This window comes from Rutidosis leptorrhynchoides, chromosome 3, assembly GCF_046630445.1.
Source record: "Rutidosis leptorrhynchoides isolate AG116_Rl617_1_P2 chromosome 3, CSIRO_AGI_Rlap_v1, whole genome shotgun sequence".
Classification (NCBI taxonomy): Eukaryota; Viridiplantae; Streptophyta; class Magnoliopsida; order Asterales; family Asteraceae; genus Rutidosis; species Rutidosis leptorrhynchoides.
In genome coordinates, this window is record NC_092335.1 from 682,350,704 (window position 1) to 682,494,882 (window position 144,179).

The window sequence follows — 144,179 nt, forward strand, 5'->3', positions numbered from 1 at the left end:
TTTTGTTTTTATAATTTGAAAAGGGTTTATTATAATGGCGACTTTAAATCCTATACTGACAAACTCTCTGCTCGTTAAGCATGTGTGTTTCTTGTCAATTTATCTTTGAAACAAGTGGCCAGGCAGACAACGGAGAGGCAGGATCCTTTTGGTTCCAATATAATTGGAGACTGTTCAGAAAATCCAATAACCAAGTCCGTGTATAATTGTCTTTCTTAGACACCACTCAAGAATCTTAGATATCTTGATAGAATCAGCAATTACCTTAACAGACAGAAAATAGGTCCCCGGCAGCGGCGCCAAAAACTTACTTCCCTCTCATGATATGGCCGAAAAGGACGGTTTTATTTTCGCGGTGTCGTTAGGCCGCGGCACATCAGAATCAGCTACCATGAGGAGGAGTAGTGGTTGTTTTATCATTTATATTTAGCTGGGGTTCCAAGCTATAACTCACCTACTTGTCTTCCTTTTAACGAGTAAGTGGTAAATATAACTCAGGTACGTATTTTTGTATGTTTATTCAGTAATGTGGGACAAAAGTGCCTATATAGTTAACCCTAGTGACAAGAGGTGATAGATTAAGATTAACTAGATAAAATAGTAATTAGACAATAAAAGTAAAGATAGGTATGAAGAATAGAATCCTGAAGGGGAATTATCGCAAGAGTTTAACTTCCAAGGATAAACACTAAAACTCAATCAACTGGGCTGTGAACCTAACTGATTTGTCACTAAGAGTTTAGGCTTTGAAGATTCTGGCTAAGACAGGTATCCCTACTCCCAACGTTAACCTGAAAGGTTTGAACGACCTTATGGATGGAATCCTAGGTACATGAACAAAGTGGTTTACCCAATAAAGGAATGTCTCAGCTTTTCTTAATCCTAGTTGATCTGACTAAAGCAATATCCTACCACTAAATCACTATGCTATGCCTCAACATTAACAGATGTGCAATCTTAGATATCCTAAGGTACTGCTAATTGGGATAGAAGTCTCTCCTTTTGCGATCACTTATTCAACCCCGGATCATCTTACAATATCTCAAGAACATTGCTTCTGACGCGAATCTTGCTTCTGAGTAAGCTAGTGTTCACTGAACTCTCTATTGCTAACTCTAACCACAATCTAATTGGGCAGCTCTTCTATGATGAACAAATGGTTATTCATACGTAGGTACTATATCCCTATTGTGACGTTAAGCACACATAACTACTTACCTCATATCCTAGGGTTGATCAGGTCCTAATACTAGGTTATAGCCACATGAATAAGCGGAAAGGGTGATCCGTAAATTAAACTTCTAAACCGTCAAGGTTTAAGCATAACAATATGATAAGTTTCAGATAAAATATTCAACACATAATAAATAATTGTAATAGATAGATAATCATGTAAGATGAAAGAACTCAAGATAATAACTTTATTAAATTAAGGAAAGTGTTCACCATTTACAGACGGGATCTGGACCATTACAAGTGCTGACAACCTCTAGCCTGCTCCTATTACAATCTTCGGCGTTCGCCTCCGGGTACTTAATTTCTTGCTCGGAGGTGAGAAGGCCTTGAAAGCTCTAGTGGGAGAAAGTGTATTGTAGTGAGAGAGTGAAGAGAGGTGTGTTTTTGGAATGAACGACAAAGACCCTTTAAATAGACTTGAAAATTGCCAAATACGCTTCCGTTTCCATACTGGCAGGCCGTTTGGCAGGCCGTTTCCATATTGGCAGGCCGTATGGCAGGCCGTATGGCAGGCCGTATGGCATGCCGTATGGCTTGTTGGTCAGCCTTGATTCCCTGGATCGTAACTTGATTTCTTGTCTTTAACCGTTTTCCCTCTAGAATCTTCGTTTTAGCTCCGTTTCTCTTGATTCTTTTTGCATTGTCTTTGTAATTACTTTACCTACAAGTTTAACAAAAAAAGCGATTATTTTGCCGACAAAGCTTTGAATTTTATGCTTTTGAGACTCAATATCGGGGGTAAAAACGTGACTTTTTAGCCGATATCAGGTAGCCTAAGAATTAGGGAAATGACCCCTAATTGACGCGAATCCTAAAGATAGATCTATGGGCCTAACAAACCCCATTCTGGAATTTGGAATGCTTTAATACTTCGATTTATATGGTGATTGCGATTGCCAATTTATGACATACTTGCGAGTATGCGGGGAATATTCTATATGCATTATGTTAATGTCGGTTACCAGGTGTTCATCATAGAATGATTTTTATACACTTACGAGTGTAGGATTATTGAATAAATGAAATCTTGTGGTCTATTATATTAAATTGATAATATATAGGTTAAACCTATAACTCACCAACATTTTTGTTGACGTTTAAAGCATGTTTATTCTCAGGTGATTATTAAGAGCTTCCGCTGTTGCATGCTAATATATGGACAAGACTTGGTGTCAGCATGCTTGTATAATATTGTTTAAAACTGCATTCGAGATTTACTTTGTTGTAACATATTAATATTGTAAACCAATATGTATTGGTAGTGTGTAAGTGTGATATTTTTAGATTATCATTTCTGATAATCTAGGAGGTGTCCTTTTAACCTTGTCGATAAAATAAAGGTTATGGTTTATTTTAAAAACGAATGCAGTCTTTTAAAAACGTCTCATATAGAGGTCAAAACCTCGCAACGAAATCAATTAATATGGAACGTTTGAAATCAATATGAACGGTACATTTCAAACCGTACGCCACTAATCTATTACATAAACATATGTCAACAGTCTTTTATTAAAATAATCTCAAAGAATCACGGTTATCCTTCGGCTAAATAGATAACTGGTTGACACATATTAAACCTAGATAGCTTTCGTAATTAAGCTTATACATGGTTTGGACTCTATCGATTTAATACCCACACCACTAAATATTACAATAGCTGAGTTTATCTATTTATAGAGATCATATAAACCGTGTAAACAATCTATTATCTATTGGTACAAAGGATGTTTGTACTTCAACAGACAACCATGTCAGAGAGCACGCGACTTCCTTTTCTCTTCAATAGCTATTTGCAGGAACACCCCAAATGGTTGGAAATCCTATTCGAATAAACAAATGGAATGTTGGGTTCCCTAGGCTTTGAAAAGTATTAACCATGAACTGCGCATGGGTTAACCTTTCCATTCGTTAGTTGTCTTATAAGTTCACTTATCAGCCGCTGACACATGTCATTTTCTCATCAACTTAGTTTTTGATGTCAGTTGAATATTACCCTTTGATGTAGACAACACATGAAATGATTATGCTTGTAATGGAGCATAATTTGTCTAAGTGTTCAGTGCTGCTCCAGCCAGATGCTGGTACTTCTTGTGTTGGCTCTTCTCTTGATCTTTTGCTGGTTCAGCATACATCCTATGTTGGTTATAAAGAACCTTTGAGTCTTTAACCATCTTGTGCTAACAGTGAAGGCATGATACCAACTCACTCAGTTTTTCATGTCAGCTGAATAGTACCCTTTGATGTAGACAACACGAGCATAATTTAACTAAATGTTGAGTGCTGCTCCAGCCAAATACTGGTACTTATTGTGTTGGAACTTCTCTTAATCTTCTACTGGATCAACATACATCCTATACTGGTTATGAAGAACCTTCGAGTCTTTAACTATCTTGTGTTGATAGTGAAGGAAGCACACCAACTCACTTAGATATAAATAATTAAACTTATGTTGGCATGCACATAACAACTAGTGTTTATAATCATGTTTTGTCATAATTAAATCCTTAATTATGACTCAACAATATTTCCTCAAGTGTTTTTTCACGGTAACCCCTATCCGGATACTTCCCATCTTGCGTTCTTTGTTTTCGTTCTATCCGGAATTCTTATCTCATGCACTTGATCACGGTGTCGGTCCCTTTTTTCATGTCATCTTTTGCTTCTTCTAAACATGCATATGACCTTGAACGTTGTCGGCATCATTCGTAACCCATGCCGGTCGCGGACTCTTATAAAATGGATAATCCTTATATGAAATAAGGATTATTTTATACGGATCCTAAGCCGTATCATTAGATTACGTGTATACATGAATACATGGCTGCAAATATATTTCTGTAGATCATGAAAATGCTCATAGCCAACCTATCTCTATATCGCTATACGTTATATACAAGCTGATAGTGTACTCCACATTTGGCACGATAATAAAATCTTTGTTTGACAAACATTAACGAAGTAAACAAGGGTGCACAAAGGTATCAACTACTGCCAACAGAGTGGTGGCATAAAACTCAGTGCCCTTCAAATTCGGTCAAGTAAATGTCATGTAATGATACGCATGCTCGCATATCTCATACATGTGTATCACACGTGGCTGACACTTGCTTAACCTACGCCTAGTCAGTCGATTCCTCTAAAAAAATACAAGTAAGATGTTTGCGCTTGTAAACGTTGTAACGTGCAGCACTCAGATTCCCAGTAGTTAGTCTTCGGCATATCACGCATAACAAATCCTTATTAAGTAATGGCTTTTTAAAGGGTCCAGCTTACGGGTCGGGCCTCTCTCTGACCTGATAATTAGTATCAAAAAGAATAGTAGCCCCCTAGAACCTGGTAAAGTCAATATGATTATCAATGAATTCCCGAGTAATTCTCAACCAACATATGCGATTCATTCCAGTGCTACCTGATCCAACGTTGGTGCAACCGAATTTCGCCACACAAAGAGAGCAAGATAGTAAAGGACGACACAAATGGTTGTGCATGATCTCGACATAGTATAGCTGGCAGGTAATGGTGTAGGGTGCACGACAGTTAGTATAGACAACTGCTGGATCGCGCCAGGGACCACCTGCACTTTATCAGCTTTTCCGACCAAATAGTACAACCCGACAAAAAGGATGTTCCCTCCCTTTGTCCTATTACGTGGCACTAAAGGGAAAAGGAGTTCAACTAGAAATAGGGCACCAAACCCTAGGTAAAGAACACGACACATCTATACACACACATTCATACAAGGTGTTACTCTCTAAACCATCCGCCGGACCGGAATCACCGAGTAGCTTACCCGACTTACCGGAATATCTAACAACTCACAAGCTTTGTACGACAACAGGTAACATTCCTTGAACAATAAAGCCTAGCGCCCCCTTTGATCCATCACTTACCGCCTAGCTTGACGATGGTGGGTCTATGTTTAACCACCCTTTTTGAGATCATCATCTCTCATGAGGGTTATTCACGGTAATCCGGACTGGAGAGTTAAACTCGATCGACCCTTACATCCCCTATCTTTGTTGATCAGCATGAACCGAACCCCTTGGATCTAATTATGCTTTATCATCATGGTTAGGGACTATTCCTAGCTCGTCTGCCACCACATCTAACTAAGGCAAGGGACCATCTTGCTTTCTCTTATAGGCATTTAAAATGAAAAAGTCGAGGAATCTTACCATAATACATTGGAAACCAACAAAATCTCATAAGATGATATAACACTTCTATAAATACGGGTGTACGAGGAAGGGAAGATTATTCTCAACACACACTTCATTTGAGTTGATTTTACACATACACATGTTGAATATATATCCTCTTAGTGGCGTAAAGCAATCCATATTTTGTTACATTCGGGGAATCACCAACGAACCTCTTATATTCACAATTATATATCTTCGTGACTTGGATTACCTAACCTTATATAAGGCTCGCCGAAAGTGTACAAAACAAGCCAAATAGAAAATGCAAACTGCAAGTCAACATCACCTAAACTAGAGACTGTATAACCACCGAAGCTTTGCTTGAGTGGTATGGAAGTGGGATGCAACTTGGGGTACTGCTAACCCATGTTCTATTATCACTTCAAGTAGGGAGTTTCCAACCTTTGATGGTACTGCCAACATCAATGCGATTTGGTAAGGTCTCTGGGGGGTTTTTTCTCAACCTTCGATGGTACTACCAACATCGTCGCGATTTGGGTTTCTTCCTAACGCTTGTGTTAGTGACAAATGAGAGCATTCGATGTTAATATCGCCGTTCAAATACAAACTAGAGACTGTATATGACTACAAATAGGTTACAAATTGGTAGACGAAGGTGCTAATCATTGAAGTCATTCAATCTTTTTCTATAATATATATCAATTCTTAACAATTGAAGCCATTCAATCATTTCTATTATATATATCAAATAGAATCAGTTTTATCTTTTAAAAAAAGAGTTTAGGGACTAATATTAAAATTGTTTAATAATAACTATTAACAAATTATTTAAGAATGGGGTTATGTAACGAAATGTCACTATAAATCAACTCGTACAGAAAATAAAATTTCGTTAGAATACAAAAATCGTATAATACGGAGAAGTAAAAAATTTGGGAAAATTATATTTAACATAAATTGCTTTACTGCTTTATTTAATTTAAAAAACAATGTTCTACCCCGGTTCCGAATAAGCTACAAAGCCCATTCATCGCAGATGTTTTGTTTCTTTCAATTAGATGTTCGTTTATTTGAAGGTCTGTCAATTGCCTGTCATTGCTCATGCTCAAAGCCACTCACTTGTAATTTCATTATTCTTTATCGTTCTTTCGTTATTCTTCATCGTTCTGATGAATTTTTTTTTAATAAAATTATATATTTTTAAACTTTCAAATTGAGTATACAAGTGTACTTGTTTACAATAGCAACCACATTTCGAATTGATTTAACTCACTATAAATCAATGTATAGAAAATAAAATTTTGTTAGAATACAAAAATGTATAATACGGAGAAGTAAAAAACTAGGAAAAAATATATTTAATATAAATTGCTTTATTGCTTTATTTAATGGGATTATAGCCAAAATGCCCATTCCCAGCAAGTTTCTTGCGCTGGAGCCCAAATTTTTTTTTTTTTTTGCCAGGTTGCCCTCGCAAGACGCAAGGTGTCTTGCGAGTTGCCCTCGCAAGGCGCAAGCTTGTGTCCTTGCGTCTTGCGAACTTGCGACCTTATCTGATCAGAAATACGATTTTGTGGATAAGATTTCGTCAGATATCCTAGATTTTTACGGATAATATTTTGTCCCTATATATAGATTGACCCTGAGACTTTGAAATCACAGTCTCATAAAAATTTCAAAAGTTTTCAATGCAGAGTTTATACCCACGTTAAGGTACTATTTTAACCATTTTTCACTAATTTTTGTCATTATGAATTGTGTTAATGATGATAAATTTGTAGTTAATATATGTTGTGGGGGTTCTTTTGAGTACATTAACAACATACCCATATATATGCCTTGAGATTGTTTTAGAATTCGGTTAAGACTCCCAATTGCGCCCGTAAAATCAATGAATCGGAGAATATTGTTAAAAAATGTTCTTAAAAAGATTGACTTCCCACCCAATGCAGCTGTTTCAATGAGATACATTTTTAATAATCAAGTTTTTGATATTACTGATGATGAAGACTTTTAAGAGTTTTTACAATATGCAATTGTAAATGGTCCTATTGATATTTATATTGTCGATAGAGTAATAATGCATCAGCCACAACGAAATCCAGAAACAAAATACTCGACAAACCAGCCACTACTACAACAAAACCAAGAAAAAGAGGTACCAAAAAAACCAAAATCACCAAAACCACCAAAACACCAACCACAACAATTCTTAATACAACATGATACCGAAGAAAACCTCGCAAGTAACAATTTGGAAGTGGAAGAACCTGAATTGCCACTTCCAAACACAGAAGAGTTTGATTTGCATAACTATGGTCTTGAAAACGTATGTAAAATTAAAGAATTAGACCACCCGTTTGAGGTACCTCTTGTCGAAGATAGTGATTCAGATGGAGGAAAAGACTGAGACACAGAATTCCAATATGAAGAAGAAAAGTAAGATCCGTTCTGGAATATGCCAACTCTTTTGAGTCAGCATGAGGAAGAGCGCGAACAGACGACTGAAATACCAACTACGTATAGGGTGTCAGATTTAATTAAAGTCCGTCAAACTTTCTTGAACAAAGAAGAGTTTATAAACACCCTATTTACAAAATGTCTTGAAGAAAACTTCCAAATAAAGCCTGTAAAGTCAGACAAATCTCGATACACCGCTAAATGTTTGTTGCCAAACTGTGAGTGAAAATGTAGTGCTTACAGAATACGATTCACTGAAAACTTTATGGTAAAGAAACTGCATGACGTACACACAAGCTCACGCACACTAATTATGGGAAACAATAAACATGCAACCAAAAAGGTGTTGGGTAGTATGCTTGTGGATTCATTCAAATCTGAAAACTGGGAATATAAAGCAAACGATATACGTGCGGATATAGGCAGCCGATTCGGTGTCAGCATATCTTACAATCAAGCATGGAGGGCCAAATGTCATACATTACAGATGCTTCGTGGGAGTAGTAAAGAGTCGTACCAAATGCTTCCAATTTACCTACATAACATTAAGATTCACAACCCCGAAAGCGTAACGAATTTGATGACAGACAAAGAAAATAGATTTCTGATGTGTTATTATTCCCTTGGCGTAGTTGTAAGTATCACTATTACCATTTAATAAAAATTTTAATGTTTGCGTTCCTTGCGTATCGATTAAAAAATTAAAAACATATTTGTTTTAACATTGTTCATTCCTGCAGATTCAATCATTTGTTCAACATTGTCGCCCGATAATCATCGTCGATGGAGCGCATTTGAAGGCAGGATATTTGGGTACGAATTTAGTTGCTGTTGCGATGGATGGCAATAATGGAATTTTGCCATTGGCTTATGGAATTGCTGGCGGCAAGACAAACGAGTCTTTGGATTGGTTTTTGGGCAACCTACGAGACCATTTGATAACTTGGGGAATGGGTGATCGTATGTCAGAGCTTACTTTTATTTCGGATCGAGGTTTGCCAATAGCACATGGTGTTTCAACTGTGTTCCCCGTAGCGTTTCACTGTTTCTGCGCTCGCCATTTGTTTGCAAGCATTAAAAGTAAATCCAATAAATTCAAATATTTTGAATGGCATTATTGGAAAATGGTCAAAGCTTATCGTGCGTCAGATTTTGAGGATCATCTTAATGTATTTAGAAGAAGATTGAAAGCATATTACAAAATTTTAAGTGATGTCGGGTTCCACAAATGGTCTAGAAGTAGAGCGGAACATGTTAGGTATTCATACCTTACTAGCAACAGTGTAGAGTCTGTTAATGCACTATCCGTACATGCTCGAAAACTACCTGTTTGCATGTTATTGGAATTTTTTTGCGCTTCGGTACAAGATTGGTATTTCAAACATCGCAACCAATAGGTTAGTCTTACTATAACTGTTACTCCATATGCTGAACATAAACTAGCTAAGAGGACGAAAAAGTCAAGAAGATGGCAAGCAATTCCATCGACAAACAATCTAGTAGAAGTGCGCGATGGACAAAAAAATGGCCTTGTTAATCTAGCAGATAAAGTTTGTTCATGTGGGCAGTGCCAGGGATCAGGCATACCTTGCGGACATGTTATTGCAGCAGCACGACTGTTTGGAGTAGCTGATGTTACTCAATTTGTATCTCATTGGTTCACGACAGAAACTTATATAAGTACGTATATAGAACACATCCATCCTTTGCCCCATCGGTCTGAATGGTCGGATCCGGGGCCCAACGTCCTACCAATTGTAAACCCTCCCATTAAGCCGAAAAGAGCTCCCGGATGCCCAAAATCAACAAAATGTCATCCGTCAATGGGTGAAGACACTGAAAAAACAGTAAGAACATGTACTTGTTGCAAAGAACCAGGTCATGGTAGTGATACGTGCAAATCTTCAGTTGATCGAAATGGTGAACCAACCACGAAAAGGGTAGTAAAAACATCGGCCTCAACTTTAAAGTCGAAAAAGGGTAAGGAGAAACTCACTGACAAAGAAGCGTTTCATGCTTATCAGTCTTAGTTTTATGCAACGTGCAATCTAGCGAGCGATAATTAGTAAACCAATCTCCAAGTTTCTGTTTATTTTCTTTTCCTATTGTATTTTTTTTATGTCATATCGATGGTTGTAATAAATTCTCGAAGTTTATCTATGTTATGTGTGATAATCTATATTTTGGTTTATCTATGGTATCATTAAACCTTGAGTCCAACCATGTACAGATACGCAAGGTCTCAAGATAGACCTTGCGACCTTATTAACACGTACGCAAGGTCGCAAGATAGACCTCGCGACCTCATTAACACGTACGCAAGGTCACAAGATAGACCGTGCGACTTCATTAACGCATACGCAAGGGAGCAAGATAGACCTTGCGACTTCATTAACACATACGCAAGGTCGCAAGATAGACCTTGCGACCTAATCAACACATACGCAAGGTCGCAAGATAGTCCATCTTTCTTCCAAACCCTGCTACTCTGCTATTCTTTCTAATTCGAGTCACATTTATATAGACCTACTAGTAAGTACTTGTATCATATAATTACAACCTTCAAAATAGCAGAATTTCATAAAACAACAAGTTCAACAACACATATACATATCAACAAGGGTACAATCATACAACCTGTGCAGCCTTCTTAGCATCCTTTGTCGCATCTTTTTTCTCTGGTGGTGGCGGTAGTTATCAAAATGTGCACGGAAGAACGTCCTTGCCATTCTGTTCCTATATTCCTGTGCAGCCTTTTTTGAATCTTCAATGTCATCAAGCCCCTCCTGTGCAAACACCAGTCTCTCCATATGGATGCACACCCAAACACCACAGTCACCGGTTTCACCTGCCTGCACTGGCACATTACGCCCAGTTTCAATCATCAACTCTATACTCTCATTGTTTTGGTAGTAATCTTCAAGTTGTGATTCTGGCATCTTGTTATAGTAGTCAATCGCGTGCAAGTAGACGGGCAAGTTTTCACACAACATTGTGACAACATGTTGTAGCTGTTCACTTGCAAGACCGGGTAAACTGTCGTACACATAAACTTTCATTTCTTCTAACTTTAATAATAGCAGCAAGAAATGTTCTGGTTGTCTAAAGTGTATTGGGATCAAGATCTGAAATAGAAAGAATGTTTAGTTAGAAAACCATCCATACGCAAGGACGCAAAAAGAACCTTGCGTCCAAATTACACGAAGACGTAAGGTCGCAAGACTTACCTTGCGTCCAAGAACATTACTAGACGCAAGGTCGCAAGACTAACCTTGCGTCCAAGTACATTTGCAGACGCAAGGTCGCAATATGTACCTTGCGCCTGTTCCAGTTTACAAAAAACATCACTACCATTTTGCTTACTAATTATAAACAACACCAGATTGATAATTAGAATGTTTACCTGATCACATGAAGACCATTCTGGATACATTTCATCACTACGATCCCCAAGAGCAATTATATACGTGTAATTTGGTTCCCTAAAGACAGTGATTCCTTCATTATCTTTAAAATTAGGATCTTTGGCCTTGGCCTGCTTCAACTTCTCCTCCTTTTGCTTCAACCTCTCATCCTTCTCCTTCTGATTTAATCCCCAAAATTCTTTAAAGTTTGCAAGCTGAGCCAGGAATCCAGATGGCATAATTGTCCATCGAGAACTTGCTTTAACCACCTCATGTGGAAACTCAAGAGTGTTAAACATCTGGCTTGCTCTGGGGAAAAATCTCTGACGATATCTTAAAAGAAATGTAGCCCAGCCATCAATGTGCTACAAATTAAGAAGACAGGTTAGGATATTAACACAAATTAATTCATGTCATAAATAAAACATTAAGGAGATCACTCACCAAGTTCTCCAATTATCCTGCCTTTCCTAACCCCAGCAAGCGAATCCAAAACTCCATACTAAGGTAAATGAACTGATCACTTTGAAAGATGAACATGCAACGGGTCTCTTGCTTGCTCTGTATAATTGTCGTGGGATCTTTTACAGGGGGTGCATGCTTTCTCTGATCTCTCCATGCTCCAGTGGGTGGTGGTTTAAGACAACCTTGATCATTAATAAGTCTGTCGATCATGGCCTAGATTTCTTCTTCAGTAGCCCAGTCCTTTTCCTTCCTTTTTCTCTTAAAACACACCTTCACATCCTTACCACTTACATTCTTTGGTCCTTCTGTTTCAACAGGTGCAACGTTATCAACTACCATAGCATCAGGTTGTCCATCAACAGCTTTCTGATCAACCATTTGCTCATCAATAAATTGCTCATCTGTATCTAGGTTGACCACATTCATGTTTTCCACTTTCTAAATGACATGTGTGGACAACTGTGTAAAACAGGAAATCTGGTTAGTAAAAAACACAGACGCAAGGACGCAATAATAACCTTGCGTCCATATAGCGCAAGGACGCAAGACTAACTTTGCGTCCACTAAGCACAAGGTCGCAAGATTAACCTTGCGTCCACATCAGTGAAGCAAGAACAACAAATATTTATGATTTTTTTTACAAAAAAAACACAATTATAATATTATAATGCAGCAATTTACCTTCTCAATTGGTTTTCTATATCAAGGTGAAGTAAACGGGGACCTTAATGCACGCGTGAGCCGTCTTTCTCTAATTCCACGTCGTATTTGCATCGGAGAAGGGTTGACAAAGATTTCTCATAATACGTATCGTCCTAAGCAAATAACAAATAAAAAACATAAATTATATAAATTAAGATGAGAACAAATATTCAAATACAAAAAATAAAAATAATTAATAAATTTTAATATACCGGATACTCTTGCTCTGGAAAAGGGTTTTCTTCGTATTCCGACAATTTCCTTTTACATTCACTTAATTCATTTTCAACTTTGTCCAACTGCTCTTTAAATTCTTTTACACTTTTGTCTACCCGCTCGGTCAACAATGCTACCACACGATGTAATTCTTGTACCTCGGTATTTTGATGTGTTGGTGTCTGTATCTTTGTCTGTGTCTGCTCTACAGTTTCTGGAATTATTGGGGTTTCTTCTTGCTGGATCTCCTGTTCAACTAAAGTTCCAAGAAATAACGCGTCACTATCAATCCACCATTGACACTCCTTCTCTGTATCAGTGGGGAAGAGACCATGTAGAAGTTTCTTGTTCTTGGGACAATCATCCTGCATAATCAAACACTACTTTATACACAAGATAACAAAAAATACTTGGAACTTTTCTGGTCAAACAGACGCAAGGATGCAAACAAAACTTTGCGTCTCCAATGTAGCACGTACGCAAATCCGCAAGTACAACCTTGCGTCCAAGCTTAAGAAAGATGCAAGGACGCAGGAATGGTCTTGCGTCCTTGCCATTTCCTCTCTGTTTCAACAGTCAATTACCAATCAATGGTAATTCCAAATATTAAATGCAACTGACCTGAATATCTAAGAGTTTAATGTAATCAGAGATTCCAAAAGTCTCCGCTGTTGTACGCTTCCAAAAAAGAGTCCTCGGTACTCCATTCTTGTCCGTTTTTGTAGCAAAGGATTTAATGGTACGACGGTAAGCCTCGAGGATCCAAATCTACAAATCATTTGTTTTAACAATATCAATATATATATTATCTTTAAATAATAAAAGTATTAGAAATCAAACATGTCGTTACCTTAAATGCCCACATAAATCCCGCCAAAGTGTACGCCTTGACGCTCTCTAATTGGCTTTCCCGAACACCAAACCCTTCACTAACCGCTTCGTAAGTCGGTTCCCATATACGAGACCCCCATGGGTACTTATTAACACTTGAAAAATCTTCAACTAAATATAAGAACTTCTTGTTCACCACATGGGCAGATTGTTTACCCATAAAATCTCTCTCTACAACTAATATGATTGCTAGTCGAACCACATCATCGTCCGAAATACCAACCCGACTACTTTTTAGTAGCTTCTTTTAAATATCACCAATCAAAATGTTTGTGCTCTCTTTAATGGACGGAAATAAACGTTGTCTAATTGGAGCCGTCTCCTTTTCATAATTTTTAGGGATGTAATGTGCCATATCCGTACGGGTACCAAACAAAAACCCCATTACTAGACAAAATTCACGGCGACCAAATCTAATAGAAAAATTAGGCTTGAATCTAAACCATATGTCATCTTGCTCCTCTGGGTACTTATCATCATCAATTCTTTCCGGCCGTACAGTTTTACGTTGGAGCTTTGCATGTACAAGTCCGGGATCGTTTCCCATGTATTCAAGATCTAACAATACACCAAAACACGTTTCTTTAAATATTTTTATTTGATTTTCGGTCATTACTTTCTTCACATCACCTATAATACTTATTTTATTCTTCATCGCCAGTTTACCTTCAACCCATCCCTGTAAAATTAACAATAACAACATCAGCATATGATACGCAAATACGCAAGATTGGTCTTGCGTCCTAAACTACAGGTACGTAAGGTCGCAAATTTGGTCTTGCGACCATATATAAACTGGAATGCAAGGACGCAAAATGACCCTTGCGCCTGGACAGTCAAGTCATTTTAACTAGCAACAAATTGTTGTTTCATCAAAAAACCATACAAAACAAGAGATAATATACCCCATTATTAAAAAAAAAAGCAAGAATACGGTTAAATAATGATGATTATCATAGAGACATTTCATCGAACAGTTGGTGTGCACATTTTCACATTTATATATGAACATATGAAATTGATATACAACTCCCATATAACTAACATATATAGTGAAAGAAGAACTAACTTGAGGATTTGCCATTGTTATTAGGTTGATTTATTGATTTCTTTCGTAGTTAAAATGAAGCAGACGAAGACGATGGTGACGTAGTTGGTGACGTAGGCGCTGGTACGTGGTGGTTGTGGTGAATACGATGGATGAACTGGTGGTAGTGCAGGTGGTGATGGTGGTTATGATCTACTATTCGAACGAGAGAGAAGATGGTGGAGGTTTGCGTATTTGCGTTTGGCTAGGTTTCACGTAATTTTCTTCTCTGCGTCTGGGTAAGTGTGTGTGTGTCAAGTGAATGTTATTATCAGGTTTATAACCTAATAATAACAAACGCAAGACGCAAAGACGCAAGCACGCAAGATCCAAAAACTTTGCATCTTGCGTCCAGTCGCAAGGTTTGATTTGCGTCTTTGCGTATGGTATGATTAATATTTTTTTGTTACTGCTGTTTGAGTTTTTTTTATTTTTTAACTTCTGTTAATGTTTATGTCCATCTATAAAAGTTTTTGGTACTCAATTAAATTTGAGTTTTTTTTTATTTGTTACCGCTTAAGTGTAAGTTTATAAAAGTTATTGACCAAATTACTCCCGTCGTCCTTGAACTTGTACTGAAATTAAAATGACCAATAAAACATATAGGCTAAAATTAAAATACCATTTCATTAACCAGAATGACATACTACAAACACACAAACTAAATAGTACAAAAGGCCCTACGACCTACTTTATTACATGATCAACCAAGATTAAATAAATTGGAGCAGCATACATAATTTGAGCATTCAACACCTCTCGATCAGAAGGATACACCAACTCGTCTTCATCAGCAAAGAAGCTGTTCAACAACATGCCATAGGGCAATCCACTCCCACCAGCTGCAGGCAATCCTGCCATCCGATTAGCAACCACATATGCCAGATTAATTGGGATTTGTTTGAGCAAACACATCAAAATCAAAACTTCAGTTACAGATAGCTCCACATCAGCATCATCTCGAAACATGACATTCTTCTTGATGACATTCATCATCTGTTGATACTGGTCTTGAATATCTTCCTCCCTGATAATGACAGGACCACTGTTTGGCATGTCAAAACCAGGTTTACATAGTCCCGAAACAAACCCAGAAGCTGAGAATGAATTTTCTGTAGCTGACCTCCTCGGGGCCTTTTTCACATCCTTGCTAAGATTGAAAAACTTGAAATCTCCATCTGGTATATCCAGAATCTCACCAAACTCCTCCAACGTCCAATCGTAGGAATAACCAAACATGTTCACGTGAACACATTTCAATTTACGTGGATCAAACACATAGTTAGCATAGAATTCCCTAACAAGTCTGGGATAGTACTTATTAACTTGACGATATAGAAAAGCTCCAGCATCTATTCCCCGCCAGTACGCGGAAAAACCACCTTGAGCAACAACGTTAATACCAGGAAGAATGGGACGGTCGGCTAATAGTCGCCGTCTTTCAGCAACTTGTTGTGATGACTCTCCTTGTGATGGTCGGTGTGAAGCTCTAGCTCTTCTGTCCATGGATATTAACTGAGATTAACTGTAAATAACAAACTAATTAAAAATAATCATCATACAAACAAATAATAAATACTATAATTAGTGAAGAAAAATGCTTAAATTAGTACCTTAAAGTGCCTTTAATCAATGAATTGCACAAGGATGGAATTTTTATGAGACTGTGAAATCAAAGTTCCAGGGTCATACTATAAATAAGGTAAAATCTTATCCGACAAAAATCTTAGAAATCTTACTAAATCTTATCTGAAAATCCAACATCTGATATAAGGTCGCAAGTTCGCAAGACGCAAGGACGCAAGCTTGCGCCTTGCGAGGGCAACTTGCAAGGCACCTTGCGTCTTGCGAGGGCAACCTGGCAATTTTTTTTTGGGCTCCAGCGCAAGAAACTTGCTGGGAATGGGCATTTTGGCTATAATCCCTTATTTAATTAATTAAAAAAAAATGTTCTATCAAATGACATGTCTTGTAAAAATGGGTTGTACATTTAAATTGTTAAAAATACTGTAATAAAAATCCCAAAATACCTTTTGTAATATCATATAAGAGAGATACGAAACCATTGAAGACGTAAAATAGTGTTTTTAATAAATAAAATTCTTTTTTTTGCCGTTAAAAAAGAAAGAGAAAGAAAAATGACATGTCTTGTAAAAATAGGTTGTACATCATATAATCCATCAGACAACAAAAGTATCCTGCGGATTTTTACTGAGCACGGTTAATCTGGACTGAGGGAGTAACTAATAATTACTTTTCAAGCTTTATCTTATTCTTCCAGATCTATTCACCCACTCCATCAACTACATCACCTCCGGCCACTACCAACTCCGGCCACCACCAGCTCTGGCAACACTAACTCCGGCGTCACCACCTGCAACGACACCACCTCTGGATACACTACATCCTCTCGTATATTCATCGAGCAGTTACCTTTGATTTAATTTAAGGTTGTTTTTGGGTTTGATTTCACGTTTGAAATAACTATCTTTGTATATGTTAGTATATTGACTGTAACAATCTATTGGGTGGGTTCGATATCCTCTTTGATTTCTGGCTAACCCACCTGTTTGGTGATTCATCCCATTCTCATTTGGGAAGAAAACAAAACTTCGAGCTGCATAAAACTCAAATAAAGAAAAGTTTGAGCCGCTGAAATGTGAAAAACAATTTGATTTCTTCGGACTATATATGTTTGTTGATTCATCTCGTTTGAAAATTTTACTCTTTTTGTGGAGATACCAATATCAGTTATTTATAATTATAATTTATAATAAATTTTAATAATTATTATAATAATTTTAATTTTATTTTTAATAGTAAGAATAATAATAATCGTAAACTTCTGTTTTTGATGTGAGACTTTTGTGAGTGGGAATTTAGTGAAAATATAATAGATGTATCATTAACTTCGATATTTCAAAAATTATGTTTGATATTCAGATCTATGTATAATAGAGTAGTAGTTTTACACTATAAATTAGATAGAATACTAAAGATAAAGCAATTAGGTTTTCTTATTTTGCGTTTTAGTGGATAATAGAGTATTATAAACGTATTAAGAAGTATAAACTATTCATAAAATAGAGCGTTGGAGTTGGTAGCAGATTCTCTAGGGTTTACGGTTTAAAGTTATTTTAAGTTTTAATTTTTTTGCCTAAAGTTTTTAACATTCATGTTTGCATTTAATATGACAGTCACTCTAGCTGCACTTTATTAAGGTAGTAGATTATTTCGTCTTGCATAGTTTTAGTCAGTCTAGCTGCACTTTATTAAGGTATGCCTTTAATATGATGTAGATAGATGAAGTTACCACATTAGTATTAGTAGTATTATACTATTATATACTCCATGTAATTGTGGTCCACCAGTTGAGCTGGCATATTTGGCCATATCACGCCTATGTGTCAATGTAAAGATGTTGGACAATTTTGGAGAAATTTGAAAATACATTGACTAATGTGGACCAAGTATCGACCGGGTCCACTGGTACATACTTATTGACTCAAATAGGACAGGATTTTCATTTTTAAAGTATGATATCCTGCTGAGACATATAAAGGAATAGTAAGTTGTTTCATTAGAGAAATTTGATAACTGATGTCTATACTATTCTGAATATATTTATATGTATATTTATATTTATAGTTATATTTATGGTTGATGGTTGAATATTTCAAGTTGACAAAATTTCATTCCCCGTCCCTGAACTTTACATCGATTTTGACTTCCTGTCCTTTTGCTTTTTTTTGTGCATCCCTCGTCCCCAAACTATGAAAAGAGTACATCCCTCGTCCCCCGTCTACTTTCTGTCTATTTTTCCGTTAAATGAAGTCATGTGCTAAGCATGTGAGGGTAATTTAGTCATTGTATCATTTTCTTCTTTTTACCTTTTTTTTCTTCTCCTTTTTGACTTCTCCCTCATTCAACTCAAAACATAAACCCTAATTTCTTAATTCAATAAAAATAACATCACCATTTCTTTTTGCAAATCTATCATGCACCCTTCTTCTAAAAAATGCCAACAAGTATTATTCTTCATTTCTTCACCCTTCTTCTAGTTAAGCAGGTTCACCAATTTCTTTATCAATTCCTTTTGTTGCTCAAGAAACCCATCATTTCATCAACTCATCTGGACCCAAAATTAAAAACCCTAACCAAACTCAAATTCGTGACTGATGAATCTAACACCAAATTGAACTCAGATTCATGATTCCTAATACAAAGATGAATAATCTGATATGTAAAATTCTACAAATAAATATAACAATTACAAGCAAAAACTAACCTCCATAACAAAATTCAAACTTTAAAACAAATTAATTAACATAATCACATGAAGTTCTTGAACCCTGAGTTCTACCCCGAGTTCCAAATTTGATATTCGTCAACATCCTCATCATCACATTGAAAATCAAATTTGATATTCGTACACTTTCGGACCTGGATCACTTCATCAAAGTTGTTCCAATTCATCCACTTAATGCTCGAAAACACCTTACAACTTCTGAAATTCACATAATCGAGCTAACCGATCGATAGAATTCACAGTTGACTTTTTGAACGAAAGTTTGACCACGAAATTCGGATTGAGATGTGAAATTTTTCAGGTAGCATCACGAGTAGATTTAGAACACATCTTCAATTTTAGATTTCTCCAAATCGTGTCAGAATAATCCGGAGACCAAATCGCACAAGTTTTTGAAGAAGCAAAGAACTCGAATCGATTATGCTTGAATTTGTTGTTGTTATTTAATTCTGATGAATAACGAGTGTTAGGATGTTGATATGAAACATGAATTTGATCTCAATTTGTGATGAGAATCACTAAATCAAAATCTCCTAATTTGTTGTTCAAGTAGATGAACACTCGTAACAGTAACTGTTATGATTCTGAGATGATGTACGACGATGATGATACTTAACTCAGATTCGGTAATTGTTTTTGGATATATCGAGATATGAATCTGTATATCAAAGAGAGATGAAGTGAGATGATGTTGATGAAGATAGATAGATCGATGGATATATGTGAGAGAGTATGGTTTTGATGAGAGAGATGAAGACTCGGTACAGTGAGCGTCACAACAAACGGATGTGATGATGAGGATGAGGATATAAAAATAAGTTAATAATAAAGAAAATAAATAAAATAAAAGGACTAAAGTACCCTCACATATTTTGCACATGACTAAACAAAAGGCTAAAATAGACAGAAAGTAGATGGGGGGACGAGGGATGTACTCTTTTCATAGTTTAGGGACGAGGGATGCACAAAAAAAAAAGAAAAAGGACAGAGAGTCAAAATCGATGTAAAGTTCAGGGACGAGGAATGAAATTTTGTCTTTCAAGTTTGAAGAATCTATAGCACTAGTAACTTTCAGGGCCGGTCCTGAGTGTTTAAGTGTCCCGAGCGAGACGGTAAAAAAATGCCCCTACAAATACAAATAAATGGAAATTATCTAGGTGACGTATAACATATTGAAAGACCCTTAGATCTACAGTTCCTTTTACTTACGAATTCGTGATCAGCTTAGATTTACACCTATCATCAGAATGATCTCAATGCATGAGCACAATTAACATGTGCAAGGACCTTGTCGTGTATAGTAAGTCAAACAGCAGGGCCGGTCCCGAGAATTTAAGGGCCTAAAATGAGGTAAAAAAGCCCTTAGGCCCTAACGAATAATATAAACTATAAAAGACCTTTTCGGCCTGGCTAGAATGCTAGTGGACTTTGAGTTCTATTTTTTCGGGGTATTTGATTGTTATTTTTGGGCATATTGTACTTTGCCTTCGCTGCTTCACTTGTGTTTTCCTAGTTCCATTGCTTCTCAAATCTCCGATTATATCTAAATATATAGAAAAATTGGGCCTCTAAAAATCATGAGCCCTGAGCGGTCGATCACTTTGCGCTCTCTCCGGGCCTCCCATGGTAACCTTGATCATGTAGAAAAGTGCCCTCATGAAACGAAAGGATAAACTGATTAAGCTAAATGCCTAAGATTTGCTCTCGAAATTCCTAAGTTTTTTAAATTTCTTTCCTTTTGGTTGTTTTGTTTATTTGTTTTTTTTTGGACATCAGTTTGGGATCACCCAGGGGGACTTAACCACCCACGCGTTAATCTCCCGTAGTTGCAAAACCCGCCCCAAACTACTGCGCTGGAGGAAACCCGAACCAATCTGAGACCATGGCCGGTAAAATCCTCTCCTCCGTTGCTCCCACACTAAGCGAAAGGCGACATGGGTAGATACTTCAGGTCAGGGATAACATTGAGTGTAATGTTGCAGCCCAGCGGAGTCGAACTCCTGACATCTCGCTAAGAGAGGAAGGCCACTACCCGTTGAGCTACAACTCAATGTTGAATTGGTGTAACATGTGTTTGCTTGATATTAAATGACTATTACAATCTATTTCTATGTGCTTTTGATATACATATAGCCTTATAGTTGGTGTTTTGCTAAGATTACGAGATATTCATGTACGAAAACGAACCTGAACTCGAACAAACATGTAGCTCATCTGAATTCTGTAGAACATGATTACAATATCTCAACGTTATAACACGTTTTATGTTTTATCATGGCAAACTCTTAATTAGTGGCCGCAACAATCTACAACATTACATGTGCATTGTTAGTCCGTGGCAATAGAATATCAACAAATGTAATGCCGGAATAGATATTTGACATTTATACGTTTAAAGTTTTACCATTTATTGTTAGTTTATGGCTCTATAAAATATGCTTTTTTCTTCAGGGAAGTGTTAGCATGATTGTATAATGATTCTTTTTATCAAATGATAAATAACTCCAAAATGTTACTAATAGTGTGTTTTTATTGTATTTGGAATAGTGATATGGTTTCATCACATATTCCAAAGTTTTGTAGCACCAAATCATCGAAGTACTATCACAATGTATCTTATCGTCTTCGAAGGCTCCAGCTCCAGGTGTTTTTTTTATCCTTCCACTTTCAATTGTATTCTTGGATACTTATGGCGAATCAGAAAAGGGGTTCAAAGAAAGAGCCGTTTTTGTTCGATAAAAATAGCCGTTCCTAGAAACCGGGGTACTACGAGTCCTCTGCCCCACACATTTCTATTTCTTTTTCTATTTCTTCTAAAACTTGAAGTTATCAATAGTGAACTATACAAAAAACCACAAAAGTTTTAAATTTTTTTAATATGAATAGTGAACTTTTGAGGTTTTACAAAAAACTACAAAAGTTTTAACTTTTTTAATATGAATAGTGAACTTTTGAGGTTTTACAAAAAAAAAAAAAAAAAAAAAAAAAAAAAAGTTTTCACCTTTTATAATATGAATAATTGAACTTTTGAACTTTTACAAGAAAACCGCAAAAGTTTTAGTTTTTTACACATGTTTTTACAAAAGTGCACAAAGTAAACTTTTTAGGTTTTAGAAAAACGCACAAAAGTTTTTGCTATTTACATATGTTTTACAAAAGAGCACAAAAGTTTTTATTTTTTTACAAATGAACACACCTATTAAATTTCTATTTTTATTTCTATTTCTTCTAAAACTTAAAGTTATGAATAATTAACTTTTGAATCTTGTGTTGTAGTCCACGTGGTAGTGGTCTGCCACCTCTTTTAGCAAGAGGTCAGGAGTTTAACTCCCGTTGTGTGCATCATTGCACACAAGGTTGCCCCTTTACCATTGAATTCCACCCAAGGGGTGCCTTCTGCACACCGCGTTGTGGAGGCAGTGGGGGAGAGAATTTTTACCTCTCATGCCTTCGGAGTGGATCGGGTTTCCTCATGGGCAGCAGTTGGGAGCGGGTTATGCAACTGTGGGAGATGAACATGTCGGTGGTTAAGTCACCCCCGAGTGATCCCGTACTGCTGTTAAAAATGAATAGTTAATTTTTGAGGTTTAACAAAAAAACCACACAAAAAATTTAACTTTTACAATATGAATGGTGAACTTCTGAGGTTTTACAAAAAAAAAAAAAACACAAAAGTTTTACTTCATAACTTTTAACTATATGAATAACTGAACTTTTGAGTTTCTACAAGAAAACCACAACTTCAGTTTTTCACAAATGTTTTTACAAAAGAGCACAAAGTAAATTTTATAGGTTTTACAAAAGAGCACAAAAGTTTGTGCTATTTACATATGTTTTACAAAAGAGCACAAAAGTTTTTGTTTTTCACAAATGAACACACCTACTAAATTTCTATTTCTATTTCTATTTGTACTTCCTCTAAAACTTGAAGTCATGAATAGCGAACTTTTGAAGTTTTAGAAGAAAAAAATCATAAACGCTTTAACTTTCACAATATAAACAGTGAACTTTTGATGTTTTACAAGAAAAAAAACACACAAAAGTTTTAACTTTTCAATAATTGAACTTTTGAGTTTTTACAAGAAAACTACAAAAGTTTTAGTTTTTAACAAATATTTTACAAAAGAACACAAAAGAAAACTTTATAGGTTTTACAAAAGAGCATACAAAAGTTTTTGTTATTTACATTTACATATGTTTTACAAAAGAGCACAAAAGATTTTGTCCTTTACAAATGAACACACCTACTAGATGTCTATTTCTGTTTCTATTTCTACTTCTTCAAAACTTGAAGCTATGAACAGTGAACTTTTGAGGCTTTACATAAAACCCACAAATAACTTTTTACAATATGAATAGTGAACTTTTGAGTTTTCACAAAAAAACCACAAATGTTTTAGCTTTTTACAAATGTTTTTACAAAAGAGCACAATGTAAATTTTTAGGTTTTACAAAGAGAACAAAAGTTTATTCGGATGTTGACCAAGTAATACCGAGTGATTGCTCGTAATCTCGGACGATTAATTCCTTTTAAACTAGGGTTGACCATGTTTTGACCGGTTTTAATTATAATTATACGCATTTCTTTTGCCAGCTGAATTGTTCTACATAGGCATACATGTTTATGTTATGCACATTTATTCCTCATCAACCTAACTTTTTCTTTTACTTACTCTGTTGTAGAAAAGAAAACTCCTTCTAAGCAATCTTACGTTGTTTACCAAAAAATCTCATGTGTAAGTTCATGATAAGCTATATGATTAATTTTGGATTCTTCTTCATCTCAATTAACTTTTAAAAAGTACAGGTCTCAGTACTTCAAAACTAAAAAGGTAAAGGTGACCAAAATTTGTATGACATCCTGGGGTAAACAGTTTTTCAACAAGGGCTGTATAGTTACAGTTTCTTCTCATCGTGCTGCCGAAAGGGTATGTAGATTTTTTTATGGTGTATAAAATCTTTCAAATCCAGATCATATTTATACTCATATTTATTTATTTTAATAACATTTTTTCAATAATAATTCGTATGCATGGCAGTTCAAATCATATTTATACTCATATTTATTTATTTTAATAACATTTTTCAATAATAATTCGTATGCATGGCAGTTCAAGGCTATGCCTAAGCATGAAATTAATGGAGCTAATTTAAAAGTAGATTACTATAAAGGGTAAGCTAATTTTTAAAGAATGAATTTTGACAGCAATTAAAGTAAATCACTTATTAATTAAGTTGTACATTATATATCTTTTTCTTACAGTGAGAATAAACATCCAGACGTTTTTAAAGAAGGAGGAGATCAGTACAAAATGTGGATCAGTGGGTTGGATGCTAAATCTGGCCTAGTATACAAAGTAAGTTCAAGAGTGTTTAACGGACATATCTTTTATTATTAGCATATGTATGATGTATCATTGTATTGCTGGCATATTAGCATCCTTTGTAATGTGTATTTATTCCATCATTTGAAAGAATGAAAGGTTTGACTATATGTGGTTCTCTGATATCTATTATTCCATCAAAACAGTAGAAACCTGAAATATATGTCTATGTGGCAGTTGTATATGCAACTCGAAGATCTGTTTCTCAACCACGTACGCTTCTACAATATCTATTATTACAGTGATGAACAAAAACAACTTACAGGGTTAGTACTTCCAATATGTTTGTTTATCTTTATCATTTAGAGTAATAATCAATGAATACTAACATCATTTGATGATATTGCAGATCCGTTGTAGTTTATTTTTATACGGATGATGATAAAGAGAAAGTACGAAATCTTGTTCGGACTAAACGGGAAGAATGGAAGGCCGGCTTTTTGTTCAAGAATGCTGGAACGAGTTCTAGGGGGAACTAGACCGAGACTTTTGACCAAACCCATTACGCCCCCTTACATTTAACTAATTAATGACTATTTTTGTACCGGTTCGGTACGGGGCAATCGTTTTTTGAAAACCGAATTATGGAACAGTATGTATGCTGAACCAATATGTATGATGGAATTCTATCATGCACAAAATCAAAATGAAGTCTTTATGTGGGCATTATGATTTGTGTTCCAGATTAAAGTTTTCTTGTATGATTGGAGTTGTGTGTTTTTTTAGGATCATCCTTTGTTGTAAATTTTTTTTTTCTTTTTTTTTTTTAAGTGATCAAGCATATTTTTAGGGGATTAGGATAAACCTATGCTTGAGTGCAATAATAGGGTTAAGGACAAATGAGTTTCGAACCTCTGATGTTAGTCGTGGATAACCCATACTTGAATCCCCACGATCCCAGCAGGGTGGCCGAACGTAAGTCCACCGACGATCTGAATTTTTTTTCAAAATAGAATTATTTACAAGGTATTTACAAAAATTGAAATTCAAACTCAATTTTTATAAAATGGGTAAACCGATTAACGAATTGCCGGTTTGCCAGTTTTGGAGCCAAACTGGTGTTTCATCTGCCGGTTTGGCTACGTATTAGATTCTCTATCAAAGCGGCAAATGAATTGCCGGTTTGACTCTTTGACTGGAACAATTTTCGCTTACCAACCGCCATCATTTATCACCTTAATCCTTGTTTTTTAATACTGGCCAATAAAAAATGGCCACGTGTCCAAACCATCATATGAAAGGCCGGTTTGTATCAAAATATATAACGACCTCTGGTACATCGGTTTCTATCATTTCTTCACAACCCACTCAATTTTTTTAAAACGCATACACAAACACTGCGATTTTACAATGAATCCCGCACAACCTCGGGCAACTCTGGTCGATGAATCACTGTTATTTTTACAATCTCAAGGAACTCACAGAGAATACAAGGTTTTTATAGGTTCTGTTCAAGATGTTCCGGTTCCTGATAGATCAGAAAAAGTTAAACCACCCCTTTTGAGATCATCATCTCGCATGGGGGTTATTCATGGTAATCTGAACTGGAGAGTTAAACTCGGTCGACCCTTACATCCCCCATCTTTGTTGATTAGCTTGAACCGAACCCTTGGATCTAATCTAAGCTTTATCATCATGGTTAGGGGACTATTCCTAGCTCGTCTGCCACCACATCTAACTAAGGCAAGAGACCATCTTGCTTTCTCTTTTCTGAATTGTTGGTGCAATCAACCCTTCTCAAATTCCTCAACCCGTGTCCACAATTCCTCTAACTTATTGGGAAGCTCATCCGATCATCATTATCTCTTCCGAAATGAAGGCTCAACTATCTCCGATGCATTTAGCACCAACGGCATTTATCCTTGAACAATTAATGTTGGTTAAGAATAAGTTTAAGGGCGGGTAGATACAACACTTGTCCTAAGGGGGAGAAAGTGTATGGTAAGTGATGTAAACACTTACTCATATGTTTGTCATCATCAAAAGGGGGAGGAGAATGTTGGTTAAGATTCCAATCATAATATTCAAAAGTTAATCAATTTGTTTTGATGATGACACAAAAGAGATAAGTGCTAAATCATATATAAGACGACATGAGTTCATATGTATCATTTTATCTTTCACTTGTTACCAAATGTCATTCAAATACATACTAATGATGGTCATTAAAAGTCCCAACAAAGGAGATGCTCTCCCATGATTCATATGTATCATTTTTATGTATGTATGTATCATAGATTCAAATTAGTTCATTTGAGATGTAACAATGTTCTAAAGGGCAATATACTTCTATTAGCAAAATGACAAGTAATTAATAAAAGTTGATGAAGTTTTTGGAAGATAATGGTTTGTCAAGAGATAAAATTCTGCAATTACCCCATTAAGTAATCAATGACAAATGGTCAAAGCTTGAAGACTTTCTTCTTTTATGGACATGTCAACTTCTACACTTATGTCCAAAACAAAAAGGGAAATGGGGATGATTTCAGAGATAATTGGCCTTTAGTTGCAGCTATTCAACAAAGGAAAATGACAATTTTCAAAGGACAAAAACGACCAAAAGAATCAGATGTCAGAGGTACACGGTTGACCGTGCAGCGAGCCGTACAGCTTCTAGGCAGATTTCTCTTTCTTATAAAAGCCAAGCCTTGAAGGATTTGAAGACTCACCTCTTGCACTCATATTTTCTCATACTTATTGATATCATTCTTGTAATTAATTATTATCTTTTAGAGTGATTCTAGCAAGAGTACTTGTAAGCTTAAGTTGTAAGTTTACTTGTAAACTATCTTCTTAAAGGGATCTAGAAAGTAGTTGTGTTTTCACTAGGATAGTGCATTAAGATCTTGTGGTAAGAGCTATAGGTGTTTGTGAAGTCTTTAAAGGGACGTAAGGGTTCACAAGTTGCGGCTTATCGAAGTACTAGTGTTGTATTCGGACACTTCACCGAGTTTGGAGTATCACAGTGAAGAAAAATCTCAATTCGTAGAATTGAGGAGTAGAATAAGGAAGATTAGTTAACATCTTCCTGAACCACTATAAATCGTTGTGTTTGTTCTCTCTTCCCTTATCTTTTTGATTATATTCACATATAAATATATCTTATAAGCATTGTTTGAGAACAAACATTTTAAGTTACACTATATCAAGTTCAAGAAAACGCAAAGAAAATTTTAAAAATCGACTAAGTAACTATTCACCCCCCCTCTAGTTACTTACAATTGGTATCAGAGCGGTTGCTCTAAACGTTTTGTCAAAAATTACTAATTTGAAATTAAGACTAATTTTTGCAAATCTTAGAGTTTAAGATCATGGAACAAAAATTTGAGAACTTGAACTATAGTGAAGGATGCTCCATGCAAAGGCCTCCACTTCTCGAAAGTGAAGGATTTTGCTATTTGAAGCATCGATTTGAAACGTATGTCCGCTCCAAAGATATAGACTATTGGAACATTATTACTAAAGGTGATTATGTTCCATCTAAGTTTGGTGATGATAAGAAAACTAAAATATACATACCCGAGGAAGAATGGACTAAGGAACACAAAGTAGATGTAGGCAAAAACTATGAAGCTAAAATGACCATTTTTAATGCTTTGCCTGGGAAAGAATATGAGAGAGTTTTTATGATGGGTAGTGCTAAAGAAATTTGGGATAGTATCATGGTTACACAACAAGGAAACCCGCAAGTCATAGAAAATAAAGTAGAATTGCTTATAACCAAATATGAACAATTTGCCATTGAAGATTATGAAAAAATAGTTAGTGTCTATACTAGATTTAACAATATTTATTCAAGTTTGAAAGCTCTAGGTACAATCTACACGGATAAGCAATATGTTCGAAAATTCTTAAGAGCTCTAAACTCAAGATGGAGACCAAAGGTGACGGCAATTGACGAATCAACGAATGCGGAGAAGTTAACTCTAGATGAACTCATTGGAAATCTCAAAGTATATGGGGTCATACTAGATAAAGATTATGAGGTAGAAAAGGCCAAGAGAGAGAAGAACAAGTCAATCGCTCTAAAGGCTAAGATTCATGATGAATATATCATCGATGATGACGATGATGATAATCTAAATGATGATGAACAACTTGCATTTAGTGTTCGCTCATTTAAGAAATTTTATCGAAGGCCGGGAAATCATGTTCGTCCTCCAATGGAACCAAAGAAAACGTTAGTCGATTCCAATAAAAAGTTTGTACGAAAATGCTTCGGGTGTGGTGATTCAAATCACTTGAAAAGTGAATGTTCTAAGAGAAAGAATGAAAAGGCTTTTCTTGGAAGTGCATGGGATGATGAAGAAAATGACATACAAAAAGAAGGGAAGGAAACGTGTCTCATGGCCATTGATATTCCAAATGATGACGACAAGGCATCACAAGTCGGACAAACCGACAATGAGGTACTTTTAAATTCTTTTGAGTTTAGTATTGACAACTTTGTTAAATTATGTGTCTTAAGTAGTAAAGTAAGTAACAACAACACAAGTCTACATTAAGAAAATAACTTGCTTAGATTGGAAATCTTACAACTTAAGGAAAGAATCTCCAACTCACAAGACTGTCTTACATGTGACGACTTAAAACATGAAAACCTTATTTTAAACAAAACTAACAAACTACTTGAAAACAAAATTAAATTTTCAAAATATGATGGAAGTAGTAAAGTGTTAGAAAATATTTTGAGTGTTCAAAAACAAAAAAATAACAAACAAGGGCTAGGATACAAGGAGAATACTCTTGAGGTAAAATCATCCAAACATAAGCCGATAGTGTTTGTTAAACCTCAAGAAAAACCCAAAGTAGTGGAAATACCAAAACCAGAGGCTTCCATAATTAATCAAGTTAAAACAAGTAGTAAAGAAATTAAGTCACTTGTGAAAAATCCTTCAAGAAGAATGATTAATCAAAACTTTGGGAGAAGTAAGGTCGAAACTAAAACACTTCTTAAAAAGAACAACAATGTTAATATTGTGAAAAGATGGGTTAGAGTAGGAGTCTTAATGCTAATCATCTCGGACCCAACAAACATTGGGTACCAAAGTGATTGATTGATTAAATATAGGTTTGTCTCAATGGTGTTGTACAAAATGAAGAGTGGATAATTGATAGTGGATGTACAACACACATGACAGGCAACAAAAAGTTCTTCACAAAGTATACGGAGCACAATGGAGGTGATGTAATCTTTGGTGGCGATGTGAAAGGAAAAATCGTCGGTAAAGGAAACATTACTAATCAAAAGAATACACTTGATAACGTGCTACACATTAAAAATCTAAGTTTTAACTTGCTAAGTGTAGGAAGAATATGTGATAAAGGATATAACATGACATTCACTAAATATTCCTCACACATAATAAAAGATGGTAAAAGTGTCATAAATGTAATTAGGAAGAAAGGTCTTTACACATGTAAATTAGATGATTTCAAACATGTAGATATTTGTGTCACATCTATACATGATACTACTACCTTGTGGCATAGGAGACTAGGGCATGCTAATATGAAACTAATTCATAACATATCTTCAAAAGACATAGTTAGAGACTTACCTAAATTGAAATATGAAAGTCATTTTTGTGATGCATGCAAAGTAGGAAAACAAGTTCATGCATGTCATAAACCTAAGAACTTTATCTCTACTAAAATATGTCTAGAACTTTTACAAATGGATTTATTTGGGCCATCGGCCGTCAAGGTTGGAGAACTCGGATCTCGGGGAGATCTCATTTGGACATTTTTTTTGAAGATCTCGGCATCTCGAAAAAATCTCGGGGAGATCTCGGACGTTGACTTACGTTGACTTTTTAGTTTTTTAATACAAATATATAAAAATTAAATAAATATATGTATATTTATATACATTTTTACGATATTTTACAAGAAAATCCAAGAAATGATCGACAAAATCCAAGATTGTACGAGAAAATTCAAGCAATAAGAGAGAAAATCCTAGAATTCGTGTCTTTGACCAAGTTTGAACCCATTTATCGAGAAATCTAGGGAGATGGACATCTCGTCTAGGCCGCCTTCCAGAAATGAGAAATCGGGGAGATCTCGGGGAGAAATAACAAGATTTACAAAACTGTCAGCCGTTTAAAGTTATGGAGGAAATTTGTATACTTTAGTAATAGTAGATGACTTCCCAAGATATACATGGATACTATTTCTAAAGCATAAGAATGAAGCGTGCAAAAGATTTATAATTTTTGCTACTAAGATACAAAATTTGCTTGGTTGTACTATAGTAACAATAAGAACGGATCATGGTAGAGAATTCGATAATGATGCTCAATTTGGAGTCTTTTGTGATTTAAGTGGTATTTCCCATAATTTCTCGGCTCCTCGCACACCTCAATCCAATGGAGTTGTTGAAAGGAAAAACCGAACTCATCAAGAAATGAGTCGAACAATGTTAAATGAACAATCGATACCTCAAAAGTTTTGGACTGAAGCTGTTGCCACCTCCACATACATTCAAAATAGAGTCTTTATTAGGCCATCAATGGATAAAACACCCTATGAAGTCTTAAATGGTAGAAAACCAACCGTAAGTCATCTTAGAGTATTCGGGTGCAAATGTTTTATCTTAAACAAAAAGGAATATCTTACAAAGTTTGAACCCAAAGCTTACGAAGGAGTGTTCTTAGGATATTCGTTAGAAAGTAAGACATATAGGGTTCTAAATAAATACACCAATGTTATAGAAGAATCCTTAGATGAAATGTCCCGTTCTTATTGATTAAAAACGTTCCATATTAATTGATTTCGTTGCGAGGTTTTGACCTCTATATGAGACGTTTTTCAAAGACTGCATTCATTTTTAAAACAAACCATAACCTTTATTTCATAAATAAAGGTTTTAAAAAGCTTTACGTAGATTATCAAATAATGATAATCTAAAATATCCTGTTTACACACGACCATTACATAATGGTTTACAATACAAATATGTTACATCAAAATCAGTTTCTTGAATGCAGTTTTTACACAGTATCATACAAACATGGACTCCAAATCTTGTCCTTATTTTAGTATGCAACAGTGGAAGATCTTAGTATTCACCTGAGAATAAACATGCTTTAAACGTCAACAAAAATGTTGGTGAGTTATAGGTTTAACCTATATATATCAAATTGTAACAATAGACCACAAGATTTCATATTTCAATACACATCCCATACATAGAGATAAAAATCATTCATATGGTGAACACCTGGTAACCGACATTAACAAGATGCATATATAAGAATATCCCCATCATTCCGGGACACCCTTCGGATATGATATAAATTTTGAAGTACTAAAGCATCCGGTACTTTGGATGGGGTTTGTTAGGCCCAATAGATCTATCTTTAGGATTCGCGTCAATTAGGGTGTCTGTTCCCTAATTCTTAGATTACCAGACTTAATAAAAAGGGGCATATTCGATTTCGATAATTCAACCATAGAATATAGTTTCACGTACTTGTGTCTATTTTGTAAATTATTTATAAAACCTGCATGTATTCTCATCCCAAAAATATTAGATTTTAAAAGTGGGACTATAACTCACTTTCACAGATTTTTACTTCGTCGGGAAGTAAGACTTGGCCACTGGTTGATTCACGAACCTATAACAATATATACATATATATCAAAGTATGTTCAAAATATATTTATGATGATGTAGCGTGAGGGTACGAAATAGTATTATTTTTAATACAAAATACTACAAAATATGACACAAGTTTTATTAATTTACGGATGAGATATACCTAAACCTTGCTACAACACTATAGACAGTGTACCTAATCGTAGAGTAGTGTAGTTTTTAGTAAGTCCGGTTCGTTCCACAGGGAGCTGGTGATACTTACTATATTTTTAACTATATTTATACAAAATATATATAATTATATAAGTAGTAATATTATTATAAAAGGGGGGTTTTACCGTTTAATGACCGGTTTGTCGATTTTATATTTTTAAGCGTAAAGATAAATGACAATAATTAAAGTGCGTAAAATAAATAAATGACGATAAATAAAATAACAATAAATAAAATTGCGATAAAATATGAAATAAAAGGATTATGCTTATTTAAACTTCCGTAATCATGATGTTTGACGTGTTGATTTTAATTTATTACCATGGGTTAATTGTCCTTTGTCCTGGTTTATTTGATACGTCTATCTGGTTTTTGTCCATAATAGTCCATCGGTCATAAAAATAAAGTGCGAGTATCCTCGTCAAATTACCCTTATACCCGAAGTCAAATATTCCAACTGATTAAGGATTTAAACTGTGACGCAGTTATCACTTCTGTCAACAATTACACCAGTTATCACTGTATGTAATCCACCCCTGTTTTAATTAGTTTATGAATATTAATTCATCCACTTGATCAGAATGAATAATCAATTACCCAACCCAATTGATTAATTAAATGATTATAACAGATTCCATATGAACATCACTAAATAGGACAACCATAATCATTATTAATTATTAGGTTAATTAATTTGAAGATAGGTTCGACAGACTCCAATGAGTTGTCACTCAATTAGACAATACCCCCCATCTATTAATAGTCAATAGTTCAATTTCCACAAGTGTCGGTCTTTTGCCCAAACCTTAATTATGGTACAAAGCCCAATTACCCAATTTTAGTAATTAGCCCAACATCATGATTACTTCGTTTTAAATAAGCATAATAATAACTTAGCTACGAGACATTAATGTAAAAAGGTTGAACATAACTTACAATGATTAAAAATAGCGTAGCGTTACACGGACAGAATTTCGACTTACACACTCAAACGATCTCTATCATAAATCTTATTATTATCATAATTTAAACTTAAAATTAAGATTATTGTTATATCTTATTACATTAACATTATGATAGAGAATTATAAATATAGATATTGATATTTGATATAGAAAAGTAAGAAAATGATCGAAAAAATGATCGAGAAAGTCTCCCCAATTCATCGTTACATAGATCCCTTTTATAGGCAAATTTAAAATTGAATTTTCATTTACGACCCCTGAACTATGCTCAATTAACAACTTTTTATTATTTAATATTATTCTTATTATGAATTATTTAAATATTATATTTTATTCTTGTGCATAGTTGACTCGTAATTTTTACACCGTTGCGTCGAGCGCTGAAAGTTGGTTCATGCCCCGGTTCCGGATTTTCGAACGTCCTTTCGTACAATTTTATATCTTGTACTTTGCGTTTTGTAACTTGTACTCTTGTCATTTTTAGACGTTCTTCATCAATAAATTGAACCTTTTGAATTGTATCTTGTACATTTGAGCTTTTTGGACGTTTTGGTCTTTCAAATCTTCGTTTTTGTCTTTAAATCTTCATTTTCGAGCGATTTGCGTCTTTCGTCTTCGCACTTATTTATTTAACTATTACAACTAAAAATAAGGAAATTACATTTAAAAACTTTACATATTGGAACGATATTGCTACTAAATATATGTTCATTTGGAGCACTATCAAATATCCCCACACTTGAGCGTTGCTTGTCCTCAAGCAATACAGAACTTGAAATAAAAACATACATGAATCACTTCCTTATTCTTCACACTTTGTACATCAGTGATTTTGATATAGCGGTATAAACAATGACAGTAATGATGGTTAAAGGTGGGTGTGTCATCCACAGTTGCCTTGGGTTTAGGTCAACGACACTTGCAATCAAATAGCCGATTTACTTTCGGTTTCCAAAGCAAAGTGCACATTTGAAAGGCGGTTTACAGTCCCACATGACTATAAAAATTTAGATCCTTTAGGAAATAGGATCTTTATGAAAACATTTGATCTTTTGAAAATTCAATCTAGCTTTTACCCTAGATAAGTTTTCTGATTTGATCCACCATTGGTGTTGCAAAATATATTTGTGGATCAATATTTTGGCTAAAAACATTTAGGTTCGTGTAATCCACTGCTATCCCGGTATCGGAAAGCACACATCCAGTTTACTTGTTCCGTATATTACCTTTCGGCAAACTACCGTCCGGTTGTAAAGGAAAGCGATGAACAAGAAACTGTTAAGGCAATGTCTAATGACATGCTTTTGGTTATGGTCTTTTAACGTGTCGGATGCTAGAACTATCCTTGGTAGGAGCGATAGTAAAGATCATCCTATGATTTTTTGGTCTGGCACAAGGTCCTGTCTCCGACCATGCTATGCAACCACCGTTCTTACGGTTGACACCCGATTTGGTTCAGGTGACCTAATGAATTCCAGGTGAATTCCTAGGATTTTACGTTCAATGGTAATGAACGCATTGAAAATGGATTTTCAGAAAACAAATCGGTTTGCAATTTTGATCAAAATATTTTCTCGTTCAAGCTCGAGTTTAGATATCATTGAATTCCATGAGTTTGAATTCTCAATCTTTAAGGTCAATCTCTAGGATTGAGTAATATCAGTCTTAAAAGCTGATTTTTAATCTTTAAGGAGATTATCCTTTCTGGGGATCTGATTCATTAGTCTTATCAAGCTAATTTGCACGGTGCCCCCCCATTGTACGAGATAAATCCTTATCATGGTTAGGATAAATCTGACCACATGGCGACCCTGTTTGATGCTGAGGTCCGTGGATTTCCTGCTGATTTTAGAGATGACTTTTCTAGATTTTTCGTCAACCTACAGCTGGTCTAGACGACAACTTCATGACCTAAATCAAGAAGGGCGTTTCTTTTTCGGAAGACTTTACTTCCTTTTAATGATGGAATTGATTCATCGTGTAGATCCATCTTTCTTACAGTAAATCGGGTAAAACTGATTAAAATCGTCCAAAGCAAAAGTACCTGCAATAATCTTGTACAAAAATATGGGATATATGTTTTAAATTGAATAACTTGGTACATTCTTCCCACACTTAGTTTCTTTCTTTGCCTTTTTATTTTCTTCTATTTCATTTTAAATGAATTCAAGCGTTTTAGGGTGTTTCTCAATTTATGTCCTTTTCGAGGTAACGATAATTTCGGTATTATCACCTAGTTTTCATCGTTCATAAATATGTATAAACATGATTTTGAGTTCATTTAATTGAAAATTTTTCAAATTTTCACAAAATTTGGCAAATAAACTAAGTATAAACCCGAGAGAATTTATAACCCTTCCCCACACTTGAGATCATGCAATGCCCTCATTTGCATGAAATCAGACTACAATTATAAATTCATGAGGGTGATTAGCGTAGAAAAGTGATTAAAAATACCGAGTTTGCAAACATATTGTTATTTCACATTTGATTTTTTTTTTCTTGTCAAAATCAGTAGCTTTTGCTGAACTTCATGACAGTCTTTGAAAGTGCGCTGTTTTACCCTGTTGTGTACATAACATAAAATACAAACATATATATACATATTTTTGAAGTTTGGTACATAACCCCACGTTCAAAAATTTATAATATATAATATTTTTGGCATCCTTTAGATCAATAAAATTAAAAATAATGATAACAAAATTTGTCGCCCCGCCCTCGGGTAAAGCAATTTCGGCTCAACGACCTAGTCTTTAACTCACGACGAATTTTAGAAATCATTTTTTTTAAACTTAATGAAATAAAGTAAATTTTTGTTTTTAAAATCATTCAAAACATAAATTTAAAAAGAATATTAATTTTATATAAAACCTACTAAATAAAAAGATTCAGAATGGAGGGAGAAAACTAGTTCTTTAGTGTCTGCTAGCGGAAAAGACCAATCGGGTTCCATTCTCGGAACTACACGAGAACAGAACAACTAACTCTAGATAGCATTTTATTTTTAGAACATTTGAATCTCCCCACACTTAGGTAGCCGTGGTGTCAAAATTGTGATTAACTTCATCGTTAATTTCTCTTGGTCCATAATCAACTTGCATATCCGTGACTTTTTCTTTAAGCCATTGGTCGGATTCCTGTGTAATATCCACAATTTCAACTAGTTTCTCCTTTTCTTTAGGTGATAGATTGGATACTAACCGGTTACATAACTTAAAGTTCCCCTTGGTTTTAGCATCGCGAATCCGTTTAATAAGTTTCTTCATTGAACTATTAATAACGGGATCATTTAATTTCGTATCAACAACGGGGTTCTTTGTTATCATGTCATCATTAGGTGTTACTTCATTTTCCCCACACTTAGGCGTTTCATTATTGCTAAGTATTACCGTTGGAGTTGGTAAAACCACATGGTTCTTACCAATTGTTTTTACTGGTTCAACGGTTTTGGCTGGTGGAGATTTAGACTTTCGAATCATAAAGGTGATCGATTTGTCACCACTTTTAAGTGTCATTCTTCCATTTCCTACATCAAATAACGCCTTGGTGGACGCTAAGAATGGCCGACCTAAAATTAGAGGAATGTTTGGGTCCTCTTCTATGTCAATGACAATAAATTCGACTAGAAAGGTTAAATTTCCTACTTGAACGGGTAGGTTGTCAGCAATTCCAACTGGGTGCTTAATGGTTTGATCAAAGAGTCGAACACTCATATCCGTTGGACTTAACTTACCTACACCTAATCTCTTATATAAGGAAAGAGGCATAACACTTACACTTGCACCTAAATCTGCTAGTGCATCATACATGACACAATCACTAAGTAGACAAGGAACAATAAATTCACCCGGATCACCTACCCTAGGTGGAGGTTTTGGTGGAACTGTATTCACCGGGTTTACTTCTACGGCTTTTGTTTCTTGTACTTTCTTATTCTTTTTCTTCTTCTTCTTTCCAAAAGTATCACAATCTTTATTTCTTATTACTTGCTCATACTCAACTCCTTTTCTTGGAAACGGGATGGGTGGTTTGTATGGTGTCACCACTGGCTTTACATACTCGGGTGGTGGTGGTGATGTAACTTCTTCATTGTTACTCACATCTAAAACCTTCCCATCTTCTGGAACTGGTTTTTCAGAATTTGTTGAAACCATATTAACATTCTCATTCCGAGGATTTACTTCAGTATTACTCGGTAGCTTTCCTTGTTCCCTCTCACTCATCATGCTAGCAAGAGTACCTACGTGTTTTTCAAGATTCAAAATGGAAGCTTGTTGAGTTCTTAATGACTGATCAAACCTCTCGTTCGTTTGGGTTTGAGTTTCAATAAATTGTGTTTGAGATTCAACTAGCTTGAATACCACGTCTTCCATATTTGACTTTTTCTCTTCAGTTTGTTGTTGTGGTTTATATAAGCCAGGTCTTTGTTGATTGAAAGTGTTGTTTTGAGTTGGTTGGTTATTCGGACCTTGTTGGTTATACCAGTTATTTTTGGGTCCTTTTGGATTGTAAAGAATGTTTTGATTTCGATTTAAGTTTAGCCTTGGCGGTTGATAATTATTTTGATAATTATTTCCCGGCCTTTGGTTCATATAGAAAACATTCTCTCGTTGTTCCAATGTTGGTTCAATGTGACAATCTTTCAATAAGTGTGGTCCACCGCATAGCTCACAACTGATTCGTATTGCGTGAATATCTTTATTCATCTTTTCCATTCGTCTTTCGAAAGCATCTATTTTTGCGGAAACGGAATCAAAGTCATGGCTAGAATCGGCTCTAGCCACTTTAGATGAACGAAAAATATCTTTTTCTTGGTGCCACTCATGCGAGTGGGAGGCTGTGTTATCAATAATTTTGTAAGCTTCAGTTGCGGTTTTCTTCATAATGGAACCACCAGCTGTTATGTCGATGTCTTTTCGTGTGGCGATGTCTACGCCTTTATAGAAGATTTGTACTATTTGAAAAGTATCTAATCCGTGTTGAGGACATCCTCTCAACATCCTTCCGAATCTTGTCCACGCCTCATATAATGTTTCATTTGGATTTTGCGCGAACGTAACAATTTCTCCTTGAAGTCTCACGGCTTTGGATGCCGGAAAGAATCGTTTAAGAAATTTTTCAACTAAAACATCCCATGTGTCAATCGCCCCTTCGGGTAACGATTCTAACCAATCTTTGGCTTCTCCCTTTAAAGTCCAGGGAAATAACATGAGATAGATCTGCTCATCTTCCACTTCTCGGATTTTGAATAGTGTACAAATTCTTTTAAACGTACGAAGGTGTTCGTTAGGATCTTCATTCGGTGCACCACTGAATTGGCATTGGTTAGTTACCATGTGTAGAATTTGTCCTTTGATTTCATAATCTGGCGCATTAACTTCTGGTTTAATAATGGCATGACCTTGGCCCGTGCGTGTGGCTCTCATTCGATCTTCCATACTTAGAGGTTCCGTTACTTCCATAATTGAATTTGTTGAATACGAATCACTAGAGGACTCTGATTTAACGGTTTGTGGTTCAGGAGGAATAATTAGTGGTTCAGGATCTTGGAATTGTCCTTGAATATGCTCCGGGTTCTTAATTGTGAAGTCGGGTTCAAAAGATGGATTATCGGAAATTTGAGTTAGAGTTCTTGGTCGACTAGATGACGATTCTAAAGAAAAATCAACGGCGACAATATTTGCTAGATGTCTTGATCGAGTTACAGGTGGTGAACGTATGAAAGGTGGTGAACGTTTTACTCGGTGCATTCACTGAATATCCTATTAGTTATAAAAATAAGAAAAACTTATATAAGTTGTCCAATCAATAGACTTTTCTGATTTTGCCCACGTTTCGAATAGCCAAAAGATGCAGCAGAGGGGCAGGATTCGTTTGGTCTCAATATAATTGAGTACTGTTTGGCTCCAATAACCCGGTCCACGTACAAATCCAACTATTACTACGAACCAGAAAATTTTGATGTCTATCAATTTAACCACTTAAAATAAATTTTCGTAATTTTAAGAAATTTAGAGAAGAAGTAGAAAAAAAATCTAAGTCCTAAAAACTAGAATGGAGAGAAATAAGAAAGAAAAAGATTGCGCGTCGAAAAAGGTCGAAAAATAAAAAGGTCGAAAAATAGGCGTCGAAAAATAAAAATAAGAAAGTAGTGCGAAATACGGCGTCGTAAAATTCTAAAGCACCTAAAACTTAATCTAAGGAATAAGCACTTAAGGGATTTTACGGCAAAGCCTAAAAAATTCAAGAAGTAAAAATAACTATGGCAAAACTAAACTTAATACTAAAAGTTGCGACTATAGTCTAAAAATCTAAAGGTAATAAAACTAAAAAAAAAACAATTTTTTTTATAGACAAAATTTTAAAAATATATAAATTTTTTTTTTTAATAATTTTTTTTTTTTTTTTTTACGTTTTTTTTTTTTTTACGTTTTTGTTTTTTTTACGTTTTTTTTTTTTTTAATTTTTTTTTTTTTTTTTTTTTTTCGTTTTTTTTTTAAATTTTTTAAAAAAAAACGATTTTTTTTTTTTACAAATTTTTTTTTTTTTTTTTTTTTAAAAAACGAAAATTTTTTTTTTTTAAAAAAAACGATTTTTTTTTTTTTTAAAAAAATGATTTTTTTTTTACAAATTAATAATTTTTTTTATAATTATAATTTTTTTTTCAAAACTTTTTTTTTTTTTTAATTCATTTACTATTCATGAATAGTAAATGAAAATAAATTAATTAATTTACTATTCACATGAAAGCGACATGATAGCAATTATTAATTATAAGTTACATAATATACCCCTGAAGTATTTAATAAATACGACTTTTTTAAAATTTACGTATAAATTTTTGATTCTTAAATATTATTATATTATTATATTCTATTTCAATATTATTATATTATTATATTCTATTTCAATATTATTATATTATTATATTTTATTTCAATATTATTATAATTAAAAATATAGCGTTTTAGCGCTCCCCGGCAGCGGCGCCAAAAACTTGATGATGTAGCGTGAGGGTACGAAATAGTATTATTTTTAATACAAAATACTACAAAATATGACACAAGTTTTATTAATTTACGGATGAGATATACCTAAACCTTGCTACAACACTATAGACAGTGTACCTAATCGTAGAGTAGTGTAGTTTTTAGTAAGTCCGGTTCGTTCCACAGGGAGCTGGTGATACTTACTATATTTTTAACTATATTTATACAAAATATATATAATTATATAAGTAGTAATATTATTATAAAAGGGGGGTTTTACCGTTTAATGACCGGTTTGTCGATTTTATATTTTTAAGCGTAAAGATAAATGACAATAATTAAAGTGCGTAAAATAAATAAATGACGATAAATAAAATAACAATAAATAAAATTGCGATAAAATATGAAATAAAAGGATTATGCTTATTTAAACTTCCGTAATCATGATGTTTGACGTGTTGATTTTAATTTATTACCATGGGTTAATTGTCCTTTGTCCTGGTTTATTTGATACGTCTATCTGGTTTTTGTCCATAATAGTCCATCGGTCATAAAAATAAAGTGCGAGTATCCTCGTCAAATTACCCTTATACCCGAAGTCAAATATTCCAACTGATTAAGGATTTAAACTGTGACGCAGTTATCACTTCTGTCAACAATTACACCAGTTATCACTGTATGTAATCCACCCCTGTTTTAATTAGTTTATGAATATTAATTCATCCACTTGATCAGAATGAATAATCAATTACCCAACCCAATTGATTAATTAAATGATTATAACAGATTCCATATGAACATCACTAAATAGGACAACCATAATCATTATTAATTATTAGGTTAATTAATTTGAAGATAGGTTCGACAGACTCCAATGAGTTGTCACTCAATTAGACAATACCCCCCATCTATTAATAGTCAATAGTTCAATTTCCACAAGTGTCGGTCTTTTGCCCAAACCTTAATTATGGTACAAAGCCCAATTACCCAATTTTAGTAATTAGCCCAACATCATGATTACTTCGTTTTAAATAAGCATAATAATAACTTAGCTACGAGACATTAATGTAAAAAGGTTGAACATAACTTACAATGATTAAAAATAGCGTAGCGTTACACGGACAGAATTTCGACTTACACACTCAAACGATCTCTATCATAAATCTTATTATTATCATAATTTAAACTTAAAATTAAGATTATTGTTATATCTTATTACATTAACATTATGATAGAGAATTATAAATATAGATATTGATATTTGATATAGAAAAGTAAGAAAATGATCGAAAAAATGATCGAGAAAGTCTCCCCAATTCATCGTTACATAGATCCCTTTTATAGGCAAATTTAAAATTGAATTTTCATTTACGACCCCTGAACTATGCTCAATTAACAACTTTTTATTATTTAATATTATTCTTATTATGAATTATTTAAATATTATATTTTATTCTTGTGCATAGTTGACTCGTAATTTTTACACCGTTGCGTCGAGCGCTGAAAGTTGGTTCATGCCCCGGTTCCGGATTTTCGAACGTCCTTTCGTACAATTTTATATCTTGTACTTTGCGTTTTGTAACTTGTACTCTTGTCATTTTTAGACGTTCTTCATCAATAAATTGAACCTTTTGAATTGTATCTTGTACATTTGAGCTTTTTGGACGTTTTGGTCTTTCAAATCTTCGTTTTTGTCTTTAAATCTTCATTTTCGAGCGATTTGCGTCTTTCGTCTTCGCACTTATTTATTTAACTATTACAACTAAAAATAAGGAAATTACATTTAAAAACTTTACATATTGGAACGATATTGCTACTAAATATATGTTCATTTGGAGCACTATCAATTTACAACACTTTTAATATATTTTGATGTTTTAAGTTTATTAAGTCAGCTGTCCTCGTTAGTAACCTACAACTAGTTGTCCACAGTTAGATGTACAGAAATAAATCGATAAATATTATCTTGAATCAATCCACGACCCAGTGTATACGTATCTCAGTATTGATCACAACTCAAACTATATATATTTTGGAATCAACCTCAACCCTGTATAGCTAACTCCAACATTCACATATAGAGTGTCTATGGTTGTTCCGAAATATATATAGATGTGTCGACATGATAGGTCGAAACATTGTATACGTGTCTATGGTATCTCAAGATTACATAATATACAATACAAGTTGATTAAGTTATGGTTGGAATAGATTTGTTACCAATTTTCACGTAGCTAAAATGAGAAAAATTATCCAATCTTGTTTTACCCATAACTTCTTCATTTTAAATCCATTTTGAGTGAATCAAATTGCTATGGTTTCATATTGAACTCTATTTTATGAATCTAAACAGAAAAAGTATAGGTTTATAGTCAGAAAAATAAGTTACAAGTCGTTTTTGTAAAGGTAGTCATTTCAGTCGAAAGAACGACGTCTAGATGACCATTTTAGAAAACATACTTCCACTTTGAGTTTAACCATAATTTTTGGATATAGTTTCATATTCATAATAACAATCATTTTCTCAGAATAACAACTTTTAAATCAAAGTTTATCATAGTTTTTAATTAACTAACCCAAAACAGCCCGCGGTGTTACTACGACGGCGTAAATCCGGTTTTACGGTGTTTTTCGTGTTTCCAGGTTTTAAATCATTAAGTTAGCATATCATATAGATATAGAACATGTGTTTATTTGATTTTAAAAGTCAAGTTAGAAGGATTAACTTTTGTTTGCGAACAAGTTTAGAATTAACTAAACTATGTTCTAGTGATTACAAGTTTAAACCTTCGAATAAGATAGTTTTATATATATGAATCGAATGATGTTATGAACATCATTAATACCTCAAGTTTAGTAGGTAAACCTACTGGAAGTGACAAGAAATGATCTAGCTTCAAAGGATCTTGGATGGCTTGAAAGTTCTTGAAGTAGGATCATGACACAAAAACAAGTTCAAGTAAGATTTTTACTCGAATTAAGATAGTTTATAGTTATAGAAATTGAATCAAAGTTTGAATATGAATATTACCTTGAATAAGAAAGATAACCTACTATATATAACAAAGGTTTCTTGATCTTAGATGATTACTTGGAATGGATTAGAAAGCTTGGAAGTAAATTAGTAAATTTGAAGGGATTTTTGAAGTGTTCTTGAAGTGTTCTTCCTATGATGATTATAGCTTGATTCTTGAAGTGATTTTTGATGAAGATGATGATTAACTACTGGAAAAATACGTTCATAATAGTGTGTGTGTGTGTGTGTGTGTGTGTGTTGAGGGAGAATTAGAAAGAGAATTGGAAGTGAAATGGAGTGAATGATGAGTGGTAATTGGTGAGTGGTGAGTGGGGTTAAAAGGAGTTCTAGTTAGTTGACTAGCTCATGGTAGAAGTTAAAATTGATTAGTCATACATGACATAATCAAGAGTGGAATCCCATGCTAGTTCCTATTGGTATATACCCATAGTAAGTACGTTTTGAAGCTGTGTATAATACGGGTAAGAATACGACTAGAATTCTTGATGAAAGAAAAGAATGGGAAAGTAACTGTTACCATTTTCGTTAAGTATGAGTGTTTTGATATATGTCTTGAAGTCTTCCAAAAGTATTTTAATACATCTAAATACACTACATGTATATACATTTTAACTGAGTCGTTAAGTCATCGTTAGTCGTTACATGTAAGTGTTGTTTTGAAACCTTTAAGTTAACGATCTCAATTAATGTTGGTAACCCATTGTTTATTATATCTAATGAGATGTTAAATTATTATATTATCATGATATTATGACATATTAATATATCTTAATATGATATATATACATTTAAATGTCGTTACAACGATAATCGTTACATATATGTCTCGTTTCGAAATCCTTAAGTTAGTAGTCTTGTTTATATGTATATAACTCATTGTTAATATACTTATGGAGATACTTACTTATCATAATCTCATGTTAACCATATGTATATCCATATATATATCGTCATGTCATTTTTACAAGTTTTAACGTTCGTGAATCGCCGGTCAACTTGGGTGGTCAATTGTCTATATGAAACATATTTCAATTAATCAAGTCTTAACAAGTTTGATTGTTTAACATGTTGGAAACATTTAATCATGTAAATATCAATCTCAATTAATATATATAAACATGGAAAAGTTCGGGTCACTACAGTACCTACCCGTTAATTAAATTTCGTCCCGAAATTTTAAGCTGTTGAAGGTGTTGACGAATCTTCTGGAAATAGATGCGGGTATTTCTTCTTCATCTGATCTTCATGCTCCCAGGTGAACTCGGGTCCTCTACGAGCATTCCATCGAACCTTAACAATTGGTATCTTATTTTGCTTAAGTCTTTTAACCTCACGATCCATTATTTCGACGGGTTCTTCGATGAATTGGAGTTTTTCGTTGATTTGGATTTCATCTAACGGAATAGTGAGATCTTCTTTAGCAAAACATTTCTTCAAATTCGAGACGTGGAAAGTGTTATGTACAGCCGCGAGTTGTTGAGGTAACTCAAGTCGGTAAGCTACTGGTCCGACACGATCAATAATCTTGAATGGTCCAATATACCTTGGATTTAATTTCCCTCATTTACCAAATCGAACAACGCCTTTCCAAGGTGCAACTTTAAGCATGACCATCTCTCCAATTTCAAATTCTATATCTTTTCTTTTAATGTCAGCGTAGCTCTTTTGTCGACTTTGGGCGGTTTTCAACCGTTGTTGAATTTGGATGATCTTCTCGGTAGTTTCTTGTATAATCTCCGGACCCGTAATTTGTCTATCCCCCACTTCACTCCAACAAATCGGAGACCTACACTTTCTACCATAAAGTGCTTCAAACGGCGCCATCTCAATGCTTGAATGGTAGCTGTTGTTGTAGGAAAATTCTGCTAACGGTAGATGTCGATCCCAACCGTTTCCGAAATCAATAACACATGCTCGTAGCATGTCTTCAAGCGTTTGTATCGTCCTTTCACTCTGCCCATCAGTTTGTGGATGATAGGCAGTACTCATGTCTAGACGAGTTCCTAATGCTTGCTGTAATGTCTGCCAGAATCTTGAAATAAATCTGCCATCCCTATCAGAGATATTAGAGATTGGTATTCCATGTCTGGAGACGACTTCCTTCAAATACAGTCGTGCTAACTTCTCCATCTTGTCATCTTCTCTTATTGGCAGGAAGTGTGCTGATTTGGTGAGACGATCAACTATTACCCAAATAGTATCAAAACCACTTGTAGTCCTTGGCAATTTAGTGATGAAATCCATGGTAATGTTTTCCCATTTCCATTCCGGGATTTCGGGTTGTTGAAGTAGACCTGATGGTTTCGGATGCTCAGCTTTGACCTTAGAACACGTCAAACATTCTCCTATGTATTTAGCAACATCGGCTTTCATACCCGGCCACCAAAAATGTTTCTTGAGGTCCTTGTACATCTTCCCCGTTCCAGGGGAGTATCTGGATTTATGAGCTTCTCTAAGTACCATATTTCTCATATCTCCAAATTTTGGTACCCAAATTCTTTCAGCCCTATACCGGGTTCCGTCTTCCCGAATATTAAGATGCTGCTCCGATCCATTGGGTATTTCATCCTTTAATTTTCCTTCTTTTAAAACTCCTTGTTGCGCCTCCTTTATTTGAGTAGTAAGGTTATTATGAATCATTATATTCATAGATTTTACTCGAATGGGTTCTCTGTCCTTCCTGCTCAAGGCATCGGCTACCACATTTGCCTTCCCCGGGTGGTAACGAATCTCAAAGTCGTAATCATTCAACAATTCAATCCACCTACGCTGCCTCATATTCAGTTGTTTCTGATTAAATATGTGTTGAAGACTTTTGTGGTCGGTATATATAATACTTTTGACCCCATATAAGTAGTGCCTCCAAGTCTTTAATGCAAAAACAACCCCGCCTAATTCCAAATCATGCGTCGTATAATTTTGCTCGTGAATTTTCAATTGTCTAGACGCATAAGCAATCACCTTCGTTCGTTGCATTAATACACAACTGAGACCTTGCTTTGATGCGTCACAATAAATCACAAAATCATCATTCCCTTCAGGCAATGACAATATAGGTGCCGTAGCTAGCTTTTTCTTCAATAACTGAAACGCTTTCTCTTGTTCATCATTCCATTCAAATTTCTTCCCTTTATGCGTTAATGCAGTCAAGGGTTTTGCTATTGTGGAAAAGTCTTGGATGAACCTTCTGTAGTAACCAGCTAGTCCTAAAAACTGGCGTATGTGTTTCGGAGTTTTCGGGGTTTCCCACTTTTCAACAGTTTCTATCTTTGCCGGATCCACCTTAATACCTTCTTTGTTCACTATGTGACCGAGGAATTGAACTTCTTCCAACCAAAATACACACTTTGAAAACTTAGCGTACAATTCTTCCTTCCTCAATACTTCTAACACCTTTCTCAAATGTTCACCGTGTTCTTGCTCATTCTTTGAGTAAATAAGTATGTCATCAATGAAAACAATGACAAACTTGTCAAGGTATGGTCCACACACTCGGTTCATAAGGTCCATGAACACAGCTGGTGCATTAGTTAAACCAAATGGCATGACCATAAACTCGTAATGACCGTAACGTGTTCTGAAAGCAGTCTTTGGAATATCATCTTCTTTCACCCGCATTTGATGATACCCGGAACGTAAGTCAATCTTTGAATAAATAGACGAGCCTTGTAGTTGATCAAATAAGTCATCGATTCTCGGTAGTGGGTAGTGGTTCTTGATGGTAAGTTTGTTCAACTCTCGGTAGTCGATACACAACCTGAATGTACCATCTTTCTTCTTGACAAACAAAACAGGAGCTCCCCACGGTGATGTGCTTGGTCGAATGAAACCACGCTCTAAAAGTTCTTGTAATTGGCTTTGCAGTTCTTTCATCTCGCTGGGTGCGAGTCTGTAAGGAGCACGAGCTATTGGTGCAGCTCCTGGTACAAGATCTATTTGAAATTCAACGGATCGATGTGGGGGTAATCCCGGTAATTCTTTCGGAAATACATCGGGAAATTCTTTTGCGACGGGAACATCATTGATGCTCTTTTCTTCAGTTTGTACTTTCTCGACGTGTGCTAGAACAGCATAGCAACCTTTTCTTATTAGTTTGTGTGCCTTCAAATTACTAATAAGATGTAGCTTCGTGTTGCCCTTTTCTCCGTACACCATTAAGGGTTTTCCTTTTTCTCGTATAATGCGAATTGCATTTTTGTAACAAACGATCTATGCTTTCACTTCTTTCAACCAGTCCATACCGATTATCACATCAAAACTCCCTAACTCTACTGTTATCAAGTCAATCTTAAATGTTTCGCTAACCAGTTTAATTTCTCGATTCCGACATATATTATCTGCTGAAATTAATTTACCATTTGCTAATTCGAGTAAAAATTTACTATCCAAAGGCGTCAATGGACAACTTAATTTAGCACAAAAATCTCTACTCATATAGCTTCTATCCGCACCCGAATCAAATAAAAGGTAAGCAGATTTATTGTCAATAAGAAACGTACCCGTAACAAGCTCCGGGTCTTCCTGTGCCTCTGCCGCATTAATATTGAAAACTCTTCCGCGGCCTTGTCCATTCGTGTTCTCCTGGTTCGGGCAATTTCTAATAATGTGGCCCGGTTTTCCACATTTATAACAAACTACATTGGCATAACTTGCTCCGACACTACTTGCTCCACCATTACTCGTTCCAACACCATTTGTTCCTTTCGTTCTATTAACCCCTGGTCCGTAGACCTCACACTTCGCCGCGCTATGACCATTTCTTTTACACTTGTTGCAAAATTTGGTGCAGAACCCCGAGTGATACTTTTCACACCTTTGGCATAGCTGCTTCTGATTGTTGTTGTTGTTGCGGTTATTATTGTTGTTGGTATGATTGTTGTAGTTGTTGTTGTTGTTGTTGTTGTTGTTGTTGTTGGGCCGTTTGTTGTAGTTGCGATTGATGTTGCGATTGTTGGGATAATTGTTGCGATTATTGTTGTAATTGCTGTTGTTGTTGTATTGGTGATTCTTATCACCGTTGCTTCACATTGGCCTCTTCAGCAGTCTGTTCTTTAATTCTTTCTTCAATCTGGTTCACTAGTTTGTGAGCCATTCTACATGCCTGTTGTATGGAGGCGGGCTCGTGTGAACTTATATCTTCTTGGATTCTTTTCGGTAATCCTTTCACAAACGCGTCGATCTTCTCTTCCTCATCTTCGAATGCTCCCGGACACAATAGGCACAATTCTGTGAATCGTATTTCGTACGTGGTAATATCAAATCCTTGGGTTCGTAACCCTCTAAGTTCTGTCTTGAGCTTATTGACCTCGGTTCTGGGACGGTACTTCTCGTTCATCAAGTGCTTGAATGCTGACCACGGTAGTGCGTACGCATCGTCTTGTCCCACTTGCTCTAGATAGGTATTCCACCATGTTAACGCAGAACCTGTGAAGGTATGCGTAGCATACTTTACTTTATCCTCTTCAGTACACTTACTTATGGCAAACACCGATTCGACCTTCTCGGTCCACCGTTTCAATCCGATCGGTCCTTCGGTTCCATCAAATTCCAAAGGTTTGCAGGCAGTGAATTCTTTGTAGGTGCATCCTACACGATTTCCTGTACTGCTAGATCCAAGGTTATTGTTGGTATGTAGCGCAGCCTGTACTGCGGCTATGTTTGAAGCTAGAAAAGTACGGAATTCCTCTTCATTCATATTCACGGTGTGTCGAGTAGTCGGTGCCATTTCCTTCAAAATAGTCAAATGGAACAAGTTAATCATACAGAATATTAAGAGTAGTTAATAGTATTTCGTAGCATAATATGAACTCATTTATAAAAGCTTTTTCTTCATATTAGCGTTTTATAAGTTTAAATTCGGGTAGTACCTACCCGTTAAGTTCATACTTAGTAGCTAATATACAATTCAACTACTACAATTCTATATGAAAAACTGATTATAATAATATTTCGCGTTCAAACTTTTATACAATATTTTACAAACTTACAATACCGCTTATTTTACATAAAGCATGAAATATAGCACACAATAACTTTGATACAAGATAGTTGTGAAGATAATTCTAGCTAGTACACAAGTCGTTCAGCAAAGGCAATAAAGACACGTAATTCATACGTCCAGAAACAAGTCATGCATTCTGGTTTTACTAGGACTACTTCCCATCCTTGGTCTTGTGGAACACAACCTTTATGGCCGTTGATAAGACAGCGTGTTGTAACGTCGTCAAAGGGACGAGGGTTACGTAATGTCCAACAGTCCAGTAACAATCTAAAAACCTCATTTCTTACCCCAATTACCGACTCCGTCACTTGTGGGAACGTTTTGTTTAACAGTTGTAGGCCGATGTTCTTGTTCTCACTTTGTGAGAAGCGAACATTACTAATCCGTAAGCATAACATGCTTCTTTATGTTGCATGTTAGCCAATTTTTCTAAATCACGAAGTCCAATATTAGGATATATTGAGTCAAAATAATTTCTTAACCCATTGCGTAAAATAGCATTTGGGTTCCCCACAATATATGCGTCAAAGTAAACACATCGTAACTTATGGATTTCCCAATGTGATATCCCCCATCTTTCGAACGAAAGCCTTTTATAAACCAAGGCATTCTTGGAACGTTCTTCGAATGTCTTACAAACTGATCTCGCCTTAAATAGTTGTGCCGAAGAATTCTGACCGACTCTAGACAAGATTTCATCAATCATGTCTCTGGGTAGGTCTCTTAAAATATTGGGTTGTCTATCCATTTTGTGTTTTTATACTGTAAAATAGACAAGAGTTAGATTCATAAAAAAAATACTTATTAATACAAGCAATTTTTACATATATCATAAAGCATAAGCACACTATATTACATATATTACACCACACGAATACAACTATCTTATTCCGACTCGCTTGTTTCTTCTTCTACGGTTTTGGTTCGTTTTGCCAAGTTTCTAGGGATATATGATGTTCCCCTAATACGAGCCGTCGTTTTCCACATTGGTTTAGAAAAACCTGGTAGTTTAGAGGTTCCCGGGTCATTGTTACAACTTAAGGACTTCGGGGGTTGACGATACATATAAAGTTCATCGGGTTTGGAATTAGATTTCTCTATTTTTATGCCCTTTCCCTTATTATTTTCTTTTGCCTTTTTAAATTCAGTTGGGGTAATTTCTATAACATCATCGGAATTCTCGTCAGAATCCGATTCATCGGAGAATTGGTAATCCTCCCAATATTTTGCTTCCTTAGCGGAAACACCATTGACCATAATTAACCTTGGTCGGTTGGTTGAGGATTTTCTTTTACTTAACCGTTTTATTATTTCCCCCACCGGTTCTATTTCTTCATCCGGTTCCGATTCTTCTTCCGGTTCCGATTCTTCTTCTGGTTCCGACTCTTCTTCCGGTTCCTCTTCGGGAACTTGTGAATCAGTCCACGAATCATTCCAATTTACATTTGACTCTTCATTATTATTAGGTGAGTCAATGGGACTTGTTCTAGAGGTAGACATCTATCACATAATATCAAACGCGTTAAGAGATTAATATATCACATAATATTCACATGTTAAAAATATATAGTTTCCAACAAAATTTGTTAAGCAATCATTTTTCAAGTAAACACGGTCGAAGTCCAGACTCACTAATGCATCCTAACAAACTCGATAAGACACACTAATGCAAAATTCTGGTTCTCTAAGACTAACGTTCGGATACCAACTGAAATGTCCCGTTCTTATTGATTAAAAACGTTCCATATTAATTGATTTCGTTGCGAGGTTTTGACCTCTATATGAGACGTTTTTCAAAGACTGCATTCATTTTTAAAACAAACCATAACCTTTATTTCATAAATAAAGGTTTTAAAAAGCTTTACGTAGATTATCAAATAATGATAATCTAAAATATCCTGTTTACACACGACCATTACATAATGGTTTACAATACAAATATGTTACATCAAAATCAGTTTCTTGAATGCAGTTTTTACACAGTATCATACAAACATGGACTCCAAATCTTGTCCTTATTTTAGTATGCAACAGCGGAAGCTCTTAGTATTCACCTGAGAATAAACATGCTTTAAACGTCAACAAAAATGTTGGTGAGTTATAGGTTTAACCTATATATATCAAATTGTAACAATAGACCACAAGATTTCATATTTCAATACACATCCCATACATAGAGATAAAAATCATTCATATGGTGAACACCTGGTAACCGACATTAACAAGATGCATATATAAGAATATCCCCATCATTCCGGGACACCCTTCGGATATGATATAAATTTCGAAGTACTAAAGCATCCGGTACTTTGGATGGGATTTGTTAGGCCCAATAGATCTATCTTTAGGATTCGCGTCAATTAGGGTGTATGTTCCCTAATTCTTAGATTACCAGACTTAATAAAAAGGGGCATATTCGATTTCGATAATTCAACCATAGAATGTAGTTTCACGTACTTGTGTCTATTTTATAAATCATTTATAAAACCTGCATGTATTCTCATCCCAAAAATATTAGATTTTAAAAGTGGGACTATAACTCACTTTCACAGATTTTTACTTCGTCGGGAAGTAAGACTTGGCCACTGGTTGATTCACGAACCTATAACAATATATACATATATATCAAAGTATGTTCAAAATATATTTACAACACTTTTAATATATTTTGATGTTTTAAGTTTATTAAGTCAGCTGTCCTCGTTAGTAACCTACAACTAGTTGTCCACAGTTAGATGTACAGAAATAAATCGATAAATATTATCTTGAATCAATCCACGACCCAGTGTATACGTATCTCAGTATTGATCACAACTCAAACTATATATATTTTGGAATCAACCTCAACCCTGTATAGCTAACTCCAACATTCACATATAGAGTGTCTATGGTTGTTCCGAAATATATATAGATGTGTCGACATGATAGGTCGAAACATTGTATACGTGTCTATGGTATCTAAAGATTACATAATATACAATACAAGTTGATTAAGTTATGGTTGGAATAGATTTGTTACCAATTTTCACGTAGCTAAAATGAGAAAAATTATCCAATCTTGTTTTACCCATAACTTCTTCATTTTAAATCCGTTTTGAGTGAATCAAATTGCTATGGTTTCATATTGAACTCTATTTTATGAATCTAAATAGAAAAAGTATAGGTTTATAGTCAGAAAAATAAGTTACAAGTCGTTTTTGTAAAGGTAGTCATTTCAGTCGAAAGAACGACGTCTAGATGACCATTTTAGAAAACATACTTCCACTTTGAGTTTAACCATAATTTTTGTATATAGTTTCATGTTCATAATAACATTAATTTTCTCAGAATAACAACTTTTAAATCAAAGTTTATCATAGTTTTTAATTAACTAACCCAAAACAGCCCGCGGTGTTACTACGACGGCGTAAATCCGGTTTTACGGTATTTTTCGTGTTTCCAGGTTTTAAATCATTAAGTTAGCATATCATATAGATATATAACATGTGTTTATTTGATTTTAAAAGTCAAGTTAGAAGGATTAACTTTTGTTTGCGAACAAGTTTAGAATTAACTAAACTATGTTCTAGTGATTACAAGTTTAAACCTTCGAATAAGATAGTTTTATATATATGAATCGAATGATGTTATGAACATCATTACTACCTCAAGTTTAGTAGGTAAACCTACTGGAAGTGACAAGAAATGATCTAGCTTCAAAGGATCTTGGATGGCTTGAAAGTTCTTGAAGTAGGATCATGACACAAAAACAAGTTCAAGTAAGATTTTTACTCGAATTAAGATAGTTTATAGTTATAGAAATTGAATCAAAGTTTGAATATGAATATTACCTTGAATAAGAAAGATAACCTACTATATATAACAATGGTTTCTTGATCTTAGATGATTACTTGGAATGGATTAGAAAGCTTGGAAGTAAATTAGTAAACTTGAAGGGATTTTTGAAGTGTTCTTGAAGTGTTCTTCCTATGATGATTATAGCTTGATTCTTGAAGTGATTTTTGATGAAGATGATGATTAACTACTGGAAAAATACGTTCATAATAGTGTGTGTGTGTGTTGAGAGAGAATTAGAAAGAGAATTGGAAGTGAAATGGAGTGAATGATGAGTGGTAATTGGTGAGTGGTGAGTGGGGTTAAAAGGAGTTCTAGTTAGTTGACTAGCTCATGGTAGAAGTTAAAATTGATTAGTCATACATGACATAATCAAGAGTGGAATCCCATGCTAGTTCCTATTGGTATATACCCATAGTAAGTACGTTTTAAAGCTGTGTATAATACGGGTAAGAATACGACTAGAATTCTTGATGAAAGAAAAGAATGGGAAAGTAACTCTAACCATTTTCGTTAAGTATGAGTGTTTTGATATATGTCTTGAAGTCTTCCAAAAGTATTTTAATACATCTAAATACACTACATGTATATACATTTTAACTGAGTCGTTAAGTCATCGTTAGTCGTTACATGTAAGTGTTGTTTTGAAACCTTTAAGTTAACGATCTCAATTAATGTTGGTAACCCATTGTTTATTATATCTAATGAGATGTTAAATTATTATATTATCATGATATTATGATATATTAATATATCTTAATATGATATATATACATTTAAATGTCGTTACAACGATAATCGTTACATATATGTCTCGTTTCGAAATCCTTAAGTTAGTAGTCTTGTTTATATGTATATAACTCATTGTTAATATACTTATGGAGATACTTACTTATCATAATCTCATGTTAACCATATGTATATCCATATATATATCGTCATGTCGTTTTTACAATTTTTAACGTTCGTGAATCACCGGTCAACTTGGGTGGTCAATTGTCTATATGAAACATATTTCAATTAATCAAGTCTTAACAAGTTTGATTGCTTAACATGTTGGAAACATTTAATCATGTAAATATCAATCTCAATTAATATATATAAACATGGAAAAGTTCGGGTCACTACATTAGACGTCACATTCAATGAAACTCCTCCGCCACCTAAGACTAAACCTTTAGAGGATGATGATGTGATAGAACAAGATGCTATAGAAATAATGTTAACTCAAATTGAGTCCAATGAAATAAATGATGATGGATCTCATTTAAAACCAAGTAAGGATAACTTAGCATCCTCGATCGATCTTAAACATGTTAAGGATCATCCCATAGATCAATTCATAGGAGACAACAATACTAGAACCACTAGGTCACAAGCATTCAACCTAATTGCCAGCTATGCTTTCATCTCCCAAATAGAACCCAAAAATATTAAGGAAGCCCTATTAGATGAAAGTTGGGTAGAAGCAATGCAAGAGGAATTAAATTAATTCCAAAGAAGTGATGTATGGGATTTAGTTCCTTTACCTGGTGAGAGCAATATCATAGGTACCAAATGGGTTTATAGAAACAAACTAGATGAAGATGGCAATGTAGTTAGAAACAAAGCTAGGCTAGTTGCACAAGGATATAGCTAACAAGAGGGAATTGATTATGATAAAACATTTGCTCCTGTCGCTAGGCTAGAGTCTATAAGAATACTTCTTGCATATGCATGTGCCAATAACTTCAAACTTTATCAAATGGATGTCAAAAGTGCCTTTTTAAATGGTGTCGTAAATGAAGAAGTATACGTATCACAACCTACGGGGTTTGAAGATTTTGAAAAGCCATATCATGTTTTTAAACTTAAAAAGGCTCTCTATGGACTTAAACAAGCCCCTAGAGCATGGTATGAAATACTTAGAACCTTTTTAATAAATCACAGTTATGAAATGAGAAAAATTGATAATACACTTTTTATTAAAAGGCATGAAAAGGATTTAGTTATAGTTCAAATATATGTTGATGATATTGTATTTGACTCTACTAACGAATCTCTTAGCAATGAGTTTTCTAAGTTAATGCATAACGAGTTTGAAATGAGCATGATGGGTGAACTCAAGTTCTTTCTCAGACTTCAAATCAAACAACTAGAAGATGGAACGTTTATCAATTAACAAAAGTACATTCATGAAATGATCAAAAAGTTCGGAATGGAGATCTCAAAACCAAATATAGGGGAATGATTATATCCCTTCTATATTTAACGGAAAGTCGACCCGATATCATGTTTAGTTTGTGCTTGTGTGCAAGATTTCAAGAAAATCCAAAGACATCACACGTTGAGGCCGTCAAAAGGATAATGCACCTTGGGTTATGGTATCCAAAGTTCACCGGGCTTGATATTATTTGCTTTGCGGATTCCGATCACGGAGGATCAATGATTGATAGAAAAAGCACAAGTGGAGTATGCGCGTTCATGGGTCTTTGCTTAACATCATGGTTCTCGAAGAAGCAAGCGTCTATTGCATTGTCTACCACCGAAGCCGAATATGTAGATATGGGAAGAGCATGTGCACAAGTGTTATGGATGAAGCAAACCTTCCTTGATTACGGTATCATCTCATCCGAAATACCCATATGTTGTGATAACAAAAGTGCTATAGATTTATCTAAAAATCAAATATTACACTCTAGGACTAAACACATAGACATTAGGCACCACTTCCTTCGTAACCACGTCCAAAATGGTAATATTGTGATAGACAAGGTAGCTAAAAACATAGCTGACATATTCACTAAGCCCCTTAAAAAGGAAACCATTAACTTGCTTAGGAATAGGTTGGGAATGATGGAACATACTCCGTAGGTTGGGAACTACGGTCGACCGTGTAGGCAGCCGCCTAGCGTCTGACGTTTTTCTTTGTCTTTTATGTACTCTCTTTAATATCTAAACAACTTTTCCACCAACCACATCTTTTCTTTAAACCCCAACCACTGGATTTCTAGATTTTCTTTTGTCCTATTTTCAAGTACTCTCTAAAAAGTGGTCCAAACTCTTTCAATTTTCTTCAAGGTAAGCATCCAAAACTTACATTCAATTTTACTTGATAAATTATATAAGAGTCTTTCCAAACTAATAGGAACACTTGTTTCTTGCATGAATTCCTTAAATATATGAGTAAAAATGTTATGAAAAGCATTACTTATCAAATTTGCCATAATAGTGGTTTCTTGCATAAAATCTCATATATGTTTTAAACTTTTAAACCCACTCATGCACATACATATGTTTGAACAAATCATTATGATACTTGTGAACCTAGTATCTATTCTTGACAAACATAAAGCAAAATGATGAAACTGGTCTAAATTTTCAAAAAAAAATGGCACAATTTACTTTCAAAATTTTGTTTTCAAAATGAGTCTAGACAGGGACTAATCTACACATGTTTGGCATATAGTTTTTCAAAATTATATGATAAACTTGCATATTTTGCTAAAAATGTGGCTTTTCTAGGAAATGACCAACACGAGAAATCAACGTATTTCGAACAATATGCAACACATGGAAACTAGAACACTTCATGAAGAGCGTGTTGTTCATCATATCGAATTTCCCGAACTAACTCAACTTTTCACTCAAAACAATTGCTTCTCAATCCTTGAATTCGATGAAGTCATTTATCCAACGTTAATTAGGGAATTTTTGTGACAACCCGGAAATTTCCAATCAAATTTAAACTTTATCTTTATATTATTCCGACACGATAAGCAAAGTTTGTTAAGTTAAATCTCAAGAATTTTAAATTGTGTTCATACATTCATTATAACCTTGACCAAATTCAGACGATTCACGAACCGTTATATAAAAATAAATATGTATATATATGTATATATATATATATATATATATATATTATAACTTGAGAATATTAATAAAGTATTAAACGTATAATACTTTACATGATCGTATTTATTTCAATATGTTTATCGATGGAATTAGAAGATAATATCAAATTGTTGATTTATCAGATACATTATGATATGATTACGGGTCTATATTATGAGGTCCACTGTGATTTAAGAAATCTATTCTTTTTGACAACATTCGAAAAATGGTAAAGTGATTTATAAGTAAGAACGTGAAGTGTAAATAACTTAGATGTTGGATATCGACAAGTTAAGTAACTCGACATTTTTCATTAAGATGATTTCATACGTTTATTTAACCTTTGAACTTTATCCCATGCTTCACCAACAAACTGTAATTTAAAAACTTGAAACCTATTATGAATATATATGATTCTACTTTTTTAAAACATTTTATGATATAACGATTTCCATTATTTTAACCTTTAAACCAAATGATTCTTAAAAATATATTTGGTTTTGGAAAACAAAATTATTATATTTATTTGATTTAGTTTCAAACGTACAAAAACGTTTTCAGTTTAAAAAGAACTTTATTATTAAAACGTATATAACTTTTATAAATATCTAGAACCACTTTTGACAACTCATTACTTAACCAGTATGATAAAGATAACGATATTTATATTTTATTTTATTAAATATATATAACGATTTAAATTAATATTATATATATTTATACGCGTATTATACGTACATAGTTTTATACTTTTACTATACTTAAACTTTACCTTTACTTTATTTTTACTTTACTTTAACTTTAATAATTCACTTTAATAATTCATACTTTAATAATTCACTTTAATAATTCATACTTTAATAATTCACTTTAATAATTCAAACTTTAATAATTCACTTTAATAATTCATACTTTAATAATTCACTTTAATAATTCATACTTTAATAATTCAAAAATCTATTATAAATAGAATTCAATAGGTTTCATTATTTCATAGAAACTTGAAAATATTTTTCTCTAAACTCTCTCAATCGATTTACATATATATATATTTACTCCGTATTATTTCAAGATATTATTAGTATACATAAAATATTACGTCAGAGTGCTGTCCGAGTGATTTCGAAATTGTTTTTCGAGTGGGATTGGATTAAGGAAATTATGGGTTATAGCTATGGAGTTGATTGGTATGGTTCATGGGTATGCTCGTGAGGTCAATATAGTGTTTATCATCTCCGTTGCGTCTACGTACCTTTCCTACAATATTGAATCTCAATATTGATACGTGAGTACTCATAATTTAACTTTTACATACTAATAGTGTATCCCTGACTAGTGCTCGAGTATATAGGATTATGCATGTTTGTACTTTTGATATTGCCTTTAGTTAGGTTATGTTGAATCCTGAATTAGTTATATATGCGACTGAGATAAGGTATGAGATATGCATGTCGTTGGAAAGCTAGCGAAAAATTAAGAACTTTTTATTTAGATATCGAATGATTTCGATGAACGGATTTGAAGTTATAGTCCATCGAATTTTTGTATTATTATTAAAAATGATTATTATTATCGTCGTTATTATCGTCGTTCTAGTTTTATCTTATTATTATTATTATTATTATCTTTATCAATAAAAGGATTTATCATTAAAAATTGTTATTTTTTTTATTATTACTATCGTTATTATCGTTAAAGTTATAATTAGTATTATTATTATTATCCAATTATTATTATTATTATTATTATTATTATTATTATTATTATTATTATTATTATTATTATTATTATTATTATTATTATTATTATTATTATTGGTATTATTATTATTATTATCATTATTAATATATATATCATTATTTAAAAATGGTTATTGTTATTGTTATTATTATTATTACTATATTATCATTAAGATAATTATTAGTATTATCGTTAATAATGTTATAGTAACTATCATTATTAATATTAGTGTAATTAAAACAAATATTTGTAACACCTAATTATTTTGATTACTATTATTATCATTATTACGAACACGATATAAAAGATGATTAAAAGCTATTAAACGAAACGATTAGGAAATAATGGGTAAGAGTATCATGATGAAATTAAAATATTATAAGATATTGATTTAGATAAAATTATCGTTCTTATTATTTTTATCATTACTATTATTATTAAAATTATCGTTAGTATTAAAACTATCATTTTAACAAAAATTATCATTTTAATAGAAATGTCATTATTACTATAAAATATCATTATTATTATTATTATTTTAAATAGAATTATTATTTTAAAGATAATATTAAAAATTATCGTAAATATTAAAGTTATCATAATTAGAATTATCGTTTTATCATAATGTCATCTTAGTAATTATAAATATTGATATTTTTATAATAATAATTATTATTACAAAATAATACAACTTTTACTTACTATCATTATAGATATTATTTTATCAAATAAATATTTGATACAAACATATTTTACTACGTGTAATAACTTACTTTAATAATACGTATCATATTATCTTTATAATATTAAATGAACCCTATAAATTTTATTACTTAATATATATAAAAGTATATTTTATTATATTTTATTATATAAATATAATATAAAATTTTATTTATTAATAAATAAATTATATTATTTACTCTAATAAATCTTTTAAAAATATTTAAAAATATAAAACGACGATATTTAAACTATATATTAATCATGTATAAATTTTTGGAAATTATTTTGAGTCAAATTTACTTTTGTTGACTTTTGCATATTAGTCTCGAGCATTAGGATTGTGGTACACTATGACTTGACCTAATTTGTTAGACAAATATTGACCAACACATAAATATATATAATTAATTTAGGTTCGTGAATCTGAGGCCAACCTTGCACTTGTTCAATGACGTTATATGTATTTTTACTACGAAATACAGTATGGTGAGTTTCATTTGCCTTTTTACCCTTTATATTTTTGGGACTGAGAATACATGCGCTTTTATAAATGTTTGACGAAATAGACACAAGTAATTGAAACTACATTCTATGGTTGAATTATCGAAATCGAATATGCCCCTTTTTATTAAAGTCTGGTAATCTAAGAATTAGGGAACAGACACCCTAATTGACGCGAATCCTAAAGATAGATCTATTGGGCCTAACAAACCCCATCCAAAGTACCGGATGCTTTAGTACTTCGAAATTATATCATGTCCGAAGGAGGATCCCGGAATGATAGGGGATATTCTTATATGTATCTAGTTAATGTCGGTTACCAGGTGTTCACCATATGAATGATTATTTTTTTGTCTCTATGCATGGGACGTATATTTATGAGAACTGGAAATGAAATTCTTGTGGTCTATTAAAATGATGGAAATAAATGATTATGATAAACTAATGAACTCACCAACCTTTTGGTTGACACTTTAAAACATGTTTATTCTCAGGTGTTAAAGAAATCTTCCGCTGTGCATTTGCTCATTTTAAAGATATTACTTGGAGTCTTTCATAGCATATTTCGAAGAACGTTGCATTCGAGTCATTGAGTTCATCAAAGATTATTATTAAATCAATTTATAGATGGATAGTGGATATTATGAAATGGTATGCATGCCTGTCAATTTTTGATGTAAAGAAAGATTGTCTTTTAAAAATGAATGCAATGTTTGTAAAATGTATCATATAGAGGTCAAATACCTCGCAATGTAATCAACTATTGTGAATCGTTTATAATGTATATGAACGGGTCCTTTCAGTTGGTATCAGAGCGGTGGTCTTAGCGAACCAGGTCTGCATTAGTGTGTCTAACTGATAAGTCGTTAGGATGCATTAGTGAGTCTGGACTTCGACCGTGTCTGCATGTCAAAAGTTTTGCTTATCATTTCTAGTCGGAAATCATCTGCTTATCATCCATAGGAAATTACCTGCTTATCATTATTAGTCTAGACACGTCTTGCTACATTAATTGCATGAGTAGTGTATAGACAAACTTCATATCTTAGCGTATCTACTAAATCATATCTTATCGTATCTGTTACTTTAAACTTTACCTGACATACCCCGCAAATTCCTCCGTAATCTATGAAATCTTTTGATCTCTATATATAGTTATCCTATGTAAATAGAATACCACCCGATAGCTGAAAAATCATTTTTATATCGAAAATCCTTTATCCAATCGTACGAAATGGAATTTGTCATCAGTTCAAGTCACTCGGATTCTGAAATGGAATCTCACTCAAGCTCCGAAAGCAGTGTGACCGGAATGGATCAACCAATCAGTCATCACCTATTCTGGATGAATTGGGGATGGGTTCGTAGCCTCCTCAATCATTGGAAACAAGAAGAAGGCGATCCTTTCCATCCACCACATTGCCTTCTTGGCGAAGAACCTGAAGCACTTACCGGCGAACCTGTTCGAGACACCATTTTCTCTCTCATTTCCAGGGTATCTCGTCACGATTATATACTACATCAAATTCTAGATTTTATTTATCCGCTCGTTCCGACCGACAATCATCCTGGAATAATAGAAGAAGTCAACGAACTTCACGCTCGGGTAGTGGCTTTGGAGAATATGGTGCAGAGATTACAAACACCAGCAGCAGCACCAGCAGCATAACCAGTACCACCATCATCAACGCCAACAGTACCATTACCACCTCCAACCACAACCGCGTTGTAAACCTCAACTTCACAATCTTCCCCACGAGCATCAACGTCATACGCACCATAGATACCAAGGAGTACCAACAACAATAACTGACGAATTATTAATTCATAACTTCATTGGAGAAACATTCCGCGGCGATTATATAATCTCTAAAGTCTTAGAGATTATCTAATCTAGCCCTAACCATAAATCAGTTAAGTGAACCAAAATGATAGAAGGAAGAGTAGAAACCCTGACAAAAATGGTGTGTGATGAACAAGTTAAACTTGTTTTACCAACAGCATCAACAGTACCGTCAACGTCACCAGCATCGTCAGTACAGTCAACATCAGAATCAACAACACCTATAACATCACAAACTCCGTCAGTTCAAGAATCACTGTGGACATCATTACGAATCAATAACGTGTATATTGTATCAACAAGTTATGAAGAATTAACTCATTCCCTCTGAAGAAATTATATATATATATTTTATATATATATATATATATATATTTTTTGAAATAAAAAATAAATCTTTCCGTGCTAAGCTATTGTGTGTGAATCTTAACTACTAAGTTAATTCATATTACAAATATGCAATAATGTACGTCCCTCACCGCGACTTAACCATCGTTAACTACAATCTCTGTCTCAATTCAACAAATTCCAATTCCTAATAAATCAAGTATATATTTGATTTTACACTTCATCATTGATGTAACCGAACCTTTTCAGATAACATCATTCGTACTTTGCGAAGTTCACAAGAATTTAACGAAAACCAACATCACATCTCAATAAATAACGAAGTATTGATTCATAATTTCAATATTATTGAAGAAATACTTATGTAACCTCTAAACCTTCAAGGAATTATTCAATTCTAGTTCCAACCGTAAATCGAATGAGTTTAATTTAGTATTAACTCATTAAAATCTATGTTACATCTGAGGAGAATATATACATATATATTTTCATAAAGACTGTAATAAAATTCTTATGTACAAAATATTAATTGTGAAAATTTTTTAACGGGTAGGTAATACTCGAGAGATATATATAAATTCACAATTAATATGTTACATTCTTCGAATCAGATTAAGCAAATTATCAATTATACTTCCTACTTTCACAATAATATACATTGTTTCATAGAAATCAAAACAACCATACTCATTCAAACCCAATTAAGTATTCTGATTTTAAAATCTCAGAATTCAATTCGAGATATAACCGGTACCATTACTTTTAGATTCCTACATCTTTCAAAGCTATACTTTGACTTCAAAAGTGTGTTAGAACATCAAATGTATACAAACGATTACAATCTATGTTCAAACCCTTCGAAAATCTCCGAAGACACTTCAAATAATGAGCAATCGAGATGATGATCCAACCACATATTACCCACAGTTATGTACTTAAAAAGCTCTCGAAACCAAAGTCATAATTCAACACATATCTGTGTCAGATCTTTTGGCATTTATTAGCAAAAATAACCTTGCAATTCCTTTGCAAAGTAGCAAATTATATCACAGCTCCAGCAAGACAACTTCAATTTTTTCATTCGGAGTAGCCTTATCATAATTTTGATATATGTGATTACCCTTTTGTTACCGGAGAACCTTTCATATTCCACCACATTAGCAATAAACTTACCAACAACTTCACTGATCTTGGTCATTCCGAAGAATCTTTATATTTATCGAAACCTCATCATTTACTCATCTGCCTCTTGTAACGAGAATTGTCATACGAATCATTGGGAGTTAGCAATCAGTATTTTGAAATCTCACAGCACGTTGACGCCAACAGTTATACATAACGTCTATTTCCAAGGCTTACATACTTCGAATGTGAAGTTTCTGAAAAACACTCTGAACCGCGAACTAGTTCTCGAAATGCTGATGAAGCAACAAAAACTGTAAACGACCTTAGCAGTAAAAAGTTTGATGATAAAGATTAGTGTATTAACAAAGCTCAGAAATAGAGAAGTTTTAGAACTGGAAAACGGATTGAACAAAGTATGAAGGAGGCTGAGGACAAATCACAAAGACTGAACCTGCCTTCAAAGAATCCAAATGATTCAGTGTCTGCTGAAGTCATTAACGAATACCTTGCTCCTGACACTAAACCCTTACAGACAATATTCTTCATCATCCTCTGATATTAGAAATTCTAAGATATCATCGTATCTTTCATTATAAATATCCTCCATATTTCTGAAGATATTTCCATAACTATTCTTATCTGGAATCATTTATCTCTTTGCGCTATCTGTATTACATCAAAAAGGAAACTGTTTAGTTCCTGTACTCTGTAAACCTTTGAGTTTAAAATATGAATGTTTTTGAAGTAGTGTTGGAAACTGAAGCATGAGTTAGTATAATATAATGACACTTGATCAACGTGATTATATTATAGTAATTCATGCTGAGTTTCTAAATGGAACGTGATGATTCACAGATCATAACATCATCATGTGCCATGTTATACGACTCTTGTATTCTATTTAACCTCTAAAATATCAAGAAAATATTTCTTGATGATTCAGCATTTTCCAAGGTATTCTAGTAATTTGACAAGTCAAGATCGTGCCATCACAATTTCCTTCCTAGAACATTAACAATGTTCATTCCGAAAATCATATTTGTGAATTCTGGACCATTACAAGCGGTGCTTAATCGTAAGAAGAAGAAACGAAAGGATAAAACTCCGAAATAGAAATTGGGGTATAAATTGCAGCAAATAAAAGAGAGCATTAACTGTGGATGACAATGATTATAGAAGATAGAAACAGAGACTTTGAAATATAAGGGAAGATATAAAGCCCAACGACAAATCAAAAATTATAAACCATATATATCGATGCATATAGCAATATAAAGACACGGGAGAACTAGAAACACTATAAACCCAAGAGTATAGTAGAAGTAAATAGATTCTTCCGGCGATAGATGAAAAAGAAGAATGACCGATATGAAAGTTATAAGTATATCGAGAATCAAAACTGGATGGAGCATATTGATGAATACTTTAAAATATGAGTTGAGGGGGAAAGAATAGAAGGTGATGAAACATGACTAGGAACTTAGAAATCAACAGATTTAACTCACACAATGACGGAATAAGTGAATCAAACCCTCTAGTGAATATGTTAAGCTTTTTGTGATTAATTTAGTCATACCACAACTAAATCAAGTGTGATTAGATCAACACCTAGAGCTATTATTCACCACCTGGGTGATTTGGGTTGAGAGAGAATCGGAGGAGCTCACCAGATCTGAGTGTGTGTAACAAATGAAAGGCTTAACCTAAAAATGAAGAACATAAGACTTTATATACCCCTGCTGTTGACTCACCCGTACGATTCATCCATCACACATACGAGTTGGCTTCATCAGCCGTACGGGTGATCACTCACTCGTGTCTTCTCATTTAGGTTGTAATTGTGACTTAGCTCAGCATCAATCGTGCGTATGAGCCTGTCATCCGTACGAGTGAGGCTTCACTTGGACGTCTGACTAAGTCTAACATAGTCAAGCATCCACATCTCGTTCCTACAGTTGCTGTAACCACATACAAACACAGATAGGATAATAACGAACGATCATGGTGGCCTGTAAACTGTTGTACCTGCAATGGACGTGGGTAGATGTCTAGGGACTTGCATAAAATGCATCAACAGAAGGTGTGAGTTGTAAGAAAAGGAAGGAGGTGAATTTATAAGAAAATCTCCGACAGAACAATTAAAATGGACGATCGCATTTAAAGCGGATCCTAATTCCTTTTGTTACCGGAGAATCAAATCTTATTACAAAGATTTTCTTCAAATCCCTTGAAATCTGGAAATCAATCATATCTACGTCAAATGATAAGATGAATCTACACTTACTCATTTCACTCTTCTATGTTAGCTTCATTCGTACTCTTCATATAAATGGTTTGTTTATCCAAATTATTCGCTGATGATAAAACTCTAATTTTTAGCCTGTATGCATCATGAAAACATACTTATTATCATTCACGACCTTTCCACTCGAATTTCGGGACGAAATTTCTTTAACGGGTAGGTACTGTGACAACCCGGAAATTTCCAATCAAATTTAAACTTTATCTTTATATTATTCCGACACGATAAGCAAAGTTTGTTAAGTTAAATCTCAAGAATTTTAAATTGTGTTCATACATTCATTATAACCTTGACCAAATTCAGATGATTCACGAACCGTTATATAAAAATAAATATGTATATATATGTATATATATATATATATATATATATATATATATATATATATATTATAACTTGAGAATATTAATAAAGTATTAAACGTATAATACTTTACATGATCGTATTTATTTCAATATGTTTATCGATGGAATTAGAAGATAATATCAAATTGTTGATTTATCAGATACATTATGATATGATTACGGGTCTATATTATGAGGTCCACTGTGATTTAAGAAATCTATTCTTTTTGACAACATTCGAAAAATGGTAAAGTGATTTATAAGTAAGAACGTGAAGTGTAAATAACTTAGATGTTGGATATCGACAAGTTAAGTAACTCGACATTTTTCATTAAGATGATTTCATACGTTTATTTAACCTTTGAACTTTATCCCATGCTTCACCAACAAACTGTAATTTAAAAACTTGAAACCTATTATGAATATATATGATTCTACTTTTTTAAAACATTTTATGATATAACGATTTCCATTATTTTAACCTTTAAACCAAATGATTCTTAAAAATATATTTGGTTTTGGAAAACAAAATTATTATATTTATTTGATTTAGTTTCAAACGTACAAAAACGTTTTCAGTTTAAAAAGAACTTTATTATTAAAACGTATATAACTTTTATAAATATCTAGAACCACTTTTGACAACTCATTACTTAACCAGTATGATAAAGATAACGATATTTATATTTTATTTTATTAAATATATATAACGATTTAAATTAATATTATATATATTTATACGCGTATTATACGTACATAGTTTTATACTTTTACTATACTTAAACTTTACCTTTACTTTATTTTTACTTTACTTTAACTTTAATAATTCACTTTAATAATTCATACTTTAATAATTCACTTTAATAATTCATACTTTAATAATTCACTTTAATAATTCAAACTTTAATAATTCACTTTAATAATTCATACTTTAATAATTCACTTTAATAATTCATACTTTAATAATTCAAAAATCTATTATAAATAGAATTCAATAGGTTTCATTATTTCATAGAAACTTGAAAATATTTTTCTCTAAACTCTCTCAATCGATTTACATATATATATATATTTACTCCGTATTATTTCAAGATATTATTAGTATACATAAAATATTACGTCAGAGTGCTGTCCGAGTGATTTCGAAATTGTTTTTCGAGTGGGATTGGATTAAGGAAATTATGGGTTATAGCTATGGAGTTGATTGGTATGGTTCATGGGTATGCTCGTGAGGTCAATATAGTGTTTATCATCTCCGTTGCGTCTACGTACCTTTCCTACAATATTGAATCTCAATATTGATACGTGAGTACTCATAATTTAACTTTTACATACTAATAGTGTATCCCTGACTAGTGCTCGAGTATATAGGATTATGCATGTTTGTACTTTTGATATTGCCTTTAGTTAGGTTATGTTGAATCCTGAATTAGTTATATATGCGACTGAGATAAGGTATGAGATATGCATGTCGTTGGAAAGCTAGCAAAAAATTAAGAACTTTTCATTTAGATATCGAATGATTTCGATGAACGGATTTGAAGTTATAGTCCATCGAATTTTTGTATTATTATTAAAAATGATTATTATTATCGTCGTTATTATTGTCGTTCTAGTTTTATCTTATTATTATTATTATTATTATCTTTATCAATAAAAGGATTTATCATTAAAAATTGTTATTTTTTTTATTATTACTATCGTTATTATCGTTAAAGTTATAATTAGTATTATTATTATTATCCAATTATTATTATTATTATTATTATTATTATTATTATTATTATTATTATTATTATTATTATTATTATTATTATTGGTATTATTATTATTATTATCATTATTAATATATATATCATTATTTAAAAATGGTTATTGTTATTGTTATTATTATTATTACTATATTATCATTAAGATAATTATTAGTATTATCGTTAATAATGTTATAGTAACTATCATTATTAATATTAGTGTAATTAAAACAAATATTTGTAACACCTAATTATTTTGATTACTATTATTATCATTATTACGAACACGATATAAAAGACGATTAAAAGCTATTAAACGAAACGATTAGGAAATAATGGGTAAGAGTATCATGATGAAATTAAAATATTATAAGATATTGATTTAGATAAAATTATCGTTCTTATTATTTTTATCATTACTATTATTATTAAAATTATCGTTAGTATTAAAACTATCATTTTAACAAAAATTATCATTTTAATAGAAATGTCATTATTACTATAAAATATCATTATTATTATTATTATTTTAAATAGAATTATTATTTTAAAGATAATATTAAAAATTATCGTAAATATTAAAGTTATCATAATTAGAATTATCGTTTTATCATAATGTCATCTTAGTAATTATAAATATTGATATTTTTATAATAATAATTATTATTACAAAATAATACAACTTTTACTTACTATCATTATAGATATTATTTTATCAAATAAATATTTGATACAAACATATTTTACTACGTGTAATAACTTACTTTAATAATACGTATCATATTATCTTTATAATATTAAATGAACCCTATAAATTTTATTACTTAATATATATAAAAGTATATTTTATTATATTTTATTATATAAATATAATATAAAATTTTATTTATTAATAAATAAATTATATTATTTACTCTAATAAATCTTTTAAAAATATTTAAAAATATAAAACGACGATATTTAAACTATATATTAATCATGTATAAATTTTTGGAAATTATTTTGAGTCAAATTTACTTTTGTTGACTTTTGCATATTAGTCTCGAGCATTAGGATTGTGGTACACTATGACTTGACCTAATTTGTTAGACAAATATTGACCAACACATAAATATATATAATTAATTTAGGTTCGTGAATCTGAGGCCAACCTTGCACTTGTTCAATGACGTTATATGTATTTTTACTACGAAATACAGTATGGTGAGTTTCATTTGCCTTTTTACCCTTTATATTTTTGGGACTGAGAATACATGCGCTTTTATAAATGTTTGACGAAATAGACACAAGTAATTGAAACTACATTCTATGGTTGAATTATCGAAATCGAATATGCCCCTTTTTATTAAAGTCTGGTAATCTAAGAATTAGGGAACAGACACCCTAATTGACGCGAATCCTAAAGATAGATCTATTGGGCCTAACAAACCCCATCCAAAGTACCGGATGCTTTAGTACTTCGAAATTATATCATGTCCGAAGGAGGATCCCGGAATGATAGGGGATATTCTTATATGTATCTAGTTAATGTCGGTTACCAGGTGTTCACCATATGAATGATTATTTTTTTGTCTCTATGCATGGGACGTATATTTATGAGAACTGGAAATGAAATTCTTGTGGTCTATTAAAATGATGGAAATAAATGATTATGATAAACTAATGAACTCACCAACCTTTTGGTTGACACTTTAAAGCATGTTTATTCTCAGGTGTTAAAGAAATCTTCCGCTGTGCATTTGCTCATTTTAAAGATATTACTTGGAGTCTTTCATAGCATATTTCGAAGAACGTTGCATTCGAGTCATTGAGTTCATCAAAGATTATTATTAAATCAATTTATAGTTGGATAGTGGATATTATGAAATGGTATGCATGCCTGTCAATTTTTGATGTAAAGAAAGATTGTCTTTTAAAAATGAATGCAATGTTTGTAAAATGTATCATATAGAGGTCAAATACCTCGCAATGTAATCAACTATTGTGAATCGTTTATAATGTATATGAACGGGTCCTTTCAATTTTAATGCTCATCTTGATGTTTCAAACCTCGACCAAGTTGCATTTCGACTCTTCAATACACCCTACACTTGGTCTCTTGAACAATTTACAACCGTTATGACTATTCCTTCCAATGGGCGTTCCTTCTATACTCCTTCAACCGATCTAAGATCACTTTTACCCACATTTCCGTTGCAACCTATCTTAGATCTCATTACCGCTCCTAGAGTACAACGAAACCTCAACCAACGACTTCACATTCAAGATGACGAAATACGCCATGATCTTTAACTCATTTTAAACGTCATTCGCAACAATGTCTATTGTAAGGAACCTACCACCACTCACGTTTCAGGAACCGTTGTTGTTTTCATGTGGTCTCTAACTCATGATCCCATAAATCTCGTTTATCTCACAGGGTTATCTTCGAGAACTAGGAAATCGTCCACTTCCATACTCAAACCATCTTAATCGACTATTCCAATTTGTTGGTGCCATCAACCATTCTCAAATTCCTCAACCCGTGTCCACAATTCCTCTAACTTATTGGGAAGCTCATACGATCATCATTATCTCTTCCGACAATGAAGGCTCAACTATCTCCGATTCGTTTAGCACCAACGGCATTTATCCTTGAACAATTAATGTTGGTTAAGAATAAGTTTAAGGGCGGGTAGATATAACACTTGTCCTAAGGGGAAGAAAGTGTATGGTAAGTGATATTAACACTTATGTCAGCTTACATAGTTAAAACACTTACTCATATGTTTGTCATCATCAAAAAAGGGGAGAATGTTGGTTAAGATTCCAATCATAATATTCAAAAGTTAATCACTTTGTTTTGATGATGACACAAAAGAGATAAGTGCTAAATCATATGTAAGATGACATGAGTTCATAAGCCTACACTATCTCTAGCAAAAGACCAATGCATAAATAATCATCTTGGTAAAAGTGGTACGCGGTTGCACAACGGTCGACCGTGAACCTGACCGTGTGTGTCTTGTACCAACAAACTTAAGTTTTTCTAAAACTGTCAATCTACGGCTAACCCCACGGTCAACCGCAGTTCGACCCCAGTTTTCTCTATTACCAAATTCATCCACTTTAAGTTAGACCACTTTGAGGCATCTATAATTTGCAAAACCTTTTTAAACATACTTATAATAGTTGCCCTCTTTGATCTCAAGAGAGTTTTAAACCAAAAAATGTTAATTTTTACTAATCACACCTAATGACATCTTAATGACATTTTAAGCCTAATTAAGGATAAACACAAAAGTGTTTTATCTTTCACTTGTTACCTAATGTCATTCAAATACGTACTAATGATGGTCATTAAAAGTCCCAATAAAAGAGATGCTCTCTCATGATTCTCATTAATTATTTTTATGTATGTATTATTGTGAACTAGTAAGTTGTTAAGTCTCCAATTATGTTCCAACTAGAATCAAACTAGTTCATTTGAGATGTAATAATGTTCCAAACGGCAATATACTTCCATTAGCAAAATGACAAGTAAATAAGAAAGGTTGATGAAGTTTTTGGAAGATAATGGTTTGTCAAGAGATAAAATTCTGCAATTACCCCATTAAGTAATCAATGACAAATGGTCAAAGCTTGAAGACTTTCTTCTTTTATGGACATGTCAACTTCTACACTTATGTCCAAAACAAAAAGGGTAATGGGGATGATTTCAGAGATAATTGGCCTTTAGTTGCAACTATTCAACAAGGGAAAATGACAATTTTCAAAGGATAAAAACGTCCATAAGAATCAGATGTCAGAGGTACACGGTCGAACCATGATCGACCATGCAGCGAGCCGTACAGCTTCCAGGCAGATTTCTCTTTCCTATAAAAGTCAAGCCTTGAAGAATTTGAAGACTCACCTCTTGCACTCATATTTTCTCATACTTACTGATATCATTCTTATAATTAATTGTAATCTTTTAGAGTGATTCTAGCAAGAGTACTTGTAAGCTTAAGTTGTAAGTTTACTTGTAAACTATCTTCTTAAAGGGATCTAGAAGGTAGTTGTGTTTTCACTAGGATAGTGCATTAGGATTGATGTGCGAAGCGTGGTATATGAATTAATGTATGAAATAATACGGAAAAATACCAATTAAAGATTGTTACACACTAACGGGCAGTGTACCTGATCGTGTAGTAGTATAAATAATGGTTTAGTTCCGTGTATCGTTCCAAGGACAATTGGATTAGTCAAACTTAGAATTAGGAACTATATTATGATTAACTAAGTAAATGAAACTTAAAGGTACAAGATATTATGTTTTTGTGGCTATTTAACGATTTAGCCAAATCAGAGAAGATTAAAAGTAAAAACAATATTTTTAGTCTTTTAAGTTTATATAATGAAAACAAATGCAACGAAAGCAAATAAGATAGTTTGATTAGGATCAGAGATACGAAATTTTTATCTAGATATTTTACCCTCGGTATTGGATGTAGTTATATTGTTGAGACCCGATTGAATGACTATGTGTGTGAGTTACCTAATAGATTTACCAAGAGTTCTCTTTAGTAAACACGCAAACTCGATTACAAGATCAAGGGTTCCCTTTTCTCTATAGTTCTCGTGTTTGTAACCAAATAACTATGATATATATGCTAATCACCCAAATCGACTTGCCAAAAGTTCTCTTTAGCAAGTACTCAAACTAGAATTACTAAGTGGAGGGTTCCCTATCACCTAGACCTTTTCGTTTGTGACTAGTTGATTAGCTAGATCAAAGACTTAAATAACAATTGTCTTTTGCGTTCGCTCTACACAATTCATTCCTATATCGTCTAATCATTTTGAACTAATTTACCCCCTTGGTCCGGTTTAGTAAACAATCAATCTAAGACAAGTTGATTGTAAATCAATATGATACATCAACAAGAGTTCTCTTTATCAACAACATATCAATTAACTAGATACAAATCATTTGACATCAATAAGCATGGTTCTTGGATTCAAGCTCTAATCTAATCACACATAATACATTCAATCCATAAGATTACATCCAATACCTCAGTTATTAATCTAGACAAACATTATAGAGTTTAGCCAAAAATCATATTAACCAACAAAATAACAATCAATTGATAAGTAGAATTCATTGTGAAGAACAAGAAATCAACCTAATAGAGAATGAATCTTGAATGGAGAAGGTGTTGAATCTTGATTCTTGGATGTTTAAGCCTCTTCCAAGAGCATGGAATTCTCCAATTTTGCTCCTAAAATCGTCTTGGAACTGCTCTGTATCGTAACTCTCCGTATCTCTCTCAATAATACACTTTTAAAGTGGTGAAAGTTGGTCAAAAGCAAAAAGTAGGCTGAAACCTACTTCTGGACGGCGTCCAGTTGTAAAGGCCGGGACGGCGTCCAGATTTCTGGACGGCATCCAGTTATGAAGGGCTGGACGGCGTCCAGAAATCTGGACGGCGTCCAGTTGTGCTGAATTGTTCTGTCTCGTTTTTTCCAAATCTCCCTTCATTTGGACGGCGTCCCACTCATTTTGGACGGCGTCCAACATACCTGAAGCCTTGTTTTATCATTTTAGAGTGCTAATTTGACCATAACTTGTATCGGAATCAACTATGATGAAATCACAACTTATAGAATGGTCATAATTCACCAAAACTCTTTATAAACCACTTTCCGATACACTTTTCATACCTTTATGCATTACTTGTAGAAACCGCCTTAACTATCCTTGATTCGAGAGTATTTTACACGATATTGCGAGATATATATATGATGTAATTGAGCAATATCAAAACACCCCACACTTAAACCTTGCTTGTCCTCAAGCAATTCATTCTTACAAAGTAGAAAACTATCAAACACACTTACACAATATAGAGTACACACATTACACCAGTAACGCAAAACACATGAAACACACTCGTTTATTTGAAACACAAACTCACGCTATATGAAACACATGCTTTAAGTATAACACACATTTATTGTAATCACACTCACGTTATATACACAATGAGAACACACGCACACATTTTTGGGAGTTTTAGAGCCAAGTATCCGAAAAAAAATTTGATCCTACGGAAATCAGGACCTTATGAAAAACGTTTTATGTTTTTGAAAATATAATGCTAGTTTTTACACTAGGCACGTTTTCTGATTTTTTGTCGGATTTTCTGAATTTTTGGAAAATGAGTGCGGGTTTCTCGCTATTGGTCAAGCCAATCCCTCCCACAGTACCTAACATCGTTAGATGTTGGTAAGAAAATAATGCGTTTAGGAGGATACACATTACGTCCAGATATCATCGATAATCATGAGGTAATCATCTAATCCGTTAAGTCAACCATAAAGATTGAGATTTATCAGGCTTAAAAGCTGATATCTTACCTTTCCGGAGGTTATCCACTGGGAATATGATCAATTCACTGACATTTCGTGTATCATGGTGCGCTTCCCATTTGGCTAGCAAATCTCCCTCATTGAGATAAGTTTTGACTACCAGTTTCCCTATTTGACGTTGAGGCCTGGTAGATTTCCAGTCGATTTTAGCAATGACTTTTCAAGATTTTTCGTCACCCTACAACTGGTCTGGACTACAACTTCTGAAACAAATCAGCAAGTGTGTCGTTCAGAAGACTTTACTTCCTTGAGGATGGAATGGATACATCCTATGGGTAATAATAAAGTGGTCGGACGCAACATTGTCCTTGTTAGGAGAAACAATGAGGATCGTCCTGTTTTAGTTTTCGATCTGGTGCGAGGTCCGGTTTCCGACCACGCTATGCAATCACCGCTCTCTCACGGTTTACACTTGTTTTGGTACATGTGACCTACAAGTTAGCTTTACTAAACTAGTAGGATTTTCATTCAAATAATTGAATGATAGTACAACTTCAAAGACTATTAATAATTTAAAACATAACTCAACATTTCTTTTCTAGTTTTAGAACACAATGTATGTAAAATGGTTTTGGACAATTTTCGTTTCTAAGGCTACCTGAAAATTTTAAAATTTTGATCATAAACGCCTTAATTTTTGTAAAACGAATTCCCGATAAATTTATAAATTTCTATCTCCCACCCCACACTTAAGATCATGCAAGGCCCTCATTGCATGAAATCAGAAAAATGATTAAATTTAGAGGGCAAAGTGATAGGGTGATTGTAGAAATTTTCAAATTTTTAACTTGTAAATCGTGGAACATGTAGACGAATGCCGCTGAACTTACTGCCAGCATAAGAGCATCGTCCATTCCTCGATTATCAACATACATACATCATAATATCAAATGTTGCTGAACTTAATGCCAGTCTTTGAAGTTCAACCACGCTGCACAAATTAACAAACCACACAAATAATAATAAAAATAACGGTGTTTTTACAATCACATCCATTATCAAACCACACAATTAGTTTAAAAATACAAACCAATATTGTTTTAATACACACCATAATAAATAAATAGATTGTTTGAAAATGTAACAAGATGATCATTGGCTCGCAGGCCTTCAGTTATCGTAAGGCCAAAAGTAGTTTTCTGAGCCATCTCTGCTTCGGCGTCCTAACGGGTATTCCTGCTCAAATCGGTTCCTAGCATCCTGCATCGCAACGTTAGTATTATAAATTGGGTAAGACGGAGGTGGGTTTTCAGGATCAGTGTAGTATTGGGGTGTCAGACGTGTTGTTCCATAGTACTGATCAGGGTTGGAATAATATAACTCGGTGTTATGGTTATTCCAATCAATACCATAACTGTTCCATCCCTGGTTATGTACTTGAGCAATCTGGCGTTGCTCCATTGCTTGCTGACTCACCCTCATGCTGTTCATATTATTGACCAAATCATCCCAACCTGATTGAGATGGATACCAAGGACCTTGACCTTGAACATTTGTCTGGGTTTCCATTTCTGCTTCCTCTTCCTCTTGTTATTCCCGTTGTACATTCGCGCCACTACCACTCGTGCCACCTGCCACAAAAGGTACCAAACGCCTATTTCCATCGTACATCAAAATCTCGGCGTTAATATAAGAAACCTTTTTCAGGGGTTTCATTGCATGGTCACATTCTATGAGGCGATTAAGATCAATATTAAAGTGACGGGCAATCCGCGTAATGTAGTGGCCCCCTAGAAGCGGTTTGTCTCTTCGCGGATCCGTAGCTATACCCAGCAAATAGTTCCCAATTAACCCAGGTATATCGGTGTGACAACCCCTTTTTATTTGATCCATTATCCATAGATCCAGAGATTTAACCTTTTCATGTCCTTCGACTCTCGCATTAAAGGTACATGAGATAAGTCGATGGAGTAGCTTATCGTCAGGGGTTGCTATTTCAGTATACCTGTGTCTGCTTGATTTGAACGGGGTAGATGAATTTGGCCCTCTAATCCTTCTCCAAAAGGATTGTTCATTAAAACTTACTCCCCCATGATACTCCGAGCTTACCAAATATTGCCTTAATTGTGCGTCAGTAAGCTCGTGAAAGATACCCAAACCTCTGCATAACCCAAAACTACTCAAACTTCTTTCATCACCCCCTAGCCTAAATCTAAAGAAAGCTTCCTAGAGTGGATCGCGAACATTGTTGAATCGGAAAGTTGAGTAAAATTCTTTACATAGCACGGGAAACACTTGATCGTGTAGACTGAAAATTTGTTCCCATACGTATGTCAATCTGTTACTATATGGTATAGCTAACAAACGAGTAACATGGGCATGCATACCCACCTCAATCAAAGGAGCCCAGTTCAAATACCATGTAGCATTAATTGGTCGACGGGTAATTCGAGCAAAAGTTTCCCCGTAATCATCATTGTCCCGAAGATGTTCTAACCAAACTATTGGATTATTTTGAGCGTCTTCTTCTTCGCCAGATGATGATGATGAATGTTGTTGAGCTGGTGGTGGTGGTGGAATGTTTCTTGATGTTCTGCCCCTTTTCGGTTGTCCACCCCTGCTAGATTGTCCCTGCAAAACATAATAACACCAAAACAAAGAACATAGAAACCGTTGTGTTAATGTTAGCTAAAAACATAACCGAGTAGCAAGGGAAATTAGTCATGCCATTCAAAGTTCATAAGCATTGTGATTCATATAAGTAAAAGCGTATGTTCAGAATAATTGATCACAGTCAACCAAAGTCAACATAAACTAGCAAATACACTCTCACAAAAATGTGGTTCACAAAATTCACAATTAGGCATCAACTTAGGACTCAAGCATGTTGCGTTCATAAGTCATGACATTTAAACTTGCATTCTAATGATATTCATTATATTCATAGCACTAGTTATCACAATTTAGTTCAAAATGACCATTATAACGCCACTACATCATAGCATTCCATACCATCAATCCACTTCAATAGGCTTAAACATGTGAGAAACTAGCATACATCTTTCATAAGAACATCACAATTCAAAGCATGCTAGAAATTCACTAAAATTCAATTTATGACCCGGCCAAATTAACATCTATATCATCAACAACAATTAAACACTTCACAAGCTTCATAAACATCACAAACAAACTCAATAATCTTGAATTAATTACCCTAATTTTGGATTTAATCACTACAAACCCTAGAAACATGAACATACTCATCAAACATATAATTATTGCAAAATCAAGACATAATGAGTAATTAAAAAACTAAGGTATGTTAATCTAAACAAGAATCATGCAAATCAAACACCCCACACTTATCTTTCACTAAATTATGCATATAGACATACAAATCAAGTAATTGAGAAAGAAAAGTATGAAAAGAGATTAGCAATACCCTAGAAAACATGATTCAATCTTGAATTTGAAGGAAGAGTGCACGAATTTGAAGTAAGAAATTAGGGTTTTTAGGTGTTGGTTCGTTTTTTAGAGAGAAAAACTGAGTTTAAAGTGTGTGTGGTTGAAAAATGGGTTGGATAACCTTTAAAACGCGTTTTTTTCTGAGTCAGGTGTCTGGACGGCGTCCAGTATTAAAGAGCTGGACGGCATCCAGAAATCTGGACGGCGTCCAGTAAAGAAAATCTGGACGGCGTCCAGAAAATCGGACGGCGTCCAGTTACACTAAAACCTACTGACAAGGCTATTTGAAATTGAAATTGGACGGCGTCCAAGGCTATTTGGACGGCGTCCCAATGGTCTGGAGGCTCAAAATCTTCATAAAACCCAAAAAAAATCCCATTTTCAACACACAAAAGCTCATATCATCATCATAGATCATTTTGTACATTAAAAACAATCAAACCAATCATAAAACACTCGATTCACACTATTTACATGCGTGAACTTTCTTTAACGAGTCGTTCACCCAACTCGTCCCCATTTTGATTTAGGCTCTGTTCTCGAAGTTGAGGTTAACCTCGTCTTCGATTTCCAGGGGACCATCGACATAGAATTTGACCCGGTGACCATTCACTTTAAAAATGTCACCCTTCCAGTTCACCACTTCAATTGTACCATAAGGGTACACTTTTCTAATAACAAATGGTCCCGACCATCGGGACTTAAGCTTTCCTGGTGATAACTTGAAACGGGCATTGTAAACAAGGACACGATCTCCTTCCATGAATTCTTTTGGATTTTTCAATCTCTTGTCATGCCATTTTTTGGTCTTTTCCTTATAAATTAGAGAGTTGTCATAGGCTTCAAGCCTCAACTTGTCTAATTCATTCAACTGGGTCAAACGCAACCGACCCGCCTCTTGGTAATCTAAATTACATGCCCTTAGCGCCCAATGCGCTTTGTGCTCAATCTCCAACGGGAGATGGCATGCTTTTCCGTATACCATTCGGAAAGGAGTGGTTCCAATAGGTGTTTTGTAGGCCGTGCGAAAGGCCCACAATGTATCATTTAACTTAACTGACCACTCTTTTGGATTCGCACCAACGGTCTTTTCAAGTATGCGTTTTAACGATCGATTGGTATTCTCCACCTGCCCACTTGTTTGGGGATGATAAGTTGTTGAAATTTTATGGATTACTCCATATATTTTCAACACCTTTTCTAATTTCTTTTTGCAAAAGTGGGTACCTCGGTCACTGATAAGGGCTTTAGGCGTGCCAAACCTTGAGAAAAGTTCCATTAAAAAGGTTACTACAACTCGGCCATCATTTGTGGGGAGAGGTTTTGCCTCCGCCCATTTGGAAACATAATCAATGGCTACGAGTATGTAGAGATAATAATGAGATTTTGGAAAGGGCCCCATAAAGTCAATTCCCCAAACATCGAACACCTCGCATACTTGGATGCTTTGTTGAGGCATTTCATCCCGTTTAGTGATTTCACCGGCCCGTTGGCACGAGTCACAAGCCTTACAAACGGCGTAGGCATCTTTGAATATTGTAGGCCAATAAAAACCGGCCTCTTAAACTTTCCTCCCCGTAATTTGGGGACCAAAGTGCCCACCCGTTAGACCACGGTGACAATCAAGAAGAATTTGAGTGCATTCCTTTCCAGAAACGCACCTCCGAATCATACCATCCGCGCAACGCCTAAAAAGATAATGGTCTTCCTAGAAGTAGTATTTCAGGTCACTAAAGAATTTTTTTCTTTTCTGATGTGACCAACCGGTTTCTAAGTACCCTCCAACAAGATAGTTGGCTATGTCAACAAACCATGGATCATCAATTTTCTCAATTTTCATGAGATTTTTGTCCGGAAAGTTATCTTGGATAACAGTCTCATGGAGAACCTCAAGATTCGGGTTCTCAAGTCGAGAAAGGTGATCGGCAGCTAGGTTTTCGGCCCCCTTTTTGTCTTTAATATCAATGTCGAATTCTTGCAAAAGCAAGACCCAACGTATTAATCGGGGTTTAGGATCTTGCTTAGCAAGCAAGTACTTTAATGCTGAATGGTCTGTATAGATAACCGTCTTTGCTAGTACCAAATAGGATCGAAATTTATCAAAAGAAAAGACAATTGCCAGGAGTTCCTTCTCGGTGGTAGTATAATTAAGTTGGGCTCCTTGCAATGTCTTACTAGCATAATAAATGGGCTGGAAATGTTTTTCAATTCTTTGCCCCAAGACGGCACCAATAGCAAAGTCACTAGCGTCACACATAAGTTCGAATGGAATTGACCAATTCGGTGATATGAGAATGGGTGATTGGGTGAGTTTTGCTTTAAGGAGGTTAAAGGCGTTAAGACACTCGTCCGTAAAGATAAATGGAGCATCTTTCTCAAGAAGTTTGTTCAACGGGGTTGCAATTTTAGAAAAATCTTTAATGAACCGACGGTAGAAACCGGCGTGCCCCAGAAAACTTCTTACACCTTTCACATTTGACGGTGGTGGTAATTTGGCTATGACTTCCACTTTAGCTCTGTCCACCTCCAGTCCCGCAGAGGAAATTTTATGTCCTAAAACAATGCCCTCTCTTACCATAAAATGGCATTTTTCCCAGTTAAGTACAAGATTAGATTCTTCACACCTAATTAACATACGCTCAAGATTATGAAGACATGAATTAAAAGAATCACCGAAGACTGAAAAGTCATCCATGAATACTTCCATAAAGTCTTCAATCATATCATGAAAAATAGCTACCATACACCTTTGAAAGGTAGCAGGAGCATTGCATAAGCCAAAAGGCATACGTCGATAGAAGAAAGTACCATAAGGGCATGTAAAGGTGGTTTTCTCTTGGTCCTTGGGTGCTATAGGGATTTGGAAATATCTCGAGAAACCGTCAAGAAAACAATAAAAGTTCTTTCCTGCTAACCTTTTCAACATTTGATCAATGTAAGGAAGGGGAAAGTGGTCTTTTCGGGTAGCATCATTTTATTTTCTATAATCAATACATACCCTCCAACCCGTGATAGTCCTAGTGGAAATTAATTGATTATTTTCATTGGTGATAACGGTCATGCCACCCTTTTTGGGTACACATTGGACCGGACTCACCCAAGGACTATCCGAAATTGGGTAAATAAGACCCGCATCTAGGAGTTTGACAATCTCCTTTTTAACGACCTCTTGCATATTAGGGTTCAGTCGCCTTTATTTTTGTACACATGGCTTATAGTTATCTTCCATTAATATCTTATGTGTACAATAAGAGGGACTTATACCCTTGATGTCATGAATTTTCCATGCTAGAGCCGGTTTATGGGCTTTTAACATGGAAACAAGTTTAGACTTCTCACTTACAGAGAGTTCGGATGAAATGATAACCGGGAGAGTAGAATCCTCTTGAAGGTAAGCATATTCCAAGTGACTTGAAAGTGGCTTGAGTTCCAAAACGGGAGGTTCTTCAATCGATGTTTTACATCAGTACGCATTTTTTAAATCCAACTTTCTGTATTCTTCATCATTTGGCTCATAACCGTTAGCCATCAAGGTGGTTAACATCTCCACTTCTTCCACCATGTTTTCTTCATCACCTTCCGCCAAAATGCATTCTCCCGAACCTTGCAATTCTGAAAATTCCTGCAACAACTCCGAATATACGTCTACGGATTGTAATAATAACATTGGTCATCAGTAGACTCAGGGTATTGCAAGGCATGGTCAACGGAAAAGGTAACCTTAACATCCTCAATACTAAGGGTCAATTTCTGCCCATGAACATCTATCATAGCTCTAGCGATATTGAGGAAAGGTCGACCCAATATAAGAGGCACACGTGTGTCCTCTTCCATGTCCAACATTACAAAATCGGCCAGAAATACTAGGGCACCCACTTTTACTAACATATTCTCTAAAATTCCAAGAGGGAATTTAACAGAGCGGTCCGCTAGTTGAATTGCCATTCGAGTTGGTTTTAGTACCCCGGGGTTTAGCTTAACATATAATGAATAAGGCATTAAATTTATGCTAGCCCCTAAATCCGCTAATGCTTTAATGCATTCCAAATCTCCTAGGAGACATGGTATGGTAAAACTTCCAGGATCTGCTAACTTCTTTGGTATTTTGTTCATCAAGATTGCAGAACAATTAGCATTCATGGTGACTGATGAAAGTTCCTCCATTTTCTTCCGATTAGTAAGTAAATCTTTTAAGAACTTAGCATACTTGGGCATACCTGAGATTACATCAATGAAAGGCATATTTATGTTAATTTGTTTAAACATATCTAGAAATTTTGACCTTTTAGCTTCTAGCCTTTCTTGTTGTTACTTCCTTGGGTATGGGAGCGGTGGTTGATATGGCTTCATTACGGGTTTCTCCTGTTCTTCCTTTTCAACCACTTGTTCCGGCTCCTTAACCAGTTCATCATTTCGGTTCAACGGAACACTAAAATCAGAATTTTCGGGCATTCTTGGAGCTTCGTATGCTAAACCACTCCGTGTGGTGATAACATTGGCATGCTCATTTCGGGGGTTCTTATTGGTATCGCCCGGTAAACTTCCTAGTTTTCTCTCACTAAGTAAACTAGCTAAACCACTCATTTGCTTCTCCAAATTCTGAATTTAGGCTTGTTGGTTTCTAAACTGGTGTTCGTTTTTCTCGTTTGTTTGTTTTATGTTTGTAACAAGCTGAGTTTGTGATGCAATCAACTTTTCCAACATACTCTCCAAATTTGACTTTTTATCTTCCTGTTGGGGTTTTTGATAAAAACCCGGAGTTTGTTGTTTGAACCCACTACTTGACCCTTGTTGGTAATTAGAATTTTGACCTTGAGGGTTGTAGGGGTTGTTGAAGTTTCGGTTAAACTGGGCTCTTCCTTGAAATTGATTATTATTTCTTTGGCTTATGAAAGCCACTTATTCTTTTTGAGCCATTGTTAAACCGGCATCACAATCTTTTCCTAAATGGAGACCACCACAGTATTCACAACCTACTTTCATACTATGAATTTCCTTGGTAATTTTGTCCATGTTTCGAGCAACACCGTCTATTTTCACACTTAGGGAACTAAGGTCATCATAAGCACCGGCGCTTTGGACTTGAGCATTACGAGTAATTGGTCGTTCTTGATGCCACTCATGAGAATAATCGGCTAGCTTCTCGATTATCGCATAAGCCTCTTGCTCAGTTTTGTCCATGAGTGAACCTCCGAACGCTTGATCAATGGAAATTCGGGTTGCAACATCACAACCCTTGTAAAAGATTTGGACTTTTTGGAAGGTATCCAAACCATTATTTGGACAACCTCTTAGCATTTTGGAAAATCGATTCCATGCTTCGTACAAGGTTTCCATTGGCTTTTGACAGAATTGGGTAATTTCGTGTTGGAGTCTCACGGACTTAGAAGTTGGAAAATATTTCTTAAGAAATTTTTCCAACATACCATCCCAAGTTTCTATCGTAGCCTCGGCCAATGAATCTAACCAACTTCGTGCTTTCCCGCGGAGTGTCCATGGGAAAATTCTTAAAAATATGGCCTGGTCAGTGTCGGGTTTAAGTTTGAAAAGAAGACATATCTCTTGAAAAAGACGGATATGTTCGTTTGCATCTTCATTCGGACCACCACCAAATTGACACCTGTTATTAATCATTTGGAGAATAGGTCCTTTTATTTCAAAATTTACCTCACCAGTGGGCGGAGTAATAGCACTACCTTGTCCGGTTCGGGTTGTCTTCATCTTGGCCGCCATTGATTGTCTTGGTACCACCGGTCTTGCTTCTCCTTCCATTTCAAATTTTGGAGGATGAACGGGCTCACCAAATCAGAATATCTCGGCTTGGTTGTACTTGATTCTGAATCAAAAGTTTCCTACTTTGATGAAGATTCAAAAAGTTCAAGTACTTCTTTTGGGATCCTACCAAGCTTTCTATCAGGTTCTGTAAGCGGTGTAAGTAATGGAGAATCTGAACTTCGTGTATGTGGCATATGCAACCTAAAATCTGTCAATCACACAACTAACAAAACTTATTAAACACACCGATTCTATAAGTCTAAAATTCAAAGACTATAAATAATTTAAAATAATTAAGAAACTACTTAATCACAAATTAGTTAACAATTCTATTTTGACACAAAACTGTCCCCGGCAGCGGCGCCAAAAACTTGATGTGCGAAACGTGGTATATGAATTAATGTATGAAATAGTATGGAAAAATACCAATTAAAGATTATTACACACTAACGGGCAGTGTATCCGATCGTGTAGTAGTATAAATAATGGTTTAGTTTCGTGTATCGTTCCAAGGATAGTTGGATTAGTCAAACTTAGAATTAGGAACTATATTATGATTAACTTGATGGAATACCACATGTAAACAAGTCACAAAACCCATTTATGTATGTATATGAATTCGTGTATATGTATATAGCAAGCGGAAGCAATTTTCATCTTAAGAACATGTGTATTTTAACCTTTTAAAATGTATTCCATTTCATAGATCTAGTCTTGTGCAATATACTAAAATGTAAATAGAAGCTAGTTAGGGTTTTTATACCTTCTCCAAAATGGAGGTTGAAGTAAGAAGATGAAGATGATGAAGATGCTAGTTTCTCACTTGAAACCTCAAGCTTTGTATACCCACAAGCCTTTGCAAATCAACACCCTTGAACTTGGTTAGGATTTAGACACCAAAATGCAAGTAAAATCAAACTTGAAGAACCCTTCTTCCTCCTCCAAATTTTCGGCCAAAAGGGGTGAAAATGAGAGAGTTTTGATTTTCAAAAGTAAGTAATAATGTGTGTGTGTAAAAGTGTGTAAGCATGCATTAACCTTGAGTGTCAAATGCATTTAACCAAGACAAGCATGGGTGGGGTGTCTTGGGACTCCAAAACCGCCACCACCACCCTTCCCCTCCCTCCCTCCCTTTTTTTTTTTTTTTTGCTTTTCTTTAAATAAAATGTCTTGCAACATTTATTTGATACTTACACATTTATACATAATATTATAAACCACTTTATAAAATTATAACACACATATAAGTTTAATCATATAAATAATTAAACTTGCACTTATAATTATCCAAATAATTATTTCTTGCATTTTATCTTTAGAAAACCAATTTCTAAAGTCTAAGTGTCAAGTATTTATTTTAAAGATCCACTCATTAAAACAAATACATAAAAGTGTTGACGGCTTGTTATTGGGTATGACCCGACTTGGATCATAACATATTGGCCACATTAATTTACTATGTCTCTCGGGCATATGAAATACTTTCAATCTCCCACTTGCATGAGAAACATAAGGAATTAATGCAAGTGATGGATACCACCTAACGACCGTCCATCACCCCCAATGTGTTATGACTTGGTGCCATTCAATAACATCATCCCTTTCGAGTTCCCATCTCGAATATGATTAGGTGAATCTTTCAATATATATCCTTTTGTCCTAGATGTCATGTTAAATCCAAGAGACATAGAGTGATCACTCTCTTATAGATTTAACTTTATCAGGCCTTAGACATCTGACTCTCAACGAATAAGAGGGACAAATTCCATCTTGGCTACATACGTCCTAGACACTGCACTTTGTACCATACCTGAAGCCTCCCTTATGAGCTACCTTTTCAGAATAGTGAAGGAAAGAATCAAGGCACGATATTCGGTGAATATCTGAACCCAATATGTATCTCAGGTCAGAGGATACAATGATATTCTCCTTTACTCAAGATTACATGTGATCAACCACAAAGGCTCCATATAGTAAATCTTGAGAGCGGGTCTTCCAATATTTGTGTCCCACAAATATCTATGAACCTTGGTTGCAACCTTGCCCCACATTCGCCATTTGAATGCTAACCAATCCAAGTTCATAATAGTCTAGACCTCACACTTGTTCCCACAAATGTGATCAACTACGGAATTCAGAATAATAGTTTATTCATGGATTAAAATATGCAAAATTGGAACATGACTCATAATTAAATTAATACCACAATTATATTAATGAGTTTGAACTAATTCGTTCAGTTACAATACATAAAATAGATCATTTCCAATCACTAGAATATCGAAGCCCTAATGCACAAACATGTCCCTTATGTTTTGGCCCATGTAAAAGCTTCGTGAGTGGATCCGCAACATTTTGATCTGTGTGGACTTTGCGAATACATATCTTTCCCTTTTCAACCTCATCCCTAATGTAGTTGAATCTCCGCTCAATGTGACGAGTCTTTTGATGAGCACGAGGTTCTTGATTTGAGCAATCGCACCCTCGTTGTCACAAAAGATCTCAAGAGGGTCCTGAATGGAAGGGACCACTCCTAAGTCGTCGATGAATTTCTTTATCCATGCAGCTTCCTGAGCTGCCAATGAGGCGGTAATGTACTCATACTCTGTAGTGGATAACGCAACAACTTCCTGTTTTGAGCTCTTCCAAGAGACTACACCACCATTTAACATGAAGACATAACCGGATTGTGATCGAGAGTCATCTCGATCAGTTTGGAAACTCGCGTCCACGTAACCTTTTACAACGAGTTCCTCCTCACCAGACCCATATATTAGAAACATATCCTTAGTTCTCCTAAGGTATTTCAATATACTTTTAACAGCAATCCAATGACTGTTTCCTGGGTTGTTCTGGTATCTACTTGTCAAGCTTAGAGCGCATGACACATCCGGTCTAGTACATATCATTGCATACATGATAGACCCAATAGCAGATGCGTATGGGATTTTCTTCATTCTTTCTTGTTCATCTTTCGTGATAGGACACTGAGATGAACTGAGAATGGTTCCTCTTTGAATAGGTACCAAACCTTTCTTAGAGTTTTCCATCTTGAACCTTTTCAAGATTTTATCAATGTATGTACTTTGACTTAAACCTATCAATCTCTTGGATCTATTCCTATAGATCCCTATCCCCAATATGTATTGTGCTTCTCCAAAATCCTTAATGGAGAAGCAACTCTTTAGCTAAGTTTTGACTTCTTGCATTGTGGTAATATCATTCCCAAATAATAATATATCATCCACATATAGCACAAGAAACATTATGGAGCTCCCACTAGCCTTCTTGTATACACAAGCTTCATCACCATTTTTAATGAAGCCAAATTTCTTTGCCTCTTCATTAAAACGATGATTCCACATTCTAGATGCTTGTTTCAATCCGTAGATTGACTTCTTTAACTTGCATACCTTCTTAGGATTTTTTGGATCAACAAAACCTTCGGGCTGTACCATATAGACATCTTCCTCAAGATATCCATTCAGGAAAGCGGTTTTGACATCCATTTACCATATTTCATAGTCATAGTGAGCATCAATGGCAAATAATATCCTAATAGACTTTAGCATTGCCACAGGTGAGAAAGTTTCATCATAATCAACCCCTTGAGTTTGAGTGAAACCTTTTGCTACAAGTCTAGCTTTGTATGTATCCAAGTTTCCATGTATGTCGGTTTTCTTCTTGAAAAGCCATTTGCAATCAACTAGCTTGGAGCTAGGAGGTTGCACAACAAGTTCCCAAACTTGATTTTCATACATGGATTGCATCTCGGCGTTCATGACTTCCTGCCATTTATCTTTATCAATCCTTGATAAAGCATCTTCGTAGTTTGTCAGTTCATCCAAATCAACCGTATAGCAACCATCCACGAGAAACCCATATCTCTCGGGAGGATTACTAATCCAACTAGATCTTCGAACGTCTTGTGTACCTTGATCATCCACTTGATCATTTTCAACATCCTCATGTTGAGTACTAGTGCCAACCAATTGTGTATCATCGGCTTGATCTTGTACCTCTACAAGATCTATCTTCCTTTCACCATCTCCTTCCATAAGGAACTTGGTTTCAAGGAATTCCACTTTCCGAGCAACAAATACCGTTTGCTCGGATGGATCATAGAAGTAATACCCCATGTCATCTTTGGGATATCCTATGAAGATACACTTTGTGGATCGAGCATGTAGCTTATTAGCTACATATCGCTTAGGATAAGCTTCACATCCCCATACTTTCAAGTATGAAAGAGAAGGAGGTTTTCCAAACCACATCTCATGAGGAGTTCGTTCCACTTTCTTGGTTGGGGCCATATTTAAAATACGAACCGCGGAGCTTAGACAATAACCCCAGAATGATAGAGGTAACGAGCTTCTTGCCATCATAGATCGAACCATATCCATTAGGGTTCGGTTCCTCCTTTCGGAAACTCCATTAAGTTGGGGTGTTCCGGGTGGAGTAAGTTGTGAGATAATCCCACAACTCCTAAGATGATCTTGGAAGGCATCGCTTAGGTATTCACCTCCTCTATCGGTACGAAGTACCTTAATTGTCCTATTGAGTTGATTTTGTACTTCGTTTTGATATTCTTTGAATGCTTCAAACGTTTCGTCCTTGTGTCTTAATAAGTAGACATATCCGAAACGACTAAAGTCATCAATGAAAGTAACAAAGTATCTTTCACCATTTCTAGTCATGGGTTTAAAGGGTCCACATACATCCGAATGTATTAATCCCAATAAATCTTTAGCCCTCTCATAAGTCCCTTTGAAAGGTGCTTTAGTCATCTTGCCTTGTAAACAAGATTCACATACATCAAACGAATCCATTTCATTTGATTTCAAAAGTCCATTCTTTTGAAGTGTATGCATTCGGTTCTTGTTTATGTGACCAAGGCAACAATGCCATAAATAGGAATCACTCAAATCCCTTTTGAGTTTCTTGGTGCTAGTATGGTATATAGAGCTCGATGATGCGTCATCATGAACCAATTCATAAATTCCATTTGAAGGCGAAGCCTTGAAATAGAATACATTATCTTTAGAAACGTGAATATCATCATCAATAAAATTAACAATGTAACCACATTGTTTTAAGCGAGAAATAGAAATAATGTTTCTACACAAATCCGGAGCATACAAAACATTTTCTAAAATAAGTTCCAATCCGCTTGGAAGCTTCAAAATAAAATCTCCTTGAGCTTTAACATGCACCTTTGCACCATTGCCCATATAGAGACTTGATGTTCCCGCCTTATGATCACTTCTTTTGAACCCCTGCAAAGAATTGCAAATATGAGTTCCACATCCAGTGTCTAATACCCATGTATTAGAAGAAGTAATACTAAGCTCTATATATACCATATATATATTACCTGAGGTTTGCCCTGCATCCCTCTTGTCCTTCAACTCCTTAAGATAGACCGGACAGTTTCGTTTCCAATGACCCATCTCACCGCAACCGAAACATGGGTCTTCCTTGGGGTTTGTCTTCTCGGCTACCTTTTGCTTCTTAGCCTTGTTGATGGTTGGGGTAACCATCTTCCCCTTCCCTTTGCCTTGATAGGCGGGTCCTTTTCTCTTAGCCACCTTTGGCTTAGAGGTGTTACCTTTGGACCCACCTTGATCGATTGCTAACACGGGTAAAGCCCTTTTACCCATGCTTGTTTCCACCGTTCTAAGCATACCGTGAAGCTCACCTATGCTCTTATCCATCCCATTCATATTGTAATTAATTACAAATTGATCAAACCTTTTTGATAGGAAGTTAAAGATAAGATCGGTGGCTAACTCATTTGATATGTTTAGGTTAAGGCGGTTAGCACGATCAATAAGGCTCTTCATCTTAAGCACATAAGATGAAACCGATTGGGTATCGTCCATACGACAAGCATGTAGCGCCCGAACGGTCTCGAAACGCTCGACACACGCTTGTTGAAGGAACATCTCCTTCAATTGCGTTATCATGTCGTATGCACTATGATGCTCGAAATCCTTCTGGAGTTCGGGAATCATAGTCCCAAGCATTAGGCATGAGACTTGAAGGGAGTCGTGGCAATACTTATCGTAAGAGGCCATTGCCTCCACATCATTCTCATCCGGTTGATCGGGAATGGGGTCCTCAAGTACATACGCTTTATCCTCTTGTTTGAGGACAATCCGAAGATTGCGGAACCAATCCATAAAGTTTGTATGGTTGAGTTTGTCTTTCTCTAAGAGAGACCTTAATGATAGGTTGTTCATGTTAAGTGGTGCGTTTTGCATGTTGTTGTTGTTATTAGCGGCCATCTACAAAATTCAACAAAGTCCTTTTAAGTATCGATTTTAAATTCAATAAACAATACCCTTTTAATTTGTTTTATTAAATATTAGAATCCAACGGTAAATCAAATTTCGGTTAGGTGACCTTTATCCCGTCATTTGATTTAGCTAGGTAGTCATAATGACAATTGCAATCCTTTTGCAACTTCTAAGTTATGGGATCATGCAATCCTTTTGCATGGCATATTAATCCCATCAACGCCTATTTGTTCCTCATGCTTCGGTGACCTTAAGTTCATGATTCCCAAATCAAGTCGTCCTACTTGTGTAGACATGTAAATTTAACAAACAAGTGGTTAGGTGACCTTTATCCCACTAGTGTGCGAAATTTACCTTATTCATATTAGTCCGCTCATGACGGTTAGGTGACCTTTATCCCGTCAAGAGTTTCTTAATATGTCTAAGTGTTTTCACAAAAGGATGGCGTTTAACTTGTTTACCTTGTTTTAGTTAAAGGGATTTAAGTTTTCTACATTCTAGTTTTAGAAAACAAAATGCTATACACCAACATGCATTTGGTGTGTAGTAAATTTTGAAAAACCCATTTTCATGTCCTTTTAGTAAAACCAATTACTAGTTATGAACCAATTTAATACCTTTTAAATAAACCATTTTATTTATGTCTAATAACCAATTATTAGTGTCGTTATGTTATGTTTTATTATAACCATTTATAATGTATTAAGCAAGTTGTTAATATGTGATAATCTTGTAGCAACCAATCATACAAACATACACAAACATGCATAACAAAAAATGTTCACAATCGGGAGCTATTTTGGTGGGCATTTGTTTAGCCAAAAAACAAATGTCACCGGTAAGGGTTAACAAAAGAAAGCAAGAGATTTTTAAACAAAATCTCCCACTTAATCTTGTAATCTTCAAAGCTCCATCTTGTAATCTTCATCTTGAATCTTCATTTTCTTTTTACAAAATTATATCCTAATACAATTTTTCTAGAAAATGAAATAACAACCTATTCTATTTTTACAAACAAATAGAATAAATTACATGAAAAATTACAAGATTACTTACAACTTATTACACACCAAAATTACAAAATTATTACAAATTAATACAAACCAAATGAATGAATATTACAACCATGAATAATAACCAAATCATTCAAACATTCAACCACATGGTCTAGGCTCGATTGTGAACAACAACATAACATCAAATCTTGGCCAAACTTGAAATCCCAAACCCACTTTTGGGACCCCAATAATTCGGCCAAACCACCACACCCATCAAAACTCATGATTTTTCCATTCTACTTTCATGCATGTTAGTAGATTGTAAAATAAATGAGTTTTCTAGCCAAAAACAAGAAGCATATTAACAAAACCTGGCTCTGATACCATTGATGGAATACCACATGTAAACAAGTCACAAAACCCATTTATGTATGTATATGAATTCGTGTATATGTATATAGCAAGCGGAAGCAATTTTCATCTTAAGAACATGTGTATTTTAACCTTTTAAAATGTATTCCATTTCATAGATCTAGTCTTGTGCAATATACTAAAATGTAAATAGAAGCTAATTAGGGTTTTTATACCTTCTCCAAAATGGAGGTTGAAGTAAGAAGATGAAGATGATGAAGATGCTAGTTTCTCAGTTGAAACCTCAAGCTTTGTATACCCACAAGCCTTTGCAAATCAACACCCTTGAACTTGGTTAGGATTTAGACACCAAAATGCAAGTAAAATCAAACTTGAAGAACCCTTCTTCCTCCTCCAAATTTTCGGCCAAAAGGGGTGAAAATGAGAGAGTTTTGATTTTCAAAAGTAAGTAATAATGTGTGTGTGTAAAAGTGTGTAATCATGCATTAACCTTGAGTGTCAAATGCATTTAACCAAGACAAGCATGGGTGGGGTGTCTTGGGACTCCAAAACCGCCACCACCACCCTTCCCCTCCCCTTTTTTTTTTTTTTTTGCTTTTCTTTAAATAAAATGTCTTGCAACATTTATTTGATACTTACACATTTATACATAATATTATAAACCACTTTATAAAATTATAACACACATATAAGTTTAATCATATAAATAATTAAACTTGCACTTATAATTATCCAAATAATTATTTCTTGCATTTTATCTTTAGAAAACCAATTTCTAAAGTCTAAGTGTCAAGTATTTATTTTAAAGATCCACTCATTAAAAAAAATACATAAAAGTGTTGACGGCTTGTTATTGGGTATGACCCGACTTGGATCATAACATATTGGCCACATTAATTTACTATGTCTCTCGGGCATATGAAATACCTTCAATCTCCCACTTGCACGAGAAACATAAGGAATTAATGCAAGTAATGGATACCACCTAACGACCGTCCATCACCCCCAATGTGTTATGACTTGGTGCCATTCAATAACATCATCCCTTTCGAGTTCCCATCTCGAATATGATTAGGTGAATCTTTCAATATATATCCTTTTGTCCTAGATGTCATGTTAAATCCAAGAGACATAGAGTGATCACTCTCTTATAGATTTAACTTTATCAGGCCTTAGACATCTGACTCTCAACGAATAAGAGGGACAAATTCCATCTTGGCTACATACGTCCTAGACACTACACTTTGTACCATACCTGAAGCCTCCCTTATGAGCTACCTTTTCAGAATAGTGAAGGAAAGAATCAAGGCACGATATTCGGTGAATATCTGAACCCAATATGTATCTCAGGTCAGAGGATACAATGATATTCTCCTTTACTCAAGATTACATGTGATCAACCACAAAGGCTCCATATAGTAAATCTTGAGAGCGGGTCTTCCAATATTTGTGTCCCACAAATATCTATGAACCTTGGTTGCAACCTTGCCCCACATTCGCCATTTGAATGCTAACCAATCCAAGTTCATAATAGTCTAGACCTCACACTTGTTCCCACAAATGTGATCAACTACGGAATTCAGAATAATAGTTTATTCATGGATTAAAATATGCAAAATTGGAACATGACTCATAATTAAATTAATACCACAATTATATTAATGAGTTTGAACTAATTCGTTCCGTTACAATACATAAAATAGATCATTTCCAATCACTAGAATATCGAAGCCCTAATGCACAAACATGTCCCTTATGTTTTGGCCCATGTAAAAGCTTCGTGAGTGGATCCGCAACATTTTGATCTGTGTGGACTTTGCGAATACATATCTTTCCCTTTTTAACCTCATCCCTAATGTAGTTGAATCTCCACTCAATGTGACGAGTCTTTTGATGAGCACGAGGTTCCTTGATTTGAGCAATCGCACCCTCGTTGTCACAAAAGATCTCAAGAGGGTCCTGAATGGAAGGGACCACTCCTAAGTCGTCGATGAATTTCTTCATCCATGCAGCTTCCTGAGCTGCCAATGAGGCGGCAATGTACTCCGACTCTGTAGTGGATAACGCAACAACTTCCTGTTTTGAGCTCTTCCAAGAGACTGCACCACCATTTAACATGAAGACATAATCGGATTGTGATCGAGAGTCATCTCGATCAGTTTGGAAACTCGCGTCCACGTAACCTTTTACAGCGAGTTCCTCCTCACCAGACCCATATATTAGAAACATATCCTTAGTTCTCCTAAGGTATTTCAATATACTTTTAACAGCAATCCAATGACTATTTCCTGGGTTGTTCTGGTATCTACTTGTCAAGCTTAGAGCGCATGACACATCCGGTCTAGTACATATCATTGCATACATGATAGACACAATAGCAGATGCGTATGGGATTTTCTTCATTCTTTCTTGTTCATCTTTCGTGATAGGACACTGAGATGAACTGAGAATGGTTCCTCTTTGAATAGGTACCAAACCTTTCTTAGAGTTTTCCATCTTGAACCTTTTCAAGATTTTATCAATGTATGTACTTTGACTTAAACCTATCAATCTCTTGGATCTATTCCTATAGATTCCTATCCCCAATATGTATTGTGCTTCTCCAAGATCCTTAATGGAGAAGCAACTCTTTAGCCAAGTTTTGACTTCTTGCATTGTGGTAATATCATTCCCAAATAATAATATATCATCCACATATAGCACAAGAAACATTATGGAGCTCCCACTAGCCTTCTTGTATACACAAGCTTCATCACCATTTTTAATGAAGCCAAATTTCTTTGCCTCTTCATTAAAACGATGATTCCACATTCTAGATGCTTGTTTCAATCCGTAGATTGACTTCTTTAACTTGCATACCTTCTTAGGATTTTTCGGATCAACAAAACCTTCGGGCTGTACCATATAGACATCTTCCTCAAGATATCCATTCAGGAAAGCGGTTTTGACATCCATTTACCATATTTCATAGTCATAGTGAGCAGCAATGGCAAATAATATCCTAATAGACTTTAGCATTGCCACAGGCGAGAAAGTTTCATCATAATCAACCCCTTGAGTTTGAGTGAAACCTTTTGCTACAAGTCTAGCTTTGTATGTATCCAAGTTTCCATGTATGTCAGTTTTCTTCTTGAAAAGCCATTTGCAATCAACTAGCTTGGAGCTAGGAGGTTGCACAACAAGTTCCCAAACTTGATTTTCATACATGGATTGCATCTCGGCGTTCATGACTTCCTGCCATTTATCTTTATCAATCCTTGATAAAGCATCTTCGTAGTTTGTCGGTTCATCCAAATCAACCGTATAGCAACCATCCACGAGAAACCCATATCTCTCGGGAGGATTACTAATCCTACTAGATCTTCGAACGTCTTGTGTACCTTGATCATCCACTTGATCATTTTCAACATCCTCATGTTGAGTACTAGTGCCAACCAATTGTGTATCATCGGCTTGATCTTGTACCTCTACAAGATATATCTTCCTTTCACCATCTCCTTCCATAAGGAACTTGGTTTCAAGGAATTCCGCTTTCCGAGCAACAAATACCGTTTGCTCGGATGGATCATAGAAGTAATACCCCATGTCATCTTTGGGATATCCTATGAAGATACACTTTGTGGATCGAGCATGTAGCTTATTAGCTACATATCGCTTAGGATAAGCTTCACATCCCCATACTTTCAAGTATGAAAGAGAAGGAGGTTTTCCAAACCACATCTCATGAGGAGTTCGTTCCACTTTCTTGGCTGGGGCCATATTTAAAATACGAACAGCGGAGCTTAGACAATAACCCCAGAATGATAGAGGTAACGAGCTTCTTGCCATCATAGATCGAACCATATCCATTAGGGTTCGGTTCCTCCTTTCGGAAACTCCATTAAGTTGGGGTGTTCCGGGTGGAGTAAGTTGTGAGATAATCCCACAACTCCTAAGATGATCTTGGAAGGCATCGCTTAGGTATTCACCTCCTCTATCGGTACGAAGTACCTTAATTGTCCTATTGAGTTGATTTTGTACTTCGTTTTGATATTCTTTGAATGCTTCAAACGTTTCGTCCTTGTGTCTTAATAAGTAGACATATCCGAAACGACTAAAGTCATCAATGAAAGTAACAAAGTATCTTTCACCATTCCTAGTCATGGGTTTAAAGGGTCCACATACATCCGAATGTATTAATCCCAATAAATCTTTAGCCCTCTCATAAGTCCCTTTGAAAGGTGCTTTAGTCATCTTGCCTTGTAAACAAGATTCACATACATCAAACGAATCCATTTCATTTGATTTCAAAAGTCCATTCTTTTGAAGTGTATGCATTCGGTTCTTGTTTATGTGACCAAGGCGACAATGCCATAAATAGGAATCACTCAAATCCCTTTTGAGTTTCTTGGTGCTAGTATGGTATATAGAGCTCGATGATGCGTCATCATGAACCAATTCATAAATTCCATTTGAAGGCGAAGCCTTGAAATAGAATACATTATCTTTAGAAACGTGAATATCATCATCAATAAAATTAACAATGTAACCACATTGTTTTAAGCGAGAAATAGAAATAATGTTTCTACACAAATCCGGAGCATACAAAATATTTTCTAAAATAAGTTCCAATCCGCTTGGAAGCTTCAAAATAAAATCTCCTTGAGCTTTAACATGCACCTTTGCACCATTGCCCATATAGAGACTTGATGTTCCCGCCTTATGATCACTTCTTTTGAACCCCTGCAAAGAATTGCAAATATGAGTTCCACATCCAGTGTCTAATACCCATGTATTAGAAGAAGTAATACTAAGCTCTATATATACCATATATATATTACCTGAGGTTTGCCCTGCATCCCTCTTGTCCTTCAACTCCTTAAGATAGACCGGACAGTTTCGTTTCCAATGACCCATCTCACCGCAATCGAAACATGGGTCTTCCTTGGGGTTTGTCTTCTCGGCTACCTTTTGCTTCTTAGCCTTGTTGATGGTTGGGGTAACCATCTTCCCCTTCCTTTTGCCTTGATAGGCGGGTCCTTTTCTCTTAGCCACCTTTGGCTTAGAGGTGTTACCTTTGGACCCACCTTGATCGATTGCTAACACGGGTAAAGCCCTTTTACCCATGCTAGTTTCCACCGTTCTAAGCATACCGTGAAGCTCACCTATGCTCTTATCCATCCCATTCATATTGTAATTAATTACAAATTGATCAAACCATTTTGATAGGGAGTTAAGGATAAGATCGGTGGCTAACTCATTTGATATGTTTAGGTTAAGGCGGTTAGCACGATCAATAAGGCTCTTCATCTTAAGCACATAAGATGAAACCGATTGGGTATCGTCCATACGACAAGCATGTAGCGCCCGAACGGTCTCGAAACGCTCGACACGCGCTTGTTGAAGGAACATCTCCTTCAATTGCGGTATCATGTCGTATGCACTATGATGCTCGAAATCCTTCTGGAGTTCGGGAATCATAGTCCCAAGCATTAGGCATGAGACTTGAAGGGAGTCATGGCAATACTTATCGTAAGAGGCCATTGCCTCCACATCATTCTCATCCGGTTGATCGGGAATGGGGTCCTCAAGTACATACGCTTTATCCTCTTGTTTGAGGACAATCCAAAGATTGCGGAACCAATCCATAAAGTTTGTATGGTTGAGTTTGTCTTTCTCTAAGAGAGACCTTAATGATAGGTTGTTCATGTTAAGTGGTGCGTTTTGCATGTTGTTGTTGTTATTAGCGGCCATCTACAAAATTCAACAAAGTCCTTTTAAGTATCGATTTTAAATTCAATAAACAATACCCTTTTAATTTGTTTTATTAAATATTAGAATCCAACGGTAAATCAAATTTCGGTTAGGTGACCTTTATCCCGTCATTTGATTTAGCTAGGTAGTCATAATGATAATTGCAATCCTTTTGCAACTTCTAAGTTATGGGATCATGCAATCCTTTTGCATGGCATATTAATCCCATCAACGCCTATTTGTTCCTCATGCTTCGGTGACCCTAAGTTCATGATTCCCAAATCAAGTCGTCCTACTTGTGTAGACATGTAAATTTAACAAACAAGTGGTTAGGTGACCTTTATCCCACTAGTGTGCGAAATTTACCTTATTCATATTAGTCCGCTCATGACGGTTAGGTGACCTTTATCCCGTCAAGAGTTTCTTAATATGTCTAAGTGTTTTCACAAAAGGATGGCGTTTAACTTGTTTACCTTGTTTTAGTTAAAGGGATTTAAGTTTTCTACATTCTAGTTTTAGAAAACAAAATGCTATACACCAACATGCATTTGGTGTGTAGTAAATTTTGAAAAACCCATTTTCATGTCCTTTTAGTAAAACCAATTACTAGTTATGAACCAATTTAATACCTTTTAAATAAACCATTTTATTTATGTCTAATAACCAATTATTAGTGTCGTTATGTTATGTTTTATTATAACCATTTATAATGTATTAAGCAAGTTGTTAACATGTGATAATCTTGTAGCAACCAATCATACAAACATACACAAACATGCATAACAAAAAATGTTCACAATCGGGAGCCATTTTGGTGGGCATTTGTTTAGCCAAAAAACAAATGTCACCGGTAAGGGTTAACAAAAGAAAGCAAGAGATTTTTAAACAAAATCTCCCACTTAATCTTGTAATCTTCAAAGCTCCATCTTGTAATCTTCATCTTGAATCTTCATTTTCTTTTTACAAAATTATATCCTAATACAATTTTTCTAGAAAATGAAATAACAACCTATTCTATTTTTACAAACAAATAGAATAAATTACATGAAAAATTACAAGATTACTTACAACTTATTACACACCAAAATTACAAAATTATTACAAATTAATACAAACCAAATGAATGAATATTACAACCATGAATAATAACCAAATCATTCAAATATTCAACCACATGGTCTAGACTCGATTGTGAACAACAACATAACATCAAATCTTGGCCAAACTTGAAATCCCAAACCCACTTTTGGGACCCCAATAATTCGGCCAAACCACCACACCCATCAAAACTCATGATTTTTCCATTCTACTTTCATGCATGTTAGTAGATTGTAAAATAAATGAGTTTTCTAGCCAAAAACAAGAAGCATATTAACAAAACCTGGCTCTGATACCATTGATGGAATACCACATGTAAACAAGTCACAAAACCCATTTATGTATGTATATGAATTCGTGTATATGTATATAGCAAGCGGAAGCAATTTTCATCTTAAGAACATGTGTATTTTAACCTTTTAAAATGTATTCCATTTCATAGATCTAGTCTTGTGCAATATACTAAAATGTAAATAGAAGCTAGTTAGGGTTTTTATACCTTCTCCAAAATGGAGGTTGAAGTAAGAAGATGAAGATGATGAAGATGCTAGTTTCTCAGTTGAAACCTCAAGCTTTGTATACCCACAAGCCTTTGCAAATCAACACCCTTGAACTTGGTTAGGATTTAGACACCAAAATGCAAGTAAAATCAACCTTGAAGAACCCTTCTTCCTCCTCCAAATTTTCGGCCAAAAGGGGTGAAAATGAGAGAGTTTTGATTTTCAAAAGTAAGTAATAATGTGTGTGTGTAAAAGTGTGTAAGCATGCATTAACCTTGAATGTCAAATGCATTTAACCAAGACAAGCATGGGTGGGGTGTCTTGGGACTCCAAAACCGCCACCACCACCCTTCCCCTCCCTTTTTTTTTTTTTTTTTTGCTTTTCTTTAAATAAAATGTCTTGCAACATTTATTTGATACTTACACATTTATACATAATATTATAAACCACTCTATAAAATTATAACACACATATAAGTTTAATCATATAAGTAATTAAACTTGCACTTATAATTATCCAAATAATTATTTCTTGCATTTTATCTTTAGAAAACCAATTTCTAAAGTCTAAGTGTCAAGTATTTATTTTAAAGATCCACTCATTAAAACAAATACATAAAAGTGTTGACGGCTTGTTATTGGGTATGACCCGACTTGGATCATAACATATTGGCCACATTAATTTACTATGTCTCTCGGGCATATGAAATACCTTCATAACTAAGTAAATGAAACTTAAAGGTAAAAGATATTATGTTTTTGTGGCTATTTAATGATTTAGCCAAATCAGAGAAGATTAAAAGTAAAAACAATATTTTTAGTCTTTTAAGTTTATATAATGAAAACAAATGCAACGAAAGCAAATAAGATAGTTTGATTAGGATCAAAGATACGAAATGTTTATCTAGATATTTTACCCTCGGTATTGGATGTAGTTATATTGTTGAGACCCGATTGAATGACTATGTGTGTGAGTTACCTAATAGATTTACCAAGAGTTCTCTTTAGTAAACACGCAAACTCGATTACAAGATCGAGGGTTCCCTTTTCTATATAGTTCTCGTGTTTGTAACCAAATAACTATGATATATATGCTAATCACCCAAATCGACTTGCCAAGAGTTCTCTTTAGCAAGTACTCAAACTAGAATTACTAAGTGGAGGGTTCCCTATCACCTAGACCTTTTCGTTTGTGACTAGTTGATTAGCTAGATCAAAGACTTGAATAACAATTTTCTTTTGCGTTCGCTCTACACAATTCATTCCTATATAGTCTAATCATTTTGATCTAATTTACCCCCTTGGTCCGGTTTAGTAAACAATCAATCTAAGACAAGTTGATTGTAAATCAATATGATACATCAACAAGAGTTCTCTTTATCAACAACATATCAATTAACTAGATACAAATCATTTGACATCAATAAGCATGGTTCTTTGATTCAAGCTCTAATCTAATCACACATAATACATTCAATCCATAAGATTACATCCAATACCTCAGTTATTAATCTAGACAAACATTATATAGTTAGCCAAAAATCATATTAACCAACAAAATAACAATCAATTGATAAGTAGAATTCATTGTGAAGAACAAGAAATCAACCTAATAGAGAATGAATCTTGAATGGAGAAGGTGTTGAATCTTGATTCTTGGATGTTTAAGCCTCTTCCAAGAGCTTGGAATTCTCCAATTTTGCTACTAAAATCATCTTGGAACTGCTCTGTATCGTAACTCTCCGTATCTCTCTCAATAATACGCTTTTAAAGTGGTGAAAGTTGGTCAAAAGCAAAAAGTAGGCTGAAACCTACTTCTGGACGGCGTCCAGATTTCTGGATGGCGTCCAGTTGTACAGGCCTGGACGGCGTCCAGTTATGAAGGGCTGGACGGCGTCCAGAAATCTGGACGGCGTCCAGTTGTGCTGAATTGTTCTGTCTCATTTTTTCCAAATCTCCCTTCATTTGGACGGCGTCCCACTCATTTTGGACAGCGTCCAACATACCTGAAGCCTTGTTTTATCGTTTTAGAGCGCTAATTTGATCATAACTTGTATCGGTATCAACTATGATGAAATCACAACTTATAGAATGGTCATAATTCACCAAAACTCTTTATAAACCACTTTCTGATACACTTTTCATACCTTTATGTATTACTTGTAGAAACTGCCTTAACTATCCTTGATTCGAGAGTATTTTACACGATATTGCGAGATATATATATGATGTAATTGAGCAATATCAAGGATCTTGTGGTAAGAGCTATAGGTGTTTGTGAAGTCTTCAAAGGGACGTAAAGGTTCACAAGTTGCGGCTTATCGAAGTACTAGTGTTGTATCCGGACACTCCACCGAGTTTGGAGTATCATAGTGAAGAAAAATCTCAATTCGTAGAATTGAGGAGTGAATTAAGGAAGATTAGTTAACATCTTCCCAAACCACTATAAATCGTTGTGTTTGTTCTCTCTTCCCTTATCTTTTTGATTATATTCACATATACTTAATCTTATATACAAACATTTCAAGTTACACTATATCAAGGTCAAGTTCAAGAAAACTCAAAGAAATTTTTAAAAATCGACTAAGTAACTATTCAACCCCCTCTAGTTACTTACAATTTCTAATCACCCACTAATCCACGTTGGCATCTAAACATGGGAATGAATTCACGCATCAGAACCCCCCCCCCCCCCCCCCCCAAAAAAAATCATCTCATACGCCTAATTATCAAACCCTAATACATTAAAGCGCCATTACAATTACAAAATGCTATTATGGATGAATCAGAAAATCAAGCGCCTTCATAAGGTTTAATCATGTGAAACGCAGAAGGTTTAATCATGTTAATCGCGATTGCTGATGTGAATGGCGATCATACAGATTCGAGTGTGGATGAATAAAAAAATCAATCACCATTAGAAGGTTTGATCATGTCTCTGCGATAACTTCATTCATCGATTATGTGAAACCAATTATGTAAGTAACCATTTTTTTTAAAAAATATCAGATTAGATTTATGTGTATAGTCAGATTTCTTAGTTTGTCATCTGATCCTTACTTATACTATGTGAATTCATTATATTGTATACATTTCTGTAATTATGTTAGTTCATTGACATTCAACTTACATTGTGTGCTATTCGTTAAATCGGCTGGATTTTGATGTGTTATCCTGGATGTTGCAGATGATGTATTATGGCTACATATTTCATAAAAAGGATGGGTTCGAAAAACATGAATGGACGGTTGATTCTAAAAAATGTTTTCCATAAATAGGTATGCCAATAGCAAACAGAGTCGCTGTTTGTTTTCATCTCACTTATGCACTTATTGATTTGCTACAATTGACTTTTTGTTTTCAGAAACAACTTCAACATTCACTTTCAGTAACAAATTTATTAGTCATGTTGATTGTTTGAACAGTTAAGGATGGGTTCGAAAAACACATTTCATGATTGTTCATTTGTTAGTCCTGTTGATTGTTCATTTTCATTAACACATTCATGATTTAGAGCACAATCTTAGAAAAGGATGGGTTCGAAAAATAATAATGGACACTTAGTTTCTGAAAAATGATTTCCAATATAGGCATGCCTATAGCAAACACAGTCAATGTATGTTTTCATCTCATGTATATACTTATTGATTTGTTACAAATTGATTTTTTTGGTTTCAGAAACAGCTCCAACATCCATTTTTTAAATACATTTATTAGTCCTGTTTATGGTTTGAACATTTAATGAATCCTGTTCATGGTTAGAACATGTTATTGAGTCCTATGACCTCATACCTGAACTAACCGATCAATACATTTTAATAAATATATCGACTCATGGTATTGTTTGTATCACCTGGTTCATAGTCACTTTGACACTTTCAACGTTAAATTCAACATATATTATATGCATCTTACCATAAACACATTGTTTTTGGCCAGGTGTTATCAAGATAGTTTGAATATTATCTTCTTGTAGCATGAAGCTGACCATTTCTTAATTGCGTATTTGCTGAGAATACTTCCCAAAGGATACACGCTATCAAGTTTGCAAGCTTAACAGCTGGAAGGATCATTTACTATTCAAGCGGGGACTCGTTTTTGTTGTTTTTTGAGTTTACTAAAGAGGTAAGCTTTCATATATATCTTTCTTCCAATAGGTGCAAAATGAGAGGGTTGGTGAGGTTGTTTACGGGTCAAAAACAAAGAGGCTGGAATGAGTACTTTTATAGTATGGGTCAAATTAGTCAAGTTGGGTTTGATTGATCTACCAATATGTTTTGTCCATTATTTTTTGGGATAACGAATTGTTCAAATATTATTCCCACAACCATATCATTGTAGTAATAATAATGATATAAATGTCAGCAGAGAATGCTTCCAAAAAGCATCTACTATGGGCTAATTTCTTGCTATTTGACTGAATCCATGAACCTTTTCTTTATTAATTGACTCATTTGCCCCTTATTATAATTTGTAAATGGTCACCTTATTATACAATTGACTTAATTTTCAAAAGTTCCCCAACAGAAGAAAAGTTTCTTGTCAAAATTGAACGTGAACGATCACTTAGTTGACTGTCTGTTGGTGCATGTTAGTCCCCGAGTTCATTACGATTTTGTTGAAATGCTTTAACGTTTAACTTTCACTATTAGAATGCAACCGCATGGTTGTAGGTATGCAACCGTACGGTTAGACAGGCAACCGCACGGTTGCAAGGTGCAACCACACGGTTGCACACGATGTGTGTATATAATGGGTATTACGGGTTCATTGTTAGAGTTACGAATCCTAACCTATTCTACACGTACAAACTGATACCCAGGTGTTCTAGCATTCATCTAAGTCGATCTTTAACATATCAAAGTCAATTTCTTCATTAAGATCAAAGGTAATTAGAGTATTTTGAGTATAAAACCCAATAACGAGATTTTCCGCACTCGTTATTGAATCTAAGATTGTTTAATCCTGTTTACATGATCCTACAAGTGGTATCAGAGCTTATGTGACTGATTAAACGTTCGGTTTTTGTCAAAATCATTTTAGAAATTGTGTTTTTAGTGTTTTTGTCAAAAACCCACTTAAAATCATAATTTTTACGTGTTGATTCGTGTTTTTGTTAAGTAAAAGTGTTAATCTGGTCAAAAACATTATTTTGAATGTAAAACAATCAGTGAATTTGCTCCAGATCGAGTGCTAGATCAACCCAAACCGTAAACCCTAGCTTCTGTGCAGTTTTCTGCCCAGATTCGACTAAGCATACAACCGTACGGTTACACACTACAACCATACGGATACATCAACCGGTTACAACAACTGCACAGATACATCAATGCATCAGTGTAATTTACATCTGTTTAAACTCTAACCGTGTAACACTACAACCGTACGGATACACCCTGTACCCATCTAATTATACATTGCAATCGTATAATATCATCCGGTTACACTCTACAATCGTGTAACCCGCATCCGTGTTAAATTGTGCACCCGAGTAGTGTAACCGTATTAATTTCTGCATCCGTGTAGTACAACAGTACGGTTACAATGTCAGACGTTTATGAAACTTCAAAAATGCAGTCAGCTCTTGTCGGTGCTTCTTCATCGGGTCTTCATCACTTACTTAAGACATAAAATGAGATTGGTAGTTCTTATCGTGTACCTAGGCTTGAATCATTGGATAACTTTGCAGAATGGAAACCTAGGTTTTTGATCTCTTTGAACGAAATAGACGCTCGATTTTATAATTTCTTAAAAGCCGAATATACTTTTCCAACTAAGGATCATGGTGAGTCCAAGACTCCAATGGAACTTAGTGCAGCAGAAAGAGAAGATTATAATCTTGAATGCAAAGCATATAGTCATCTTACTCAGGCTCTTTCTAAGGATATTTTCCATCAGTTTGAGACGCATCTGACCACATACACCTTGTGAAATGCTCTTAAGAGTTGAAATGAGGGGACCACTAAGTACAGAAAAACAAAGGGTAAGGTTCTGAAGAAAGAATGGAAGAATTTTTCTGTTCAGCCTGATGAATCTTTGAAATATGTTGTTGCTAGGTATCGTCACTTATTGATGGAGATTAAACGTGTTGATATTGTGTTCCCTAATAAGAAGTTGGTACAGTACTTTCGGGAGGGTCTACCAATAAAGTGGGATCCCATTATTATTGAGATTAAGAAGTCCTTTGCTATTATGGATAATTCGTTTAGTGATTTTGTTATTAAACTACAGGGAAAAGAGCTCGAGTTTCATGAGAGGTTGAAAAGGTTGAAGACAGTTCAGAATCATGTGACTTATAAAGCTCCAGAAATTGGTTCAACTGATAAGAAACATGCCCCACCTCAGACTGCTTTTACTTCAAATACTCAGAAGATAACGTCCAGCTATGTCACTCCTGTACCACAAAGTGTTCTTTATCGTACAACTTCAAGCAAGGATGCAAGCACCGAGGTCTTGAGAACTGAGAATATTCGCTTGCGTACGATTAAAGAGGTTGAGGAGGATATGGCGATGGTCGCTATGGTTGTGACTTCTTACAATGAACTGTTACATGGAAGAATTGGGAACAGTCATTTGGAACAGGAGGACTACGATCAGATCGATGAAAATGAGATGGAGAAAATGGATATCCTCTGGGCTATGGGAAGTGTAATTCGTAGGGCAAAGAGGTATATTGAGAAGACTGGTGAGAAGAACTTGGGTGTAAGCAAGAACACCAAGTTTGGCTTCGACATGAACAAAGTTAGGTGTCACAATTGTCATGAGTTGGGTCACTTTAAAAGAAATTGTACTAAGTCGAACCAACCAGGATTTCATAATCCATTCCATAATCAGAAGCAAGAATCAAAAAATATAGTCAACGTTCCAATTGTGGATGAGTCTTCAAAGGCTTTAGCTGTTACCTATGATTATGAGTCCTATGACTGGTCTATTGATGTAACTGATGCCATCGATCGTCATGCGAATGTTGTGAGGGTTCAAACTACTGAGGAAGAGGTTGAAAAGGAAAAGGCGGAGAGAGAGAGAGAGAGAAGATGGGTTGTGTTGGTCGAGATAAGCAATGCAAATGCCTTGGATGTAAAATGGAAGAAAGACTGGACAGGGCATGGCACTGGGCCAATTATTTGTGTAGAGGGTATGTGAATAAGAGGGTTCTTGAAAAGTTTAAATAGGCAAAGCATAGTGATGGTGATGTATGGACTGACAATGATTCGTCCTCTTCTGACGATGAATCATGGATGTCTTGTGAGATAAATGGTCAAAATTCCGGTAGTGTTTCAAGCGTAGATGGAGTTACTATTGGGAATGTAGCTGGAAGGGTTAATGTTGAGAAAATGGGTTCGGTGGATTTTGGTTCGGATAGCTCAAGTTCAGAGTCTGAATCAGAATCTGGTAAAGCTAAAGAGAAGGTTTCACGTCTCTATGCCTTTATGGCAGACTCTTCGAACAAAGCTAAGGTAACACCTGAAACTAATGATGTTTGCAATAATTGTGTTAGCTTAGATTTGCAACTGAATGAATTTAGGGAGTCTGTAAAGACATGTAATAGATGTGTGACTTTAGAGGATCAGGTTAAAAGGTTGTCTGACATATTCCTAAACTGTGTAATAACTGTACTGCCTTAGAACAAAGAAATAGATGTGCTTAAAAAAGGTAAGCAGGTTCTTAAGAAGCAGTATGGGGACAATTTGTTCTTTAAATCTAGGGAAAAAAAGTTTAGGGAAAGCAATAAAACATTAGACGACCAGGTGACCGATTTGAAGTCAAATGTGCTTCTAAATACTCAGACCATTATGAGACAGATCACTGAGATAGATGAGCTTAAGAGAGATAAAGAATCCTTTAGGATTAGTTATGAGACAGAAAGAGATAAGGCTTATATCTATAAGAGGTCTGCTTTTGTTCTAGAGTATTGTCAAAATGTAGGAGGAATAGAAACTAGTGGTGATTATAAACAGTTTTCTCCTCCGTTTGAGCATGATTATAGTTTCTCACCACCTGAGAAACAGTTCGATGAAGATTATGTTCCAATTCAACCAACTGAGACCGAACATGATCAGGGAAAAGGGGTAGGTACTTCAGAGACTCCCAGAGTAGAGGTTGATAAGACCAATAAGGTAGATAAACCTAACCCTAAACAAGTTAAAATACTAAAAAATCCAGTTAATCAGAGACCTATCAGGATTAGGAACCGATCACGAATTAAATTTGTTAAAGGTCCTAATTTTGAGGAGGAGGATTTCTTGAAACCAGCGTATAATTCGCCACCGAAATATGTTCCTCCACATAAAAGGTCTCTGGTTACAACTCCTACGGGATCCCCTGTGAACAGGAGGTCTCCACCCAGACCTCAGAGACATAGATCTCCACCTGATTATAGACCTAGATATAATTCCTATTTTAGGGATGAAGATATAGAGACTACACGTTCATGTTTACACTGCGGGTTGGGAGGTCATAGGGCTATACACTATTCTAAACGTCAGGAGGATTGAGCTGAGTCCCCCTAAAAGATTTCAAAAGTTTCGATCAGCTTATCCTCCTAAGAATCATATGCCGTCTAGACCTAACTCACAAAGGTCTAATCAACATGTGATTCATGAAAATCCGTTTGAGACTGATAATGGTAAAAGGGTTATGCAAGATAATGTTTATTTTAAGAAACCTTTACATAAAAGTCAAATGTGGGTAACCAAGGAAGGATTTATTGGGGCTAGTGGTTTAGGTACCGCTAACAGGGGAAATGAAAAGGTTTTCGCTGTCAATGGGAAACCAATTGCCGAAAAGTCATGGGTATCCCCCCTCAAACTAATCATTTCTCTTTTATTTGTGCTGGTCGCCTACAGTCCAAACAAAAATACTTGGATTGTTGATAGTGGGGCATCAAGGCACATGACAGGAAACATGTCTCTGCTGCTTGATGTTAAATCAATTAAAGGTGGACCTGTTTCTTTTGTGGGTGATCAAGGAGGGTTTATAACTGCTCAAGGGATGATTTCAAATTCCTCGATCAGTTTTGACAAAGTAAGTTACGTGAAGGAAATATCAAATAACTTGTTGTCCGTCTCTCAAGTGTGTGATAAGAGACATAAAGTTCTATTTGACGAACATCAGTGTTACATTATGAGAAAGGACTATAAAGTTCAGAAAATATGATTCTTATGATGGCACCCAAATGTGAAGACTTGTATATTCTTGATATGTCCAAGGCTTATGTTAATGCAGCCACAGGGCATCAGGCTTTGGTATTAAAGGCTATTGAACAGGAGTCTATGTTATGGCATAAAAGAATGGGTCATTTAATTTTTAGGAAAATGAACTATTTAGTTCACAATTGTTTGGTGGAAGGAGTTAATGTAAAAGGGTTTAATGCTCTTGATGGTTGTGTGCAGTGTAAGAAAGGGAAGCAAGCTAAGAAACCACACAAAGTTAAGAAACATCATTCCATTGATACTCCTCTTGAGCTTCTTCATATGGATCTTTTTGGTCCATTTAACAAGAAGAGCATCGCTGGACATTCCTATTGCTTAGTGGTTACTGATGAGTACTCACGTTTTACGTGGGTTGTGTTGCTGAAAAGTAAAGCTGATACCTTTGAACAAATCCGGTTGTTGATCACGAGACTTGAAATATTATATAAGTTGAGGGTAAGAAGGATCCGAACAGATAATGGGACAGAGTTTAAAAACAAGAAGATGGAAGAATATTGTAATGAAAGGAGAATTCAACAACAATTCAGTTCACCATACACTACGCAGATGAACGGTGTAGCTGAAAGAATTGAGACTGCCAAAACCATGTTGGCTGACTCAGAATTACCAGTTACCTTTTGAGGTGAAGCAGTTTTGAATGCGTGCTATACGATGAATAGAGTTCTTGTTGTGAAACGTCACGGCAAGACATGTTATGAGCTGCTATTGAAAAGAAAACTTCACATCAAACATCTCGAGCCATTTGGCTCTCTTTGTACCATAGCGGTTAGAGATACAGGTGGGAAATTCAATCTGAAAGCTGTTACAAGTAGGTTTTTGGGTTATGGGAATGCATGCAAACGTATGTATAATTTGGAGTCTTGGCGTGTTGAAGAATGTACCGAAATCGATGTTCAAAGACATGCAGCAATTCCAGCTGGTAAAGGGTATACATGGCAGTTTGACTATGATAAGTTGTTTGATTCCTTTGATCTTCCTGAGGATGACTCTGATGATGAAGAGATAGATGCACAAATGATGTATAACATGCGTATCTTCGCTGAATGTATGTCTGATGTATTGTGGCTGAAGAAAGCACCAGCGACAGGGCCAAATGATAATGAATCAGATTCTGATGATTCAGTTCCTGCGTTAGAGGAATCGACATTACAATCTGAGGGGGAGAATTTGTATCTGGATGAGGTTTATGAGGATTTGGTGGATGAGGAACCCACTAGAACTGTGCTTGAGGAACCTACTCAAACAATGATTGTGGATCCTATTCAAACCAATACAGATGAATCTACTAAAATAGACGGACTAAGATGGTCTGGTCGAACAATATCTCTCCCTAAACGTTTTGATGATTATATTATTAACCCTGCAGGTGTTTCAGGTGCAAATACAGATGAATCTTCGGAGACGAATGAGCTTCTTACACCCTCTGTAAATGTTGTTACCTCTTTTTATACTCAATTGAATCGGACCGAAAGAATCTTTAGGAATGCGTACTGTGCCTTTGTATCGCAAATCAAACCTGAAGACGTCAAAGATGGTTGCAGTATGATGAGTGGGTTTCAGCTATGCAGGAAGAACTTCAACAATTCAATCATCTGGGTGTTTGGAGGTTGGTGATACCACCTTCTGGCTGTAAACCATATGAACTGAAGTGGGTATTGAAAAGTAAGACAGATGATCAAGGAATCGTGATCCGGAACTAAGAAAGATTGGTTGTTCGAGGATATCAACAAATTCCAGAAATTGATTACGACGAAGCCTATGCTCCAGTTGCTAGACTGGAGGCCATTCGGATGTTTTTGGATTTTGCGTCGTGGAAAGGGTTTAAATTTTTTCAGATAGATGTTAAGAGTGCATTCTTGTATGGCACTCTTCAAGAAACTGTGTATGTAACTCAGCCGCCGGGTTTTGTTGATCCACATCATCCAGAAAAGGTGTATCTCTTAGAGAAGGCGCTGTATGGTCTTCACCAAGCCCTGAGAGCTTGGTATGCTACTCTGTCGAACTATATGATATAAAAAGGTTTTAGAAGAGGAGTCATCGATCAGAATCTGTTTATCAAAGAAAGGGGGGACGATATAATGTTGGTACATGTATATGTGGACAATATCATCTTTAGATCAACAAATCAGAAAATGGTTGATGAGTTTCAAGATGTAATGCAGAAACGATTTAAGATGATTTCACTGGGGGCCATTATTTTCTTTTTAGGGTTGCAGGTTGATCAGACGGAAAAAGGCATTTTTCTACATCAATCGAAGTATGTAGCTGACATCTTGAGCCGATTCAAGATGGAAGATGAACGAATTGCCAAGAATCCTCTTTCGGTGAATAACGGGATTACACCGGAAAATATAGGGGCAAAGGTCAATCCAACTCTATATAGGGCTATTATTGGTTCTTTGATGTATCTTACGACATCTCTCCCAGATATCATGTTTGCTACTTGTTTGTGCGCTCGTTATTAAGCACAACCGAACGTGAATCATATGTTAGCAGCTAAGAAGATCATGCGTTATCTAAAGGGAACTCCAAGTTTGGGCTTATGGTATCCAAGGAAGGATGGGTTTGATCTAACGGCATATAGTGATTCTGACTATGGGGGTTGCAAAAGAGATTTCAAATCGACCTCTGGTGGTTGTTAGTTTCCGAGTAGCAGATTGGTGAGTTGCAGTGTAAGAAACAAATGGCAGACGCACAATCAACGTGTGAAGCTGAATATATTGTTGCGGCGAGTTGTACGTCTCAAGTTGTCTGGATTCAACAACAGCTTCGGGATTACGGTTTGCAAATTTCTAACACTCCTATATATGTTGATAATACTGTTGCTATTACTGTTACTAAAAACCCTGTAAATCATTCTATTACCAAACACATAGGGATTAAGTACCATTTCATTAGGGACTGTTATGAAAAGAAATTAATAGATGTCCTGCAAATAGGTACTACCACCCAAAGGGCTGATTTGTTTACGAAAGCGTTTGACCGACCTCGTTTCCTATTCCTGTTAAATGTGTTGAGAGTGAAAGATAGGGTGGAGGTTGTATCCGATAGGGAGTTATTGAAGTAACCATCCAATCTGTTTCATTTATATATTTGCATTTTCATTTTGCATCATTCTTGCATGTTACTTAGTTTATTTTATGTTTGCATATTTTCTGTCTTGCATGACCATTTTATTTTCTATTAAGTAGAATAGTTGAGAAAATTGCTTCATCCGAAAATATAAAAACATTGAAAAATGAAAAAGCCATAAAAATCTGAAAAATCAGAAAATGAGAAGTTGCTATGTGAAAATGGGAAATGATTGTATTATCGAACTTGCATGTTAATCGTTCTGCGTATAAAGTAAGTAGTACATGATTAGTTAATGAATATTAATAAATTTCGAGGATTGAATTTTGGAATGAGAAGATCACTTAACATTAAGTAAATAATCTTAGCAAGGAAATCGCGAAAAGGTTTACTGCGGTTGACGGTAGTCACCTAACTATCACTGAGAATGTACTGAGAAATGATCGTTCAGGAACTCAACAGACGGTTGAGGTCTCCCCTACTACGATTTATACTCTAGTGAAGGATTGTCAAGTAAGTCCACAATGTGAGTTTACTCTGTTAGAATCTATACCAGTGTCTATTTACCTTTATTGCTTGGGCTGAAACGCATCATTAGGTTAGTCAGATATCCAAAGGGGGGTGTTTTCACTATGAACGGGTTGAAAAGTGCAATTCTGTATCATAGACATGTCATCGGTTTGAGAATGTATAAAAGGAGACTACTTCAACGCCAAAGATTAAAGCAGAAGTGTGATTCATCTTCAAATGTGGTGCATCATCATCATAGTTGTATATGTTATTTTATTTCATGTTTATCTTCATTTATGTTTGCAAAAGCTAAAGCGCAACATCAGAAAATCAAAAAAAAAAAAATGTGTGAATTATGTTTAGTTTATTCTTGTATAATTGTTAGTAAGAAAGTCAATAAAGATGATGCATCACATCAAAAACAAAGAATCTAAGTTATCAAAGTTTGGACTTCGTGTCTATCAATCAATTGAATTCTAAATTTGAGTGTGAAGGATGATCAAACAATATGCTGATCAGAACAAATTAAGTTGTCTATATCCGAGGGGGAGAAGTGCCAGAGTTTCAGATCTAGAAAACTCAAATCATTTTGTCTGTCCTTGAAGTCATAATTTAGCAGGATGTTGCTTATCAGTTAGAGGGACGTTACATCTATTGTCTATGATATGGGTTGTGCCGATTGATCTAGATAGCTGGGAACATCTTCTGGAGGGTATTCTGACTTAGAATTCCATCACCCTCAAATACATCACATCTTTCCATCATTATTAGCTTTCCGCTCAAGCATGGGATTTATAGCGACTCGTAACTGTGTTCTTTCGGAGTATGCAATAAAATTGAGACAAACAATGCCTTCTGAATCGAAAGGTATAAGTTTAAGGTAGAAGCTCATGGCTGACAGGGTTGCTAGAAATATCGTGAGATGCTTCCTGTTCAATCAAATCGAAAGTACATCGAGGTGATAGCGGGCAAATTCAATATATTGTGCTCAATTGACTACCTAAAAAATTTGTGAGATCTCAAGTGAGGACTAAGTTTAAGATTATTTACTCAAGTGTGCAGGTGATTTTCAAAAAGTCAGAGAGGCAAGTCTAATAAATTTATTGATATTCAAAGACTAAAAGTGTAGGTACTTGAAAATCAAAAGTGGAACAAAAAGTTCCGAAGAATGAAATTGAGGATGTGAAAACTGCGAAATATAGTTCAGTTCTAATCCCAAGAAAAATGTTGATTAATTCATCTTCTCACAAAAATAAGTGCTTATGTTATGATTGATGTACAGTTTACATTATTGATAGTGTAGTTCAGTTTTGTTTTAAATGAATAGCAAGTAAATTAGCTCGTTATGTCATGCTTGTGATATTCACTATACGGTTAGTTTATTGATTTAATTCATCATAATGTATATGTTTGCATTTTTTTTTTCATACTTTGCATTTTAAAATGAAAAAAGACAAAAAGATTTAGTATGTTTTTAGTATTTTTGCATGTTTCATACTGTATAATATTGCATATTATATGGTGGTTACTTCATAAACTCCGTATGTGTGGACCAGGGGGATTAAGCAAGTGTGAAAGATCCGAAAAATGAAAAGTTCAAAAAGTCGGGTATTAGGTTATTTGACTTAGTTTGAAATCCAATGGAATCTTGTGAAAGTTAAATTGAGATATCAGGGATTAGATTGAGAAAACTGATAGTTATATGGTAATGTGTTTGTTTGGATGAGACGAGTTAATCGAGAAATGAAGGTTAGAAAAGACTAGAATGAAAAGTTAAATTTTAAAGTTGTGAATTTGCACTCGGACGGTTACACAATGCAACCGCACAGTTACACCATGTAACCGCCCGCATATATGAAATTAAAGGGTTTTTGGACTTAATGTACAACCGCACGAGTACATCATGCACCCGCACGGTTGCAAAACCTTTGGACGGATATAACCCAGCAACCGCACGGTTGCAGGATGGGTATAAATACCCAAAAACTGAACCGTGGGTTCTTTGTGCTCAATAATTGTCTAAGTGTTAAATTCTTCAAAATTCTCAAGTTGCTTAAAGGAGCTTTTGAGTTTGATTTTCGTACTCATCGTGCATTACTGATCATTTTCATCATAACAGGTACAATCAAAACTTCCTAAATTATGAGTTATGATTTGGTTTTAGTTTTTTAAGAACTTTGGATCAATAGATGTTGATTTAGGCGTTTTAAATTGAATTTGTTGCTTTAAAAGTGTTAGCCGGAGGTTATAGCAGATATATTAGTCATCTATTTGATGATCAACACATGTTTTGGTGGATTTGGGTTTTGAAAACCCTAACAGACCAGATGAATGCAACCGCACGGTTACAAACTGTAACAACACGGTTGAACTCACATCCGGGTTGCTATTCCATGCAACCGCACGGTTGTACTGTGAAACTGTATGGTTATATAAATCATTTGGTTCTTGGTTAATTTTTTCAGATCTGATTCTTTTGATTATTTAACTCTTTTTGAGTCTGTTATGTTTAGCTCATTCACATGGAAACCAGGGCGTCACGAAGAGTTTCCCAAAGTGAAACTGAAAGTGCAATTGCGGAATGTAGGAGATTAGTGGTTGATCATCCAATTCTTACGGGATGCTCTGTTAGATCTCAACCTGATTTCTCTGTGTATTGGTGGGGACTGAATGCCGGAGCTTTTCTTCATCAAGATGAGTCTTACTATCCCAAGGTTATTAGGGAGTTCTATGCAAATTACGTATTTGATGAACGTAAGGTAAAGTGTGTTCATTTGAACATGTTCGGGTTTCCTTATGATTGGACGTTGGATGAATTTGCTGAGAAACTTAATGTACCGACTGGAGATTTCAAGTTCTTCAGTCTAAGTAAAGATGTAAATTGTGCTCCCCGGAGGTCAACTACTGATAACTTGTTTTGTTCTCTCAGGTTTGTGATGGGTTTGTGCAAACCAGGTTTTAATTAGCCGAGTAGAGGACCTGTTATCATTAGAGAGGATAATATTCAAGATCAATACCGTCAGATGATGAGGGCTGTTAAAAGGAATGTTATGTTTCGAGAGGAAAATGATGTGGAACTTTATGTGACTGAAGTTTTAATCCTAATGTGTTTGATCAGTCAAATTCTGATAAATTTTGCGTATGTGATAGCTAATCGCATGGTAGGGTTACCAGCAGCTGCTGGAAGAGGTTTGCCCTATGGGATGTTGCTGAATATTTTCTTTGCTGATGAGGAGGAGTTGGTGTATCCTACTTATGAAGAGATGGTGGAGGCTGAAATCTTGTATGCTGCTTGAATGTTTATTTCAGCCGTTTGTGTAATAATCTAGGTCCTAGATAGTAAATTGTCTTTTGCGTGAAATCTTATGGTTTGTAACTTGGACTATGGACTTTGGTTTTGATTGAAAAATATGTATGACTTAATGTTTTATATTACATATTGTGTGAGGCTAATTTGTGCAAAGAAGATATTAAGGTGTTGCGGAGACACACAATCTTTCATGAGTTGCCGAATACGGAGCAGGCTATTCAGTTCAATCGAGCTGTTCGCACCTGCTATGCATATGATATTCATGCTTAAATGTTTATCTTTTGAATTTGAACTCATGAACTGTGGACTTGAACGTTTTATTTTTCAGTTTATTTCGATTTGAATGTGATAACGTGACGTGGATGTTTTAATTTTCTGTTATTGAATTTGGTTGATTATATGTCTTTTGCAGGTGAAAGTATATTTTGTTATTTAAAATAATATTGAACTGGGTCCTAGGGGGAGTTTGTTGGTGCATGTTAGTTTTCATGACCCGTCCTAATCCATCTAGACGAATACATTACATTTGGATACATCGCGAGGTACTTGACCTCTATATGATACATTTTACAAACATTGCATTCGTTTTTAAAAGACAAACTTTCATTACATCGACAGTTGACGGCATGCATACCATTTCATAATATATCCAACTATAATTGACTTAGTAATAATCTTGATGAACTCGACGACTCGAATGCAATGTTTTTTAAAATATGTCATGAATGACTCCAAGTAATATCTCTAGTATGAGCAAATGCACAGCGGAAGATTTTTTAATACCTAAGAATAAACATGCTTTAAAGTGTCAACCAAAAGGTTGGTGAGTTCATTAGTTTATCATAAATAATTATTTCCGATAGTATAATAGACCACAAGATACTCATATTTCGAAAACAATCTGTGCAGGTCTACTCACTGCTGGAAAATCATTCATACGATATATAAACACCTGGTAATCGACCTTAACAAAATGCATATAGAATATCCCCCGCACACCGGCATTCCGCACGGTCATGCAAAAGCATACAAACATGCCACTCTTTTAAATATGATGGTTGTGTACACCTCACAAATAGATCATATTTTTTAAAGCTGGCGGTTGTATACCTATTTCGAAGTACTAAAGCAGTTCAAATTCTCTGACTGGGGCTTGTGAGTGCCCATAGATCTATCTTTAGGATTAGCGTCAATTAGGAGCTCGGTTTCCTAATTCTTAGATTACCAGACTATAAAGGGGTGATATCCGGTGTACTCGTAACTCAATCGTAGAATGTTTTTAAGTACTTGTGTCTATTTCGTAAAACAGTTATAAAACAGCGCATGTATTCTCAGTCCCAAAAATATATATATTGCAAAAACATTTAAAAAGGGAGTAATGAAACTCACAATACTGTATTTTGTAGTAAAAATACATATGAAGACATTGAACAATGCAAGGTTGGCCTCGGATTCACGAACCTAAATAAAAGAACCACCCATTTAATTGGCGGCTCCCCTAATCGGATCGAGATAGCAGATGCCAAAACGTGGAGATACAAATATCATCATCGTACAATCAATCAATAATCATCATCATCATCATCAACAGATTAATCATGCAGCAATCAAGGTTATTGATTCATCATCATCCTCTACATAACACTTCATCATCTATCATCTTAATTTTTCGATTATCATCTCCATCTCATCATTGACAAACATCATGTATCATGTATCATCTTTGTATCATCATAACGTAATCATAACAGTGAATCAAAAAGGAAAAAAACGTAGTACAACAGTGATGCTTTTGATGGATTGCAGGTGGTGATATGATGGTTGGTTGCTGCAGTCGATCCAACAGAGGAAACAGGAGATCGAGTAGTAACAGGTATCATGCGTTCGTTTCATTACTAATTATCTTCTCCTTCGTATATTTCTATTCATCATCATCTTTAATTGTTATCACCATTAATGTGTTAGTGTGTTGTTGCTGTTAATTGAGCATTGATATAGCAGTAGCAACAGCAAGGAATAACAGTCACCAACAAGAGGTTTGCAGATGAAATAAAACGTGTAGTCTGAGGTTTGTTGTGGAAACGTTAGTTGGTGACAGAAAGAAGCAGTAGCAGTTAATGCGTTAGAGTTAACTTACAGCTGCAACATCCGTTTAAAGAAGAAGTTTGGTGGTTAAGACGAGCTCGTTTGAAACATAAGGAAGAAACAGAAAGTAAAGATGGTTTGGTGGTTGTCGGTTGTTACGGGAGTAGACGGTGGTGGTGATGTTGGGGTTTGTTTGCGTCGATAGAAGTTACACAGAAGCAGCTGCAGTTCATAGGTTTTTGAGGTTGAAAATGGTTGTATGGTGGCCATGGTTCGAACACTAACAGAAACAAAATGGTAATATTTGAATGACGATGGTGGGTGGTGTTAATGGAGTTTGATGTGTTCATGATGGTGGTGACTTTAAACATAAACAGATTCATGATGATGGAAATGGGTTTCAAAGTGGTGGTATGGTGATTAAAACAAAAGACTCGAACAAGGTGGTGATGTATGGTGAAGTTGATTTGGTATTTCGTTAGTGATTGTTGGTTCTCTCAATCGAAAGCAATAACGAACAGGAAATGATCATCGAATAATAGATGGGTTTGTAATGTGTTTGAATTGTAGAACCGAATACAATTAAGAAATAGCAACAGAGAACAAGGAGATGAGGAGCAATTAGATTCAAATGGTTAAAGGTGGGTTTAAGAGTGATGAAGATGATAAGTGTAGTTATTCATGCCTACTCCCATGTATGATGACTATATAAATATGTAATTAGAACTTCATTTCACTGTAGCCATTAAACAAGTGTTCTGTGGTGTCCGTGTAATTCCAAGAGAAGAAAAGTAAAGTAAAAATATTGACAAGTAAAATAATGAATATAATAATAATAATAATAATAATAATAATAATAATAATAATAATAATAATAATAATAATAATAATAATAATAATAATAATAATAATAATAATAATAAAATATTAGAAATAAATTGATTCAGGTTAAAATAACGTGCAGTTAGTTAGAAGAATAATATAGCCATCGGTTTGAATTGTTTTCTTATACCGACAGTTTTAACGGACTTTTATATCGTGCCCCGTTGTTCACTCAGTGGCGAATAAAAAGTCTTCAGAAAAATTTCATATTTTTTATTTAACTATATTTATTTATTTTAGTCATTATGGTATAAAATTCGATCATTAACTATTAAATAAAATTTACATTAATTATTCACTCCCAACCCCAAGTAAAATATAAAAAATTTTAAAATTCAACAAATAGTTCCTAAATACACTTTTAATAAGCCTAAAATTTATATTACTCATTTTTGGATCATCGTTTATTTTAAAATAATATAAGTTCGAATTAAACTTCTCTAAATAATAATCGAAACGTCCAACGAGTATTACAATCATTAAATATTTATTTTTAATATACTTTTATTTATATAAATAGATATGTTTTAAATAATAATAATTATATTTTATTTTATTTTACATAGATAAATTTTGGTAACAATAACATACAATAGTTAAAATTATATTTCTAATTATTATTATTATTATATATATATATATATATATATATATATATATATATATATATATATATATATATATATACACATATCAAGTTACAATTAATTGTTCGTGAATCGTCGAAAATGGTAAAAGGGCAAATGCATTCATGTAAACTGTTCCAAAGTTTTCGAGACTCAACATTACAGATTTTGCTTATCGTGTCAGAAACATATAAAGATTAAGTTTAAATTTGATCAGAAATTTCCGGGTCGTCACAGTACCTACCCGTTAAATAAATTTCGTCCCAAAATTTGAGTGAGGTGGTCATGGCTAACAATAAAAATGTTTTCATGACGAATATGAGTTGATATATAGAGTTTTATCATCATAGAGTAATATGGATAAAACAATTCGACTACTCGAAGAGTACGAGTGAAGCTATCACAAAAGAATAAAGTTTCGTCTTAACTTTTGACATTGTCACGTTTAAATTTAGAAAATAAGATGCGTCTTAACTTTTTGATGTTGTCTTGGTTGAATTCCAGAATTCAAGGGATTAAAGAAATCTTCAAAATCTAATTAAGATCTGATCTTTTGACGAATAAAGAAATTAAGATCTCTTTAATTAAATGCAGTCATCTGCTTCGATTGCTTTATCGGATACTTCCATTATAAATTAACCTCTTCTGTTTCATTGATTTTCACCACTTCAATACTTTCCTTCTTATTTCATATTTCCAAAGATTTTGAAAATGCTTAATCCAGTTCTGATCCTTGTTCTTATTCTGACTATCACAATGATCGTCCTTCTTTTCCAACTCCCACCGGAAGAATCTGTTAACTTCTACTATTACCTTGGGGTTATAGTGTTTTTAATTCTCCCGTGTCTTTATGTTGCGATAAACATTGACATACATGGTTTGTAATTTATGTGTTGTTGTTGGGCTTTATATCCTCCCTTATATTTCGGAGCTCATTGCCTTTTTATTCTCTTCTCGACTCTAAGTATCACAATTAATGGTCCAGAATTTGTAAGTATGGTGTTTCGAATGAACGTGGCTAATGTTCTAAGAGAGAGATTGTAATAGCACGATCTTGATTGGATAAATTACCAGAATTTAAGAGAAAAGATAGAACTATCAAGAAAATATGTTCTTGATATGTTTAGAGATTAGATAGAATGTAAGAGTCGTGTAACATGGCACATGATGACGTTATGATCTGTGAATCATCACATTCCATTAGAAGCTCAGCATGACTTACTGTAATATAATCACGTTGATCAAGTGTCATTATATTATACTAACTCGTGCTTCAGTTCCCAACACTACTCCAAAAACATTCATATTTTATACTCGAAGGTTTTAGGATTCAGAAACTAAAATAGTTTTCTTTTATGATATAACACAGATAGCGCGGAGAGATAATTAATATCGGACAAGAATATTTATGAAGATATCTTCAGAAATATTGAGGATATTAATAAAGAAAGATACGATGATATCTTAGAATTTCAAAATCAAATGGTGACGAAGAAATTCATTCACGATGATTTAGAGCGGTTAAGAAGCAATGTATTCGCTAAAGATTTCATCAGAATCAGAATCATCAGGATTCTTTATGTATTGTTTTTTATTATTTGTTCATAAATTATTCACAACTCCTCGGTTAAACTTCACATTTTGTTATCATAATTTGTAACTGGTCTAGATTTATACACATTTGTTCATAGGTTGTGTATGTTTTTGATTATTTGTTCATAGCTTATGTATTGTTTATTTGGTGATTTCATGGCCTCCAAGACCAATAAATTTTGTAATTCTAGATGTATGGTTGTAGTGTAGTACCATACATAATGTAGTTTTGTGGCAATTTTCTCACGACTAGATGGAACTTCGATAGGTCAACTGTTAAATACAAATTTTCTTTGAATATATGTCTGCTGTTAAAAATTCATAAAGTGGGAAAGCATATTCTATAAAATGTTTTTTTTAATTAGTGGTGTGGCAATTTGACACCATTTATGTGGGTTATGGTTGGTTATACATTTTAGGTTAGATTCTTTGAGTTTGTATATTTATTTAAAATACTTTTGACATCGATTAAAAATTCAACCCCGTTAGCCTATCGTTTGTGTTGTTTGTTATTTTAAGTAATGTCTAAGATTGTTTGTCTTAAACATTTAAGACAAACAACCTTAGTGTTAAGGGTTAATATTCACCAACGAAAATCGTTTACCTATAGTTAGTTTCCCACATTTTCATCATTTACGTTTTGTATCAAAATACTGTACACTTATCAATGCTAATACAATGTTTGATATACATCATCTATTAATTTTGATTTATGTTATCAATTGCATGTGAAGTAACCTTATTTGCTATAAAAGTCATGTATTGTTCTAATTCATTATTTCTTTAGTTTTTAAACTTTCGTGCAATGCATAGGCTCATATGAAAATGAATTGATATTTCTTCTATGACTCAATCATTGTGATTGTACCTTTTAAATACGTGTTTAAATACACACATGTTTGCCTTGAATATTCTACACATTTCATTAAAATACAAATGGAGTATGGTTTAAGTATTTATATCAATTGGAACTCTAAGATGGCCAGATAATTCTCTAACCGGATATGATTAATTCCCTAACTATGAGTTATATTCAGATTTTGATATGTTTGACTTCAACTTTGCTGGATACCTTGACGGGTGATGCAAACGGATAAATATAACTTAAGATGGATGTTTTTTGTGCATCACTTTTAAGTGGCTATACCAGAATTTCATGGGGCAAATTTCACGGAATGATGGGAAAAAACTACTTAAAAGTAAATCATAATTTCTTTAAAACTTTGTTTTATTGACCATAAGAAAATTCATGTATGTTAGAGGTATAAACAAATTAGTAAAAGGCGGTGAAACCCAAGATAAAAAACTGAAAAGTGATAGGAAAAAAAAGTAAAAAAAAAACGTGAACAATGCATGCACCAATAGGAGGGATGCATAAATTTGTGTAATTAGTGTATAGAGTAATAATATCATATATACTTGTCAAATTAGTTTATTTAACAGTAAATTAATTTATTTAACATATGCTTAGAAGTTTGATTAGTGACACCTTTAAACATAGCATAGATAAGATTTTTCTTTATTATATCTTTATTGATTTCGTCATTTTTTTTTGTGAAAATGTATATTACATGTATCAAAAAAGTAATTCCTACATCTACTAACGTTTTCTAATACTATTTTATAGAGTTGTCGTGCAACGCACGGGCTCTTAAATCTAGTGTCACTAACTCACTATAAATCAATGTACAGAAAATAAAATTCCGTTAGAATACAAAAATCTTATAATACGGAGAAGTAAAAAACTGGAAAAAAATATATTTAATATAAATTGCTTTATTGCTTTATTTAATTAATTTAAAAAACAATGTTCTATCAAATGACATGTCTTGTAAAAATGGGTTGTACATTTAAATTGTTAAAAATACTGTAATAAAAATCCCAAAATGCCTTTTGTAATATCATATACGAGAGATACGAAACCATTGAAGACCTAAAATAGTGTTTTTAATAACTAAAATTCTTTTTTTTGCCGTTAATGAAAAAAAGAAAGAAAAATGACGTGTCTTGTAAAAATGAGTTGTACATCATATAATCCATCGGACAACAAAAGTATCCTGTGGATTTTTACTGAGCACAGTTAATCTGGACTGAGGGAGTAAGTAATAATTACTTTTCTTGCTTTATTTTATCCTTCCAGATCTATTCACCCACTCCATCAACTACATCACCTCCGGCCACTACCAACTCCGGCCACCACCAGCTCCAGCAACACTACCTCCGGCGTCACCACCTGTAACGACACCACCTCCGGCTACACTAAATCCTCTCGTATATTCTTCGAGTAGTTACCTTTGATTTAATTTAAGGTTGTTTTTGGGTTTGATTTCACGTTTGGAATAACTATCTTTGTATATGTTAGTATATTGACTGTAACAATCTATTGGGTGGGTTTGATATCCTCTTTGATTTCTGGCTAACCCACTTTTTTGGTGATTCATCCCATTCTCATTTGGGAAGAAAACAAAACTTCGAGCTACATAAAACTCAATTAAAGAAAAGTTTGAGCCGCTGAAATGTGAAAAACAATTTGATTTCTTCGGATTATATATGTTTGTTGATTCATCTCGTTTGAAAATTTTACTCTTTTTGTAGAGATACCAATATCAGTTATTTATAATTATAATTTATAATAAATTTTAATAATAATTATAATAATTTTAATTTTAGTTTTAGTAGTAAGAATAATAATAATCGTAAACTTCTGTTTTTGATGTGAGACTTTTGTGAGTGGGAATTAGTGAAAATATAATAGATGTATCATTAACTTCGATATTTCAAAAATTATGTTTGATATTCAGATCTATGTATAATAGAGTAGTAGTTTACACTATAAATTAGATAGAATACTAAAGATAAAGCAATTAGGTTTTCTCGTTTTGCATTTTTAGTGGATAATAGATTATTATAAACGTATTAAGAAGTATAAACTATTCATAAAATAGATCGTTGGAGTTGGCAGCAGATTCTCTAAGGTTTACGGTTTAAAGTTATTTTAAGTTTTAATTTTTTTGCCTAAAGTTTTTAATATTCATGTTTGCATTTAATATGACAGTCACTCTAGCTGCACTTTATTAAGGTAGCAGATTATCTCGTCTTGCATAGTTTTAGTCAATCTAGCTGCACTTTATTAAGGTATGCATTTAATATGATGTAGATAGATGAAGTTACCTAGTCAAATATCAAATATTGTTTTAAAAGTACTACACTTTATTAAGGTATGTATAAAATATGATTTTTTCTTCAGAGTAGTGTTAGCATTATTGTATAATGATTCTTTTTATCAAATGATAAATAACTCCAAAATGTTACTAATTGTGTGTTTTTATTGTATTTGGAATAGTGATATGGTTTCATCACATATTCCAAAGTTTTGCAGCACCAAATCTTCGAAGTACTATCACAATGTATCTTATCGTCTCCGAAGGCTCCAGCTCCAGGTATTTTTTTTTTATCCTTCCACTTTCGATTGTATTCTTGGATACTTATGGCTAATCAGAAAAGGGGTTCAAAGAAAGGGTCGTTTTTGTTCGATAAAAATAGCCGTTCCTAGAAACGGGGGTATTACGAGCCCTCTGCCCCACACATTTCTATTTCTATTTCTATTTCTTCTAAAACTTGAAGTTATGAATAGTGAACTATACAAAAAATCACGAAAGTTTTAAATTTTTTAATATGAATAGTGAACTTTTGAGGTTTTATAAAAAACTACAAAAGTTTTAACTTTTTTAATATGAATAGTGAACTTTTGAGGTTTAAAAAAAACCACAAAAGTTTTCACCTTTTACAATATGAATAATTGAACTTTTACAAGAAAACCACAAAAGTTTTAGTTTTTTACACATGTTTTTACAAAAGAGCACAAAGTAAACTTTTGTGGTTTAATATTAAAATTGTTTAATAATAACTATTGACAAATTATTTAAGAATGGGGTTATGTAACGAAATGTCACTATAAATCAACTCGTACAGAAAATAAAATTTCGTTAGAATACAAAAATCGTATAATACGGAGAAGTAAAAAACTGGAAAAAAATATATTTAATATAAATTGCTTTATTGCTTTATTTAATTAATTTAAAAAACAATGTTCTATCAAATGACATGTCTTGTAAAAATGGGTTGTACATTTAAATTGTTAAAAATACTGTAATAAAAATCCCAAAATGCCTTTTGTAATATCATATAAGAGAGATACGAAACCATTGAAGACCTAAAATAGTGTTTTTAATAACTAAAATTCTTTTTTTCGCCGTTAAAGAAAAAAAGAAAGAAAAATGACGTGTCTTGTAAAAATGGGTTGTACATCATATAATCCATCGGACAACAAAAGTATCATGTGGATTTTTACTGAGCATAGTTAATCTGGACTGAGGGAGTAAGTAATAATTACTTTTCTTGCTTTATCTTATCCTTCCAGATCTATTCACCCACTCCATCAACTACATCACCTCCGGCCACTACCAACTCCGGCCACCACCAGCTCCGGCAACACTACCTCCGGCTTCACCACCTGCAACGACACCACCTGCAACGACACCACCTCCGGCTATACTACATCCTCTCGTATATTCTTCGAGCAGTTACCTTTGATTTAATTTAAGGTTGTTTTTGGGTTTGATTTCACGTTTGGAATAACTATCTTTGTATACGTTAGTATATTGACTGTAACAATCTATTGGGCGGGTTCGATATCCTCTTTTATTTCTGGCTAACCCACCTGTTTGGTGATTCATACCATTCTCATTTGGGAAGAAAACAAAACTTCGAGCTGCATAAAACTCAAATAAAGAAAAGTTTGAGCCGCTGAATTGTGAAAAACAATTTGATTTCTTCGGATTATATATGTTTGTTTATTCATCTCGTTTGAAAATTTTACTCTTTTTGTAGAGATACCAATATCAGTTATTTATAATTATAATTTATAATAAATTTTAATAATAATTATAATAATTTTAATTTTAGTTTTAATAGTAAGAATAATAATAATCGTAAACTTCTGTTTTTGATGTGAGACTTTTGTGAGTGGGAATTTAGTGAAAATATAATAGATGTATCATTAACTTCGATATTTCAAAAATTATGTTTGATATTCAGATCTATGTATAATAGAGTAGTAGTTTACACTATAAATTAGATAGAATACTAAAGATAAAGCAATTAGGTTTTCTCGTTTTGCGTTTTTAGTGGATAATAGATTATTATAAACGTATTAAGAAGTATAAACTATTCATAAAATAGATCGTTGGAGTTGGTAGCAGATTCTCTAGGGTTTACGGTTTAAAGTTATTTTAAGTTTTAATTTTTTTGCCTAAAGTTTTTAATATTCATGTTTGCATTTAATATGACAGTCACTCTAGCTGCACTTTATTAAGGTAGCAGATTATCTCGTCTTGCATAGTTTTAGTCAATCTAGCTGCACTTTATTAAGGTATGCATTTAATATGATGTAGATAGATGAAGTTACCTAGTCAAATATCAAATATTGTTTTAAAAGTACTACACTTTATTAAGGTATGTATAAAATATGATTTTTTCTTCAGGGTAGTGTTAGCATGATTGTATAATGATTCTTTTTATCAAATGATAAATAACTCCAAAATGTTACTAATAGTGTGTTTTTATTGTATTTGGAATAGTGATATGGTTTCATCACATATTCCAAAGTTTTGCAGCACCAAATCATCGAAGTACTATCACAATGTATCTTATCGTCTCCGAAGGCTCCAGCTCCAGGTATTTTTTTTTATCCTTCCACTTTCGATTGTATTCTTGGATACTTATGGCTAATCAGAAAAGGGGTTCAAAGAAAGGGTCGTTTTTGTTCGATAAAAATAGCCGTTCCTAGAAACGGGGGTATTACGAGCCCTCTGCCCCACACATTTCTATTTCTATTTCTATTTCTTCTAAAACTTGAAGTTATGAATAGTGAACTATACAAAAACTCACGAAAGTTTTAATTTTTTTAATATGAATAGTGAACTTTTGAGGTTTTACAAAAAACTACAAAAGTTTTAACTTTTTTAATATGAATAGTGAACTTTTGAGGTTTAAAAAAAAACCACAAAAGTTTTCACCTTTTACGATATGAATAATTGAACTTTTACAAGAAAGCCACAAAAGTTTTAGTTTTTTACACATGTTTTTACAAAAGAGCACAAAGTAAACTTTTGTGGTTTAATATTAAAATTGTTTAATAATAACTATTGACAAATTATTTAAGAATGGGGTTATGTAACGAAATGTCACTATAAATCAACTCGTACAGAAAATAAAATTTCGTTAGAATACAAAAATCGTATAATACGGAGAAGTAAAAAACTGGAAAAAAATATATTTAATATAAATTGCTTTATTGCTTTATTTAATTAATTTAAAAAACAATGTTCTATCAAATGACATGTCTTGTAAAAATGGGTTGTAAATTTAAATTGTTAAAAATACTGTAATAAAAATCCCAAAATGCCTTTTGTAATATCATATAAGAGATATACAAAACCATTGAAGACCTAAAATAGTGTTTTTAATAACTAAAATTCTTTTTTTCGTCGTTAAAGAAAAAAAGAAAGAAAAATGACGTGTCTTGTAAAAATGGGTTGTACATCATATAATCCATCGGACAACAAAAGTATCATGTGGATTTTTACTGAGCACAGTTAATCTGGACTGAGGGAGTAAGTAATAAATACTTTTCTTGCTTTATCTTATCCTTCCAGATCTATTCACCAACTCCATCAACTACATCACCTCCGGCCACTACCAACTCCGGCCACCACCAGCTCCGGCAACACTACCTCCGGCGTCACCACCTGCAACGACACCACCTCCGGCTACACTACATCCTCTCGTATATTCTTCGAGCAGTTACCTTTGATTTAATTTAAGGTTGTTTTGGGGTTTGATTTCACGTTTGGAATAACTATCTTTGTATATGTTAGTATATTGACTGTAACAATCTATTGGGTGGGTTCGATATCCTCTTTGATTTCTGGCTAACCCACCTGTTTGGTGATTCATCCCATTCTCATTTGGGAAGAAAACAAAACTTCGAGCTGCATAAAACTTAAATAAAGAAAAGTTTGAGCCGCTGAATTGTGAAAAACAATTTGATTTCTTCAGATTATATATGTTTGTTGATTCATCTCGTTTGAAAATTTTACTCTTTTTGTAGAGATACCAATATCAGTTATTTATAATTATAATTTATAATAAATTTTAATAATAATTATAATAATTTTAATTTTAGTTTTAATAGTAAGAATAATAATAATCGTAAACTTCTGTTTTTGATGTGAGACTTTTGTGAGTGGGAATTTAGTGAAAATATAATAGATGTATCATTAACTTTGATATTTCAAAAATTATGTTTGATATTCAGATCTATGTATAATAGAGTAGTAGTTTACACTATAAATTAGATAGAATACTAAAGATAAAGCAATTAGGTTTTCTCGTTTTGCGTTTTTAGTGGATAATAGATTATTATAAACGTATTAAGAAGTATAAACTATTCATAAAATAGATCGTTGGAGTTGATAGAATATTCTCTAGGGTTTACGGTTTAAAGTTATTTTAAGTTTTAATTTTTTTGCCTAAAGTTTTTAATATTCATGTTTGCATTTAATATGACAGTCACTTTAGCTGCACTTTATTAAGGTAGCAGATTATCTCGTCTTGCATAGTTTTAGTCAATCTAGCTGCACTTTATTAAGGTATGCATTTAATATGATGTAGATAGATGATGTTAAGTGGTCAAATATCAAATATTGTTTTAAAAGTACTACACTTTATTAAGGTATGTATAAAATATGATTTTTTCTTCAGGGTAGTGTTAGCATGATTGTATAATGATTCTTTTTATCAAATGATAAATAACTCCAAAATGTTACTAATAGTGTGTTTTTATTTTATTTGGAATAGTGATATGGTTTCATCACATATTCTAAAGTTTTGCAGCACCAAATCATCGAAGTACTATCACAATGTATCTTATCGTCTCCGAAGGCTCCAGCTCCAGGTATTTTTTTTTTTTATCCTTCCACTTTCGATTGTATTCTTGGATACTTATGGCTAATCAGAAAAGAGGTTCAAAGAAAGGGTCGTTTTTGTTCGATAAAAATAGCCGTTCCTAGAAACGGGGGTATTACGAGCCCTCTGCCCCACACATTTCTATTTCTATTTCTATTTCTTCTAAAACTTGAAGTTATGAATAGTGAACTATACAAAAAATCACGAAAGTTTTAAATTTTTTAATATGAATAGTGAACTTTTGAGGTTTTACAAAAAACTACAAAAGTTTTAACTTTTTTAATATGAATAGTGAACTTTTGAGGTTTAAAAAAAATCACAAAAGTTTTCACCTTTTACAATATGAATAATTGAACTTTTGCAAGAAAACCACAAAAGTTTTAGTTTTTTACACATGTTTTTACAAAAGAGCACAAAGTAAACTTTTTAGGTTTTAGAAAAAAGCACAAGAGTTTTTGCTATTTACATATGTTATAAAAAAGAGCACAAAAATTTTTGTTTTTTACAAATGAACACACCTATTAAATTTCTATGTATATTTTTATTTCTATTTCTTCTAAAACTTAAAGTTATGAATAATTAACTTTTGAATATTGTGTTGTAGTCCATGTGGTAGTGGTCTGCCGCCTCTTTTAGCAAGAGGTCAGGAGTTTGACTCATGTTGGGTGCAGCATTGCACACAAGGTTGCCCTTTACCCTTGAATTCCACCCAAGGGGTGCCTTCTGCACATCGCGTTGTGGAGGCAGTGGGGGAGAGGTTTTTACCGCTCATGCCTTCGAATTGGGTCTGGTTTCCTCATGGGTAACAGTTGGGAGCGGGTTATGCAACTATGGGAAATGAACGCGTCGGTGGTTAAGTCACCCCCGAGTGATCCCGTACTGCTGTTAAAAAATGAATAGTTAATTTTTGAGGTTTAACAAAAAGAACCAAACAAAAAATTTAACTTTTACAATATGAATGGTGAACTTCTGAGGTTTTACAAAAAAAACACAAAAGTTTTACTTCATAACTTTTAACTATATGAATAACTGAACTTTTGAGTTTCTACAAGAAAACCACAACTTCAGTTTTTCACAAATGTATTTACAAAAGAGCACAAAGTAAACTTTATAGGTTTTACAAAAGAGCACAAAAGTTTTTGCGATTTATATATGTTTTACAAAAGAGCACAAAAAGTTTTTGCTTTTCATAAATGAACACACCTACTAAATTTGTATTTCTATTTCTATTTACATATGTTTTACAAAAGAATCACGGTTATCCTTCGGCTAAATAGATAACTGGTTGACACATATTACACCTAGATAGCTTTCGTAATTAAGCTTATACATGGTTTGGACTCTATCAATTTAATACCCACACCACTAAATATTACAATTGCTGAGTTTATCTATTTATAGAGATCATATAAACCGTGTAAACAATCTATTATCTATTGGCACAAAGGATGTTTGTACTTCAACAGACAACCATGTCAGAGAGCACGCGACTCCCTTTTCTCTTCAATAGCTATTTGCAGGAACACCCCAAATGGTTGGAAATCCTATTCGAATAAACAAATGAAATGTTGGGTTCCCTAGGCTTTGAAAAAGTATTAACCATGAACTGCGCATGGGTTAACCTTTCGCATTCGTTAGTTGTCTTATAAGTTCACTTATCAGCCACCGACACATGTCATTTTCTCATCAACTTAGTTTTTGATGTCAGTTGAATATTACCCTTTGATGTAGACAACACATGAAACGATTATGCTTGTAATGGAGCATAATTTGTCTAAGTGTTCAGTGCTGCTCCAGCCAGATGCTGGTACTTCTTGTGTTGGCTCTTCTCTTGATCTTTTGCTGGTTCAGCATACATCCTATGTTGGTTATGAAGAACCTTCGAGTCTTTAACCATCTTGTGCTAACAGTGAAGGCATCATACCAACTCACTCAGTTTTTCATGTCAGTTGAATAGTACCCTTTGATGTAGACAACACGAGCATAATTTATCTAAGTGTTGAGTGCTGCTCCAGCCAAATACTGGTACTTATTGTGTTGGAACTTCTCTCGATCTTCTACTGGTTCAACATACATCCTATACTGGTTATGAAGAACCTTCGAGTCTTTAACTATCTTGTGCTGATAGTGAAGGAAGCACACCAACTCACTTAGATATAAATAAGTAAACTTATGTTGGCATGCACATAACAACTAGTGTTTATAATCATGTTTTGTCATAATTAAATCCTTAATTATTTAGGGGACTCAACAATATTTCCTCAAGTGTTTTTTCACGGTAACCCCTATCCAGATACTTCCCATCTTGCGTTCCTTGTTTTCATTCTATCCGGAATTCTTATCTCATGCACTTGATCACGGTGCCGGTCCCTTTTTTCATGTCATCTTTTGCTTCTCTAAACATGCATATGACCTTGAACGTTGTCGGCATCATTCGTAACCCATGCCGATCGCGGACTCTTATAAAATGGATAATCCTTATATGAAATAAGGATTATTTTATACGGATCCTAAGCTGTATCATTAGATTACGTGTGTACATGAATATATGGCTGCAAATATATTTCTTTAGATCATGAAAATGCTCATAGCCAACCTATCTCTATATCGCTATACGTTATATACAAGCTGATAGTGTACTCCACATTTGGCACGATAATAAAATCTTTGTTTGAAAAACATTAACGAAGTAAACAAGGGTGCACAAAGGTATCAACTACTGCCAACAGAGCGGTGGCATAAAACTCAGTGCCCTTCAAATTCGGTCAAGTAAATGTCATGTAATGATACGCATGCTCGCATATCGCATACATGTGTATCACACGTGGCTGACACTTGCTTAACCTACGCCTAGTCAGTCTATTCCTCTAAAAAATACAAGTATGATGTTTGCGCTTGTAAACGTTGTAACGTGCATCACTCAGATTCCCAGTAGTAAGTCGTCGGCATATCACGCATAACAAATCCTTATTAAGTAATGGCTTTTTAATGGGTCCAGCTTACGGGTCGGGCCTCTCTCTGACCTGATAACTAGTATTAAAAAAGAATAGTAGCCCCCTAGAACCTGGTAAAGTCAATATCATTATCAATGAATTCCCGAGTAATTCTCAACCAACATATGCGATTCATTCCCGCGCTACCTGATCCAACGTTGGTGCAATCGAAGTGCGCCACACAAAGAGAGCATGATAGTAAAGGACGACATAAATGGTTGTGCACGATCTCGACATAGTATAGCTGGCAGGTAATGGTGTAGGGTGCACGACAGTTAGTATAGACAACTGATGGATCGCGCCAGGGACCACCTGCACTTTATCAGCTTTTCCGACCAAATAGTACAACCTAACAAAAAGGATGTTCCCTCCCTTTGTCCTATTACGTGGCACTAAAGGGAAAAGGAGTTCAACTAGAAATAGGGCACCAAACCCTAGGTAAAGAACAAGACACATCTATACACACACATTCATACAAGGTGTTACTCTCTAAACCATCCGCCAGACCGGAATCACCGGGTAGCTTACTCAACTTACCGAAATATCTAACAACTCACAAGCTTTGTACGACAACAGGTAACATTCCTTGAACAATAAAGCCTAGCGCCCCCTTTGATCCATCACTTACCGCCTAGATTGACGATGGTGGGTCTACGTTTAACTACCCCTTTTGAGATCATCATCTCTCATGGGGGTTATTCACGGTAATCCAGACTGGAGAGTTAAACTCGATCGACCCTCACATCCCCCATCTTTGTGGATCAGCATGAACCGAACCCCTTGGATCTAATTATGCTTTATCATCATGGTTAGGGACTATTCCTAGCTCGTCTGCCACCACATCTAACTAAGGCAAGGGACCATATTGCTTTCTCTTGTAGGCATTCAAAATGAAAAAGTCAAGGAATCTTACCATAATACATTGGAAACCAACAAAATCTCATAAGATGATATAACACTTCTATAAATACGGGTGTACGAGGAAGGGAAGATTATTCTCAACATACATTTCATTTGATTTGAGGTTACACATACAGATGTTGAATATATATCCTCTTAGTGGCGTAAAGCAATCCATATTTTGTTACATTCGGGGAATTACAAACGAACCTCTTATATTCACAATTATTATATCTTCGTGACTTGGATTACCTAACCTTATATAAGGCTCTCCGAAAGTGTACAAAACAAGCCAAATAGAAAATGCAAACTGCAAGTCAACATCAACTAAAACTAGAGACTGTATAACCACTTAAGCTTTGCTTGAGTGGTATGGGAGTGGGATGCAACTTGGGGTACTGCCAACCCAGGTTCGATTATCACTTCAAGTAGGGAGTTTCCAACCTTTGATGGTACTGCCAACATCAATGCGATTTGGTAAGGTCTCTGGGGGGGGTTTTTCCCAACTTTCGATGGTACTGCTAACATCCTCGCGATTTAGGTTTCTTCCTAACGCGTGTATGAGTGACAAATGAGAGCATTCGATGTCGATATCGCCTTTCAAATACAAACTAGAGACTGTATATGACTACAAATAGGTTACAAATTGGTAGACGAAGGTGCTAATCATTGAAGCATTTCAATCTTTTTCTATAATATATATCAATTCTTAACAATTGAAGCCATTCAATCATTTCTATTATATATATCAAATAGAATCAGTTTTATCTTTTTAAAAAAAGAGTTTAGGGACTAATATTAAAATTGTTTAATAATAACTATTGACAAATTATTTAAGAATGGGGTTATGTAACAAAATGTCACTATAAATCAACTCGTACAGAAAATAAAATTTCGTTAGAATACAAAAATCGTATAATACGGAGAAATAAAAAACTGGAAAAAAATATATTTAATATAAATTGCTTTATTGCTTTATTTAATTAATTTAAAAAACAATGTTCTATCAAATGACATGTCTTGTAAAAATGGGTTGTACATTTAAATTGTTAAAAATATTGTAATAAAAATCCCAAAATGCCTTTTGTAATATCATATAAGAGAGATACGAAACCATTGAAGACCTAAAATAGTGTTTTTAATAACTATAATTCTTTTTTTCGCCGTTTAAATAAAAAGGAAAGAAAAATGACATGTCTTGTAAAAATAGGTTGTACATCATATAATCCATCGGACAACAAAAGTATCCTGCGGATTTTTACTGAGCACAGTTAATCTGGACTGAGGGAGTAACTAATAATTACTTTTCATGCTTTATCTTATCCTTCCAGATCTATTCACCAACTCCATCAAATACATCACCTCCGGCCACTACCAACTCCGACCACCACCAGCTCCGGCAACACTAACTCCGGCGTCACCACCTGCAACGACACCACCTACGGCTACACTACATCCTCTCGTATATTCTTCGAGCAGTTACCTTTGATTTAATCTAAGGTTGTTTTTGGGTTTGATTTCACGTTTGAAATAACTATCTTTGTATATGTTAGTATATTGACTGTAACAATCTATTGGGTGGCTTCGATATCCTCTTTGATTTCTGGCTTACCCACCTGTTTGGTGATTCATCCCATTCTCATTTGGGAAGAAAACAAAACTTCGAGCTGCATAAAACTCAAATAAAGAAAAGTTTGAGCCGCTGAAATGTGAAAAACAATTTGATTTCTTCGGATTATATATGTTTGTTGATTCATCTCGTTTGAAAATTTTACTCTTTTTGTAGAGATACCAATATCAGTTATTTATAATTATAATTTATAATAAATTTTAATAATAATTATAATAATTTTAATTTTAGTTTTAATAGTAAGAATAATAATAATCGTAAACTTCTGTTTTTGATGTGAGACTTTTGTGAGTGGGAATTTAGTGAAAATATAATAGATGTATCATTAACTTCGATATTTCAAAAATTATGTTTGATATTCAGATCTATGTATAATAGAGTAGTAGTTTTACACTATAAATTAGATAGAATACTAAAGATAAAGCAATTAGGTTTTCTTATTTTGCGTTTTTAGTGGATAATAGAGTATTATAAACGTATTAAGAAGTATAAACTATTCATAAAATAGAGCGTTGGAGTTGGTAGCAGATTCTCTAGTGTTTACGGTTTAAAGTTATTTTAAGTTTTAATTTTTTTGCCTAAAGTTTTTAACATTCATGTTTGCATTTAATATGACAGTGACTCTAGCTGTACTTTATTAAGGTAGCAGATTATCTCGTCTTGCATAGTTTTAGTCAATCTAGCTGCACTTTATTAAGGTATGCCTTTAATATGATGTAGATAGATGAAGTTACCTTGTCAAATATTGTTTTAGAAGTACCACATTAGTAGTAGGGTTAAAGCCAAAAATAAGCTACAAACTTACACAAATGTACCGATATCGCCCACAAACTCATTTCCGTTCTACTATCGCATACAAACTTTCAAAAAATGTGCTAATATCAACATTTTATAGTTTTTACCTGTTACATACTAATTTTGACCTGATAATTTTTTTTTTTTTTTAAAGAATTAAGATCCAATCCACGAACGACACGTGTTGATTTTAACCAGTTTAGCCGGTAACAAGTCATTTTTGTTTACATTGGTACACTTTTTGAAAGTTTTTGTTTACATCGGTACACTTTTTGAAAGTTTGTAGGCGACAGTAGGACGGAAATGAGTTTGTAAGCGACATCGGTACATTTATGTAAGTTTGTAGCCTATTTTTGACTTTAACCCTTAGTAGTATTATATACTCCATGTAATTGTGGTCCACCAGTTGAGCTGGCATATTTGGCCATATCACGCCTATGTGTCAATGTAAAGATGTTGGACAATTTTGGGGAAATTTGAAAATACATTGACTAATGTGGACCAAGTATCGACCGGGTCTACTGGTACATAATTATTGACTCAAATAGGACAGGATTTTCATTTTTAAAGTATGATATCATGCTGAGACATATAAAGGAATAGTAAGTTGTCTCATTAGAGAAATTTGATAACTGATGTCTATACTATTCTGAATATATTTATATGTATATTTATATTTATAGTTATATTTATGGTTGATTATTTCAAGTTTGGGCCGGTCCCGATTGTTTAAGTGTCCCGAGTGAGATGGTAAAAAAATGCCCCTACAAATACAAATAAATGGAAATTATCGAGGTGACGTATAACATATTGAAAGACCCTTAGATCTACAGTTCCTTTTACTTACGAATTCGTGATCAGCTTAGATTTACACCTATCATCAAAATGATCTCAATGCATGAGCACAATTAACATGTGCAAGGACCTTGTCGTGTATAGTAAGTCAAACAGCAGGGCCGGTCCCGAGAATTTATGGGCCTAAAACGAGGTAAAAACGGCCCTAACGAATAATATAAACTATAAAAGACCTTTTCGGCCTTGCTAGAATGCTAGTGGACTTTGAGTTCTATTTTTTCGGGGTATTTGATTGTTATTTTTGGGCATATTGTACTTTGTCTTCGCTGCTTCACTTGTGTTTTCCTAGTTCCACTGCTTCTCAAATCTCTGATTATATCTAAATATATAGAATAATTGGGCCCCTAAAAATCATGAGCCCTGAGCGGTCGATCACTTTGCTCTCTCTCCGGGCCTCCCATGGTAACCTTGATCATGTAGAAAAGTGCCCGCATGAAACGAAAGGATAAACTGATAAAGCTAAATGCCTAAGATTTGCTCTCGAAATTCCTAAGTTTTTTAAATTTCTTTCCTTTTGGTTGTTTTGTTTATTTTTTTTTTTTGGGACATCAGTTTGGGATCACCCAGGGGGACTTAACCACCCACGCGTTAATCTCCCGTAGTTGCAAAACCCGTCTCAAACTACTGCGCTGGAGGAAACCCGAACCAATCTGAGACCATGGCCGGTAAAATCCTCTCCTCCGTTGCTCCCACACTAAGCGAAAGGCGACATGGGTAGATACTTCAGGTCAGGGATAACATTGAGTGTAATGTTGCAGTCCAGCGGAGTCGAACTCCTGACATCTCGCTAAGAGAGGAAGGCCACTACCCGTTGAGCTACAACTCAATGTTGAATTGGTGTAACATGTGTTTGCTTGATATTAAATGACTATTACAATCTATTTCTATGTGCTTTTGATATACAGATAGCCTTATATTTGGTGTTTTGCTAAGATTACGAGATATTCATGTACGAAAACGAACCTGAACTCGAACAAACATGTAGCTCATCTGAATTCTGTAGAACATGATTACAATAACTCAACGTTATAACACGTTTTATGTTTTATCATGGCAAACTCTTAATTAGTGGCCGCAACAATCTACAACATTACATGTGCATTGTTAGTCCGTGGCAATAGAATATCAACAAATGTAATGCCGGAATAGATATTTGACATTTATACGTTTAAAGTTTTACCATTTATTGTTAGTTTATGGCTGTGTAAAATATGCTTTTTTCTTCAGGGAAGTGTTAGCATGATTGTATAATGATTCTTTTTATCAAATGATAAATAACTCTAAAATGTTACTAATAGTGTGTTTTTATTGTATTTGGAATAGTGATATGGTTTCATCACATATTCCAAAGTTTTGCAGCACCAAATCATAGAAGTACTATCACAATGTATCTTATCGTCTTCGAAGGCTCCAGCTCCAGGTGTTTTTTTTATCCTTTCACTTTCAATTGTATTCTTGGATACTTATGGCGAATCAGAAAAGGGGTTCAAAGAAAGGGCCGTTTTTGTTCGATAAAAATAGCCGTTTCTAGAAACGGGGTACTACGAGCCCTCTGTCCCACACATTTCTATTTCTTTTTCTATTTCTTCTAAAACTTGAAGTTATGAATAGTGAACTATACAAAAAACCACAAAAGTTTTAAATTTTTTTAATATGAATAGTGAACTTTTGAGGTTTTACAAAAAACTACAAAAGTTTTAACATTTTTAATATGAATAGTGAACTTTTAAGGTTTTACAAAAAAAAAAAAAAAAAAGTTTTCACCTTTTACAATATGAATAATTGAACTTTTGAACTTTTACAAGAAAACCATAAAAGTTTTAGTTTTTTTACACATGTTTTTACAAAAGTGCACAAAGTAAACTTTTTAGGTTTTAGAAAAGAGCACAAAAGTTTTTGCTATTTACATATGTTTTACAAAAGAGCACAAAAGTTTTTGTTTTTTTACAAATGAATACACCTATTAAATTTCTATTCTATTTCTATTTCTATTTCTATTTCTATTTCTTCTAAAACTTAAAGTTATGAATAATTAACTTTTGAATCTTGTGTTGTAGTCCATGTGGTAGTGGTCTGTCACCTCTTTTAGCAAGAGGTCAGGAGTTTAACTCCTGTTGTGTGCAGCATTGCACACAAGGTTGCCCATTTACCCTTGAATTCCACCCAAGGGGTGCCTTCTGCACACCGCGCTGTGGAGGCAGTGGGGGAGAGAGTTTTTACCGCTTCTGCACACCGCGTTAGGAGCGGGATATGCAACTGTGGTCTAAGGACCCGTCCTAATCCATCTGGACGAATACATTACATTTGGTTACATCGCGAGGTACTTGACCTCTATATGATACATTTTACAAACATTGCATTCGTTTTTAAAAGACAAACTTTCATTACATCGAAAATTGACGGCATGCATACCATTTCATAATATATCCAACTATAATTGACTTAATAATAATCTTGAAGAACTCGACGACTTGAATGCAACGTCTTTTGAAATATGTCATGAATGACCCCAAGTAATATCTCTAATATGAGCAAATGTACAGCGGAATATTTATTTCATACCTGAGAATAATCATGATTTAAAGTGTCAACCAAAAGGTTGGTGAGTTCATTAGTTTATCATAATCATTCATTTTCATCATTTTAATAGACCACAAGAATTTCTTTTCCATTTCTCATAAATAAATGTCTCATGCATAGAGACAAAAATCATTCATATGGATTAAACACCTGGTAACCGACATTAACTAGATGCATATAAGAATATCCCCTATCATCCCGGGAAATCCTTCGGACATGATAAAAACGAATTCGAAGTAATAAAGCATCCGCAAGCATGGATGGGGTTCGTTAGACCCAATAGATCTATCTTTAGGATTCGCGTCAATTAGTAGATCGGTTTACTAATTCTTAGGTTACCAAGCAAAAGGGGCATATTCGGCTTCGATCATTCAACCATATAATGTAGTTTCGATTACTTGTGTCTATTTCGTAAAACATTTATAAAAGCGCATGTATTCTCAGCCTAAAAATATAAAGGGTAAAAAGGAAAATGAAACTCACCATACTGTATTTTGTAGTAAAAATACATATTACGACAATGAACAAGTGTAGGGTTGGCCTCAGATTCACGAACCTATATCATTTGTTTATTTATTAATACACATAATCGTAATCGAACAATATATATATATATATATATATATATATATATATATATATATATATATAAATAAATTTATTAGTTATATCATTTTTATATCAAAAATATATATTTGTTTCATGTATTTCTTTTGTATGTGAAAATATTAATTTTGTTATGTTTAATGTATTAAATATATATATATATCGTTTGTTTGTTAAAACTAATAATTGTACTAATACTAAAATGATATTTATAATGGTAAAATGATAATATTGATAATACTTAATATTACTAATAAGAATAATAATGTTAAAAATTATTTTAGTGATAAATATAATGATATTAATAATAATAACTGTAAAAATACTAATTTTACTATTAAAGACGTTTATGATAATAATTTTAATAATTATCTAATAATGATACTCATGATAATATTAATAATAATACTTTTAATGATTTGTTAACATTATTAAAAATGATAATAATAATAATAATAATAATAATAATAATAATAATAATAATAATAATACATAATGATAATACTAATAATTATAGAATGTTGCTAATACTAATATTTATGGAAATAATACTAATTTATATTATTTTCATAATACTAGTAATAATAATAATCATAATAACTATAATAATGATAATAATACTTAATTGATAAAACTACAATAATAATAACATTAATAACACTTATAATACTAATTATAACAATTATAATTATAATCATAATAATAACAATAACAATAATAATAATAATAATAATAATAATAATAATAATAATAATAATAATAATAATAATAATAATAATAATAATAATAATAATAATAATAATAATAATAATAATAATAATAAGAAGAAGAAGAAGTTAATAAATGAACTACCTTTAAATGTTCAAAAAACAATAGTAAACCGCCCATGCCGGTACTCGAACCCGCGACCCCTCGTTCACTTCTAACACCCTAAACCATTTGTGCTGCTTTTTTTTTCTGTTATAATCCAAGATTAAAATCTTATCACTTAACCCGTCTGATCTTCCTCTTCTTCCTCTTTATTCAAATAACGATTACTCAGAGACCCATTGTAAACTTGAATTAAGGATTTGGTTTAGGTTTGCAATTGAGACTCAATACCCTTGTGTGATATCTTAAACGACAGACAACAACAAAAAAAAAATAAAAAAATAAAACTAAATAACTGCTGTTCTAGTTCGTGATGAACTCGAAACCAAACTTCAAATTTTGAATTCTTTTAGTTTAAAATTATAACATGTAAAACGTCTATTTTAGAATATCTAATTGATACAGAATAACAAGTGACTTAAAATCAATGGACTTAATTTAAAATGTTACTGAAAACAGACTTATGAACCCGATATGAACTCAAGATCGAAATTCGAATTCTAGCTTGTTTTAACAAAAACTTATAACATGAAATAGATTCTAATTTGTTCATATAAACTTTCTGGGTCATCAGTTTAATTCAAAACATCAAACTGAACTCAAATTTCTCGATGAACATATACTTTGACTTTTAAAAAATTAACTTTGACTTCTCAAATTTGAATTCAATTTATTGAATTATGACTTGAAACTTTGTAGAAAGTTCAACCATGTGAATCCTAACATAACAGCTTTAATAAATTTTGAAGTTTAATTACGAATCCGTTTATGAGTAAAAAGTTTTACGAACAGAGTCCTATGGGTTTCTTTTAAAATTTTTCTGTTTATATTAACAGATAAAATCATACCTTTGCTGTTAGAATTTATTAATGAAGAAGGAAAGTTGAATGGATTCCTTTAACAACTGAAATATCGATCCTTATATAAATACAGAGTAATTCTGATAGAAAAACTCACTCAGGAAAATAACAAAAAAAATAAAAAGTAGAAAAAAAAGTTTTAAACAGATTTTGTTTGTGTTCTAAATTTAGATTCATTTCAGTAAGGTTTTGTGGACAAGATTATCAATCTAAAACAGTTTGATTGATACATATAACAGCTCGTACGAATTGTCTGTTCTTTTTGTAGTTTTTATATGATATAAACTAATAATAATAATTAATAATTCTATTATTAATAATAATGATTATATTAATAATAAATTATAATGATACATAATTATAATAATTATATTATTACTGATAATATTAATAGATTGTATTAATTTTTAATAACAAGTACAATAATAATAATAATTATACAATATTAATATTCAATATTCAATATTAATTTTAATAGTAAAAATGAAACTAATGATAATAATAATATTAGGAGTGATAATACTAATAATAATATCATTAATTAATTCTAATAATAATAGTACTAATTGTATTAATAATAATAATAAATAGTAGTGATACTAAAAGTCATAAAATTGATAATTTTAATAAGTTTACTAGTAATGATTATAATAAGATGATAATAATATTAATATTTTCAAAAATAATATAACAATTTATACTTATCTAACTTCATATATATATATATATATATATATATATATATATATATATATATATATATATATATATATATATATATATATATATATATATATATATATATATATATATATATATATATATATATATATTATATAAAAAATAATAGTACAAATATTAATGTTTCTATTAATAGTTATAATGATAGTGATAATAAAATTATTAATATAATATTTATGTTTTAACTTGTAATTACCTTTAATATTATACTTTATTAACTATGTAATCATACGATTAATATTTAATATTAATATATTACAATATGTATACTAATTATAATAATAACAATCTATTTAATATTGTTGATAATATTGCTTAATAATAATACCGATATTGATAATATTATTAATATAATAATTATATTCAACTTGTAATTTAGGTTTAATAGATTACCATCTATAATATATATATATATATATATATATATATATATATATATATATATATATATATATATATATCACATCATACAATATTACATATGTATATATATCTTTATTATATATATATATATATATATATATATATATATATATAAATATATATATATAATTAACTTTATATATATATATATATATATATATATATATATATATATATATATATATATATATATATATATATATATATATATATCATATCATATCATACAATATTACGTATGTATAGATTTCATATATATAATTACATATTTATTTATACATTTATGTTCGTGAATCGTCGGGCATGGTCAGAGGTTAGCTGAATCCATCTAATCAGTTCAAATATTTTGAGACTCAGTTTAACAAACTTTACTTATCATGCCGATTTAATATTAAGAATAAAGTTTAAATTTGGTCGGAAATTTCCGGGTCGTCACAGTACCTACCCGATAAAGAAATTTTGTCCCGAAATTTGAGTGAGGTGGTCATGGCTAACAATAAAAATGTTTTTCGTGACGAATGTAAGTTGATAAATAGTGTTTTATCATTATTGATAAATATAGATAAAACGATTCGATTATGTGGAGCATTCGAGTGAAGTTGTCATAAAAGATTGAAAAGAATAAATGAAGGTTCGACTTAACCGGTGATGTAGTCACGGTTGATTTTCGGATTTCAAGGAATTTAAGGAAAATCTTCGTATTAAGATTTGATTCTTCGATAATTAAGGAAATTAGAATCCTATTTGATTAAATGCGATAACCTGTTTCGATTGCTCTGTCGGATATTTCATTATAAATCCACCCTCTTCATTTCTTTTATATTTTGGAGTTCCATACTTTTGTCTTCTCTTCCCGACTTTAAGTCAAACGAGTAATGGTCTAGAATTCGTATGTATGAAGTTTCGAATGAACATGACTATTGTTCAAAGGGAGAGATTGTAATAGCACAATTTTGATTGATTAAATTACCAGAATTCAAGAGAAAAGATAGAACTATCAAGAAAATATGTTATTGATATGTCTATAGATTAGATAGAATGTAAGAGTCATGTAACATGGCACATGATGACGTTATAGTCTGTGATTCATCATGTTTCATTAGAAACTCAGCATGACTTACTATAATATAATCACGTTGATCAAGTGTCATTATATTATACTAACTCATGCATCAATTCCCAACACTACTTCAAAAACATTCATAATTTAAATTCAAAGGTTTACAGAATATAGAAACTAAAACAGTTTCCTTTTATGAGATAACACAGATAGCGCGGAGAGATAATTAATATCGGACGAGAATATTTATGAAGATATCTTCAGAAATATTGAGGATATTCATAATGAAAGATACGATAATATCTTAGGATTTTAGAATCAAATTGTGATGAAGAAATTTATTCACGATGATTTAAAGCGATTAAGGAGCAAGATATTCGCTAAAGATTTCTTCAGAATCAGAATCATCAGGATTCTTTATGTACAAGTTTAGTCCTTGTGATTTGTTCAGAGTCTCCTTCATAGTTTGATCAATCCATTTTTCCAGTACAAATTTTTCATTGAGTGTTTCCAACACTCCATTCTTTATCATTAAACTTTTGACTGTTAAGGCAGTCTTCAGTTTTCACTGCTTCCTCAGCTTTTTCAAAGTTCAACGTATTGATTCGTGGGATGGGTGCTTTTCAGAATTTTCAGAATGGAAGATCATAATTCTAAGAGGTAAATGTTATATGTATACATATAACTGTTGATGTAGACATGCTGCGAGATTTCAAAATACTGATTGGTGATTCTCGGTAATTGGTACGGCAATTTTCATTAAAAAACGCGGATAATTATATGATAGGGTTTTAACGAACGAATATAATAGTTCTTCGGAGTGACTTAAGTTAATGAGTAATGAAGTTGCTGGTAAGTTTACTGCTAATGTGGTGGAATATAAACGATTCTCCGGTAACGATGATGATGGGGTAATCTTAATAATAAGGTTTATTCGAATGAAAACTTAAAGTTGATTTGCTGGAGCTGTGACAAAATTGGCTAATTTGAAAATGAATTGCAATGTTATTTTCAGTAATAACAATGCCAAAGGAGCTAGTACAAATACGTGTTAAACGTTTACTCAGGTTCCGAGAGTTTTCAGGTGCATAAATATATGCATCAATCTTTTCTTCCGTAGATGAAGTGTAACACCCGCGTTTTGGGTCTAGATGAAATGACCATTGTACCCTGGGAAATGGCGTAATTAGTGATTTTTATAATTATATGTTTATAATTATTTGGTTGTTTAGTTGAGACCAGTTTGTGACAAGGGTAACAGAATAGGTTCGTTTGTTTAACTTGGACTCCGTTAGGGCAGTCAAATTAAGTACGAAAGATATCAGATAACTGGTAAATACCCATGTGTTATGGGGTATGGTTTTATAACCCAATATAAATAGCTTGAATCTGGATTATTCCATCATTTTCCCCAAATTAGAAATATTACTCCCGTACCTAACTCCTTCACTCTTGAAATCCTAATTGATCTAAACTTGAAATTGGATTAAGAGACTTTAGAGACTGATTTCTAGCATCATTGTGAGCATCATCTCAGGTTTGTCTTGTTGAATCCATGCTTTGATTGTTAGAAATTGGGTTTTTGTGTTCTTGAATAAAAAGTGTGAATATGAGCTTGAATCTTCATGAAATATGTTTATTATGCTTAATTGATGTTAGAAATAGGTTGTATATATGTTTAGTAACTTTCTTGTGCTTAAAATTTGGTCAAAAACACTTAGAAATCGAGTTTTTGGGGAAGAAATCACAAAATCAGCGAAATTGGTTCGAAACCCAGTTGCTACAGTACCCGAGTTGCTACAGTACCCCCGAGTTGTTACAGTACCGAGTTGCTACAGTGTCACTATTTGCTACAGTGTCACTATTTGCTACAGTGCCACTATTTGCTACAGTTCCGAGTTGCTACAGTACCCGAGTTGCTACAGTGTCACTATTTGCTACAGTGTCACTATTTGCTACAGTACCTTTTATGACATTGAAACGGGCGTAACTTTCAAAACGTAACTCCGTTTTTGATGAATAAACTATTGTTAGAATCGTAATAAAGAATACTTTTCAATGGTGAACTTTTAAGAAACTAGATCAAACTGTTTTTGGGTCAGAAAAGGAGTTTTAATGTGTATGTCGTGTTTTGCACGCACCTGTATGCCATTATTGAATGGAGTCATGATGTAGACTCATAAAATTATGAATATATGGTGTGATGACCTAGTTTATAGTATGATTTGATTATACTATTGATTGAGATATGTATATTGACTTCGTTGTGGTGTTCTCAGGTGATAAGAACAAGGAAGAAGCTCAGAAGTAAGATAACTGAGCTGTGGCTGGTAATCGGTGAGTGGGATTATCTCCGGGTGTAGTATAGAGTAGCAAGTTGTGCTACTATGTTATACTGTTATAGTTGCTATGCTTAGTAGATATGTTGTAATAATGATCATCGCAGAGTTGCCA

The 144,179-nt window shown here is 34.0% G+C and overlaps 1 protein-coding gene across 1 annotated transcript; it reads left to right on the forward strand.

Moving 5' to 3' along the window:
* Positions 1-8,809: 8,809 nt before the first annotated feature.
* LOC139902682 (uncharacterized) lies at positions 8,810-9,889 on the forward strand. The gene is made up of 2 exons (XM_071885287.1): positions 8,810-9,028; positions 9,257-9,889. The coding sequence occupies exons 1-2, from the start codon at positions 8,810-8,812 to the stop codon at positions 9,887-9,889; spliced, it is 852 nt and encodes a 283-aa protein (XP_071741388.1).
* Positions 9,890-144,179: the final 134,290 nt, after the last annotated feature.

What these genes read in the sequence shown, in the direction of transcription:
- LOC139902682 (XM_071885287.1), top strand. Translation starts at nt 8,810, where the DNA reads ATGGGTGATCGTATGTCAGAGCTTACTTTTATTTCGGATCGAGGTTTG. An exon ending in ATTTTGAGGATCATCTTAAT is followed by an intron (nt 9,029 to 9,256) that starts GTATTTAGAAGA and finishes CGCAACCAATAG; the next exon opens with GTTAGTCTTACTATAACTGT.